We start from the raw sequence: 144,179 nt of genomic DNA on the forward strand, positions 1-144,179 counted from the left end.
ATATGACTGGATAACATGCAAACAAAGCATTTCATTGCATCTGAGTATACATGACAATAATAAACCAATACGTATGACTGGGCTACACACACCTGACACACGAAAAGATTCACTCAGTGGCACTGTATGGACAACATCTGAATGAGTCAAATAGGAGCTTGACGAAACCAGCAAGGAAATGCAGATATAATCAAATTCTGCAATCTCTAATGTAGCAAGTGTATAGCAAATACATTGCTTTAGAAAACACCCCCAAATGGCTTGACAATCTGCTTTTTGTAGTGATGTGTAGGAAAGAATTTAAGACTGTCGGGGTCCTTGGACTGAGTCGAGGGGGGAGGTATAGGGACAGATGCTGCATCTCCTGCAGTACCTGGGGAGGGGGGGGGGGGATTGGGTGGGAAGGGACAGGTTGACCAAGGAGTTGCGGAGGGAACAGTTTTAAGACTGTCGAGGCCCTTGGACGGAATTATTTGATATGTTGTTCATGGTGAATGCTGATTAGTACACTGGACCACCTTCTTCAAACAGAGCAATGGGAACAGGCATTTCTGCTTAAAATCTCACCAGAAAGATTTCAAAAACATCAACAACATTTTAACCCTCAAGCTCTCTGCTGAATTGCTCCGTTACCGAAACTGGGATTATAAATTATACCTGCTAATAACGTTAGGAGTTTGCCAAAATCATCGCTGCTGGGATTAGCTGGCCATGTAAACCTGTTGTTTATTCTCCATTATTACCCTTAATTATTGCAGAAGATTCAATGGGAAAAAAAACAAAAGACCAGACTGATTGAAATTATGGCTTTTTTTCTGGATCTTTCAAAGAACAAATATGGTTGATTTTGTTTAGAAACAGTGCTCCAGACTACAATGATTAAGTCTGTTTAATGTCCATGCCATTGTCAATGTGATGACTAGTTAGTTATACAAGCAGAACTGCATTAATGCAGCCATCATTTTCAGGATTATTTGTTACTTGTGCATATTTGCCTGCAGAGAAAGAAAAAAAAACATTGGTTAGTAAACATTGTCTTAAACTTTGTGTACCACAAATTATGCAGAGTACAAACATTTTGCAGGTTATTCAGAAGAGGAAATGTGGACCTCAGCTGAAATGTATGTGAACCACATTTCTCCAAACTTGATAAACATATACGACCTGCATATCAATCAAGTTCTTCTAGAAGATATATTAAAATTTAATACAATAACAATTTCTTCCCATTACCCTCCACGTCAAATTGTTTAGGTGTTCAGCATGTGTTCAGCAAGTCCAAACTATACTGGTTTTCAATATTTAAGACACTGCCTGTGTTAATGGAGAATCTGGTAATAAGAAAAAATGTGCAAGATCATGTGAATGATCTAGGAATGGATTCCAAGTATCAGGCTACACCTTTGCATTTGATGCACAACCAATCTCCATTCTTGCTACATATCCATGTGCTGCTGCAAATAAGAACTTCATTGTTCTGTTTCAAGACATATGATAATAAAACACTCTTGAATGGGCAACATATTAGAAGTACATGATCTGCTGCTATAATACTAGTAATGTATAGACTTTAGACATACAGCAGGGAAACAGGCCCTTCGTCCCACCGAGTCTGTGTTGCCCGGTGATCACCCCATACATGAGCACTATCCTACACGCTAGGGGCAATTTTAACAACTTACCAAAGCTAATTAACCTGTAGGTCTTTAGAGTGTGGGAGGAAATCAGAGTACCCAGAGGAAACCCACGCTGTCATAGGGAGAACATACAGACCATGTACAGGCAGCACCCATAGTCTGGATCAAACCCGGTCCCTGGCAGTGCAAGGCAGCAACTTTACTGCTGTGCCACCCCTTGTATACTTGAGGGGATAGACTATAAATGAGGATCTAAATGGCACAGATCCATCCTCATGAGAAGCCAAGCAAGTTAATTTTAGAATAATTGCAGCCATGGTAGATGTAGACAGGCAATCCAGACGCGGGCTATGCAGGGTCAATAACACATACTTCCTTTGTTTCCTATCTTTAATCTATCTACATTTTATATTTGGAGGCAAATAGGCAAAAAGGTGCATCAAAAATATAATTACAGTAGTGCAGCGTACAGAAAGATTTATTTTCAAAACTCAATGACAAAATAATGACAATATTTAAGACATTTAATAGCAGTCTTCTAAAATAATTCCTGAGCAGAGGTAAATCTTATCTATTTAGGCTATCTGTAAAGATTCAAATCACTGATAATCAAAACTGGATTGATAGAATTTAACAGGAGCTACTACAAGGTTGATCAGTACAAAATTAAGGATCCATGGGCTAAGTGAAAAATAGGTATTTGTGACTTACCCCATACAACTTTGCCTCCTTGCGTGACTAAGCCAAGTTCACTTACATTCACTTCAATGACAGTTCCTTTTGTGATGACGCCTACAAGGAAAGATATGTTGGTTGATATTAGTGCTTGGAGCAATGATCTTGCTGGTTAAAACAGATAATAACAGATTATGTTACATTCTGATTCTAAATATGAGAATGGATTTTCGAAAAATAAAAATGCTAGTTTCCAGTTCAAACCCTGAAGAACTGGTTCCTGAATCTTTACAAATCTCTTTAAGAGAAAGAAACATCAAAATATCAGCCATGTACAATGTTGAGAGCATGTAGATCAAAAGCTGTAAAGTGCCAAGCAAACTGAATGTATAAAGACAAAATGTTGGAATAACTCAGCAAGAATGTAGAGTGGGTTTAATGCATGAGGGAGAACTAGTAGAGACGGAGGCTCAAGCTGAGGGTATTGTAACGCGAAAGGCCAAGGTATGTGAAAAGTTTATTAAAAATGTTAAAAATTATGCTGGGTGGCAGTGTGGCAGTGTGAACTGTGAGGAGAATGCAGGGTGACTTGGACAGGTTGGGGGAGTGGGCAGATGCATGGCAGATGAAGTTTAATGCGGATAAATGTAAGGTTATCCACATTGGTAGCAAAAACAGGAAGGCAGATTACTATCTAAATGGCGTCAAGTTGGGAAAAGGGGAAGTACTACGGGATCTGGGGATCCTTGTACATAGAAACATAGAAAATAGGTGCAGGAGTAGGCCATTCGGCCCTTCGAGCCTGCACCGCCATTCAATATGATCATGGCTGATCACCCAACTCAGTATCCCACCCCTGCCTTCTCTCCATACCCCCGATCCCTTTAGCCACAAGGGCCACATCTAACTCACTCTTAAATATAGCCAATGAACTGGCCTCAACTACCTTCTGTGGCAGAGAATTCCACAGATTCACCACTGTGTAAAAAATGATTTTCTCATCTCAGTCCTAAAAGACTTCCATCTTATCCTTAAACTGTGACCCCTAGTTCTGGACTTCCCCAACATCGGGAATAATCTTCCTGCATCTAGCCTGTCCAACCCCTTAAGAATTTTGTAAGTTTCTATAAGATCCCCCCTCAATCTTATAAATTCAAGCGTGTACAAGCCGAGTTTATCCAGTCTTTCTTCATATGAAAGTCCTGCCATCCCAGGAATCAGTCTGGTGAACCTTCTCTGTACTCCTCTATGGCAAGAATGTCTTTCCTCCGATTAGGAGACCAAAACTGTACGCAATACTCCAGGTGTGATCTCACCAAGACCCTGTACAACTGCAGTACATCTATGAACATATAGGAACAAAGAGGTCCTTCTGCAGTTGTACGGAGCCCCAGTGAGACCACACCTGGAGTATTGTGTGCAGTTTTAGTCCCCTAATTTGAGGAAGGACATTTTTGCTATTGGGGGAGTGCAGCGTAGGTTTACAAGGATAATTCCCGGGATGGCGTGACTGTCATATGCTGAGAGAATGGAGCAGCTGGGCTTGTACATTCTAGAGTTTAGAAGGATGAGAGGGTATCTCATTGAAACATAAGATTGTTAAGGGCTTGGACACACTAGAGGCAGGAAACATGTTCCCGATGTTGGGGAAGTCCAGAACCAGGGGCCACAGTTTAAGAATAAGGTGTAAGCCATTTAGAACGGAGACGAGGAAACACTTTTTCTCACAGGGAGTGGTGAGTCTGGAATTCTCTGCCTCAGAGGGCGGTGGAGGCAGGTTCTCTGGATGCTTTCAAAAGAGAGCTAGATAGGGCTCTTAAAAATAGCGGAGTCAGGGGATATGGGGAGAAGGCGGGAACGGGGTACTGATTGGTGATGATCAACCATGATCACATTGAATGGCAGTGCTGGCTCGAAGGACCAAATGGCCTACTCCTGCACCTATTGTCTATAAAAAAGATTGAGCGCTGGTCAAAGTTTGTGGTGGTAGGGAAAGGAAGGGGTCTGGGTGAGAGAATATGTGAGCAGTGGGTTTGGCACAGGGTGGAGCACGGATAAAAGTGTTATTCACATTTTTTTTAAATTGACACTGGTACATGACTGGCCGTCTCCCTGCTCTCCCAGAGCAGTGATCTTAAACTGAGAGAATAATAATAAATGCAAAGATCAACATCTGATCAATCAAGTGAAATGTATATGTATTCACACATATACACAAAGTTTAATAGGAATGGGAGAACATATATATATACACACGTCGCAGCGGCCTCTGCAGTCCGTTTGTCTTTTTGTTATTTTTTGTCCCGTTTTAATGTAGTTTTTATTATTTTTTTGATGGGGTATGTGTGTGGGGGGGCGGGGGAAACTTTTAAAATCCCGGTCGGGTCTCCGTTGTCGTTGGGTCTGCAACGTGGAGCGGCCTCCAGCAGGAACGTCCTGGGGCTCCAGTCACGGAGCTACGGAGCTACTCACCATCATGGAGCTGGTCGAGTCCGGAGCGGGTGGAGCTGTGGTGGCGCGCTGCTGTGACCCGACCCCCGGAGATTCGGAGGCTTACCGCAGGTCTGGCAGGCAGTAATATCGGGAGCCCGCGGGTCCCTGCTGGGAGACCACTTTTCGAGACTTCTGCAACGGCGACTTCACCTGCCTTCCATCACAGCGAGGAGGAGATGCGCTGTGATGGATGTCTGTGTAAATTGTGTTGTGTCTTGGGTCTTTTTTTTCCATGTGTGTATGACTGCAGAAACAACATTTCATTTGAGCCTCTATGAGGTTCAAGTGACAAATAAATTGTATTGTGTATTGTGTGTATATTATAGCTGCAGCACCAGAGATTTGGATACCAATAAGATCCTAAGCAATCACTTGCACGCTGTCAGAGTAAGCATTGTTTGCAACTTACTTTAATTCAACGTTTGTGCAGGATTTCAAATTGCATGTTTAAAGATTTATCGTGAAGGGATTGGTTTACCTGGGATTGCTCATTTCTGTTCGGTTATGGTAGTAGACTTGGTATAGGAAGTGAAATATAATTAAATGACAAGTTAGGTAGCAGGTCCCAAATATGTGCATCCTTTAGCGAAGTAGAAAGGGTTGGGTTTGTGGAGGCTCAGGTATAACCATTCTCTTGGTTGGGGGTGGGGGAAAACAAGGTTCACAAGACTGGAGGATTGCAAATGTTCAAAAAAACAAAAGAAACACCTAGTAATTACAGACTGGCTTTTACCCTCAATGGTTATAGAAACATAGAAATTAGGTGCAGGAGTAGGCCATTCGGCCCTTCGAGCCTGCACCGCCATTCAATATGATCATGGCTGATCATCCAACTCAGTATCCCGTACCTACCTTCTCTCCATACCCTCTGATCCCCTTAGCCACAAGGGCTACATCTAACTCCCTCTTAAATATAGCCAATGAACTGGCCTCAACTACCCTCTGTGGCAGAGTTCCAGAGATTCACCACTCTGTGTGAAAAAAGTTTTTCTCATCTCGGTTTTAAAGGATTTCCCCCTTATCCTTAAGCTGTGACCCCTTGTCCTGGACTTCCCCAACATCGGGAACAATTATTTGCAAGCAAAGTTAAAATCAAAGAAAAGCAATGGGAATTCCACAAATAAAGACCCAGAAGTTTGATGAAAGCCATCACAGAAGTATGATTGCCTGATGACCAAGGATCAGAATTGAGTATTCTACTCTTTTTTAAACATGTACAATTTAATTTGTGATGTTTATGAGAAGTTATTCAATGAGTTGTGTATAAGTTTATTGTTCATTTCATTATGTTGTTGTTTTGCTTTGTTTTTAACTTTTTTTGTTTTACATGTTTGAAATAAAAATAGATACTATAATATACTATGGTATGTGATATTTAGGGAGAAAAGGGCCAGATTAAGTAGCCCAATCACTGAACAATGTCATACACTAGTTGGAGGAGTGATCTTGAAAGAATAGAAAGCAGATAATTGTAGATGAGGTAATAAGGAATATAGAAACAGGAGGGAATTTGTGGACACAGATTTGTCCCTGCCACTGATGTAGTTTGTTTCAAGAAACAGGAAAAAACACAAAGAGGGGGTGGGGAGATAGGTGTGGAGGGGGAGAGGGTGTACTTGAACTCGGCGAGCAGGCGGCGCAGACACTGAGCAGGCGGCGGGCCTCGGTAACGATTGGGAACTAGCAGGACCTCTGAAGCCCAACCAAATTACTGTGGGGGGTGGGGGCGGCTGGGCGGCAGGCCGAGTGCAAGTCGACTGCGAGTGGGCAGCGAACAAATTACTGCGAGCCGGTGGGGGGGGAAGGGGAAGAGAGGGGACATAACTCGCAGCGCGTGGAAAAAAATAGCCAGCAGGCTGCGCGTTGAAAACACTGTGCAGCGAGCTATGAGGAGCAGAGCCATTGTGACGCCATCAGCTTGTTAGCTTTAAAAAATTTCATTTCGAGACAAATAGAGACAATTACATGGGCATGATGGATGAAGTGGCTTCGTGAAATTGGAAAACCAAACAAAGATATTGGCTGGTACACAAAATTGCTGGGGAAACTCAGCGGGTGCAGCAGCATCTATGGAGCAAAGGAAATAGGCGACGTTTCGGGCCGAAACCCTTCTTCAGATATTGGCTCATTGATGGAACAATGGCACATAAAGATGCATTTCATATTTCTCAACAAATCATGCTCCATTGAAAATAAAGACTCCTTGGGATAAAAATCTTTACGAACTTATTTACAAGTAGAATACATGAAGAGTTGCCTGCAAAGGAGGCTTTTAAAGCTGCGGCTTAACAGGAAAGTATAAAAGGGATTAAAAAGAAATCAGCAAAACGTATTTGTATAACAGTTGATCTAGTTTGCATTTCCATTTGATTGCTTACCTAATGTTGTATATAGAGGTGAAGATGGGTTCTTCTTGACACCCAGTATAGGCAAGCAGAAGGTTGCTTTGAGTTCTGGATGGGTTACATGCGCCTTCTTAAAACGCAAACCCTAAAGAAAACAAACATCTCTCTCAAATCAAAACAAATTAAATTCACATTTATTGTCACATGCACCAATTAAGGTTCAGTGATATTTGAGTTACCATGCAGCCATACAATTAAAAGAACGATAGAACTTAACGTAAACATCCACCACAATGATCACTGTTATGGAAGGCAATAAAGTTCAGTCAGTCTTCCTCCTTTTTGTTCACCTGTGTTTGGGGCCTTGACCCTCCGTAACTGCCGCTACGGACGGCCCGATGTACAGGCCCTCTCATCGGGATGATCGAAGCTCCGACGTCGGGACGGATGAGACCATTCGAAGCATTTAAACCAAATTATTGTAATTTGCAGGGTCAAGGAGCAAGATACTAAATTATGTACTTTGCATAATTTCAACTGAATTCAATGAATGGAATTTTTATGCCAAAACAACAATTATTACATTTGTAAATGTGCTGTGACAAGCTATGCAAGGGAGAGAAAGAAAAGGCATTTGGTCCACTTCACTAATCTTTTGTAGAAACCTATGGCTGCCAAAGCATCTGACAACTTCTTCAATACATTTCTCTCCACTGCTTTCACTCTGGATTTGAACTGCCTTCTGACTTATCAACACCTTTGAAAATAATCACCTGATTTTTCTACAATTTAGCTTGAAATATTAAATTAGGATTAATCTTAATTCTCCTTAATGGTGTGCTTACCATACAAGGAGAGATTGAGTAAACCTGGCCTGTATTTTCTAGAGGTGCAATTTCACAGGAACATGCAAAATTCTTACAGGGCTCAAGAGTGTGTTTATAGGAATGATATTTCCCCGGGTTGAGGAGTGTAGGGTTGCTATTTAAATTGAGATGAGAAAACCTTAAAAAGATGCAAAGGGCTGGAGTAGCATCTTTGAACAATATGGATAGGTGAGGTTTCAAATCCCGAACCTTGCTCAGATCTGGAGTCAGAAGAAAGGTCATGACCTGAAACGTCACCTATCCATGTTCTTCCAGCCCATCTGGAACCCATACAATTTTAGCATCACATTTAAAATTATTGGCCTCAAGAGAGTCTGACCTACTGAGTTACTTCAGCACTTTGAGTCCTTTTGTGTATAAACCAGCATCTACAGTTCTTTGTTTCTACAAGAGAAACATAGAAAAATAGGTAGAAGGAGGTGACCATTCAGCCCTTCGAGCCAGCACCACCATTCAATATGATCATGGCTGATCATCTAAAATCAATACCCAATTCCTGCTATTTCCCCCATATCCCTCAATTATTTTAGCAAGAAGAGCTAAATCTAACTCTCTCTTGATAACATCCAGTGAATTGGGCCTACACTACCTTCTGTGGCAGAGAATTCCACAGATTCACAACTCTCTGGGTGAAGAAGTTTTTCCTCATCTCAATCCTAAATGGCCCATCTCTTATTCTTAAACTGTGACCCCTGGTTCTGGACTCCAAAATCGGGAACATTTTTCCTGCATCTGGCCTGACCAATCCTTTTAAGAATTTTATTTCTATAAGATCCCCTCTTGTCCTTCTAAATTTCTGTGAATACAAGCCTAGCCGACATTCTTTCATCATATGTCAGTCCCGCCATCCCAGGAACTAACCTGGTGAACCTACGCAGCACTCCCTCAATAGCAAGAATGTCCTTCCTCAAATTAGAAGACCATAATTGCACACAGTACTCCAGGTGCGGTCTCACCAGGTACTGTACAACTGCAGTAGGACATCCTTGCTTCTAAACTCAAATTCTCTCACAATGAAGGCCTTTCTTCATTGCCTGCTGTACCTTACATTTCAGTAATTGACGTACAAGCACACCCAGGTCTTGTTGCACCTCCCCTTTTCCTAATCTAACACCATTCAGAAGGCAGTGGAGGCCAATTCTCTGGATGCTTTCAAGAGTTAGATAGAGCTCTTAAAGATAGCAGAGTCAAGGGTTATGGGGAGAAGGCAGGAACAGGGTTCTGATTGGGGATGATCAGCCATGATCACAGTGAATGGCGGTGCTGGCTTGAAGGGCCAAATGGCCTACTCCTGCACCTATTGTCTATTGTTTGTAAATAACTGGTTTCCCAGCACCAAGCCTTGCTGCACCTCACTAGTTATTGCCTGCAATTCTGAAAAGGACGCGTTAATTCCTACTCTTTGCTTCCTGTCTGCCAACCAGTTCTCTATCTATGTCAATACCCTACCCCCAGTATCATGTGCTCTAATTTTGCACATTAATCTCTTGTGAGGGACCTTGTCAAAGGCTTTTTAAAAGTCCAGATACACCACATCCACTGGCTCTCCCTTATCCATTCTACTTGTTACATCCGCAAAAAAATTCCAGAAGATGTCAAGCATGATTTCCCCTTCATAAATCTATGCTGACTTTGACCGATCCTGTTACCGCTTTCCAAATGCACTGCCATAACATCTTTAACAATCGACTCAAGCATCTTCCACACCACCGATGTAAGGCTAACTGGTCTATAATTCCCCGTTTTCTCTCTCCCTCCTTTTTTAAAAAGAGGGGTTACATTGGCTACTCTTCAGTCCATAGGAACTGGTCCAGAGTCGAGAGAACATTGGAAAATTATCACAAATGCATCCACGATTTCTAGGGCCACCTCTTCGAGTACTCTGGGATGCAGACCATCAGGCCCTGGGGATTTATCTGCCTTCAGTCCCAATAGTTTACCTAACAACATTTCCTGACTAAATGTGGATTCCCTTCAGTTCCTCCCTCCCACTAGATCCTCGGACCCCTAATATTTTGGGAGAACAACCTTCTTCACTCAGAGGACACTGAATCTTTGGAACTCTACCTGGTGGGTTATGGAATCTTAGTGAATTTGTTCAAAACAGAAATCCATAGACTTTTGTATATCAAGGGAATGAGGAAATACGAGATCAGCCATGATCTTGAAAACGAGGGAATAAGCTGGAGCATCAGGTTCAATTACTCTAATCAGGCCTCCTTCATCTTACTGAGCCCAAGTTTTTCTTCTATCAAAGCGTTCCTCAATCAATCCATGTAGTAACAGGACTTGCTTGGTTCCATTTCGCCTCGTGACTAGTGGTACAGTTCAAGTGTACAGTTCAAGCTCCAGCCCGTCTGGAACCCATATAATTTCAGCATCACATTTAAAATAATTCACAACAGTATTAGAGGGGATGTGCGGAAAACTGTTTTCACCCAGAAGACAACAGAGCCTGGTGTTCTCTGCTAAGAGGATGCTATAGTAGAAACCCTCAATACATTTTCAAATGTATTTGGATGTTTGCTGGAAGAGTCGTGACTAGCCAGGTTACATACACTGTTTGGAAGGTGGGAATAAGTTAGGCAGTTACTTATCCACTTTTTTTCAGAATCACTTTATACCATCTTTGCAGTATTTTACACCAGGCAGTCACTGGCGAACACATGTACCAACAGGTCCAATTCTTTAATCATCCACAACGTGGTTCTATTTACTTTCATACCTAGTGTAGCACTCTTCAATATCCTGAACATTAATTCTGAATGTTCTTTCTAATCTTCAACTGAATCAACATTTGTAATTTATACATTTAAAATACACAACTTCCATAAAACTATTGGAATAAGAACAGCCTGTTCTTACTCCAGTAATTATATTCTATCTTCTCTTCCAGCTATGCTTATAACTCACCATGGGTCTGATGAATCGTTCGTACTTAGGTGGCTTCCTGGTGAATCCATCTCCAACAAAACAGACTTTAGTAACCATTCTCTTCCAAACTTTCCTTTTCCTTTTACCTGTGCGAAGAACTCTCAAAACTTCAGTTTCACCTTGTGCACGGACTTTTGGTAAAGGTACTTCCCATTTACCCTGTCATGGAATAATTTTCAGTGTGACAAGTTAAAATTCTTCTTCATTGTTACAATAGAATGAAACAAATTATACAATATTTTCCCAAGTTGTTCACATAATAAGATACCAAAACTGTAATACATTTAAACTCATTCATTCATATATTTTCTAATTAGAAAATATCATTTTAGCCTTAAAATAAATTAGTATAAATTTGACCAGCATTTTCAAGGGATAAAATGTAAACATGTAGCATCTAGCATCTTTTATAATCCCAAGACATGAAACGCTGCTTCACAGCAAGTGAAGTATCTTATTAAGTGTAGTCAATGCTGTATTATTAACACAGCACTAAACATGCAGCATAAGAAGTGCATTAAAAACACAAACAGTTGGTGGCAGTGGTGTTTGCTCAAGGATAAACATTGACTACTATATCCTCCACCACACCACAATCACTATTATATATTTTACATCTAAAAGGGGGAAAGAGTCCATTGAACGGCATGCAGAGAGTACGTGCAGATTCATGTGGGTGCTCAATCAATGAACTGCAAAAAGGGAAAGTTCTTCCCCAAAACATGCAACAGTCCAATTTTGCAGGATCTGATTCAAGGATCTGTTTCAAAGATGCACAATAGCCTTCACTCACAGCTTTCTCTTTTCTTTTCTGTTTGATCATATTGGACAGGACTTTGGCACGCGATTGTCCTTCTCTGTCAAGCAGATAGGCTGGTACGGCCCCATCAGGCGTCTTCTCATCATTCTTCTGTTTGGTATTTCTCTGTTCGTGCATTTTAATGCTGCAGAGATAAAATATATACATGTTTAACATTAAAGAAACCATTACATTAAAGAAAGCATTTTCAGTAAAGGTCTTCCCTTGCCAAAGACAATACACTCTTCATGAAGGAAAGACGCATTAAGATAATTTTCAAATTGCAAGTAAAGGTTGAGGAGAATTCTTCCTCAACTATAATTTTTTTTAATTTTATTTATTTTTTTTTTAATATAAAGTTGAGCATCAGGATAATAATGAAGGGCAGGACGGCAACACGACCAAGCCAATTATCATATGTAGCTGACCATGGGCAGCATAGTGATACAGCAAGGACAGTTGCTCCCTCACAGATTCAATGATCCTGACCTGCATCGTTCTCCATGTGGAGTTTGCATGTCCTCCCTGTGACTGCACCATTTCCCCCAGATTCTTGGATTTCTCCTACATTCCAAAATGCACTATTTAGTAGATTATTTGGCGACTGTAAATTATCCCTATTGTTGGTACGTGGAAAGAAATTCACTTTATGAAAGAAAATAAATTGTAGAGGCTTCTACATAGGCACATGGATATGCTGAGAATGGAGTGAGTATTGCGTGCAGGCAGAGGAGATTAGTTTATTTGGCATTATGTTCAGCACAGACATTACTGTCCAAAGAGCCCATTCCTAAACTGTTCATTTCTATGTTGTACAAGGAGCTGAGGTATGGGATCGCTCCTGTGAGCAATCAATGGGATGAATGGTTTCCTTTATTTAATAAAGTTAAATAAAGAACATAATGAACAAAAAATATCAAACATTAGTGGCTCCCGTTTCCATGACCATGACTGTTTCCACTGGGTCCAATTAGTCATAGAGTGATACAGTGTGGAAACAGGCCCTTTGGCCCAACTTGCCCACACCGGCAATATGTCCAGCTAAACTTGTCCCACCTGCCCGCGTTTGGTCCATTTTGGTCCCTGCCTCAACTAACACCTCTGGCAGCTTTTTCCGTACACCCACTGTGTGAAAAAGTTACCTCTTAGATTCCTATTAAATCTTTTCCCCTTCACCATAAATTTATGTCCTCTGGTCCTGGATTCACCTACTCTGGGCAAGAGGCTGTGCACGTACCCGATCTAATCCTCTCATGATTTTATACACCTTATAAGATCACCTCTCATCCTCCTGCGCTCCAGAGAATAGTCCCAGCCTACTTAACCTCTCCCTAGAGCTCAGATCCTCTAGTCCCAGCAACATCCTCGTAAATCTTCTCTGCACCCTTTACAGCTCGTCATCATGGTTGAGCTTATTTATTCAGCCACTTTAGCTGTTTGCTTTTAAATATTCTCATACTAAATAATTCTTATACCTTCATTATTATAAAACTATTTTTCCCCATTTAAATTTACAGAGATTTACCGTGTAAATCACTTTTTGTTCACAAAACCTTTGTTACAAAAACAAATAGGGTTTGTATCATTATTACTATCTGGCTAGAAGAATTTCTGTGATACGTGCAAATCCATACCAGAATATTGGCAAAGCTTGTTATTTACTTCCTAAAGAAATCATTTTTCAAAAATGTACACTGATTTTGGTAAATATTGCAGACAAATGTTTCTCTTTCGTGTTTTTTCAAATGATATTTTCTGCATATAACTAATATATCTAATCACCATGGATATTTCTAATGTTTAAATTACACAGCAATAAATCAAAATGCAGATGCTCACGTTTTCTTCATCTGTATTTTTTCTGAATGGCGTTGTTTGTGATACAATTTGGCCTTCAGACCGATCATCTTTTTGGCTTTGTGTGATCGGTCGTGTGGTTCACGGCTCTCCTTCTTCCTTTTCTTCTCATGATAATCCAAGCGATATCCATATCGCTTACGATGTAATTCGATATATTCGTTTTGCGGCTGTAATAAACCCATAAAAACCCATTTAGAACAGCACCAGAAATGTTAAATCCTACAATTCTGGGGGGTGGGGACAGTAAGTGCTGAAATAACTTTATCAATAATGTATAAAATCATGAGAAGAATAGATCGGGTAATGCACAGAATCTCTTGCCCAGAGTAGGGGAATCGAGGACCAGAAGACATAAGTTCAAGGTGAAGGGGAAAAGATTTAATAGGAATTTGAGGGGTATCTTTTTCACACAAAGGGTGGTGGGTGTATGGAAGAAGCTGCCGGAGGAGGTACCATATTTTTCGGAAATGAAGTCGCACTCCCATTTTGAGTCGCTAAATTTTGAAAAAAGGCTGGTGGGACAGGATCAAGGGTTGGGTTTAGTCCTGGGTTCGGAAACCATTTTTGCATAGGGGCCAGGACCCATGTTTGTGAGCGGGTGGTGGGCGACATCTATCGCCATGGTTAATAAATTAATAATACATTCTAACTAAATTAATAATTAGTAATACATACTAATAATATAAATTAGTTATAATCCAAACTAATAATATAGTTTTCACGTGTTTTTCAATTAGTTTTCTGCAGTTTCCAGATCGCCTGCATGCCCCAGGACTGGCTGCAGTTCGCAGTTCCCAGATTCCTCGCGTCTCTGGAGCTAGCTGGAGTTCCCAGGTCGCCTGCCCCGGGTCTAGCTGCAGTTCCCAGGTCGCCTGCCCCGGGTCTAGCTGCAGTTCCCAGGTCGCCTGTGAGCCCCTGGTCTAGCTGCAGTTCCCAAGTCGCCCGCGAGCCCCGCGTCTAGCTGCAGTTCCCAGGTCGCCTGCCCCGGGACTGGCTATAGCGCCCAGGTCGCCTGCCCCGGGTCTAGCTGCAGTTCCCAGGTCACCTGCGAGCCCCGGGACTGTCTGCAGTTCCCAGGTCACCTGCGAGCCCCGGGTCTAGCTGCAGTTCCCAGGTCACCTGCGAGCCCTGGGTCTAGCTGCAGTTCCGCTGTCCGGTCCCGGCGGCCGCTCGCAGCCACCCAAGCTACTGAGTGAGTTGCTGGTATGATCCCCGACTCCCTCCTTCTCAATGCTCCAGCCCTACCCACAACTTTACCCCTGGCAGCCCAGCCGTGCTGACCCGGGCCAGACTCCCCACACGCTGGGGAAGGAACTCCCCCCCCCTCCCCCCCCCCCAGCAGTGCTGTCCTTTTACAGCCGCTGTACTGAGGGATAGCCAAGTTTATCTTTCTTGGCTAACAATCTAACCTTCGGCCTCCAAGACGCAGGTAAATTTTCTGGCCTTATTTTAGGGTAAAAAGTAGCGTCTTCATTGCCGGGAAGTACGGTAGTTGAGGCTGGGACTATCCCATTGTTTAATAAACAGTTAGACAGGTACATGGATAAGACAAGTTTGGATGGATATGGACCAAGCACAGGCAGGTGGGACTAGTGTAGCTGGGACATGTTGGCCGGTGTGCAAGTTGTGCCGAAGGGCCCGTTTCCACACTATCACTCTCATTTAGGAAGCATTACTGGAGAACATGTAAAGGTGACATTTCGATCGGCATCCCATTTCAGACACATCCCCTTTAAAGCTCTTTCCTCTCACCGATACCCTCTTGTTTTTGATAATCCTACCGTTGGAAGAGGACCATGACTATTAAATTGCCATTTTCTCCTGCCTGTCCGACATATATTTTCTCGGGCTACTACCTGATGCTGAAAAATCGTTCCGACTGCCGTTCTCGGAAGTTTAAAAAAAAAAACGCTGGACAATTTAATCGCTGGAGTAAAATAAAAATCTACTTCTAACGCCGTCAACGGGACGGATCTCACGTAGGGGACAAAACATAAGGCAAGTCGTGTATTTTACATATAAACTTGCTTCTTAGGTTTACTTTAATCAAAATTTCATCGGCGAAATGTGATTAAGGCCCCATACGAACCGGCAGTGTTTTTCCTGCCGATATGGGGTTTAAATTCACCGCAACCGCAACGTTCCAAATGATCACGTTCCACAAAATCTCACTCGCAAGATGATTTAAAGGCCATTAATTTACTGGAATTAAACACTAAATTCCTTCCATTTAGCCTTTAAATTAAAAATCATGTTATATTGTGAATTTTTGTGTGAATGTTATTTGGACACAGGCTATTTAAAAATGTTAACCTTTCCTTAAGAAATGGATAGATGTTTAGATCTAGTAATTGAATTTTGTAATTAGCTACAATTAGGTAACTGACTATATGCTTTAATTTCAGGTCATCCAAGTAAGATTATTTCATATTTGTTTCAGAATGCTTCAATCTATCACAACTGAAAATTTCATTCAGTTCTCTTAATGTTTTAGAAAGTTATGGGCTTTTGACTGTCCTTGATCACAGCTTTTGAGTTAAGTCAATGGAAAAGCAATAGGGAGGTTTCAAGGCAGTCGGGTCACGACCCATGACCCGTACTGTTGCTACGCTACGCCAAATGGAGTACACGCGATGAACTGCAGGTAAGCACTGACAGTTGTTTCCAGCGTAGTGGGCCCGTTAAAACCCGCCGAAAGTGTAAATTTTTGCACTGTAAATAATTATGGAAATCGGGATAAGCGTCAGAGACATTTATCCTACTTCAGAATTCCAAAAGTGAGGAGAAATTATGGTAGATAGAGGCGAGAGCTGAAGGGACAACAACAGCCAAAGTGCTTGGCGAACATTGGCCGTTTGCTCACTACATTTCATCAACTAAGGCATTATTTGTGTTTTTTCTTGAATCCTTTGGCATCTAAAAAATTTCAGAAGTGATAAATCTGGCTGTAAAATTTTAAAATCGCCCATGGTACTCAAGTGGGTTTTTACATACAAAAAGAAAACGCCTCTGAAGAAAATCCAGATGGATTGAGCGGCTCTGTGCGTCAAGCCCTATGACCCAGTGACCTTACGTGCAACCTATAGGAAACAAGATGCTAATTTCCGAGTATGGAAATGGACATAACTTTTTTAATACTGAAGATATGAAAGTGAATTAGGTGTGAAATTAAAATTCTTTTTATGCTTTATCTGATGGGATAAATTGCAGACTTGATTTTTTAACTCAAAATTTTGTAACATTGCTAAAGATATGCAAAAAAGTAACGATGATAAAGGAAACAGGCCATTATTAGCGGTGGGCTTGGTGAAAATGTGCCAAATTCTGCTCCCATGTACAAAATCACGAGAGAAATCGATCGGGTTTCTTGCCCAGAGGAGGGGAATCGAGAACCGCTGGACATAGGTTTAAAGTGAGTGGGGGGAGATTTAACAGGAATGTGAGAGGTGGCGGGTGTATGGAACGAGCTGCCAGAGGAGGTAGTTGAGGCCAAAGATCTTATAGTAGAGCTCCTCTATAATCTTTGGTTGAGGCTGGGATTCTCGCATTAAGCAGGTACATGGAGAGGACAGGTGTGGAAGGATATGGACCAAACGCGGGACAGGTGGGACTAGTGTAGCTGGGACATGTTGGGCGGTGTGGGCAAGTTGGGCCGAAGGTGTAGGAAGGAATTACAGAAGCTGGCTTAAACCGAAGATAGACACGTAAAGCCGAGGCACGGCATGTTTCCACACTGTGACTCTAGTACGAATTCAATGGGGGGGGGGGGGGGGGGGGGGGGGGGGGGGCAAAGTTAATATTCTACGAGCAGAGAGTTATTTTGATTTGATCTAATGAGGATGGGAAGGGGAGACGGTGTAGAGCAATATAATCTTTGGTGTAGAGAGATGACCGAGGTCTGAGGTCGGGGCCTCCCCGCGGCAGCAACAACGCGGCCTCGTGTCCGCCGCGCAGCCCCTTTCCTCCCCCCTCGGGCACTCACCATCTCCGGGGCTGTGTGGGTCTCACTCTTACGGCACAGAAATCAGAATGAATCCGGCTGCGGTCTCCGCCTCCTGCTGCTGTTACTGTTGTGGCGGCTGCGGCTGCTGTTACTGTTGTCCCCAGTATATTTGGTTGTTCCTGCTGCCGCTCGCTCTCTCCCTCCTTCACTCGGCCGCCATGTTGTTGCTAGAGGAAGACCAAGGGGCGGGTTGGCAGCGACGGCGGGACCAGAGCGACGGCCGGGTAAATAAACCCCACACACCCACACAATCCCCACCTCAACAACCTAAATAACCCTTAATCACTGTGGAACACTTGTCCGATAGATAAAGGTTTACTTCATTACATGATTACTGTTGCGCGTTGACGATAGTGAAATGTATTAATTAGATTGGCTCAGACTGTGGAGATGTTTGCAATGCATGTGACCGGGCTGGGGCCAGGAACCAAAGATCCTAGAGGAGCTTCTCTATAATCTTTGCCAGGAACTACAGACCAAAGATCTTATAGCTATAAGATCTTTGCTACAGACAGACAGAGAGCACAATAAGAACTTGAGCCTGTGAGTAACCCGTTCCATGTCGGTCATTACCGGTGATATAAAGGAGGTCTCAGAGCTCCGACCGCTTCGAGGAGAGTTTTAAACCCCGGACGGGGTTAAACACGAGGTGCTGGAGCAACTCAGGCAGCATCTGTCTGTGCAGGGAAATGTAGTTCAGGACAGACAACGTTCAGGGTCATACAGTGATACCGTGTGGAAACGGGGCCTTCGACCCAACTTGCCCACACCAACCAGCATGTCCCACCTGCCTGCATTTGGTCCCTATCCCTCCAAACCTGTCCTATCCATGTACCTGTCTAACTGCTTCTTAAACGTTGTGATAGCAAAGATCTCTGCTCTAAGATCTTTGGCCGGGACCAGAGCGACGGCCGGGTAAATAAACCCCACACACACACAATCCCCACCTAAACAACCCTTAATCACTGTGGAACACTTGTCCAATAGATAAACGTTCACTTCATTACATGATTACTGTTGAGCGTTGACGATAGTGAAATGTATTGATTATTTCTTGTTTGTGGACTGTTCAACAGATTTTGGGTCCATTTGTTCCCATTATTCCGTTTTTCCATGAAAATGTATAGAAAATAAGAGGGGGTAGGACCAGAAAAGTTTTTGAACTTCTTCTTACCCCTTTTGAACATGAACGATATTATTTGAGTTACTTATTTGTTTGTTTTCCTTTGTGTTTTATTTTCTTCTTTTTTTTATTGCTTACAAGTTTATTTGTGTTTGTATTTTTTAACATGTTCAATAAATTAATAAAGTATAAAGTATGTATTAATTAGATTGGCTCAGACTGTGGAGATGTTTGCATGTGACTGGGCTGGGGCCAGGAACTACAGACAGACACAGAGAGCACAAGAACTTGAGCTTGTGAGTAACCCGTTCCATGTCGGTCCTGGACCATTACTGGTGATATAAAGGAGGTCTCAGAGCTCCGACCGCTTCGAGGAGAGTTTTAAACCCCGGACGGGGTTAAACACGAGGTGCTGGAGCAACTCGGCGCCTCAGGCAGCATCTGTCTGTGCAGGGAAATGTAGTTCAGGACAGACAACGTTCAGGGTCATACAGTGATAACGTGTGGAAACAGGGCCTTCGATCCATCTTGCCCACACCAACCAGCATGTCCCACCTGCCTGCATTTGGTCCCTATCCCTCCAAACCTATCCTATCCATGTACCTGTCTAACTGCTTCTTAAACGTTGTGATAGTCCCTGCCTCACGTAAGGTCATCGGGTCAAAGAGCGTGACGCACGGAGCAGCTCAATCCATGTGGAGGACATGGCTGCCTCTGCACACACTGTTAACACACGGAACGCCTACCTTCTTACCTGTTTAAAACGGCTGAAATTGTCTTTATTTTTGCGCTATAAATATTTGGTGCTCATTGAAAGCGGGAAGGTATCAGTATTTTTACTCTGAACACGAGCACCAAGGTGTAAGCGGTCGAAGGAGCGCATCCCTCGGGACAGCCCCCACTCTCCCCCTGGGGTTAGCGCTGTCCGGCCACGGCGATCCTCAGCCCCGTCTCCCCCTGTTGGCTGCATTGTCACGGGCTGTGCAACGCCCACACACGGGGCCGGGGCAGCGTCAGCTGCAGCAGAGTTGGGGACGGTCTGCTCCCTCCGCCCACCCAGAGTTACTGACCACTGACCGTGCTGCACCAACACCCCGACCTCTTCCTTTCCCCCCCCCCCGGCTGCGGGGATAGACGACCCGGGGTCCGCGAGTGTGCAACCAGTCCGGATGCTGGTCCAGAAAAAGGGCCCGCTGTGTTGACGGCCATAGTAAATGCTTACCTGCATTTCACCGCGTGCACTCCAGTTGGCGTTGCGTGGCAACAGTACGGGTCACGGGTCGTGACCTCGACTGCGTACAACCTCTCTATACACCCACCACTCTTTGTGTGAAAAAGCTACTCCTCAGGTTCCAATCTTTCCCCTTTCACCTTAAACCGATGTTCTGGGTTCCTCAACTCTGGGCAAGGGACTCTGCAAAGTCAAAGTCAATTTTATCTGTCACATGCGATGAAATGCATCTACCCAACCTACTCCTCTCATGATTTTATACACCTTCATAAGGTCACCCCTCATCCTCCCAAGAATGTGCATCAACTCTTTGTAGTACAGTATTTGTAGTCCATCAACTCCTCTTTGATTCTTTTGCCACATCACCAAAGAATGGTTTAGAATAGCTGCATAATCTACCAACAAGTCTATGGCACATGAGAGGCAGCTGGTGAAGCCCATGTAGTCATGGTGAGATTGTGCAAGTTCTCTTCAGACAGAACCCCACTCAGTATTGAATTCCTGGAGTTGTGAGGCACCAGCAATGATTGTGCATTTCTCTCACTTCCTGATCTTTTTAGTCACATATTTTTAGTTCAGTATTAGTTCAAATCTGTGTGCAGCTATCCTTAAATTGACTGCAGGGATCAATTTGCGTCCAAGTGTAGAGTAGGTCAGGGCAGTAATTTCCTTCTGTTAGTTGATTAGTCCAACATTGCAACAATTTCTCTATATTAGAGAATGGATTTGCAGAGAGGGGAAGAAATGGAATGAACAAGCTTTAAGCGGGTTATGCAGCACCTCGGAGAAAATGGACAGATTATGTTTTGAATGGAGTTACAGCGTGAAAACAAGCCCTACGGCCCAACTTTCCCACACTGACAAACCTGTCCCATCTACACTAGTCCCACCTGCCTGCATTTGGCCCCATATTCCTCTAATCCTGTCCTATCCATGTACCTGTCTAAATGTTTGCTAAACATCTCAACTACCTACTCGGGCAGCTTGTTCCATACACCCACCACTCTTTGTGTGAAAAAGTTACCCCTCAGATTCCTGTTAAATCTTTCCCTCCCCCCCCCCCCCCCCCCCCCCCCCCATGTCCTCTGGTTCTCGATTCCCATATTCTGGGCAAGAGTGTAGGAAGGAACCACAGATGCTGGGGGGAGAGGGGATGGAGGGGAGTGATTGTTGATTCGAGTTGAAATTTGGTTTCTTGGCTCAAATTATTTGCTCTTTACCCGTTAGAAGTCACTTTAAATATTAAATATTTAAATATTAAATATACATTAATGTTAATGAACATTTTTCGATTTTTCTAGGTATCTTCTACATGACGATTTACACCAGTAACAAAGAGAATGAGGTGGTTTGCAATGGAATTGCCATTATTTGGCGTTTATTCCAGAGGATGCCATGTGGTAAAGATGACCGTTTTAAATTGATATTAAAACCTTTCTACAATGTGTACATCTATGTAGAGTTATCAATATTTGCACCATAAAAAGTGTATATTCCACACAAATTTGTACAACTGAAGTTCCATATCTATTTAGATTTTTTTAATTGTTTTTCTTATCCTTTGAAATCTGCAACTCTCGTTGCAATAGAATTTAATATTAACGGCTTAATATATACAAATCGTTGGAAATGGTACAGCATTAGACAAATCTTCACTGCTGTGTTATAACATTGATTAAAAAAATTACGAGCTCTGATTGATTCTGTACTTTCAGTGTCTTCCATGCCGGTGGTTCAGATTTGCACCTAACAGCAGACGAAATGTAAAAAACATATTCAACAGGAAATATAGCACTGCCACAGGTAAGTTCATGCAAACCAAAATAGTGCAAACCGAAATATGTTGTACAACCTAAACAAAATCTATAGTAGATCGTTGTTGAGGTAGGGTATCGGTTAGGGTTGATTGATGGGAAGAAGCATGAACATGGATGTCACGCGTCTCGGGCTCCTCTACCTTCTTTCCCATGGGAGCAGTGAGATGAGAACATGGCCAGGGTGGTGTGGGTCTTTAATATTATTACTGCATTCTTGAGGCAGCGCTTCCCGCAGATCCTTTCAAAGGTGGGTTGGTCAATACCCAGGGTGGACTGGAAAACGTCCACCACTTTCAACAGTTTCTGAATTCGAGTTTCTGAATGCAGGCCGAGATGGATCCAGTCCATATTCTCTCTACTGTGCTACTGAACTCTGAAAACTGCATTACTTATAATGTTTGTGATGCATTTTTCTAATAATTCCACTCCTTTGCATTTAATTTAAATCATAGAAAGTAGGTGCAGGAGTAGGCCATTCGGTCCATGTCAGCATGGATTTATGAAGAGGAAATCATGCTTGACAAATCTTCTGGAATTTTTTGAGGATGTAACAAGTGAAATGGACGGAGAGCCAGTGGATGTAATGTACCTGGACTTTCAGAAAGCCTTTGATAAGGTCCCACACATGAGATTAGTGGGTAAAATTAGAGCACGTGGTATTGAGGGTAGGGTGTTGTCATGGATAGAAAATTGGTTGGCAGACAGGAAGCCAAGAGGAGGGATTAACGGGTCCCTTTCAGAATGGCAGGCAGTGACTAGTGGGGCACTGCAAGGCTCGGAGCTGGGACCGCCGCTATTTACAATATACATTAATGATTTAGATGAAAGAATTAAAAGTAACATTAGTAAATTTGCAGATGACATAAAGCTGGATGGCAGTGTGAACTGTGAAGAGGATGCTATGAGGATGCAGTGTGACTTGGACAGGTTGGGTGAGTGGGCAGATGCATGGCAGATGCAGTATAATGTGGAAAAATGTGAAATTATCCACTTTGGAGGCAAGACGGGAAGGCAGATTATTATCTGAATGATGTTGGGTTAGGAAAAGGGGAAGTGCAACGAGACCTAGCTGTCCCAGTATATCAGTCACTGAAAGTAAAGCATACAGGTATAACAGGCAATGAAGAAAGCTAATTGCATGTTGACCTTCTTAACGAGAGGAGTTGAGTATAGGAGCAAAGAAGTCCTTCGGCAGTTGTACAGGACCCTGGTGATTCCACACATGCAGTATTGTGTGCAGTTTTGGTCTCCTAATTTCTACACTTCTTGCTATTGAGAGAGTGCAGCGTAGGTTCACGAGGTTAATTCCCGGGACGGCGGGACTGTTAAATGATGAAAGACTGGGCTTGTATTTACTGGTATATAGAAGGATGAGGGGATCTTATAGAAACATAAAATTGTTAAGGGATTGGGCATGCTCGATGTAGGAAACATGTTCCAGATGTTGGGGGAGTCCAGAACCAGTGGCCACAGTTTAAGAATAAGGGGTAGGCTACTTAGAACTGAGATGAGGAAAACAAATTTCACACAGAGAGTTGTGAATTTCTCAAATTCCCTACCTCAGAAGGCAGTTGAGGCCGATTCACTGGATGCATTCAAAAGAGAGTTAGATAGAGCTCTTTGGGCTTGCGGAATCAAGGGGTATGGGGAGAAGGCAGGAACGTGTTACTGATTGTGGATGCTCAGCCATGATCACATTGAATGGGCCAAATGGCCTACTCCTGCACATATTGTCCATGTATGTATTTAATACTTGTTTAGAATAATTAAAGCTTTTCCTTCTATAGATATGTTTAATATTGCACATTAAACATTCTAATACATTTTACTTTCCACAACTTTGCAGGGGACATTAAGTCATTACGTACTATTATTAATCCAGACATCTCTAAGTAAGTATGAACTTATTCAACTGTAAATACGATAGTTCAAGTAAATGTCTCTAAAATTAACAGATAATATGGGTGGGAAGAAACTTTTCCAAATAAATCTCCAGTAGTTTAATTACAGACACTGCCTTAAACAATTGCGATGAATTGTGAAACAATGCAGATTTGTGCAATGAAATTCAATTAGAAATGTGACGGTTTACACCAACTAAAAACACCTGTTTATTCCTCTGCGTTTGCCAACTAGTTTAGTTACAAACTCGTTTATCTTCTCACTTCTGATAGAAATTAATATAATTTATTTAGATGTTGCTGTCGAAGCTCAGTACATTTGTTGGTATCATCGGCTTACCTTGCAATTTATTGTGATTAGAGTCATAGAGTGATACAATGTGGAAACAGGTCCTTCGGCCCAACTTGCCCACACCGGCCAACATGTCCCAGCTACACTAGTCCCACCTGCCTGTGCTTGGTCCGAATCCCTCCAAACCTGTCCTATCCATGTACTTGTCTAACTGCTTCTTAAACGTTGGGATAGTCCCAGCCTCAACTACCTCCTCTGGCAGCTTGTTCCATACACCCACCACGCTTTGTGTGGAAAAAGTTACCCTTCAGATTACTATTAAATCTTTTCCCCTTCACCTTGAACCTATGTCCTCTGGTCCTCGATTCCATTACTCTGGGCAAGAGACGCTGTGCATCTACCCAATCTATTCCTCTTAGTTTGTAGATTTCTCTATCATTCAGATTTACAGAAAATTTTAAATAGAATTTTAACTAAGACGTCTTTGTAGAAGTTATCTTTAGCAACGATCGATAACAAAATAATGGGTTTTAAAGAAATGTGCAATTTTGTCTTTTTTGATAAACTTTGACAGAATAAGGAACATTGGGATCATGGCACACATTGATGCAGGAAAAACCACAACCACAGAGAGGATACTTTATTATGCAGGATATACCAGGACACTTGGGGGTAAGAATATGCTCCCTTTTGATGAAGCCATGTCCCACTTTTTAACAATAAACTCACTTGACTTGACTTGACAATGTGTTACAAAATCTAATGTTGAAAAATATATATTGCAGATAAGTTGCACAATGTGTTTCTCAAACTTTCAATATGAAAAACTGAATGTGAAATGTTATGCTGTTCCTGAATTTTTTCCCCTCTAGGTCTGTATTCACACATGTTGGTCATTTAGTTAGAAGATAGTTGGTTTACAATTAATTTTTTTTGTCATAACATTGGTTCCCATTTGCCTGAATTTATCTCAATCTTTGACAAATCCACCCTAATTTTAGACTTTGATGGAAATATAGAAACTATTAAAAATTAAGAGTAGCAAGTTAGATTATTTATTGTTTTACATTGTTCCTGTGTTTCAGCTACCCTCTGTTCCCCTGCTACAATGTTTTGCATCTTTTGTGCTAATGAAGAACTGATGAAACTTTTCTAAATTTGGCAGTTAAACTGTTGCAATATATGTTGCTACACCTTTCATCCCCAATGCATTTGGTAGTGCCTTTGAGTCATCGGAGACCTCAACACAGTCAAACTATCGAGTACTTGTATGAGTTTAAAAGACCATGAAACTCTCTGATCTGGTGCTTAATATGTGTTAAAATAGTATAGACATAAGGAACTGCAGATGCTGGAAATCCCGACCCGAAACGTCAGTAGAACGAAGGGTCCCAACTCGAAATGTTGCCGTGTTGTTACTTGCGAGCAAAGCACCAAGGCAAATTCCTTGTATGTATACATACTTGGCTAATACATTCATTCATTCATTCATTCCCATGTCCTCCACAGAAGCTGCCTTACTTCAGCACTTTGTGTTAGAATAGTTGCTCTTGACAGGGTCAGCTGTCATTGTCTGCTATCGATGGATATGGATCTCTCATTTGAAGATTAGAAAAAAAAAACATAATTTTTTTTGTGCACTCTTTTACATGGAATACATTTACCTACCATTTCCCTTCAATTAACTTTGGGACAGTTAATATATAACCAATTAAATTTGTAGCAATACAAAACCTTTTTCTTTTATTCCAGATGTGGATGATGGGGACACAGTGACTGATTTCATGGCACAGGAACGTGAGCGTGGGATTACCATTCAATCGGCTGCTGTCACCTTCGACTGGAATGCCCATCGGATCAATTTGATAGATACACCAGGTGAGTAAAGCATCGGGGAACACTAGACATCATGCAACTGAGTCAGGAGACCATTTAAAAGGAGGTGGGTAGGAACCCAGTTATGTAAGCAAATGGGCAAAACTTTAATAAAATATTGCTAAATTGCTATTCAGACTTTTTTTCCAAACAGCTAACTGTATGGGGTTGATGCCTCTTGAACATATGGTGGTGGGTATATGGAACAAGCTGCCAGTGGAGGTAGTTGAGGCAGGTGCTGTAACAGCATTAAAAAGACATTTGGATATATACATAGATAGGAAAGGTTTAGAAGGATATGGGCCAAACGCAGGCAGTTTGGACTAGTGTAGATGGGGCATCTTGGTTGGCATAGGCAAACGTTGGGCAGAAGTGGCTGTTTCCATGCTGTATGACTATAACTAATACCTTTGGGCAAGTGTCACTTACTTGATTCAAGCTGAATGTTTATTTGAGTGTTCATTTTCATTGTATCCAATGACTTTCCTTATGGACGCAAAGCAGCAAACACAACATCCAAATACAAGCAATGAAGATATAAGTAAAATGCATTTCTTCTTTAGTTTATAAACCAAATTAAATGTATTGCAGCTTTTAGCCACAAGCCATTTGGCAACTTGTGCGGCACGGTGACGCAGAGTTACTGCCTTACAGCTTACAGCGCGAGGTACCCGGGTTTGATCCCGACTTCTGGTGCTGTCTCTACGGAGTTTGTACGTTCTCCTCGTGACTGCGTTGGGTTTTCTCTGAGATCTTCGGTTTCTTCCCACACTCCAAAGACATACATGTTTTTAGGTTAATTGACTTGGAGTAAGTGTACATTGTCACTGGTGTGTGTAGGGTAATGTTAATGTGCGGTCTCGGTGGGCCGAAGGGGCTGTTTCCACGCTATATCTCAAGCTGAAACTATATTTATGAATTTATGATGGTGTTTTGATCAATCTTAGGACAGACGTATATTTGTGCTTAATTTATGGCTGGGTAGAATTTCATGAGTCGTTTGCTCATCTTCAATCAGAAGATTTTTTAAAATGTTATTTCTTTCTGGTTCCATCAATATTCCATCAAGTGATGGATTGAAAGACACAATTAAATTTACTGGCATAAAAATTTGCCCATACTGAAAGGCGCTGTAATAGCAGCGCATTTGAAAAGCAGTGACAGGATCGGTCAAAGTAAATGGATTTATGAAGGGGAAATCATGGATGACTAATCATGGTTGGCAGACAGGAAGCAAAGAGTAGGAATTAACTGGCCCTTTTCAGAATGGCAGGCAGTGACTAGTGGGGTGCCGCAAGGCTCAGTGCTGGGATCCAAGTTATTTACAATATATATTAACGATTTAGACAAAGGAATTAAATGTAACACCTCCAGGTTTGTGGATGACACAAAGCTGGGTGGCAGTGCGAGCTGCGAGGAGGATGCTATGAGGCTGCAGGGTGACTTGGACAGGTTTGGTCGGTGGGTGGGCAGATGCATGGCAGATGTAGTATAATGTGGATAAATGTGAGGTTATCCACTTTGGTGGCATGAACAAGAAAGTAGATTATTATCTGAATGGTGTCGGATTAAGAAAAGGGGAGGTGCAACGAGATCTAGGTGTCCTTGTACACCAGTCACTGAAAGTAAGCATGCAGGTACAGTAGGCAGTGAAGAAAGCAAATGGCATGTTGGCCTTCATAGCGAGAGGATTTGAGTTTAGGAGCAGGGGGGGGGGGGGTTCTACTGCAGTTGTACAGGACCCTGGTGAGACTGCACATGGAGTATTGTGTGGTGGCTAATTCGCTAGATGTACTCAAGAGAGAGTTAGATATAGCTCTTGGAGCTTACGGAATCGAGGGATATGGGGGAAAAAGCAGGAACGGGGTACTGATTCTGGATGATCAGCCATGATCATGTTGAATGGCGGTGCTGGCTCAAAGAGCCGAATGGCCTACTCCTGCACCTATTTTATTTGTTTCTATGGTTTGCTTTGGATAATATTGTAAAATAATCACTTTTTAGTTGAGTTACAAAATCATACAGCATAGAAACAGCCCCTTTGGCCCAACTTGTCCGTGCCAATTAAGATGCCCATCTAAGCTGGCCTCATTTACCCGTATTTCTCGCCTTGTCTCTTTAATCCTTTCTTATCCATGTATCTGTCCAAATGGCTTTTAAATGTGGTTATTATACCTGACTCAACCTTTTTCCCTGACAGCTTGTTCAACCCTCTCAGAGAAAACATTGCCCTTCGGGTTCCTATGAAGTCTTTTCCTTCTCGCTAAACCTGAAACTAGCTAGAAACTGGAAATAATGCAGTCCAAACAGCAATATCTCCATCACAAGAGTGCAGTGCTCTTTGGTGTACCACAGAATAGCTTTTAAATGTAGTCGAGTTAATGGTTTCTGAGGTGTGATTAATCTGGGGTCCCCGATCTAGAGTTAGGATTAGACACATTTTGATTAGAGAAGCCAACTCCGAGAAGAGGGACGGAATATATGATGGAGAAGGTGTCTACTTGATTCAGCTGATACTTAGAAAAATTTCCCTTATGCATTCCCAATTCAATAAGCTACTTCCTTCAGTAAATTGAGCTCTAAAGTAGCTAAAGTAAATTTCAGTGAATATTGAATGGACCTTTTATTTTGTTAGGACATGTGGATTTTACCATTGAAGTTGAACGCTCTCTGCGTGTTCTTGATGGAGCGGTGGCGGTATTTGATGCTGCAGCCGGTGTTGAGGTGAGCAATGTTTCCTTAAGAAGCAAACATCATCAGACTTTGCAGGGGTGGGCATACGAGTGCAGCACTCCGTGGTGCACCACAGAATATCTTTAAAATTCACCACATTTTAGGCCATTCCCTCTTGGCAGAATCTGTCGTCTCTGCCCAGCTTACTTTCCTATCCAGAGATCCAAGAGCCAGCAGATGCTTGAGTCTTGAGCAAAACACAAAGTGCTGCAGGACCTCAGCGGGTCAGGCAGCATCAATGGAGAGAAAGGACAGGAAATGGTTCCAAAGAGCTTTCCAGTTTCTCTGCTCTAATCAGTCTGAAGAAGGGTCAGGATCCAAAACGTCACATCTCCATTCCCTCCTCAGTTGCTGCCTGACCTGCTGAGTTCCTCCAGCACTTTGTGTTTTACTTCTCTATCTAGATTTGTACGCTCACCGAATTTGGATTGGCTCGGTCACTTAATATCAATTAATTAGTCCTCACAATCTCTCTCTTTGCAGCTTCCCAATCAGGAAAAGGCTTGTTTATTTTACTCTCTTTCCAGCCTTTTAACCAATCTTCTCTTCAAACCAATACAATGCCCATGACCATTCTGTTAAAACTTCCTGTTACTCCTCTTCATCCATTCTGATCGACCTTCTGTTCTTTTCAGCTAAGCTAATTCACTCTTTTGACAATATGTATAAGGGATAATGTATATCCTTCATCAATGGTTTTGCCTTACAAAATGTCAAGTAATGTAGCATATTTTACTTCAGCCTTTGTTACCATGCCATGTTATGTCCATTAGCTCCAGTTTTGATGAAAGCATGCTTTGGAAAATCACTTTTTTTTAAAAAGATTAGCAATTAACCCTGCTTGGGTTAGCTATTAAAATAGAAAGCAAAAAATACTCTGTTATTGGATTGTAAAGTTTGTGTGTTTAATTATTTGACTATTGAAAGTATTAAAACTAGCTGACAGCTGCACTACAAGGTAACATCTTTGTCTATGTGTGCCACTTCTCCATATTTCATACTTATGAAAGGCTTGACATGAAATTTAGTGACAGGGGCCCTTCCTCAGTTGCAGTCAAAAGCACTGTTTTTACTGTGTTTCTACTATTAAAATTCAATGGAGTCAACTGAACGGAAACAGGCCCTACAACCCAACTTGTCTTTGTCAACCAAGATATCCATCTACATTATGGGCCTGTCCTATTTAGGTGATTTTTTTTTGGCGACTACAGGTGACTGCCGCAAAATGTTCAACATGGCGACAGTGGCGACAATTTTTTCTGTCGTAGGTTGACGTACATGTTGTCGTAGGTGCTGTCGTAGGTTGTCGTCAGGTGTCGTAGGTGAATTCCATTAAAATTAGTCCCTGGCAGTCGCCTAAGTGGGTCAGGCCCATTAGTCTCATTTACCCATGTTTGCTCCATATCGCTCTCAACCTTTCCTATACATGTAACTGTCCAAATATCCCTTAAATATTGTTATGTTATCTGCTTCAAACGCTTCCACTGGTAGCTTGTTTTATATACGTAGCACCCTCTGTATGGAAAAAGTGCCTCTCAGGTTCCTACTAAATATTTCCCTTATCTTAAACCGATGCCCTCTAGATCTTGGTTACCAAATAGAAACCAAACAATTTGCAACTCTTGCGTTTCATAACTTGATCAAATTCGATACATTACTGGAGCACAAGTTAACTTATTCGTCGAATGTACCAGGACACAATCTCTTTCGTCTCGCATAATAGTGCTGTTTGTGTTTCAGGCACAAACCCTGACAGTGTGGAGACAGGCAGACAAGCATCGTGTCCCTCGTATATGTTTCATAAACAAGATGGATAAACCCAGAGCCAGGTAATATATTTGAGCATCCACCGTGAGAAGTTAATGTATAATCATGGCACAAAATGCAGTTGTTTTGCCTATTATATCTACCAGATCCTCAGCAAGCATGTATATCAATCTCATTCCCTTACTCTTTCCCTGTAGCTCTATAAACTATTCTCGTTCATGGGCTAGGAATCATCTCCTATTTATTTTCACAATGGAGAACATTTTTGGGAGGCATTAAAACACTTTCCTCAGCAACACAAGACTGTAGATGCTGGAATCTGGACGGAGAAAAACTTGGAACAACTCAGCGGGTCAAGCAGCATCTGTGGAGGCAAAGGGATGGTGGAAGTTTTGGGCCAAGACCTTTCCTATTTTGGCTCTCGGCTTTACCCTCAATACTTCCAGATACTGTAGCTTTAACACCTGCTGGATAACATTCCCTGCAACTTCCTTGCACAGCTTCTCCTTTTTACAATGAAATGATGCATCTTGCCTGGTGATTCTGAAGTTAGTAACTAAACTAGTGAAACAAGGCCAGCTAATGATCCTTTAATTCTGATTATCAGAGAGCATTTTGGTCTCACTTGAAACATTAACCTTTCCTCTTTCCATGTGGAAACAAATACTGACATGATTGGTTCCAGCTTCTCTCGCCTTTCCCTGATAAGCCTTTCATTTTGTTTTCATTCTTTGTGAATGCCTTTGGTCCGGTTTATATTCCAAGGAGTTTTTGGTGATTCGTAACTAAGCTTGTATTTGCAGTTGTGATTGATAGGATGCATCTGGTTTCAATAGAAGAGACAATAATATGGATTCTTTTGACTTGCAGCTTTTCCTACTCCATTGAGAGCATTAAAGAGAAGCTGAAAGTTAAACCACTTTTGCTACAGGTAGGTTTTTTTTAACTTGAAATTACGTTTGGATTTCACACTTTCACCTGCTTTGTGAAGGAAGGTAGATGGATTATGTTGTGAATGAGTGGTTCCGCTGCAACTTGGTGTCTAGTCACCAGGGGGCTCCCTTGAGTAGCTATTGAACTCGGTCCTATTCAGAGTTGATCAGTTTCTGGACAGAGCTGTAGTTTCATAGAATTGGAGACATTGAATAGAAAATATTTTGGAGTATATTATAGCTAACCTTTAGTTGAAGGTCTACCGGTATAATATTTGTTCATGGATGAAAAATCATGAATATTGTTTTAACAGTTTATTTGAAAAGGTATCGTATTCATTTTCCCAGAAATGTCAATTTAAAAAAAATATATATACATATATATAATTGCATTTGTTTATTCATACAATGTTTGATTCAATTTTTTTAATTTTGGTTTTTCTTTCTGTCTTTTCCCTTAAGAATCGTTCCAACATATCTTTGAGCATATTGGTAGAGTTGTGAGAGAATGGTGCCTGGGGTTAATTTTAGTGTTTTATTCTTCAGCGGCTACATAACTTCTAGTATGAATAAAACTCCTGTGCTTTCCTTTTTTTTTATATGTACACTTTATGATATCTTGGCGGTCTCATTGAATTAAAGAAAAGAATCAAAAGAACTGCTATGCTCCTCAAAGTGTGAGGATTTGCATTTTGGAAAGTTGAAATAGGGCAAGGAAGGAGTCTCACAGTGAACTGTAGGGCCGTGGGGGCTATTGTAGAGCAGTGGGTTCAAGGAGTACAAGTGCACAATTCTCTGAAAGTTGCAATGCGGATAGATAGGTAGGGTGGTGAAAAAGGCTTTTGACATTTGTTACTGTACCATTTTGACATGCTGGGTATTGAATATAGCAGTTGGGACATCTTGTAACAATTGTACAAGACATTGGATTCAGACTTTAGGGATACAGTGTGGGAGCAGGCCCTTCGGCCCACTAATTCCGTGCTAACCAGCGATCACCCCGTACACTAGCAATATCCTACACACTAGGGACAATTTACAGTTTACAGAAGGAAATGAACCTACAAAGCTATGCATCTTTGGGGTGTGGGAGAAAACCCACGCGGTCACAGGGAGAACGTACAAACTCCATACACACAGCACCCATCGTCAGGATCGAACCCAGGTCACTGGTGCTGCAAGTCAGCAACTCTACCGCTGAGCCACTGTGCTGCCCTGTGGCGAGGCTACACTTGGAGTATTGTGTGCAGTTTTGGTCACCCTGCTATCGGAAAGATGTCCTATCCCTATAACATCTGGGATGGAAAGGGTGGAAAGAGTGTAAAGGAGATTTTGCCAGGACTTGAGAGAGCCTGAGCTACAGGGAGAGAATGGGCAGGCAAGAACTTTATTCCTTTGAGCGCAGAAGCCTGATGGGTGATCTTATAGAGGTCACAAGCATGGGGAGCATAGTTAGGGTGGATGCACAGTCTTTTTCCCAGGATGGAGGAATCAATAACTACAGAGTAAAAGTTTAAGAAGAGAGAAGAAAGATTTAATTAAAAACTTGAAGGGCAACTTTTTCCATAAAGAGGATGGTGGGTATATGGAATGAGCTCCAGAGGAAGTAGTTGAAGCTGGTACAATAACAACATTTAAATGACAATTGGACTGGTACATGGATAGGAAAGGTTTAGAGGGAGGCACAAAGAACTGCAGATGCTGGAATCTTGAGTAAAACACAGTGCTGGAGTAATTCAGAGGGTCAGGTAGCATCAGGAAAGTGGAACCATAAGGAGAGCATAATGGTTAAATTTTTTTTTTTTTGTCGTTTTAATTTGTGGTGAAAAATCTGATAGGCTCTTTTACCAGCTTCTGCTTCAGTGTTCCTGTTTTTAAAAATACATCTTGTCCAGTCAGTTCCACACATTAAGCACACCAAGCAAAATCTCTTCCTGTGATTTCTACTTAACACTCATTTACGTGGTCATGCAAACATTGATTGGCAGCAATTTAGTTTAAAGCATTATGGAGGATATGTGTTCTCACTGATTGTGAATAGACAGTAGGTGCAGGAGTAGGCCATTCGGCCCTTCGAGCCAGCACCGCCATTCAATGTGATCATGGCTGATCATCCCCAATCAGTACCCCGTTCCTGCCTTCTCCCCGTATCCCCCGACTCCGCTATTTTTAAGAGCCCGATCTAGCTCCCTCTTGAAAGCATCCAGAGAACCGGCATCCATCTGAGGCAGAGAATTCCACAGACTCACAACTCTCCGTGAGGAAAAAGTGTTTCCTCGTCTCCGTTCTAAATGGCTTACCCCTTATTCTTAAACTGTGGCCCCTGGTTCTGGACTCTGGACTCCCTCAACATCGGGAACACGTTTCCTGCCTCTAGCGTGTCCAAACTCTTAATATTCTTATATGTTTGGCATATCCTGACGTGTTCAGTGATTTTTCTTGCAATATTTATTTTGTCTCTATTTCTAGTTACCCATTGGAACGGGAAAGTCATTTGCGGGGGTAGTTGACGTAGTCACAAATGAAAAGATTCTGTGGTCCGCAAGCTCCATTGATGATGAAGACGGAACAATCTTCAGTCGCGATCCTTTGACGTCAACAGATGACCACGAACTATTAAAGGAAGCTCGAGATGCAAGATATAGCCTCATAGAACAAGTAAAGTTTTAAAGTAAATACTTAAAGCACTTGATAACCTAATCATGTCCATATATAATTAAATATATGAGTATGATTGACCTTGTTGAATTTTAATTTGTACGATAATGCTAAGCCACAAGTGTATGTTTTCTAGAAACAAGGAACTGAAGATGCTGGTTAAGCATAAAAGGGAACAAAGTACTGGAGTAACTCAGCAGGTCAGGCAGCATCTCTGGAGAGCACGAATAGGTGACCCTGGAAGGGTCTCAACCTGAAATGTCAACTATCCATGTTTTCTAGAATTGCTGCCTAACCTGCTGAGTTACTTCAGCACCTTGTGCCCTTTTGTATGTTTTTTTTGTGTTTTTCACTATAACAGCTCGAGAGCGATCCTGAGCTACTATCTACTTCACTAGAGACGTTCGGAATATCTTTAATTAAACTTTACAGGACTTTATCTTGCACTAAACGTTATTCCCATTATCATGTATCATGGTATTGTAATCATGTACAGTCTTTCCGCTGACTGGTCAGCATGCAACAAAAACATTTTCACTGTAGCTCGGTACACGTGACAATAAACTAAACTAAACTATACAAAGGTAGCCGTCAAAATGAGGTCTGATCCGGGCACATCTCTGTCTCTTTTTCTGGAGGTTTCTACTTGGAGGTTCATTAAACTAGCCCAGTTTTTGAGCTCCAAGTGAAATGGAAATTATTGGACCACTTGCAATAACAATGAGGACACCTCCTACCTTTTGACCCGATTCAAATGAATGACGATGGGTGATGTTAGCAGTATACCAGTTTTTCTTTATCTTTCCAGTCAACCAGTTCTTACTATATGCCCTGGCTCCTCCAAACCATATTCCCTGCACTTCCACTAGATGTCGCTGACAGCTAAGAGAATGAAGGATAAGTTGGGGAAACTGCCAGAGAAGCTGGGCATTACTTTTGGCTTCATTGACGTTTTAATTTGCATTGTACTTTTACGCAGAATAGTAAACCTAGCAGCTAGTTACTCTGTGAAGTGATCATTTTCACACACTGAGAAAAATAACACTTGTTTGTTTCTGTAAAATTATTCAATATTAGGTTTAAGATAAGGGGGGAAAAATTTGTTGGGAACCTGAGGGGTAACTTTTTCCACACGGTGTACTGGGTGTATGGAACGAGCTGCTGGAGGAGTTAGTTGAGGCAGATAGTATTGCAAATTTAAGAAACATTTGGTCAGCTATGTGGATAGGACTGTTTGAGTGGGATACGGGTCAAATGCAGGCAGGTGGGACTAGTGTGGATGGGACGTGTTGGTTGGTGTGGACAAGTTGGGCCGAAGGGCCTGTTTCCACACTGTATGACTCTGAACTGCAATTGAACCACCGTACCACAACTAGAGAGCAATCCTGAACAATGATCTACCTCTTTGGAGACCCTTAGACTATCTTTGATCGAACTTTACTGCCTTTATCTTGCACTAAACATTATTCACATTATTCCTTTTATCACGTATCTGTACACTGGATGGCTCGATTGTAATCATGTATGTCTTTCCGCTGACTGGTTAGCACACGAAAAAAAACTTTTTATTGTACCTCAGAACACGAGACAATAAACTAAACTTAAACTCAAAACTATTATGCTGAGAGAATGGAGCAGCTGGGCTTGTACACTCTGGAGTTTAGAAGGATGAGACGGGACCTCATTGAAACATAAGATTGTTAAGGGCTTGGACACACCAGAGGCAGGAAACATGTTCCCAATGTTGGGGGAGTCCAGAACCAGGGGCCAGTTTAAGAATAAGGAGTAAGCCATTTAGAACGGAGACGAGGAAACACTTTTTCTCACAGAGAGTGGTGAGTCTGTGGAATTCTCTGCCTCAGAGGGCGGTGGAGGCAGGTTATCTGGATGCTTTCAAGAGAGAGCTAGATAGGGCTCTTAAAAAATAGTGGAGTCAGGGGATATGGGGAGAAAGCAGGAACGGGGTATTGATTGGGGATGATCAGCCATGATCACATTGAATGGCGGTGCTGGCTCGAAGGGCCAAATGGCCTGCTCCTGCACCTATTGTCTATTTTCTATTGTCTATTCCCAATTCAGATGCAACAACTTAAGTTAGCTTTGTCACACTATGAGAAACATATTTATTGCTTCCTAGGGGGTAACCAGATAGTTTTCAGTTCTTTCCATAAGATTTCTTACTTTTATTTTGAAGATATGAAAGTTTTAGAATATTTAGTATTGTGTAATGCGCATTAATTGATCCTGGGTATAATGGCACCAATTTCCTTGCAGGTTGCTGATTTGGATGATGAATTTGCTGAATTGGCTCTAGAAGCATTAAGTGAAAACCTGGATGCTGTTTCAGCTGAAAATGTGAGTCTCTTACACCTTTTACAGATTGTCAGGATTATCCATTACTCAGGTTGACCTGTAGCATAGAAAGCCAATGAAGTGTGAGATTTAATAAGTTTAGATCCTGTGGGAAATGTGGGCTGCTCCCATAGCATTTTATTCTGTCAACAACTTGGGGTTTTATCATGGCAAAATGAATGTTCCTCTCTTGTGTTGATTAGTTTTAGAGATACAGAGCGGAAACAGGCCCTTTGACCCACCGTGTCCGCACTGACCAGTGATCCCCGCACACTAACACTATCCTACACACACTAGCGACGATTTACACATGTACCAAGCCATTTAACCCAAAAACTAGTACGTCTTTGGAGTGCGAGAGGAAACCAAAGATAGACAATAGGTGCAGGAGTAGGCCATTCGGCCCTTCGAGCCAGCACCGCCACTCAATGTGATCATGGCTGATCATCCCCAATCAGTACCCCATTCCTGTCTTCTCCCCATATCCATAGACTCAGCTATTTTTAAGAGCCCTATCTAGCTCTCTCTTGAAAGCATCCAGAGAACCTGCCTCCACCGCCCTCTGAGGCAGAGAATTCCACAGACTCTCCACTCTCTGTGAGAAAAAGTATTTTCTCGTCTCTGTTCAAAATGGCCTACTCCTTATTCTTAAACTGTGGCCCCTGGTTCTGGACTCCCCCAACATCGGGAACATGTTTCCTGCCTCTAGTGTGTCCAAGCCCTTAACAATCTTATATGTTTCAATGAGATGCCCTCTCATCCTTCTAAACTCCAGAGTGTACAAGCCCAGCTGCTCCATTCTCTCAGCATATGACAGTCCCGCCATCCCGGGAATTAACCTTGTAAACCTACGCTGCATTCCCTCAATAGCAAGAATGTCCTTCCTCAAATTAGGGGGCCAAAACTGCACACAATACTCCAGGTGTGGTCTCACTAGGACTCTGTACAACTGCAGAAGGACCTCTTTGCTCCTATATTCGATTCCTCTTGTTATAAAGGCCAACATGCCATTCGCTTTCTTCACTGCCTGCTGTACCTGCATGCTTACTTTCATAGAGTGATGTACAAGGACCCCCCAGATCCCGTTGTACTTCACCTTTTCCCAACTTGATGTCATTTAGATAGTAATCTGTCTTGGAGAAAACCCACATGGTCACGGGGAGAACGTGCAAACTCCGTACAGACAAGCACCTGTAGTCAAGATCGAACCCAGGTCTCTGACACTGTAAGGCAGTGGCTCTTCTGCTACTCCACTGTGCCGCCTTATAACGAAATACATTTTCAAGGTGCTTTTCACATCCAAAGAATGCTGCAAAGCATTAAATAATTAGTGTATTGGTGGTGCATTCTTTCCATTTACTCTCAGGAGTTGGACATCCCTGACAAAGTTAGCAAGTTTTCTTAACAATTCTGGATTACTTGATAATGTCCATGTGAACAGGCTTTTGATTTAACATTTTAAATGAAAGCTTATGTAGTTTTATAAGCCAGAAAACTATAACAGATGAAATAATTATTTGATTGGCTTTATAAATATGTTTTGAAATTACAATATTCTTGTGGTTTAGTTTAGACATACAGTGCGGAATCAGGCCCTTCAGCCCACCAAGTCCGCTCCAACCTACGATTGCCCCATAAACAAACTGTCCTACACACTAGGGACAATTTACAATTGTTTTTTATTTTTTTAATATTTTATTTATTAGAAGGAAGTACAATGCATTGGTACAAAAATTATGTTAAGATATTACATTCTCTGTACAACTTCCTTTTTTTTCTTTCTTTTTTTTAAAGAGAGAAGTGAGAAAAGAGGAAAAAGAGGTTGTGAAAAGTGAAGAATAGACTAGTGAACGTGAGTGAAAAACAGATATAGAAAAAGTGAAAAAAAGAATAAGTGAAGAAGGAAAGCAGGAGGGAGATTATTCATTCGCCACAAGGAGATGAATTTTTTATATTTTATATAATTTGCAATTGTTACCAAAGCCAATTAACCTACAAACCTGTGCATCTTTGGAGTGTGGAGGAAACCGGAGCACCTGGGGGAAAACCCACGCTGTCACGGGAAGAATGTACAAATTGAGATACAGGCAGCACCCGAGTCAGGATTGAACCCGGGTCTCTGGTGCTGTAAGGGAGCAACTCTACTGCTGCGCCACCTTGTGCCTGCAATAGTTTTATGGGTAAAGTATGGGGCGGAGTTGCTGCCAAAACAGCACTTGAGGCCCCGGTTTGATCCTGATTATGGGTGCTGTCTTAGGGAGTTTGTACGTTCTCCCCGAGACCGCGTGGATTTTCTCCGGGTGTTCCGGTTTCCTCCCACATCCCAAAGACGTACAGGCTTGTAGGCTAATTGGCTTTGGTAAAGACTGTAAATTGGCCCTAGTGTGTGTAGGATAGTGTTAGTGTACGGGGATCGCTGGTCGGCGTGGACTCGGTGGGCCTATTGACGCGCCGTATCTAAACTAAACTAAACAATACCCTTTATGGGCAAAGTAAAAGTAAAATACCGCGACTTGAGGGAAAGAACTGACTGGATATTATGAATTTAGTTAAATGCAGCAATCCGTCGAGTCACGTTAGCACAAACAGCCGTTCCGGTTTTGTGCGGAAGCGCCTTAAAAAACAAGGGTATCCAGCTGCTAATGGATGCTGTCACAAAGTATCTGCCAGCCCCAAATGAATGCCAACGAGACTTTCTGTGAGTATTTGAGTTTTAAGAATGCTTGCACTTAACATCACACTGGTATCAAACTAAAATTAATATTAAGTCAAAGGATGGATGTCAGTATTAGAGTCGGTAAATGCCTGGTGCAAAAGTCATATTTCAAGGAGCCTCTTGGAATTATAAATCATTGGCTCAGGTGCCATCTGTGACAGAGAAAAAAAGTTAATGCTTCAGGTCAAAGGCCCTTCATCAGAACTGTGGAGTATTTCCACCATATTTCAGTTACATTCCAGATTTCCAGATCCTGGCATTTTTTTTTTTGTTGTTCTTCTGTAAATCAGAGGACTGGGAATATACAGTCCACCTTGCTGGGGTAAATGAAGAGGAATAATTGGAGGACACATGCTGAAACTGTGAGGCACCAGCTCTACTAACAATCCAACTGTGCTGCCCATAGAAGCTTTCTTGAATATATAACATTTTGAAAGGCATTGATAGGGTAGGCAGACAGAACCTTTTTACCAGGGTGAAAATGTCCAATACTAGAGGGCATAAGGTGAGAGGAGGAAAGTTTAATGGAGATGTGTGTGGCCAGATTTTTTACACAGAGTAGTGGGGGAGTGGAATGCAGTGCCACGGGTAGTGCAGCGGCAAATACCATAGTGGCTTTTAAGAGGCTTTTCACATGAAAGTCCAGGGAATAGAGGGATATGGATCATGTGCAGGCGGATAAGATCAGTTTAACTTGGCATCGTGTTTGGCACAAACATTGTGGGCCGAAGGGCCAGTTCCTGTGTAATACTGTTCTATGTATGGTCTTAATATTGGAGGTAGCTACAGAAATAATGATGGTTGAGGATACAAGGGCAGTTGAACATGAATATGGGAATTAAAACATTGAGGCAATAGTAGACTGTGAGCCAGACTGGACTTGTTGTGGATTAGATATGGACTATTAGTAATATAGAATTGGCTTTGAGGCATTCATCAAGCAGTCCGAAAGTGACTACTGCCATTACTTCCTCTCTTAAAGCTCCTTCACCAAACACCAAACCTAGGTTTTGTGTTGGAAATCTTCTGGGTCTTGTAACAGTACAATAAGTCATACACAGATTGGGTAGGAGGGAACTGCAGATGCTGGCTTATACCGAAGATAGACACAAAGTGCTGGCACAAATCGGGTCAGGCAGCATCTCTGGAGAAAAGGAACATTTTATATATTCAGAACTCTTCTTCGGACTCAATCTAAGATTTTGGTTGGTTTTCATGACAAACAGCGTGGGCCTTTGGTATTTCTCTGTATCTACTCTGGGACATTGAAACCTCAGTCAGCTGAGGTTTTATAACACCAACAAAAACTGCACGTATATATTTAGGTAATAGTTATAAAGCATAGGCCATAAATCTGTAGCCTCCCTTTGATCTGGTATTTTGTTGGTTCACATACTTGATCAATGGAGTTTTATCATTAATGTTTTATTATTATTAATGTGTAGTGTTTTCTGAGTCATTCGTAACTGTCGCTGTATGTCATGTTGTTACTTGTGGGCGGAGCACCAAGGCAAATTCCTTGTATGTGAATACTTGGCCAATAAACTTACTTACTTTTACAATAAGGCCTCGATATTAAATTTCATTTGGTATTCTGTGAAATGCATTGGGGACTTTTTACCATGTTAAAGGTGCTATATAGTTGGAAACTGTTGGTTATGGGAGTGACTGATTAGATCAATGGTAAATTTTAAGTGGACCTATAACCCATGAGTAGCAACTGACCGTTAAAGACTATGTTTGGAGCAAAAACGCGATTTTGATTATCAGCTCTCTATGGAACACTTGGTGTTACAACGTAATGTTCTTATGTTTGTGAAAAATGATTAGTTGAACTAATCTTAATTCACCAATGAGTTACAGAATAGTCCTGATGAACAGATTCTGATGAAAGGTCATTGGGCTAAAATGTTATCTCTTTCCCTCTTCGGATCTCGTCTCTGCTGCTAGAAATTTCATATTTCCAGCAAGTGCATTATGTTACATTGAGTCATTTTGATTTCTTTCAGGAATTAATTCCTGAAGTGTGTCTTAATGCAATGAAAACAAAATTGTTGATTTGTTAAAGATTTTCTAATGTTGGTGTCTTTCCCTGTTTTATTTTCAGACACTGTTACGGGAGTGACCTGTGTGCTCTTGCTTTTAAAGTTGTTCATGACAAACAGCGTGGGCCTTTGGTATTTCTCCGTATCTACTCTGGGACATTGAAACCTCAGTCAGCTGTTTATAACATCAACAAAAACTGCACGTATGTATTAAGTTAATAGTTATAAAGCACAGGTTACCTACCCAACCATACAGATAAATTAATATCCTAAACTAAATCAAAACATCTTTTTGAAACGGAACCAGCCTATTTTCAATCAATCAATATTTATTACATGTCATTTGAACCTCAGTGAGGCTCAAACGAAACTCCGTTTCCACAGCCATACAAACAAAGACAATTTCCTACAGACATACACACAATTCAATTTACAAAAACATCCATCACAGTGAACCCACTGTGATGGAAGGCAAAGTCTTTTCTCTCCCCTGTTCTCCATTTCTCTCCCGATGTCGAAGCCCCAGGCGGGCGATGGTGAGTCCCACGGCCATTTTAGGCAGCGCGGGGCGATGTACGGCCCCGCTCCTGGTCTAAATGTCACAAAGTTGGAGGCCCCGGCGGGCGCTGGAATGTCCCACGGCCATGAAGCTGCGCCGGGCGATGTACGGCCCCGCTCCGGGTCGTTCCAACCCCGCGACACGGGCTAGAGAAGTCGCGTTGCAGGAGCTCCGGAAAGCGGTCTCTCCACCCGGACCCACGAGCTCCCGATGTCCCAGTCCACCGGACCTGCGGCTGCAGCTGGAGCCTCCGAGCTACGTGGTCGGGCCGCAGCAGCGAGTCACCACCGCTCCCCCCGCTCAGATGCCGGCCGGCCCCACGATGGTAAGTCCGCAGCTCCGCAGGCACCGTGACTGGAGCCTCCAGGTCGTTCAGGCTGGAGGCCGCTCCACGGTGCTAGGCCCCAACGACATCGGAGACCCGACAGGAAAAAGGTCGGGTCTCACGTACAGGGAAGAGATTTTAAAAAGTTTCCCCCTTCCCCCCCCCCCCCCCGCCCCCCACTTATACACTGTTAAAAACACTATTAAAAAACACAAATAACTACATTTAACTAGACAAAAAATTAAATAAAAAGACAGACAGGCTGTAGGGGCCGCTGCCAATGTTGGTGTCATCATGGGTTCCAAACCTTTGGAGTGTGGGAGGAAACCGGAGACCACGGGGAAATCCCACGCAGATCACGGGGAGATGCACAAACTCCGTACAGACAAGCACCTGGGTCTCTGGTGCTGTAAGGCAGCAACTCTACCACTGTGACACCCACCCTGAGCCTTTCTTAATTTTTTAGTTTAGGTTATATTAGAGATACAGCGGGGAAACAGGCCCTTCAGCCCCCGAGTCTGCGCTGACCAGCGATCCCCAAACGTTAAAACTATCCTACACACTAGGGACAATTTTACATTTATACCAACCCAATTAACCTACAAACCTGTACGTCTTTGGAGTGTGGGAGGAAACCGAAGATCTCTGAGAAAATCCACGTGGTTAAGGGGAGAACGTACAAACTCAATACAGACAGCACCTGTAGTCGGGATCGAACCCAGGTCTCTGGCGCTGTAAGGCAGCATCTCTACCGGGCCACCCACCTTGAGCCTTTTGTAATTCTTGGGCCTTCTAACATTAAGTATCTGTGTGTAACATTATATCTATTAAATTGTCATTGATGTAGACCAATACTTGATTGCATGTGATATTTTCCTGTGATGTTCAGACTATTTATGTCTTTTAACTCCAGCAGTGGATTTATAATTCACAGATATGCCTTATACAATCTGCCATCTTCTATTGTAATTAGATTTATTTTTGTTCAGGGAACGAATGAGCCGTCTTTTATTGCCATTTGCGGATCGGCAAATCGAGATCCCTGCGCTGGAGGCTGGAAACATTGCGCTGACTGTGGGACTCAAACAGGTGGAGTATTCCTTCTCCTCCACAGTTATATTTCCTGCAATGCAGAAGAAAAACACTACCGAAACATGAAATAAAAAGGATGAGAAGAGCTTGAGATGCTCAGTGGACAAAGGGAAAGGGGAGAGGAAGACATTATACAAGCCATGGATTAGAATGGGGTGGGACATTATCATCAACTTCTCCAGAGACGTAGAACATTATTTTGAATATAACAATGAGCCTTCTCCTTTTGTTCTTATCCCTTTGTCTTTTTCTCTGCATCTTTAAACTATGTTTTTTATTATCAACCTTTCCCTGTTCTAATGAACATTAATTATTTCTTTCTACCAAGCATTTCCAGCATTTTTCATTCCCATTTCACAATTGTTTAACATAGCTTTTTGAAACAGTCCTTAGCAAGATTTGAGGTTGGCTGTTGAAAGGTGTTCATTAGTTATAGGAGCAGAATTAGACCATTAAGCATATCAAGTCTACTCCACCATTCAATCATGGCTGATCTATCTATCTATCTCTCTCTCCCTCTCTCAACCCCATTCTCCTGCCATCTCAACATAACCCCTGACACCTGTACTAATCAAGAATCTATCTATTCCCACCTCTAAAATACCCAATGACTTGGCCGCCACAGTCTTTGGCAATGAATTCCACGGATTCACTACCTTCTGACAAAAAAAAATTCCCCCTCGTTTCCTTTCCAAAGGTACGTTCTTTTATTGTCTTAGACTCTCCTACTAGTCGAAACATCCTATCCAGGGCTGTCTGGGTGGAAATGAATCTTTTTGTGAATTTTTCCTTGGATTTCTTGACAGATCATTGACGTGCAATATCATAGATCCTCAGTAGAAACGCCATTTAATTGTGTACATAGTCGATCCAATGTAAAATGGGATTCATGTTATCATAAGGTCATAAGTGATAGGAGTAGAATTAGGCCATTCGACCCATCAAGTCTACTCCATCATTCAATCATGGCTGATCTATATCTCCCTCCTAACCCCATTCTCTTGCCTTCTCCCCATAACCTCTGACACCTATACTAATCAAGAATCTATCTCTCTGCCTTAAAAGTATCCACTGACGGCCTCCGCAGCCGTTAGTGGATCTGTGGTAAAACATTCCACAGATTCGCCACCGTCTGACTAAAGAAATTCCTCCTCATCTCCTTCCTAAAAGAACATCCTTTAATTCTGAGCCCATGACCCTTTAGTCCTAGACTCTCCCACTTGTGGAAATATCCTCTCCAAATCTACTCTAACATCCACTACACTTATTAGTTCAGTGGAGAATAAATACAATCTTTATCCTTTACCTTAGTCGAGGGCAGTTTTCACTTGACTTCTGTTGAGGGAATAGAGTAAATAGGCATTGGCTTAGATGCCATCCCAGAGACACCCATGGCTGGGAAGTGTTGGCAGCAGCTCGGGTTGAGATTGGACGCAAGGCTGCGTTGCCCTTCATGTAGTGACCACACTAAAATAGCATTAATCAAGGAAAATGTGGATCCCACAATGGTCATTTGTTGGCTGTGGAATAGGTGATAACGAGTTATAGAGATAGTGGAACTCAACAGGACCACAGTGAAATTGGTACGACGACTAGAGTGGGGGAGGGACAGAGGGAGAGAGTGGATGCAAGGGTTACTTGAAGCTAAAAAACAATCAATATTCATACCGCTGGGTTGTATGCTGCCCAAGTGAGATATGTTCATCCAATTTATATTTGGTCTCATACTGACAGTGGAGGAGACCCGGGGGAGAAAGGTCAGTGTGGGAATACATTTAGTTTCCCTCTCACCTGCCTCTCGGTCTCAACCCGAAACATCACCTGTTCCTTCTCTCGATAAATGCTGCCTGACCCCCTGGGTGGCTCCAGCTTTTTGTGTCTGTCTTCGGTTTAAACCAGCATCTGCAATTCCTCCCTACACACGAAAACAGCGTTTGAAGTGTTTGCGTGTTGTTTTTTGCAGACAGCCACTGGCGACACCATAGTTACATCAAAGTCGCTGGCGGCGGCAGCAGCCCGTCGAATGGGGGTGGACTCTGGGAAGGGGCCCGTCGAGCACGAGGGACCAGTGCTGGCCATGGTTGAGATCCCAGAACCCGTCTTCTTTTGTACAATCGAGCCACCGTCTATGGCGAAACAACCAGGTGTCGTACATACATCTCTATTTTGTTTTAACATCTCTATTTACTTGCCATGTAATGAGAATGTCCTTGTAGTCCGTGCAGATTTATTTCTGCATTTTCAAGCTGATATTTGATAGCTTATATCCGCAACAGATCTGGACCATGCTCTTACCAACCTCCAGCGAGAAGATCCCAGTTTAAAGGTGAAGGTTGATTCAGATTCTGGCCAGGTACGTTATAACTCTCTGCTCATTAATTTATGTGTTGCGCTTATATCCCAGTAGTGTAAACTACTATCAGATTGCATTTTACTAAGGGTCACTAGAAGTTACATTTGAATTTGAACTGCTTCTATAAAGAGCTATTGCACAAATGCAGTCTGCCATTGACATATTTCCTAATAATCCATTTTTGCATTAATGTCTTGTTTCATTTTGCACAAATTTTGTTTTTTCACTAAAGTGAGGGGGGAAAATATTTAATATGAATCTGAGGGGCAACTTTTTCACACAAAGGGTGGTGGGTGTATGGAACAAGCTGCCAGAGGAGGTAGTTGAGGCTGGGACTATTGCAATGTTTCAAAATCAATCAGACAGGCAAACAGATTGGACAGGTTTCGAGGGATATGGGCCAAACGCAGCCAGGTGTAGCTGGGACATGTTGCCCGGTGTGGGAAGCCTGTTTCCATGCCGTATCACTCTATGAGGCTGATCTGTAGAGTATATGTAATTTATGTATGACTTCTGTATAATTTTTGTTTTAGTGTGTTTGTGTCTATGCGCAATGATGCTGCTGCATCCAAGCATTTCATTGTATTTGTATTTCGCTGTACTTGTGCATATAACAATATGACAATCAACTCGACTTAGTCTCGTGAAATAAACGTGGACATGTTGTGGTACTGAATGCCCACTTACGGCCTTGCGGTATGAACTGCCAACAAAGAATGTCTCTATTTGTCTGAACTTTTATCTCCCTTTTTTAAAAAAGAATTATTCCTTTTTAGAATCCTGGAAATAATGCATAATGTAGCAAGTTGGAAAATCCGTGCATTCTGAATATTTTTCCCCACCATTAATATTTACACTGCCACTTTGACTTGATGTACTCCTTGGCTGAAAAGGTTGATTTTGTTGGGATGGATTAGTTCCCCATAAAATGTAGAATCACCCATGTTGCAAAAACTGATGAACATGGTAAACAACCTTTTGCATCTCAGTGCAGAGTATTTAATTTGTCACAGCAGCACAAGTATAGGTATAGACTGAAGAAGGGTCCCGACCCGAAACGTCACTCATCCATGTTCTCCAGTGATGCCGCCTGACCCGCTTAGTTACTCCAGCATTTTGTGTCCTTTTCTATAGATATGGGCCTGAATCTGTTTGATTTTCATTTAGTTTATAGTTGATTTATACCTTAGTTCTATTTATCCTCCTGAAATGTGAAGCTATTATCTGCTCCTCCAACAGACCATTTTATGTGGAATGGGAGAATTACATATTGAGATCATCCACGATCGAATCAAGAGAGAATATGGAATTGAGACCTATCTAGGACCCCTCCAGGTAGCCTACAGGGAAACTATAATGGTGTCTTCCAATGCCAGTGGTAAGTGCACTGTAATTAGTTGATTTAACATCACTGGAAAGATGTCCTCAATTCCATAGTGTGGATAAGGGCTTAGTTTGTTTAGTTTATTGTCACGTGTACCGAGGCACAGTGAAAAGCTTTTGATGCGTGCTAAATAGTCAGCGGTTTAAAGCTACGGACACAGAAAATCTATTGATTTTACTTCGGAGTCACGTGAGTGACTACATGAAGAAAGCCTTCCAGGCGCACGCGCGTCATCTCTTCAGATGCATTGCGCTGTGACCGCGGTCGGAGGTGTGGAACCTCCAAGCGATGAGTGAAAGAAAACCTGAATGTAAGTATTTTCTACTTTCACTTTCAGGCTGCTTTTCTCCGGAGACTGCGTGCAGAGACACAGGCAAGTCTTATGTATGGAGAAAGGTGGGAGGAACGGACTAAAAGTCGATTGTAAAGAAATAACTATTTTACACGGGGGGGAAAAGTCCCGTTGAAACTCCCATAGGGAGCAAGGCCATAAAGAAATAACAGACCTGGAAGACTCTGAGGAGTCTGAACTATAGAATTTATAAACTGGAATTCCTCATGGGTAAAATAAACTCCAGAAGGAGTATAAAAGACGCGGGCTTAAAGAGCAACCGCATGGAACACCCAGAAGAGGTTCTGGGAAACGTTGGCCCAGGTTTGAGCCAGCGACCGAAATGCCTGATGATAAAGATGAATATATGGGCTGACCTGACACGGAGGCAGCACCAGAAATGTCTGAAAGATACTACAGACGTTGGTCTACAGGAGACCCAGAATATGGAGCAGTACCCAAAAGTGGGCTGCCAATATACAGCTCAATGGAAGAGCTTGATGTACCCCAAAGAGGGACAAAAAAGCGTAGGCCTATCATAGAGCCATCGCATGTAATACCTGATATGGAAATCCAGGTGAAACCCATTATGAGGAGGAATATCCAGAATACTCTGATAACGAATCAGTTGAGGACCAGAGCCAATGCAAAAAAGAAAAGTGCCAGGGCTGGCCCAAATGTTCTCTAGTCCCAGAAACAAGGGACAACCTCTATCAGAGGAGATAGCAGAGAGTATAAATTACCTGCTTTCCCATCAGTTGGAAGAACAACGATGGATGAAATTGTGAACAAATATAAAGTCCCGCAGAACTGTGCTCGGTTAGGAGTTCCAGCTGTTAACAAAGAAGTGTGGAATTATATGGGCACTGCAGTAAGAGCTCAAGAAATGAGACTACAGTGGGTATTAAAATGAATGGGGTCAAGCATTACGGCATTTGCCAGAGATCTGGAAGAAGGAAATGTGACAACGTCACAACAGGATGTGATGGGAATGATGTGTAATGCACATTTTGGAGTAAGTCTGTGATAAGACCTAACATACATCCTAAGTTTGCAAGGCTTTGTAAACCATCTAATATATAATTGCCACACTTACTCTTTGGAGTGGTGCTTGCCAAAAAACTGAAGGTTCTCAACGAAGAATCAATAACCATCGGGATGATGAAGCCACCGATGTTTGGCAGCACAGCTAGAAGGCAATATCCATACCGAAGGGGAACTGAGTACAACCCCAGGACGTGGAGGACATGGGATTCCCACAAGGGGCAAGGTACAAAAAGTGATACCGGTCAACCCTGAGGTAGGTGGTTCTGGTTCTGAAAGAAACATATCAGGTGTGTCCTACTTACAAATTGGGGGTAGGTTACAATTCTTTTTAAAAGAATGGAAACTAATAACATCTGATGCATATATACTGTGCAGTATAATGAGGTTTAGAATTGAATTTTAACAGAATGAAAATCCACTACTCAACATATTCCAAAAAGCATTCAATTTTCTCTAAAGAAGTGATTAGAAAAATTCAAATAGAAATTGATATTTTGAGTAAAAAAGGGGTAATAGAGAAAACAACTTGTAAAAACCTCATAAATCTCAAATTTTTTGTACAATATAAACATTTAAAAATGGAGATTTTACTAATGCTTTGCAATTAATTTCAACAGAATGCTATATGGCAAGCATACATCTCCAAGATAAAGATCGTAGATATTTCAAATTTGTCTGGATGACTCAATTGTGGCAATTCGAAGCATTGCCTAATGTGTTAATTTCAGCTCCTAGATTGTTTACAGAACTGCTGAAACCAATCTAAGCATTGTTAAGAGCTCAAGGCCATTTGATAATGGCTTATTTGGATGACATGTTATTGTGAGAGACACTGAAGACATGGCAACAAGCCTCAGTTTTAAAAGTTAAACTTACATTTCAATAACTGGGCTTTGTGATTCACCGAGAGAAATCCAGACTGACACACAACAAAATAATTGATTACTTGGGGTTCACTATTAATTCAGAACACAAGACAGTGAGCTTACCCAAGGACAAAAAGTTGCAAGTGATTAAGGGTTGTAAGGAGCAAACAATCATCAATCAGGAAAGTAGCAAGTCTAATTGGCAAGTTAATTGCTTCATTTCCAGCTGTTCAGTTTGGACCACTGCATTATCAGCAGCTGCAGTGAGCAAAGATATCAGTATTGGGAAGACATGCTGGACATTTCGATAGGCCAATGCAACTAAGAAATACAGCAATTGAGGATATAAAATGGTGGATTAAAAATGTGGATTACTCTTACAGGAAAATTCTGATTGAATCACCAGCTACCATTTTACAAACAGATGCAAGTGCACTGGGATGGGGAGCTGCGGATGCCATCTCAAGCTGTGGAGGTAGATGGAATGCAGAGGAAGAACCTTTGCTCGAGACACATGGCATTAACTAGCTTGAATTACTAAGTGTATTGCATAGGTTAAAAGCCCTTTGCCAAAGGTACAAAATTTGCATGTACAGGTTCAGATTGACAACACTACGGCAGTGGCACATGTCAATCACATGGGTGGAATCCAGTCAGAAGCATGTGACAGATTGGCAAACATGATTTGGCACTGCTGCATTGAGAAAGATATTTGGCTTTCTGCAATTTACCTACCAGGTAAATTCAACATAATTGCAGATACTAGGTCAAGAAATTTCAATGACTACACAGAATGGATGTTAAATCGTGACATTTTCCACAAAATTGTGAAAACATTTGGGAAACATTTTACGTTTACGTTAAATTGGGGTGGAATGTTTGTATGCATTTCCTCCCTTTTGTCTCATCAATAGGCGTCTACAGAAGATCAAACAAGATTATGCTTCAGGATTGTTGGTGGTTCCAGATTGGCCCACACAAACATGGTATCCATTAGGGTTAAAAATGGTGACTGAACCCATTATGGATGTCTTTAGACAAGAAAACCTACTTGTGCTCCTGTAACTGGTGAATTTCATCCTTTACATGATCATATTGATTTGCAGATTCTAAAAAGTACCTAGAAGCAGTACATTTCTTACATTAAGAAATGGGAACAGTTTCTTCAACACAAAATATTTCTTACCACACTGCAGACGCTTCAGATGTTGTAGAAATTTATCAAAATTACATTTTGATCATTTCTGTGATCAAAGAACAGCAAGGAATGCTTTGTCGGCATATTTATCGAGGCCATCGGAACATCAAGTTCTAGGATCACACCCTTTGACTTGTAGATACATGAAGGGCATCTTTAATGCTACTTAGGGATTGGGATCCCATCTCAAATTTGTCGTTAGACAAAATTACGATAAAAGTAGTCATGTTAATGGCTTTAGTATCAGCTCAAAGAGTACAAACATTACACAAGTTAAGGATAGACAAAATGGGAATGAAAGCAGAGGAAATTACATTCTATGTCTATGACCTGCTAAAACAGTGCAGACCAGGAATCTCGGGGTGTAAATTGATTTTCAGCTTATCCTGCAGATCAAAGACTTTGTGTAGTTACATATTTAAAATACTACATTGAGACTACCAAACATCTTAGAGGTGTAGAATCTGGATTATTCATCAGCCATAAGCCACACAAAAAAGTGACAACACAAACAATTTCAAGATGGCTGAAGAAGGTGCTATTGGATGCAGGAATTGATACTGACAAATTTAAACCTCATTCCACTAGGGCGGCGGCAACATTGGCGGCCAAGGATTTGGACGTTCCAATAGACCATATCCTTGCGGCCGCAGGTTGGGGAAAATGAAAGGATGTTGCACAAGTATTATCACAAAGAAATTGCAGACCCTGGTGTATTTGGTGGTACTATTTTGAATTCAGTATTAAATGTCTCTAGAGATTAAAATGGGACACATAATGTTTTACCATAAAATAAACCATTAATTAATTAAACAAGTATGATGGTTTGCATGTTATTGACTGTTTTTCACTCATAGAGTCAAGCAAAATGCAGTGATACGCCGGAACCCAATCTACGGCCTGAAATCACAGAAGCTTTAAAATCTTCACGTAGTCACTCACGTGACTCCGAAGTAAAATAGTAAGATTAAACGAGAACTTACCAGTTGACGTTTGATCTTTATTTTATGAGGAGTTACGTCGAGGGACTACGTGCCCTCCGCTCCCACCCTAATAAGATCAAAGGTAAGATAAGTTTGTATCATGTAGCTTACTATTCTGCTTCGGAGTATATCATCTGTGATTTCACACCGCTGCTTTGAAGTTTGACGCGCGTGCGCCTGGACGGCCTTCATGTAGTCCCTCGACGTAACTCCTCATAAAATAAAGATCAAACTTCAAACTGGTAAGTTCTCGTTTAATCTTACTATTTTGTTTTACATGCCCTGTTTGCCTCTGTTATTTTGAACAGAATTGAAATGAGAAATATAACACTTCAGTTATACAACACATCAGAAATGACTGGATGAGCTAAAATTACTTGTGGTTGGCAATAAAACGCCAAAGGGTATGAGTAAAATTGATTGCCAAGGACAATTCAACACTTTTGGGGGAAGAGGGTAGTTTCAATTCCCCAGAAGTTTTGAAGTTAGCACAAGTCCAGGAACCACCATCGTTACTGCCACAAATACAATCCCAGCGGCCAAGCTGGCCAACCGCGGGTCAAGGCGCCAGGCGGTGGAGGGCTCTACCCGAGCCGGCTGCCTGCCTCTTTTCCGGGGATACGTCCGTGCCCAGGTGCGGTTAGAAAGGGACTACCCCCTGTCCACGGGCACCCTGGGGGAGTTCCGGAACCGCTGGGCTCCGCAGGGTGTTGAATGTATCCTCAATAAGGATTTATCACAGTTGTATAGTATATTATGGATATATGTTTGTATTGTATTATGGTGGTGGGTTCTGGCTTGTTTTATTGTAGTGTAAATATTATTTACATTGGTTTAAAAACCAAATTCAAGCCCAGCAAATCTACATTAGAAATCTGCAAATAATAAACACACCAGCCATTCCCAGTATGGTAAATACGATTGTATCATTGATGTGCAGAGGGATCTTTGGGTCCAAGCCCACAGTTCCCTGAGAGTAGCAATGCATGTCGATAGTGCAGTATGCATGCATTCACTGAACGTCACCTGTCTATTCCCTCCCCAGAGGATACTGACGTTGGTCTGCTTATCCTTCCAGGGAATTTGATAATTTTGTGGAGATAGCATTGTTACCCTTATAATAACCAATGTGTGCGTGAACTCTGTATATTTGTTTTGTTCCTTTAGATACCCTTGACAGAACTATAGGGGATAAACGCAACCTGGTAACAACTGAGCTTTCTGTCCATCCGTGGTTGGGTGAAGGGCCAAAGTCTACACCTCTCATTGAGATTTCAGATCGCATATTGGAACAGTTTTCTGCGGAAGCTCACCGAGCTATCGAAAATGGAATCAAAAACTCGTGTATTCAGGGTACCGCATCATAAGTTTGATCTTCATCATTGAAATATATAAACTCAGCATATTGTACAAAGCGTTAACCTTGACGTATGTGGCATTTCAATCATTTTTTTCTCTTATTTTTGTAAGGTCCTCTGTTGAGGTTCCCAGTTCAGGATGTGGTGGTTACGCTGGAGTCTCTCAGTGTATATCCTGGCACCTCCTTGGCAATGATTTCTGCCTGCGTGTCACGTTGTGTGCAAAGGGTAAGGCCTTGGGAAATGAACAGGGTTGTTTTTGTAGATACTAGATCGCTGAATGTGTTCTTTTGTTGACTGAGCTGCTTCAACAACATCATGATAGAGGAGCAGAAACAAAGAACTGCAGATGTTAGTTAATATACTAAAGGACACAAAGTACTGGAGTAACTCAGCAAGTCAAACAGCATCTCTGGAGACCATAGGTGACGTTTCTGATCGAGACGCCTGAAGAAGGTTCTCAACCCGAAACGTCACCTTTCCATATTTCCGGACCTGCTGAGTTACTCCAGCACTTTGTGTCCTCTTCATAATAGAGGTGAGTAGTTTACAGTTACCATCTAACTCTGATATTATTTTTTTGCCTTTAGTGTTCCAGTACATCAGTTACATACACTGTTTTATTGGTACATTTGATGCAATGCTCTATTATTGAGCCTTTCTTGGCACAATCCCATTAACAATACCTATGCACTGAAGGTTGAGTGGCTCAAGTTGCATTCCTGCCCTGTTCCCAGACCACCATAATCTTTTGTTGCTGCCCAATCCCCAATTATTTCAAGGCTTTGCAGGTGTCTACAAAGCAGAGCAGCGTCCATGAGGCATAGGCTTCAAGCAGCACCTCCATCTGTCACCTCACACCCTTTTTTCTGAAGAAGGGACTCGACCCGAAATGTCACCCAATCCTCCACTCCAGAGATGCTGCCTGTCCTGCCGAGTCACTCCAGCTTTTTGTGTCTATCTTCTCTTTATTCAACTCTCTCTGATAATTGGAGACTATATAAAAAAACAATTGAGATAGATTTAAATAGTTGAAAAGAAACATAACAAAATATTTTTAAATGATTTGCCTGTTTCTACTTAATTAAACATGTAAAGAAACATAAACAAATGACATCGCTAAGTTGGAGACGTAAGAAACTGCATATTCTGAATTCTTGAGCAAAACCAACATACTGGAGGAACTCAGCAGGCAAGACAGCATCTGAGGAGGGAATGGACAGATAACGTTCTGGATTGGGATCCTTCTTCAGAAGGGTTGGAAACGGCGGGGGGACCTAGAAAAAAGAGATGGGAGTGGGACAAATCCTGACAAGTGAGAGGTGGATGTAGTTGAGGGGCAGGGTGCGTGGTGTGGTGATTGACTCGTGTGGGGTAAGTGAGAGCGTGACTCCATTTTAAATTTATGCGAGAAGCAAGGTGCTGCAGATGCTGGAATCTTGCATAGAACACGGTGCTGGAGTACATTCATGCTAGGTCTAAAACTGCAGCTATATTGGAAAGTGTAGATTTGAAATGAGCAAGTAAGATCTGCAAACCAAGATTCAGTGTTAGAATGAACAATATCAAGTCAAGTCAAGTTTATTTGTCACATACACATACGAGATGTGCAGTGAAATGAAAGTGGCAATGCTCGCGGACTTTTGTGCAAAAGACAAACAACCAAACAAACTATAACACAATCATAACACACATATTCTTTTACATAATAAATAATTGAAGGAAAAACGTTCAGTAGAGTTAGTCCCTGGTGAGATAGGCGTTTACAGTCCGAATGGCCTCTGGGAAGAAACTCCTTCTCAACCTCTCCGTTCTCACCGCATGGCAACGGAGGCGTTTGCCTGACCGTAGCAGCTGGAACAGTCCGTTGCAGGGGTGGAAGGGGTCTCTCATGATATTGTTGGCTCTGGAGTTGCACCTCCTGATGTATAGTTCCTGCAGGGGGGCAAGTGAAGTTCCCATAGTGCGTTCGGCCGAACGCACTACTCTGCAGAGCCTTCTTGTCCTTGGCAGAGCAATTCCCAAACCAGATGGTAATGTTCCCGGACAAGATGCTTTCCACCGCCGCTGCGTAGAAGCACTGGAGGATCCTCGGAGACACTCTGAATTTCCTCAATTGCCTGAGGTGGTAAAGGCGCTGCCTTGCCTTACTCACGAGTGCTGAGGCGTGTGATGCCCATGTCATATCCTCGGAGATGTGGACTCCCAGATATTTAAAACAGTTCACCCAATCCACAGGATCCCCATTTATCCTCAATGGAGTGTACGTCCTCGGATGATGTGCCCTCCTAAAGTCCATGATCAGCTCCTTCGTTTTTTTGATGTTCAAGAGGAGGCTGTTATCCTGGCACCAGAGTGCTAGACCAGCCACCTCCTCCCGGTAGGCCTTCTTGTCGTTGTCTGAGATCAGGCCCACCACCACAGTGTCATCAGCAAACTTAATTATTGAGTTGGAGCTGAACCTAGCCACACAGTCATGTGTGTACAGGGAGTACAATAGGGGGCTGAGGACGCAACCCTGGGGCGATCCTGTGCTCAGGGTGAGGGACTTTGATGTATTCCCTCCCATCTTGACTACCTGGGGCCTGGTGGTGAGAAAGTCCAGGACCCAGGCTCACAGGGAGGTGTTGAGCCCCAATTCCATTAGCTTCCCGGCCAGTCTGGTGGGGACTATCGTGTTGAAGGCTGAACTGTAGTCTATGAACAGCATCTTCACATAGCCCCCCTTCTGGCTGTCCAGATGGGAGAGAGCGGTGTGCAAGACCTGGGAGACCGCATCGTCCGTGGATCTGTTCAGACGGTATGCGAACTGCAACGGGTCCATGTTCCGAGGGAGGAAGGCGCAGATGTGTTTCTTCACCAGCCTCTCAAAGCATTTCATGACTACCGAGGTAAGGGCCACCGGACGGTAGTCATTCAGACAGGCTGGGGAGGCATTTTTTGGTACCGGTACAATGATGGATTTTTTTAAACAGGCAGGGACCACGGACTTGTCCAGGGAGAGGTTGAATAATGTAGTGAGCACTGGAGCTAGCTGCGTAGCACAGGACTTGAGTACTCGCCCCGAGATGCCATCGGGGCCTGCAGCTTTCCTCGTGTTCACCCGTGTCAGAGCCCTCCTCACGTCGTGCTCGGACAGCGAGAATGTGTGCACATTCCTCCCTTCAGCTTCGGTAGCCAGCCCGCTGGCGGTATTGTCGATAGTCGGCAGACCTGGAGTGGTGTTGCCCCTCTCGAAACGAGCGTAAAAGGAGTTCAGGTCATCAGCTAGGGAGGTGCCGGCACTTGCGGATGAGGGAGGGGTGCTCCGGTAGTTGGTTACAATCCGTAGCCCCTGCCACAGGCTTCTGGTGTCCTGCTGCTCCATCTGTAACTCCATCTTGTCTCTCTTCTTGAATTATCAATTATTACAACTGCAAATGATTACGCCAGTCCAGAGTGAAAGATGTCTTAAGATCTTTGGAGAACATGGTATTGTTCAAGATCTAAAGGGAGAACTTGTGTTGACTGCTTTTCTGCTGAAGATCCCACAAACTGCTTCATTGCCATTTCATCGCAGCCGTCGTGAGGTATGGGAATAGGATTGCTTAAGGGCCGGTCCCACTTGGGCATCATTTGTGAATCCCACATATCCTGGCGCATCACCACGCATCATGCGCGTATAATGCACGCCATGCGCGCATCACGTGTGCGTCAGGATGCGCGCGTCGTGACGCGTAAATGACGCGCAAATGACACCCAAATGGGACAGGCCTTTTCGTCCCATTTCTTATCTTAGGGAGGGAACTTGCCTTTTCTGAGCAGCCTCATACAGCTGAGGTAATGATTTTAGCAATGACATTTTGCATCCCGTTGCTTTGGCAAAAGAGAAGCCTGACGTATACAAACGATTCCAGGGCCAGAAGGGAACTTGAAACTTGTTTGCATGAAAACACACTCATCCAGCTTTATTTTCTCAATCATAGAAACAGAAAATAGGTGCAGGAGTAGGCCATTCGGCCCTTCGAGCCTGCACCGCCATTCAATATGATCATGGCTGATCATCCAACTCAGTATCCTGTACCTGCCTTCTCTCCATACCCCCTGATCCCTTTAGCCACAAGGGCCACATCTAACTCCCTCTTAAATATAGCCAATGAACTGGCCTCGACTACCTTCTGTGGCAGAGAGTTCCAGAGATTCATCACTCTGTGTGAAAAATGTTTTTCTCATCTAGAATCTGCATTGCATTGAGCTCAAATTTCAACATTCAACATTTGTTAGACAATAGAGCACGAATGTAAGAGTACTTCATCAATTACAGTCTGGTTCAGCAGTTTAGACACTCACTCCCGTAATAAATTACAACGCATAGTTAACAAAGCATCCAAAATCATCAGCACTCCCCTTCCATCAATAGAATCACTCCATCACAAACGGTCTGTGTCAAGGGTGAAGAAAATCATCTCTGATCCCTCCCACCCAGCACACCACATCTTCCACCTGCTGCCATCAGGAAGGCGCTACAGCTCACTGTCCGCCAAGACATCTCGATTTAAAAACAGTTTTTACCCACACGCAATCCGAATTCTGAACACACTATGATAACAGCACATATCCTCCCCATGCATGAACTGTATATTGTATGATGTTGTGTTTTATGTTATGTTTGACGGGAATCAGCCTACCTTGTAACATCCTGTACTGAACCTGAATTCCACCAGCTTGACTGTGTGGTCATTAAATAATCTAATCTAATCTAATCCTTCATGTACGAAATCATGAGAAGAATAGATCGGGTAGACGTGCAGATTCTCTTGCCCAGAGTGGAGAATTAAGAACTAGAGGACATAGGTTTGATGTGAGGGGGAAAGAGTTAATAGGAACCTGAGGAGGAACTTTTTCACATGGGTGCATTGTACGAGCTGCCGGAGGAGGTTGTTGAGGCAGGCTCTATCGCAATGTTTAAGCAGGTACATGGATAGGACAGGGTTAGAGGGATATGAGCCAAACATAGGCAGGTGGGACAAGTGTAGATGGGACATGTTGGCCAATGTGGGCATGTTGGGCCGAAGGGCCTGTTTCAATGCTGTAAGACACTTTGACCCAGTGCTTTGTGGAACCTGTGGGTACATTCAACACACATATCCAGAAAGTAAATGAACACATGATGTGGTAAACTCACAAACTCCACTATCCTGGGAGACTGGGAACAAGGATAATTGGCACTCCAGCTTGGACTTCGATGCATTCTGGTTGCAAAACTGAAGTCAACCCAAAACGTCACCCATTCCTTCTCTCCAGAGATGCTGCCTGTTCTGTAGAGTTACCCCAGCATTTTGTGCCCATAAAATGTCTTGCCTACTCAGCTGGATATGTTTCTACATCTAATGCCTGATTTCAATGTAACGTTGTTTTGTTTGTATCCAGGCACTAAAGCAGGCTGGAACTCAGGTGCTTGAGCCCGTGATGAAGCTGGAAATCATGGTGGATGAGAATCGCTTGAGTGTGGTGCTGGCAGATCTGGCTCGGCGAAGGGGAAGCATCCAAGAAATTCAAATCCGGTTAGAAAACCGGGTTGTTTTGGCCTCAGTGCCACTCGCAGAGATGATGGTAAGTTATAAACATCAAGGAACAGCAAATCAGCTAAATAAGCAACTCAATAGACAGGGAAGATAGACATAACATACTGGGGTAACTCAGCAGGACAGGCAGCATCTCTAGAGAGAAAGAATGGGTGACGTTTCGGGTCGAGACCCTTCTTCAACATTCCTTCTCTCTGCGTTGCCTGTCCCTCTGCGTTCCTCCAGCATTTTGTGTCTCTATTCGGTTTAAACCAACATATGCAGTCCCTACTCAATAGGTAGGGGATATCTATTGTGAAATTTTAGACCAGAATTGTGAACAGACTACATTCATTCACATTTGATGTAATTTTTTAAAAAGTTGTTACTAGCAATGTGTCATTGTCGACAGGAAAATGAATGTATACATCTCTGTGCTTAATATATACAGGTACCTTGCGTTTTATGCTTGTTTAATTTACGCTTTTTTGAAATTATTAATACAAAAGTGTAATTTACATGCAGAATATTTGAAATAACGCACTCAAATTTACGCCTGTTAAAACGATTATGTTTAATTTATGTATTTTTGAATTGCGTAGTGTTTTTCTGGGACGTTACCCCCCATGTAAAACGCAAGGTGCCTGTAAGGTCAGTTTAGTTTCTAGTTTAGTTTATTTATTGTCACGTGTACTGAGGTACAGTGAAAGCTTTTGTTGCGTGTTAACCAGTCAGCGGAAAGACAGTACAGGATGACAATCTAGCTATTCGCAGTGTACAGATACATGATGAAGGGAATAATGTGAATAATGTTTAGTGCAAGATAAAGCAAGTAAAGTCTGATCAAAGATAGTCCCCGGGTCACCAAAGAGGTAGATAGTAGTTCAGGATTGCTCTCCAGTTGTGGTAGGATGGTTCAGTTGCCCGATAACAGCTGAGAAGAATCTGTCCCTGACTGATGTAAACTGGTGCCAAAGAGGTTCATGTTGCCCTTTTATTGCAATTAGGGGCCTTTTGCTTCATTAATGGGGCCGAGCTAATTCTTCAGAGATGCATTTACTGTACCTAATAGCCCCAATTATCTGCTGATAAATTATTAGTATGCTTTATGCCCCCGTCCCACTTAGGAGACCTGAACGGAAACCTCTGGAGACTTTGGGCCCCACCCAAGGTTTCCGTGCGGTTCCCGGAGGTTGCAGGTGGTTGCCGGAGGTTGCAGGTAGTGGATGCAGGTAGGGAGACTGACAAAACCCTCCGGGAACCGCACGGAAACCTTGGGTGGGGCACAGAGTCTCCAGAGGTTTCCGTTCAGGTTTCCTAAGTGGGACAGAGGCATTATGCTCCATTGTCTACACACAGTGTCTAGTTGAATGTTGAACCAAGTAGACGTTGTTAAGAAACACAGATAATATTCAGTGGATCAACCTCAAGATGCAAGCAGATTAGTTTCGAGATAAAGCGTGGAACTAGGCCCTGGGGACCAGCGATCCCGCACACTAACACTATCCCACACACACTTGGGACAATGTACATTAGACCAAGCCAATTAACCTACAGACAGGTACGTCTTTGGAGTGTGAGAGGAAACCGAAGATCTTGGAGAAAACACACGCAGAACGTACAATCTCCGTACAGACAGCACCAGTAGTCGGGATCAAACCCGGGTCTCTGGCGCTGCAAGCGCTGTAAGACAGCAACTCTGCCGCGGCGCCACCGTGCCACCCTATTCTGTTTATTCACGTGCATGCAGGAAATTGGCTCAAAGGCACACCTTCAAGTTGCAAGTAGCTGTGGTTTTTACACGTACTATCTGGCAGGGCAATTGGCCTTTGATCATTTTAATCACTGACCTCCACATATGCTCTCATTCTCTGTCATACCAACCACTATCTTTTCATTGTGGTCAATTTGCTTTTCAGTCTTTTTGTAACCGTTTTTGCACGTGAGTGTTTCTTTTTTCTTTGTTCTGCGTTTTGTTCTTTGTTCTGTCTCGGGCAAGAGTTCACCCTGCATTGTATGACCATTCTGTGTCTCCATGCCCTTTAATCCTTCCTATCTCCGTGTCAATGAACTGACATGTTATCCCGTAGGAGAGAGGCGAAAATCTACCCAACAGATCTGTTTAAATGTACCGAGGGGGTTTGAAAATGAACGTCAGCTATTTGTCAGTCTTGCTTGTGACAGGGGAAATGAAATGAAAGGGAACCTAAGGTGAGGCCACGAGTAGTTGTGCAGACATTTGAGTTGCAGCAGTATCCAAACCTACGCTTCAGAACAGCTAAAGGGATATACACCTGCAGAAAGGCAGTGGTTTATTTAGGATGTGGAGAGGATGTTACCAGTATGGCACAGTGGCGCCGCAGTAGAGTTTCTGCCTTGTAGGGCCAGAGACCCGGGTTCGATCTTGACTACTGGTGCTCTCTGTGTGGAGTTTGAACGTTCTCCCCGTGACGTGCGTAGGTTTTCTCCAGGTGCTCTGGTTTCCTCAAACACTCCAGGTTTGTAGGTTAATTGGCTTGGTAAAATTGTAAATTGTCCCTACTGTATGTAGGATAGTGTTCGTGTGCGGGGATCGCTGGTCTGCATGGACTTGGTGGGCTGAAGGATCTGATTCCACGCAGTATCTCTAAACTAAATTAAACTTTACTGTGTCTCTCTAGCTCTGCAAAGAGACAGGACCCTACAGCCCTCCCAGCAACACAAACAATTTAAATCTAGAACAGAAACTGTAGGACAGGCAGCATCTTTTCGTTTAGTTTAGAGATACAGCCCACTGAGTTCGCGCCGACCAACGATACCCGCACACTAACACTATCCTACAAACACTAGGTACAATGTACAATTTTACCGAAGCCAATCAACCTACAAACTTGTACGTCTTTGGAGTGTTGGAGTAAAGGAGAACACTTGGTAAAAACCCACGTGGTCACAGGGAGAATGTATAAAATCTGTTCAGACAGCACCTGTGGTTAGGATCGAACTCTGGTCTGTGGCGCTGTAAGGCAGCAACTCTATCTCTGCGCCACTTTCTACCGCTGTACTCTGTGGGGAGAGAAACATTCACCGGCTTGTTTAGGGTATTGTCTTCAAGTGTATATGTATACTAGTAAACCTGCCTAATTATGTGAAGGCTAGATTTGGAAGATAGATTCAAACAAATATAAAGTTACTTTAGATGTTCATGTATTACTAGGCCAACTGGGTCCCATTGGGCCCCTGTCACACAGGAGGCTTGGTCCCCAAACGTAACCCGTTCCCCAACACAATATTGCACCACTAACCCGTAGCCCCCACTGGAGGCGTGGTCTCCCAACTCAACCAGTTGGCGAACGTAAGATTCCAGCACTCCCCTGCCGACCCCAGCACTGGACTTGAAATAAAATTCCAATTGCACTTCCCCAATTGCAATACCAATTCCCCCTCCCCCTCCTGTCCTGTCAGGAGCTGGAGTAAGTGTTGTGTGATGGCAGCATTGTTGCAAAGGTCGGGAGGAGGACTGTGATATTCCATTCAGGTGAAAACCTGGTGGAAGCACAGAGTGTTCCTGTATTGCAATTTTATATCGAAGTCTGTTGGAAGCTGGTGCAACAAGGAATTTAACAGCAAAAATCTTGTTAAAGTTGGCTTTTTTTTAAACTTTGAAATATCAATAGCATGAAAAATAAACATCAAACTAGACTAAGTGGGACCCATGTTAACACGGGAAGGCTGGTCCTCCAACGTAATATTCCAACTCTCCACCAATTCCAATTGGTGGCCAGTGGGGGGGCTTTCTGGAAAGCTAGTATGGGTGTTGTGGGCCGACGGGACTTGTTTCCAGAGGGCTAATATGGACATTGTGGGCCGAATGGATTCTTAGGCGCTCAGTCACTCAGGCCTGGTAGGCTGGCAGCTCAGTCACTCAGAGCTGGTGGGCTGGCAGCTCAGTCACTCAGGGTTGGTGGGCTGACAGCTCACTCACTCAGGGCTGGTGGGCTGGCAGCACTCACTCAGGGCTGGTGGGCTGGCAGTTCACTCATGGCTGGTGGACTGGCAGTTGACTGACTCACGGCTGGTGGGCTGGCAGTTGATTGACTCACAGCTGGTGGGCTGGCAGTTCACTCACGGCTAATCCTTGAAATACCATTTTAAGTAGAGTGCAGACCACCAAATGCAATTTCATACCATTTCAAGCAGAGTGCAGGCCACCAAAAACAATTTCATATCATTTCAAGCAGAGTGCATGCCACCAAATGTAATTTCACACCATTTCAAGCAAAGTGCAGACCACCAATTTCAAATGCAATTTCACACCATTTCAAGCAGAGTGCAGGCCATCAAATTCAAAGGAAATTTCACACCATTTCAAGCAGAGTGCAGGCCACCAAATTCAAAGGCAATTTCACACCATTTCAAGCAGAGTGCAGGCCACCAAATTCAAATGCAATTTCACACCATTTCAAGCAGAGTGCAGGCCATCAAATTCAAAGGCAATTTCACACCATTTTAAGCAGAGTGCTGGCCACCAAATTCAAATATAATTTCATACCATTTCAAGCAGAGTGCAGGCCACCAAATTCAAATGCAATTTCACACCATTTCAAGCAGAGTTCAGTTCACTCACTGCGTAGACTCACAGTTCTGGACTTGACTCTCACTCAATCTTCCCGGGTGACTCTCACGTCCGGCCTCCGGGGCTTTATACTCCTGGCCCCCCCGGAAGGGGCGTTAGCTTCATCGTGGTGATTGACAGACGAGAGGACCAATCGGCTGATCTCAAGATTTTTTAAACATTCAGAACTTTTTAATTTTTCATCGATCGGAAAAATCCTCGGGGCTGCCTCAGCGGAGGAGGACTGAGTTGGCCAAAAATCATAGCGATATATGGTAGCGTTTTGTTCTCAAATCAATATACAGCGCAGACAGGAAGTGGTCAAGATAAGACTTTTAGTTATATAGATGTGAAGAAACATGATATGAATGACCACGGGAAAAAGCTGAGTACGGTTCTGCAAACATTTTCGCTCTATTGTGTACCGTTTTGTCGTAGCTCCTGAGATCACAAACAGACAAACAAACAAGTCGAGACTTTTAATAGTGTATAGATAGATAGATAGATAGATAGATAGATAGATAGATAGATAGATAGATAGATACTCTTTGTTCTATAAACCTCTGTCAGCTTTTGCTCACGTTTAAGATGGCTGCATTTGGTGACACATCTGTTCTTATTGATTGGTGCAGGGTTACTCGACTGCTCTGCGCACTTTGACCTCGGGCAATGCTACCTTCACCTTGGAACTGTCCAGCTACGAGCTGATGAATCCACAGGACCAAAGCACACTTTTCAACAAGATGATGGGCGCTCGGTAAGGTCCCGATCAAATGGAGAAACTGATGAACTGACAAGTGAAAGGTTGATACTGTACCACGCACCATATCAATTTCATTTTGTAGCAGAAAATAATTAATCCGCAGTATCACGGGAACACTGACTCTTCGATGTCCGTGGGATGTTCCATAAATCCCATTGGGAAAAGTGCGAAAACGTCTTCCTGGAACAGAATTTCAGATAGTACTGATCAGCTCCGAAGCCCAGAGCTATGATTCAAGGTTCCAAATCTTTGTTAACTAAGATCATTGTCACCAGGAAAGAGTACAAAGTAAAGCCTGGCACTATGTACTGTTGGGAATCATGAGGCAGATATCTCCAAAGCAACTTGATCCAAATATATCACTGAAGTTATTTTGCTGATGTTGTTGTATCTGTCAAAAACGTTCTATTTAATTAAAAGTCAGACATCATTGTAAATATCCCTTTTTATTCCAGAACCCAAGTACACTTTTAACTGTACAGTGTAACTATACAATGACCTCTTGCAGACAGCTGAGATCAGTTCAGCTAGGCATCATGTTCAGCACAAACATTGTGGGCTGAAGGGCCTGTTCCTGTGTTGTACTGTTCTATGTATTGCTGAGGAAACGGAAGTAGACTACTGCTTTTAACTTATTCCGATTTAAACTCTATCTAATACTTGCAGTTTTGACCTCTTTAATTCTCATTATTGAGCTTGCTTTGTTTAGTTTAGAGATACAGTGCGGAAACTGGCCCGCCGGCCCATCGAGTCCGCACCAACCAGCGATCCCTGCACAACAACACTATCCTACACACTTGTAGAAACTATGACAGAGCCTTCCTTATAGAAACTTGCAACTGCAGATGCTAATTTACAAAAAAAAAGGCACAAAGTGCTGGAGTAACTCAGTGGGTCAGGCAACATCCCTGAAGTACATAGTTGTAGGAAGGAACTGGAGATGCTGGTTTAGACCGAAGATAGACACAAAAAGCTGGAGTAACTCAGTCGGTCAGACAGCATCTCTGAAGAAAAGGAAAAAGTGACGTTTAGGGTTGAGACCCTTCTTCTCAACTGAGCCAGGGTGAAGGGAAACGAGATATAGCTGGTGATAAAGAGAGGTATAGAACAAATGGATGAACGATAAGCAAAATAGTAACGATAAAGGAGACAGACCATTGTTAGCTGTGGGCTAGGTGAAGATGAGTTACAAACAATGGAACTAGTACAACGACTGGGGTGGGGTGAGGTGGGATAAAGAGACCTTTGAAACCATTCCCACAATGACCTGTCTGTCCTTGCCTTCTCCGTTGTAAGAGTGAGGGCAAATTTAGGGTTGGGTCCCATCTTCAAACTGAGTCGGGGTAAAGGCCAAAAAAGTCCAATGTGCTTCCTCTTTATTCAGAGCAGCTGAACCATCCGTTGGGGCGATCGACGCTCCCGCATCGGGGTGGTCGAAGATCCTGCGGCTTGGAGTTCCCGAAGTCAGTCTCCGACCAGAGACCGCGAGCACCGTGAGGTTAGGTCCGCAAGCACCCACGGTTGCAGCTCCGAGGTCGATCCCTGGCAAAGGGATCGTGAGCTCCGAGATGTTAAAAGTCCCGCAGGTTCCTGCGGTGGAGCTCTCAAAAGTCAGTCTCCAGCAAAGGCCGCCAACACCTCGATGTTAGGCCACAGTGCGGACGGAGATATGATACGGAAATAAATCGCATCTCCGTCAAGGTAAAAGATTAGAAAAAGTTTCCTTCAACCCCCCCACGTAAAACAAGCTAAAGAACATTAAAAAAATACATTGAACACATACTGTTAAAGCACAAAGATGGAAGGGACAGACAGACTTTTGTCAAGGCAGCCGTTGCTGGAGCCACCCGGTGAGGTAATTAAAAAGTAGGGAGGACGGGTTAAAGTGTTTGGCAACTGGGAGATCAGGTAGAGCCAGGCAGACGAAGCGAAGGTGTTCAGCGAAACGATCGCCCTACCTATGGTCTCGCTGATGCATAGGATTCCACACCTGGAACAAGGGATACAGTAGATGAGTTTGGAGGAGGTGCAAGTGAACCTCTGCCTCACCTGGAAGGACTGTCGGGATCCCTGGACAGAGTCGTGGGAAGAGGTATAGGGACAGGAGTTGCATCCCTGTATGTACCCTTTTTTGTGGAAAATGTTCCCCTGATTACTTTTGTTCAAGAAGGATCTGCGGATGCTGGAAAATCGAAGGTTTCTTTCAATTCTTTCCCCCTTCACCTTAAACCTATGCCATCTGGTCCTCGATTTCCCCAACTCTGGGCAAGAGACTGTGGGTCTACCCAATCTACTCCTCAATCCCCATCAAGTCAAAGATTAGTTCCCTGGGTTTGCTGCCATTGAGCAAGATGTTGTTGCGACACCACTCAACCAGACTTTTATAATTTGATGTTTAAGAAGGAACCATAATTTGATGCTATTTACTTTGCATTTTTGCCACTCAAGCAAAATTGGATCATTTGATCCATGTCTTTCCCAGGGTGCAACAAGGCCTGGTTTCCATCTCCAGGATCCAGGCTGCACTATCATTATGAGTCAAGATGAATTAATCTTGAATCTTAAATGCGATTTGTTTTCTGCCCACAAGAAATACTAATGGAAGCAGATTCCATTCCAGTTTTTAAAGAGAAACCAAAAAAATGTTGACTAAGAGACTTTGTGGGATAGGAAGAGGAGGTTAGGAGGGAGTGATAGATCGGCCATGATTGAATGGTGGAGTAGACTCGATGGGCCAAATGGCCTAATTCTACTCCTTTAACTTGTGAACTATTCTAAATTAACTGATTGTTCACCATGTAGCCTGGAGATGCAAATGTATTTTTTGTTGCACTCTTCAAAATAAATGGATACAATGGTTCAACTTTGTGTGAGTGGCTAAAATATACCTTCAATAACAGAATGAAATATATTTCTGACGACTATCTCAAGCCTAATGTCTGGTTAAAGCACTTTTCAAAAAATGTTTTCAGATCTGGCAGAGTAGATATCAATTAGCTTTGCCGATTGTCTTCTTAATCTTTTTATATGGAAGCTGCAATCTAAAAGTTATATATTTTAATTGCTTTTGCTGGAAGCTCCTGCAAAACCTACCTTCGAATCTACCTAATAGTTACCTAATAGCGTCTCTACTTCCTGAGAAGTTTACGGAGAGTCGATTTGTCAAGGAGGACTCTCTCGAACTTCTACAGGTGCACAGTAGAGAGCATGCTGACCGGTTGCATCGTGGCTTGGTTCGGCAATTTAAGCGCCCTGGAGAGGAAAAGACTGCAAAAAGTTGTAAACACTGCCCTGTCAATCATCGGCTCTGACCCCCCTACCATCGAGAGGATCTATTGCAGGCGCTGCCTCAAAAATGTTGCCAGCATCATCAAGGGCCCACACCATCCTGGCCCCACACTCATCTCTCCGCTGCCATCGGGTAGAAGGTACAGGAGCCTGAAATCTGCAACATCCAGGTTCAGGAACAGCTACTTCCCCACAGCCATCACCCTATTAAACACAACTTCAAACAAACTATGAGCTATAACAGCCTATTGCAATTTATGTGCGTGTGTATATATATACAGTGGCTTGCAAAAGTATTCATACCCCTTGAACTTTTCCACATTTTGTCACGTTACAACCACAAACGTAAATGTATTTTATTGGGATTTTATGTGATAGACCAACACAAAGTGGCGCATAATTGTGAAGTGGAAGGAAAATGATACATGGTTTTCAAATTTTTTTACAAATAAAAAACTGAAAAGTGTGGCGTGCAAAAGTATTCAGCCCCCTTTACTCTGATACCCCTAAATAAAATCCAGTGTAACCAATTGCCTTCAGAAGTCACCTAATTAGTAAATAGAGTCCACTTGTGTGTAATCTAATCTCAGTATAAATACAGCTGTTCTGTGATGGCCTCAGAGGTTTGCTAGAGAACATTAGTGAACAAACAGCATCATGAAGCCCAAGGAACACACCAGACAGGTCAGGGATAAAGTTGTGGAGAAATTTAAAGCACGGTCAGGTTATAAAAAAATATCCCAAGCTTTGAACATCTCACGGAGCACTGTTCAATCCATCATCCGAAAATGGAAAGAGTATGGCACAACTGCAAACCTACCAAGACATGGCCGTCCACCTAAACTGACAGGCCGGGCAAGGAGAGCATTGATCAGAGAAGCAGCCAAGAGGCCCATGGTAACTGGAGGAGCTGCAGAGATCCACAGCTCAGGTGGGAGAATCTGTCCACAGGACAACTATTAGTCGTGCACTCCACAAATCGGGCCTTTATGGAAGAGTGGCAAGAAGAAAGTCATTGTTGAAAAAAAGTCAAAAGAAGTCCCGTTTGCAGTTTGCCACAAGCCATGTGGGGGACACAGCAAACATGTGGAGGAAGGTGCTCTGGTCAGATGAGACCAAAATTGAAGTTTTTGGCCTAAATGCAAAACGCTATGTGTGGCGGAAAACTAACACTGCACATCACCCTGAACACACCATCCCCACTGTGAAACATGGTGGTGGCAGCATCACGCTGTGGGGATGCTTTTCTTCAGCAGGGACAGGGAAGCTGGTCAGAGTTGATGGGAAGATGGATGGAGCCAAATACAGGGCAATCTTGGAAGAAAACTTGTTAGAGTCTGCAAAAGACTTGAAACTGAGGCGGAGGTTCACCTTCCAGCAGGACAATGACCCTAAGCATACAGCCAGAGCTACAATGGAATCATTTAGATCTAAGCATATTCATGTGTTAGAATGGCCCAGTCAAAGTCCAGACCTAAATCCAATTGAGAATCTCTGGCAAGACTTGAAAATTGCTGTTCACAGACGCTCTCCATCCAATCTGATTGAGCTTGAGCTATTTTGCAAAGAAGAATGGGCAAAAATTTCAGTCCCTAGATGTGCAAAGCTGGTAGAGACATACCCCAAAAGACTTGCAGCTGTAATTGCAGCGAAAGGTGGTTCTACAAAGTATTGACTCAGGGGGGCTGAATACTTTTGCACTCCACACTTTTCAGTTTTTTATTTGTAAAAACATTTGAAAACCATGTATCATTTTCCTTCCACTTCACAATTATGCACCACTTTGTGTTGGTCTATCACATAAAATCCCTATAAAATACATTTATGTTTGTGGTTGTAACGTGACAAAATGTGGAAAAGTTCAAGGGGTATGAAAACTTTTGCAAGCCACTGTATATATATTCTATGATATGTGGTCACACTGATCTGTTCTGTATTTATGCCTAAAATATTCTGTCGTGCTGCAGCAAGCAAGAATTATATTGTCCTATCTGGGACACATGACAATAAACCCTCTTGACTGGAGTCTCAATTTTTGACATGCTATTTGGAATATTTTCCATTTAGTTAAGAACAGCTATTTAAAAAAAAGAGCTGGCACATCTAGATTTTTAATGTTGATGGGCCATTTGTGGCTTAACAAAGTGTAATGTAAGCTCTCATCATTGTTTTTCTCTATACATTTGGATCCATATCAGGAATTCTTTTTATGATCTTGTTTACAATGCCACTTGAACTTTCCCTCTCAAGTCCCTCTGTCTTATCAGTTTTAAATCTGGAAATTTAATGTGCGGACTGTAGATTCATTATAAAATGTAAGGTGGTTCAGTACAGTATTTAATCTAGAAAGGCACCTCCTGTATCACCCCCTCTCCAAAGTTTGCAAGGAGCTTGCCAAATGCATGAGGAACTCGTAATCAGGCTTTTAAATGATTTAAATTGGGTGCTGCACTTGAAATCATAGATCCTGGACAAGGTTAATGAAATAAATCTTTGGTATCAGATTAAGATAAAAAAATGTCAGTGCCTGGCAGATATACTTTAGAAATTGCCCAATAAATTAAGACATCTTGGCTTTTAACTCCTTGGATAGGAATGGGTAATGTTTCTGGTTTGCGACCCTTCTTCAGACACTTGCAGGTTGATTCGTTAGTAATAAATTCTCCAGCTTTAGACAACCTCTACAAAAGCAAATTCCCAAGCCCAGGCTGATCATGCACCTAAATCACTCCCCTGCCTCCCCACAATCTAATCCTTTTGTCTCACACCTAGTGTTCATCTCTGGCCTTTGCCCAGCCATCTGCCTATTAAAGCACCCCTCACCTGTGTTCACCTGTGACCTGCTATGCTTTGTCCTGCTCCATCCACTCTAGTTTTTTTCTCCCACCTCTGCAAGCAGTCCGAAGGATCCAGACCTGAAATGTCACCTATCCATGTTTTCCTGAGATGCTGCCTAACCCAGAGTTATTCCAGCATTTTGTTTCTTGCCCTTGGTTTCATCCAAGCCGAATAGGCCCATCCAGCTGCATTTATTTTCTGCACATAGCAGGAGCCACTATAGTCTCACGGTGGTCCGCTGGACTGGAGGGCGACATCTCCGTCCTGGATCGATCGCCTCAGCGCAGAGGGAGAACAAGGAGGGAAGAGACGGAGACTAAGACTTTGCCTCCATCACAGTGAGGATGTGCTTGGTGAACTCACTGTGGTGGGTGTTTATTGTATGTTTTGTTTTTATTGGTTCTGTGTATGACTGCAGGCAACATAATTTCGTTCAGACTGAAAGGTCTGAATGACAATAAAGGAATCTAATCTAATCTAATGTAATGCAAGAATGCATGAAGCCTTATGATCTGTCAGTCCCATAATGACAATTGTTTGAATATTGTGCTAAAATTTCCCTTTGAATATATTAAATGCAGTGTGGAATAGAATCTAGAAATCATGCACAATAAACAGGGACCCATTTTGCTGCAAAAATGATTAAAAATGAAAGCAGAATGCCAGATGCTGGAAATAAAATATGCCTGAATATGTCTGAAGGGTCTCGACCTGAAACGTCACCCATTCCTTCTCTCCAGAGATGCTGCCTGTCTCTCACTGAGTTACTCCAGCAGCATTTTGTATCTACCTTCGATTTAAACCAGCATCTGCAGTTCTTTCCTATGCAAATAAAATATGCCTGCCAGATTCTTAATGTTTGTCCACTTCTCCATGTAAAAAAGATAGTTTGTGACCAAGTATAAGGAGATGGCAGATTAATTCCCCCTCGCCGAAAGAAGGAAAAAATAGCTTCAAATCTACTGCCAATTTAGTTTACTAATGAAAATCATAAAATGTTCAAGAATGTTTCTCAAGCACTGAATTATCAAGATTTTATTATTAATTTTCAATTAATATACATAATGCATTTCAAACATTTGTTGCCTTTACATAATTGATAACAGATGTCTCTTTTAATTGCAGAAAAAATCTCATAAAATGTAAACATTTGAAATATGTAAAATGTAAACAATATATAACTGATCAATGTGGCCATGTAAACAGATAGCATTTCCACTACCTGCAGATATCATTCCACCACCACCACAAAATGCAAAGTTCAGAAACAGCGTAACAAATTTAGAAATTATAAAAATATTGAACTTTATTGTACGATATTTCCTAATCTTTATATAAAAATCAAACATTCATTCTTGTTCAAAGATATCAACTCTCAATGAAAGTTGATAATTTCAATAATCCAGTATTGTTTGTGAGCATCAAATTACGATGTTAGCATTTTTCTCCAAGAGTGATTCTTTATTCATTTGGATTATTTTTTATCCTTGTATTCATAATCGCAATAGCCAACGAACAGTGGTTCCGCTGGTACGCCCCGCCTATACAACAGAAAGAAGTAGAGTTCAAACAGAAAGAACTCACTCAAGTTCAAACAGTTTTAAACACGAGTCTCTCAATGTTCCAAGAGCAATTTCAATCTTTGAAGTTAATTAAATTATGATCTCTTCACTTTTTTAACAAACAGAGGAAAAAATACAGAACAATTAAGATTTTAGCACAAAATGGAGAATGAAATAGTTTCTTACTGGACCATGCGGCAACGATGTTTTATTAGTCTTGCGTAGGCATCACCCAGATCATTTGTTTCTGCACTGCTCCAAAGGCGCTCACTTACAGCACTTGCCCGAGGCCTTTAAAGTTAAAATGAAAAGATTGTGGTCAAATCTGACAAAGTTAGCAACAATTAACGGTCTCAAATTAGTAATCCTGTAACAGAGATATTCATTCTTATGAACAAACCAAAAAGGTTTCACCAAAATTTGGTGCAGTAAACTGTTATTACACAGTACTATTGACTTACAAACAAATAATTGTGACACTGGCTGAAAAGAGCACCTTAGTGTTGGGTTTACATCCAGAGAAAGACTTGGTAAACAAAGCAAATCTCCCAGTTTATGGTACATTTGAGACACACCTTCCCTAGCCAACATGGACCTACCAGGCAACACTGGCTGAGGTCATTTGTGTCTGGTCCTGATCTTTTCTCATCTCCAGGTCTTCACCTCCCCTTACTTTCAGTCAGAAGGGTCCCCCACCCAAAACACCACACATCTTTTTTTCTCCAGAGAGGCTGCCTGCCCCATTGAGTGGCTCCAGCACAGCCTTTGTTTTTGTAAACCAGCAGCTGCAGTTCCTCGTTACTCCCAACGATTTGTTAAACAAATTCCATCTATCCAGAGATGCTGCCTGTTCCGCTGAGTTACTCCATCATTTGGTGTCTATCTTCGGTTTAAACCAGCATCTGCAGTTCCCATCTACACACTCTTTCATAGAAACATAGAAAATAGGTGCCGGAGTAGGCCATTCGGCCCTTCGAGCCTGCTGATCATCCAACTCAGTATCCTGTACCTGCCTTCTCTCCATACCCCCTGATCCCTTTAGCCACAAGGGCCACATCTAACTCCCTCTTAAATATAGCCAATGAACTGGCCTCAACTACCTTCTACCTCAACTACCTACCTTCAACGTTGACTCAACGTTAATGTTGACTCAACTCGATCCCATCAAGCGCTGAGTTACTGTTACCTCAAAATCTAGCATTTTCCACAACATTGACACCAGGCTGACTGGTCCAGGAAGTTTTTCCATATCGACAAACAAAACTTCTGCCATTTTCTTATTCCCAATATAATGAATATAGGATTAATGGGAGGTTGATCGTCAACACTAGGTGCTGATGGGCTTGTCTCAGTACTGTGTTTCTGTCTTTAATTTCTCCTGTTTCAGTCTCTCAAGAACCCAATTCAACTATTTTATTTGATCCTCAAAAGCATGGATCAAACTTCATAAAAATTGACCAACATTTATTCTGAGTTGAGGTAGAGGAAATCAGTTCAACATCATTTTGATGTCCTCAATTTCATGTTTAAATACAAGTTGTCTCATTGTCCAAGTGACCCATTCTACATAAAATAAACTTGAGGGTGTGAAGCTATTTTGGTACCCAGTACTGTGGTGTGTCCAAGAACCCCAACTTCCAATTATGTAATAGACAATGTATCTTTGCAACCCGTCTACATTTGCTCAGAGCCTACTTTCCTACCCACCTCTTTGGCCAACATGAATACATTGCCAAGTCCCCTATCAAGTCAGAGAAGCGAGCATTGATCTTTGCAACACCTCACTCATGCCCACTATGCTAGTTATAACCTCATGCCAAGCATCATCTCCTTTTCATAAAGGAATTGCAAATGCTGGTTTATATAAAAGACACAATGTTAGAGTACACGGCAGGTCAGACAGCATCTCTCAAGAAAGTGGATATGTGATATTTTGGGTCAGGGTCCCTCTTTAGTGTCCTAACCTAAAATGTCACCTCTCCATGTTCTCCAAAGATGCTGTCACGCCCACTGAGTTACTCATGCACATTGTCTCACTCTTTCATAAAACTGTGCTAACTGCCCACTTGTGATTTTCCAAATACCTTATTATCACATCCTTAAATGTACTGCTGTCAAGAGTTTCCTCGTGTTAAAATCCACAAAATTCTGGATGATAAAAAGCAACACTTCCACAATATTTGTAGCCACTTAAAATCCTAGGATGTGTGCCATCGTGTGCAGAAGTTGTTGCAGCCAAACTGATAGATTGAACTATAGTAACATTCCCATGGCTTGTGGAGAAATACGGACAGGAGAGTTTAGATGGCTACGGGCCAAACGCAGACAGAGGGGTCTAGGCCAATTTAATCAACATGAACAAAATGGGTCAAAGGGCCTATTTCCACCTCTGTAAATCAACTTACAACTTGTCTATAAAAAGGTAAATGAAAAATGTATTTAGAATTTACAATGGTTAAAACTAGCAAATTGTCAAATTGTACATTAATACAGGGGTAATTCAAGTTTTCTATGGGAATGATAAAGAAATGACAAGTATCTCTGTATGATGGGAAATATATTTTTAAATCTCAGATGATATCTTGCACTAAATGCTGTGCCCTGTATCTACACTGTGGACAGATTGATTTAATAATGTATCGACTTGTCTTTGACAGGATGGCACACAAATGGCTTTTCCCTGTACCCCAGTACACTGGACAATAACGAACTAAAGTAATATTTATCACATGGAATGCAGTTTAAGGTTTTCTACCATAAACGTGCGGCAAGATTGGTTGCATCCACAAATTCTCCCCACAGACAAGCTTCTCCCCCAAGCACGAGTTTCTTCTGTGCCTCAGTTCCTGTGGTTGAAACAAACAAGGTTACTTTTGGATAGATACAACAAATATCCAATCCAAATGAGATTTTTAGAAAGCACTTCCAGAATATAATTTTTTTTTAAAAATCAAGTTAAAACTATTTAACAAGGTGGCAGATGTCAGCATTTAAGATCACAAACAAAAATGCTGTAAATACTCAGCAGGCTTGGCTGCGTCAGTAGGGAGTGAAACAGAGCAAATGTTTTTGGTGAAAGACCCTAAGTGGAAGTCTTTACCACAGAAGGCTGTGGAGGCCATGTCAGTGGATATTTTTTAAGGCAGAGATGGATAGATTCTTGTTTAGTATGGGTGTCGGAGGTTATGGGGAGAGGGCAGGAGAATGGGCTGAGGAGGGAGAGATAGATCAGCCATGATTGAATGGTGGAGTAGATTTGATGTGCCAAATGGCCTAATTCTACTCCTATTCCTTATGACCCTTGGTCAGAACTAGGAAAGGGACAGATGCTGCTCAATAAGCTGCAGGGAGGCATGTGTACCTGTTAGGATAAACTGAGTTGACATGGGGGATATTGGGTCAATGAGTGAATGGAAGCAGTTAGAGTGGGAATAGAGAATAGAATACAAGAATTATAAAGTGCAAAGTAAGAGGACATGGCCAGCAGATCAGGGTGGGCATGTCATCCTTTCCCAGAGGACATTTTAAAATAGCTTGGGGAGATGGGGAATAGAAATAAATATGTTGTGGTATATCAAAGATGATAGAAATAGAGTTACCTGACATGGAATTGAATATTAAACATTAAGTCCAGAGGCTGCAACATGCCCACACAGAAATGCTGTTCGTCAAGCATGTGTTGGGCGTCTTGTAGTAGTGGAGGCCACAAAGCAATGTGTGAAATGAAAGTGCCGTAAATCAATGTAAACAGTGCAGTACTCTCGAATATAGGCGTACATGTCAATTGCTGCTTCACTTGAAATGACTGTTAAGTTCCCTGGACGGTCGGAAGGGAAGAGGTGAAGGACAGTGAAGCTAGTACAATGATGGGTGGGGGAGGGACAGAGGATTACTTGAAGTCAGAGAAACCAATATACATGCTGCTAGGTTGTAAGCTGCCCAAGCAAAATATGAGGTACTGTTGCTCCAATTTGCATTTGGCCTCTGACAATGGAGGTGGCCCAGGACAGAAAGGTCAGTGTGGGAATGGGAATGGGAATTAAAGTGTTTGGCAACCACAAGATCAAGTAAGCCCAGGCAGACTGAGCGAAGGTGTTCAGCGAATCGATTGGGCAGTCTATGTTTGGTCTCTCTGATGCATAGGAGCCCACACCTTGAACAATGGATAACAGTAGATGAGGTTGGAGGAGGTGCACGTGAACCGCTGCCTAACCTAAAGGGACTGTCAGGGTCCCTGGTTAGAGTGGAGGGAGGAGGTATCGGGACAGGTGTTGCATCTCCTGCGGCTGCAGGGGAAGGTACCTGGGGAGGAGGCGGTTTGGGTGGGAAGGGATCAGTTAACCAGAGAAGGTGGAAGACAGAAAGGGGTGGAGATGGTATCTACCGAGTAGTATGCTTACAACCCAACTGCACTGCTGAAAGAAAGAATTTCATTGTTTCATCTTGACACATATGACAATAAAACCCAATATTGCTGCACAGACGACAACCTGCAGTTACAAAATGAATATAAGCTTCATTCACCCAATTCATTTAAGTGTTGCATTTAAACCAATTTTCAAATTGTTGGTCATGTGAGTTTCCACACCTTTAACCACCTTTAAAACCAACTAAAAAGATTGCAATAAAGAGAGTTGTAACAAAAAAATTACCAGCTCACTAACTGATCAGAACATATACTTAGCCTAGAGAGCAAATGGACGTTCATAGGTGGACAACCATTTTGCTACAAACACACCATTGAAGTCGCATGGTTCCACTTGGTAAATCTTCCGCCAGTCTTGACCGTAAGAAATTACATTCAAGTACCAAGGAGAGGATATGAGAACATGAAATTTAGCAGCTGTTGCTGCTGCCATTTCCTTCTGGTAGCCACCTTTCCACACATGAACAATGGAGTCCGACTTCAACTACAGTGCAAAAAAAATGTAGAGACAAAACCCAGTGTCACAATTACAGTCTAGCTTGCAAATAGTGAAATTCAAGATCCTTGGGAAGTCAGCATTTTTGGACAAAATGTCTTGAGTATTTGCGAAATCCTCCATTCCTTCCACCTCTAATTCTTATATAACAACGCAAAAAGGAATGCCGAGAACGTGGCATTTCTCAAAGTACAAACTAAAGTAAACAATGAAAAGCATCCATAATTAAGCTTAAGCAGAAACATTTTGCCACCAGTGCAGAGCAACTAAATGGGAGTTTTATGACCAGCGAGTTCAGAACGCAGCAGATCCATGCTCACCATGCAAAAACCAAACAAGCCAAATGCTTTAGCCCACAGTGAATCAAAAACAAATAAAAATACCGGACTGCAGAAAAAACATTAGAAAAACACAAACGTGGTATTTGCAAAAAGCATTCAACTCTGTTAAATATCTCTTTATAAGAAATGTCTTTTGAGTACCACAAGACATGGGAGCGACAGTGGCGCAGCAGGTAGTGCCACTGCCTCACAGCTCCAGAGATCTGCATTTGATCCTGACCTCGGGTGCTGTTTACACATTCTCCATGTGACCCCGTGGGTTTCCTCTTGGTGCTTTGGTTTCCACCCACATCCCAAATTCCTGTGGTTTTGTAGATTAATTGCCCCTCATGTGCAGGGAGTGGATGAGAAAGTGCGATAACAGAACTAGTGTGAATGGGTGATAAATGGCTAGGGTAGACTCGGTGGGCAGAAGGGCCTTTATCCGCTGTATTTCTCTCTAGTAGTGGACAGTTGCCCAGCTGTTATTAGGCAATTGAACCATCCTATCAACAACTAGATAGAAATCCTGAGCTACCATCTACCTCCTTGGAGTCCCTTGGACTATCTTTGATCTGACCTTACTGGACTTTATCTTCCCTCTCAACTCCATTCTCCTGCCTTCTCCCCTGTAACCTTTCATACTCTTACTAATTAAGAAGGAACCTAAGAGGAAACAAGGGAACACAAAATCAATGGCTGTTATAGTAGCTGTTTCCGATAGCTAGAATGAGCATAATTGATGAGCAAATTGGAAGAGGGACAGACATTCTCATCAAAATACCAACCATTGAAATGGAGGGGTTCAACTTGATAGTACTGTTGCCAGTCCTGTCCATAGCCAATGTAATCTAAGTACCAGGGTGCAGCCAGGATGGTTGTGAACCCAGCTTTTGTTACTTTATATAGCTCTGCCTTCATATTTCTTGCCATCCACACTTCAACTATAGTGTTGGACTTAATCTGGAAGAAGAAGTTATAATTAAGAGCAAGACCTTTTATATTTAACAAACATGATGTTTTCATTTAAAAATGCCCCTAAAGTCAAATTAGTTTTGTACACCATTTTGGCGCACATGCATATTTTCATTCTCTGATTTGATTTAAAAACTGGAAAAATTGATGGTGATTGCAGGTTTTTATTCAACATTAGTTATGTTCATTCTATTCTAGGAATCCAGTTCTTGAATTTGATATACTGTTAGAGTTGCATACAATTAACATTTAAAATCTAATATTGCTTATTTTGATTTCTGATCTAAAATTTGTATAAAGAAATTGAGTCATGAAATTAATACATTCATAAATCACACATTGGAAAGTATGGATGATTTAAATGCAGATGAACAGGTTTGATGGAAGGGGAAGCTTTATTAGATTCTAACTGCAAAACACAATTTTGCCAAATGGAAACAGAAGTGGGGAATTAAAATTCCAAATTTGCAATAGAGACCATTTATCTCATACGTTTTCAGTTCAAATTCTAAGTGGAATTGCACTCTTGCTACAATAACTGCAACCAATATTGATCAAGTTTACTTTGATGAATGCAATTGTAATAACATTACAACTGTGTCAAACTATTACCTGCTTTAAAAAATATATTTTCTGCTATATGTTAATTCAAGTTTAATATTCAAGATCCCTTCAACCAAATTATGTTTATTCAACCTTCATAATTTCAGAAACTCACTCACTTATTCCACTCACTATTAATTTTCTCAATTTTATTCTTGTCTATAAATGATCCCAAACTGGTTTGTTAAGTACTTCAAATGGCAGTCAAGAGGGGAGCACACAAAAGCATGGAGAATCGTAGTTTAAAAATTAATCTGCTTCTCTGCCTTAGCCTAACTCTCACAACTATTCTGGTTATTTTTTCCCCCAAAGTCAAACCAAAGTCAAAAAAGATTTGAGTTTTCAAACTAATGGATAAAATCAAGAGATACTAATTAGTTGGAAATTTAAATGCATCAATACATGCAAGCTTTTGTTCTTCAGATTTTCTTCACCCCTCACACTACTATCATCTTAGAGAAAGGCACAACACCAGGGTGGACAATGGAAGGGAAAAAATCTCAAACAGCGGTAACATTTCAAACAGCAATAAATTTAGACAGGTGGACATGCACATTTTAAAGTTGTCCATTTTTTACTCAATTGGAAATAAAGGATGTCTTCAAGAACCTACTTCATTTTATTCGAAACATGAGCAGCTAATAGTACATTATTTTGAAAACTCCATGGCTTGTAAGTTTAAATATTGTTTCACCGTCTCAAATGAATAATGCAAAGAGCCAAAAGCAAGCCATGCAATGCCAAGCATTTGATTAACAGAATTAGAAGCTGAAAAGTAGTCTGCAAGTCGACATTGGCAGCAAGAAAACCAAGCAAAGCGATTGCTTCTGTACAAAAAGATTCTCAGAAGTAGCCTTAAAAAAGTTTGAATACTCTCAATCCAACTACATCATTTTTCTCAATTTAAGTAAGCGATATATTTAACAAATCTAAACTTTATTACATAACCCAAAACTATAATGCCTTTAGGATGCTTTTAAGAAATGCAATTAAGATGGTCATATACTTACCTTCACTCCATTGTCAAAGACTTCCTGCCACACCATATAACCCTTCAAATTGGATGCCACGATATCTACAACACTGCAAGCAATAGACAAAGTCAATATGCCCAAATGCCTGTTTCCCTCAGCACAAGCCTGCAATTATAACTGTTAAGAAATGAATTTGTTATATCTAATGGCAGATGTTGTTAGATGTCCTGCTACAACTCTACAAGATCCATACAAGATACATTTATTTGTCACATGCACCACTTGGTACCGTAAAATGTGTGGTCACCATACAGCCATACAAATAAAATAAAGAACACAACACACGATAGAGTCCAACATAAAACATCCCCCACAGCAGAATCAAAGTTTCCCACTGTGAGGGAAGGCACCAAAGTCATCCTCTGTTGTTCTTAGTGTTCACTTGTGATCGGGGCATCCCGAGCCCTCCGCAGTCGCCGCTACGGGTGGCCCGCTCGCCGGGATGCTGGAACTCCAACGTCGGAGCGGGAGAACAACCTCAGCGGCTTGGAACTCCGAATCGGCCGCTTCCTACCAGAATCCACAGCTCCAGGAGTCCACAGGCCGCGCCGGGCGGAGATTCACGCTGGCGGACCTCGGCAAAGGGTCTCAGGGATTCCGCGATGTTGGTCAGCGCCGCCCACGATGGGAGCTCTTCGAACCTCAGCTCCGCGATGTTGGAGCAGCGGGCCCACCACTCCGGAGCTTCAAACGGCGATCCAGGTAGGCATCGCTCCGCTCTGCTCCGCAGTGAATCCAGCGCTGTGACTCCGCTGCTGAAGCTTTGGTCTGGACCCCGGCAGGAAAGGCCACTCCGATCCAGTTGGTAGGCCGCGAGGAGGGGGGGCGAGGGCGCGACTCGGAGAAATAGTTGCGTCCTCGCCAGGAAGCAGTTTCCCCCTGAACCTACCCACATAGAGAAAGTAAAGAAACTCCAAAACAGACTTAAGACAAACTAAAAGAAAAAGATAGGAAAAAAACCAGACAGACTGTAGGCAGAGGCTGCCTTCAATGTGGCGCCCATAGTGGAATATCTATATCTACAGCGTGAATAAGCATAGCAACGTAAAAACTTTACGTGTAGTTAAAAATTGCAAATCATAAAACATTTGCTAATATACAACAAAATAATGACAGCAAGTCTGTGATTTGAAACAAAAGATTAAATTTCATCTTACTAACTACTGCTTGGACTCTATTCATATGATTCGTTGAAGGATACGTCAGGCCGAGCAAATTAAATATCAAGAACACTTGGGGTGACACGTTGAAAGCAATTCCCTCAATTATTGAAAAACAATAATAATCTTCATTTTCAGACAATATGCCCAACAATTGAAATTTGATTACAATATTTTGTACCCAATCCAAAATGAGTTATAGAAAATCAATTAGGATAAAACAGTAGAAATCTTTTTTAATTAGCTTTGAACATAGTGCTAGGCGAACTCAATGTGATCTTGGGATATTATCATAAGAGAAACAGAAAATAAATTCTGAGTAATAGTTTGGAAATCATGAATGGCTTAAAATGGTACTTTTAAACAGGCCTATAGTGAAGCAGACAGTTACATTTGAAATAAAAGGGACCTAATGTGCCAGACCTAATTTGCCAGATTCTTTCCCATCTGGGGAGAATAACAATTTAGAATTGAAGCTCGGCTAGCAAGCAAGCAAAAACAAGGAGGACCCAGCATTTAAAATACAAAGTGTGCTCAATAAACAAGCATTCTGAAGAGAGAAGAGTATTGGGACAACATTAATAAATGGAGAAATGAGGAGGGCAGTTGAGTGTTTATGAAACATGACTACCAAAAAGAAACAACCAGCTTGCTAGCCTCATGCACCTCCAATTATACAGTGTGGTTTAGTAAAGTAAGATCAATTTCAAAGTATGTGAAAAGTATTTTGCAGTGTTTAAAGTGATAGCCTGTTTGAATATTTACATTATTAGCTGTAATGCTTAGTGAAAAGTACTTACTTCTGAATATAGAAAGATTCAAGTTTTCTATAGTCACTACCAAAGCCTTGTTTACGCATAAACTCTGTAATCATGGGATTTGATTTCCTAGAGAAAATAAGGGTCAAAACAGGTACAACTTAATTCCAACCAACAATGCATGTACCCAAACCATTTAACAAAGAAACCATATTTATGTATGTGGTTACAAATATTATTTTTTTAATATAAAATTATAAAAGGCTGAATGCACTCGTTATATTAATGCAGTTTGGTATACTCAAATGTACATTTGAACAAACCCACCAATTTACACAATTTCACGTACACTCGAACAACTACGGTATAAATACGGCTCATACTTCCATACCATTGTAGCGGCACCAAACGTGGTGAATAAGGCCAGACGTCAGGCAGGTTCAAACAGTAGTTTATTCAGGTTCTTACACGTTAGGTTGGTCCGCTAACTATATTATCATTGCTACTGAAGCTGAGCGAGGTTGTTCTCTCGGGCTCAGCTACCTGTTGACTGCTAAGGTCTCGAGGTGAGATAAACTTAAGTAGCAGGACACTCCCCCTAGCCCATGACGTCACGTGCCAGCCCTCGTACCTACTGACGAGTGTTCGACCATAAGTGGTCCATGTATTAGCCGACGCCACACCATATCTATAAAAATGTTTCAAAAGCAGCCAATGTGTATCTTTGTGCAAAGATGGTGTATTTAAAGAAGATGGACTACAGCTTGTTGTGGATAGTGTTGTGAAGGACTCATTTCATGAAGCTACTGTATCCTTTTAAACCACTGCAATCCTGAAGAAATAGCGCTCTACAATAATGGCAGAGAGTTACACTGATGAGTAGCACAAGTTCAGTGCAAGCTGTGGGGGAAATGGTTATGCTTTTTACAGAACTACATCAAGTTCAGAAGTGCATCCTGTAGACCTGTTGCACTATATCCAATGCAGTGGATTTTGTCTATGGTATAGGTGTTAATCAAATTGCTTTATCCTGTCCATGAATTGTCATAGTTATCTGGAGCCTAGTCAAAATATACATGAGTTCATACCAACGGCAGAGCAAGTAAGGAAAAGCACATATACAACTTTTGATGATGTATATTGCAGGGGCTGTTTTTTTAGATTTGGATTATTAAATCCGACGTATATCCTACTTATAGCGCAACATTGAATGGCCATTGTCAAGACTTCAAAACAAAATGTCAGTTGTTTTAATGATAGAAATTAAACCAGTCTTGGCCTCAGAGATTGTGATCGTCCATAAGAACTCGCCAAAAGAAGTTTAACACTAAATCAGCAGCAAGTGTTGTAATTTATCAGCAAGATTTTCAATCTGGTCTTGATATAAACACTTGAACAAATTATCACTGCTCAGTGGTATCAGTAAAAAGTACTCACTGTTTGACATTTAACTGCATCCGTTATAAAGCAATATCGCTATCAGACTGGATATTTTAAATTAAAATATTGAATAAATAATTTGAATATAGAAAATGGCAAATTTCACATACCAACAGGCAAAATTCACTTCATCTCCTCCCAAATGGATAAAGTTATCTGGGAACACCCAGCTGATCTCTTTGAATAGACGATTCATAAAATCGTAGGTTGCATTTAAAGCAGGATTAATAGGTCCAAATGTTCCAGAGGGTGTCTCACCATTATAACAAGGAGTGAGGAGGTTCGGTTGACCTAGAAAACATATTAAAATTAGTTACATAAACAAGGTACATTCAGATATTTTCAACTTTCTGACCCACAGATCAGTGAGGAGAGGCAGCATCTCTACAATTATTCTCAACATCAAGGCTCTTCAAAGACAAGGTCTTAGATCTCTACATTATTCCCTATACACTGTCAACAGTGCAGCCAAACTGGGTTCAAACTATATCAACCAGTTTGCAGATGATGGAAATGGTTGAAAGCTTCAGGTTCCTTGGCATTAATATTAGCAAAGATCGGTCAAGGGCCACGACTCGAATGCAACAGCCAAGGTAGCACACCACGTCTCTACTTCCTTAGGAGATTAAGGAAATTCAGCATGTGACTTGCAAATGTCTACAGATGCATTACAGAAAGCATACTATCGGGTTGCATCACAGCTTGGTTTGGAAGAGCTCTACCCAAGACTGCAAGTTGTTAGATGTAGCTGAATCCATCACACAGATCAGACTCCCCACCTCTGACTTAATTTACCCGTTATTCTGCTTTGGGGAAAGTAGCTACTTTTTTTTTTTTTAAAGGTAAAAACATTGCCTACAATGACCATGATTGTACAATCATATTTTTTAGATAGGGACATGGATATGCAGGGAACAGAGGGATTGGGATCATGCACAGGCAAATTAGATGCGTTTCTCGTGGCATCATGGTCAGTACAGTTATTGTGGACTGAGGGCCTGTTCCTGCACAATTTTTTTTAATGTTCTGTTACCCATCATCAATTAAAGGCACAAAGTGCTGGAGTAACTCAGCACTTCAGACACCATCTCTGTAGAACAAGGATAGTCGATGTTTCAAGTCGGGAGCCTTTTTCAGATTTTTGGTAAGTGATAGTCTACTCACCTTTCCAAGACTGAGTGTGCCCTGGAGTGTCAAACTCTGGAATGACCCGAATTCCTCTCTGACGAGCATATTCAATAACTGTTAGGACATCTTTCAATGTATAAATATGAGTGACTGGGTGATATGCACCCTATTAAAAAAAAGGTGAAAGTTTGGTTTGGCATTAATAGAATTATCACTATTAAGGTATAAAGGATAAGAATATTGTGATTATTATTAAGTTTATTACCTGTATTCAATAACTTCGTTAATATGCTATAATTATCAAGCATTTGTGATGCATGCCAAATTAATTATGTTACATGGAGCACAGATCTCTGGCCCATGAAGCAAATAGTTATTTTTTGTAGTCAATTACTACCTGCTGCAAGCACCAAGCTCCTATAAAGTTGCGCCATGACTTCTGACTCTTATGCGCAATGCTCTGACCAATGAGGAAGGCAAGCATACCATATGCCTTATATACCACTATCTACTTGTGTTGCCACTTTCAGGAAGTTAGGGATTTGGACCCCAAGATCTCTCTGTATATCAACATTGTCAAATTAATTGTACATCTTCCCCTAACATTTGACCTGCTAAAGTGCCACATGTCACTCTTGCTCCATGAGGTATTACTTAATCTCCACCTGTCATTTCTCCACCCATTTCCGTAGTTGATCAATGTCCCCCTGTACATTTTGCCTTCTTCAGTCACCAATCCCAGCAATCTTGGGATCACCTGCAAACTTTGGCAAGCTAATGGGCCAGTCATTTAAAACACAGAAATTGAGGGTGGTAAATCGCTGGAATTCTCTACATAAACGGTAGCAAGATCACTTGAAATATTTAATATCCGATAAATATTCAACATTGATGATTTGAGTGTATGGGAATTGGCTCAAGAGAGACGAGGCAAGCATACAATGTTCTCATACTTCATGGCAGGGTCGCCTTTAAGCCTGATAATCTACTCACACTTTATTTCCGAAGAATTATTTAGTTAATAATATGTAAAACTGGAGGAAACCAAGTTGTAGTGGATTCTTGTACAACATATAGTTTATAACTTTCCCAGACATTAGTAGCTACACAAGGTGTGCACTCAAACTCTGATTTTGGATTCTGTGTTAATAACTTTTTATTCATATTGGTAAATTAACAAAACATCTATTACAAACCCAGTGACTCCCAGAGCTATTTAGACTACACTTCTTCCCACCCTGCTTCCTGTAAAGACTATCGCCACTCGCAATTTGCAAGGAGATGCAACACCTGTCCCTTTACCTCCCCCCTCGACTCCATCCAAGGACCCCAACAGTCTTTTCAGGTGAGGCAGAGGTTCACTTGCACCCCCTCCAATCTCATCTACTGTATCCACTGTTCCAGGTGTCAACTCCTGTACATCGGCGCGACCAAACGCATGCTCGGCAATCGTTTCACTGAACTCCTTCGCTCAGTCCGCCTTAACCTACCTAATCTCCCAGTTGCTCAGCACTTTAACTCCCCCTCCCATTCCCAATCTGACCTCTCTGTCCTGGGCCTCCTCCATTGTCAGAGTGAGGCCCAGTGCAAATTGGAGGAACAGCACCTCATATTTCACTTGGGTAGCTTAGAGCCTAGTGGTACGAACATTGACTTCTCTAACTTCAAGTAGCCCTTGCTTTCCCTCTCTCTCCATCCCCTCCCCCTTCCCAGTTCTCCCATCAGTCTTACTGTCTCTGACTACATTCTATATCTGTATCGCCCACTTCCCTGACATCAGTCTGAAGGGTCTCAACCCAAAACGTCACCCATTCCTTCTCTCCAGAGATGCTGCCTGTCCCGCTGAGTTACTCCAGCACTTTGTGTCTACTTTTGATTTAAACCAGCATCTGCAGTTCTTTCCTACAAAAAACATCTACAATAATACACATAAATAAAAAGAACATTTGACAAAATAAATTGAAGGTTTACACACACTATTTTGCCACAATTCATAATCACCTACACAGAAGAATTATTTTCTTTCCCCGTTTCAAAAATTAATCCCTCAGAAGTGCTTTTGCTACACACCATATTGAATCACAGTGATGAACCTAAAGTCCACATTTGATGGGTACAGTTTTAAGCATCTCACTATCCAGTGTAGAAATAGTCCCATCACACATTATTTAATGTTTACGTGAGCGTGGATCACAAAGTGCACACTTTCCCAAAAATAATTCTTGTACATTATTGAACCGATATTCGAGTTATCTTGTATGCAGAAAGACATTAATATAGTCTTAATTACTGACCTTTGCACTTAGATTGGGAAAAGTGATGCTTTGGTATGGAAAAGATGGGTCATCCACAATATGCCAATGGAAAACATTGAACTTATTGAATGACATGGCATCCTGAAAGAACGAAAATTGGTTACTACCAAGTTAATCACTAAACCTGTTCTTGAACCACATTCAAGCACAAGCCCGTTACATCTTGTCCAACCTGTTACACAAAGTAATTACTCCCGACTTCTCACTTGAACACAAGTGCACTGCAACCACAATTTAAATAGCTGATGAAGTATAGCTCGGATGTTTATCTGGTTCAAACAATTAAAATAATCAGCATATGCAAAATTCGGCACTTGCAATTTTAATATTAACCCTTTTAGGTTTTATTTTTTTTAATAGACTACACAGCATAATCAGGAATTTTTTTAATTGTCGATTAATAACTGCTTTAAACATTCAAAATAAAATTGCGGATACTTCATGATACAGATTTAACAGATCAGAAACAGAAGCTAAAATAAGTCACTTCTTAGCTTGTAAATAGAAACTTCCATGTTCTGTTTTCACCTTAACCTACAAACTAAACTATAAAATTATTTTTAAAAAGACAGCAAAATATTTGCTGGAGATACTCACCAAGGTGTCAAGTATTATTTGAAGAGGTAGATAGTGCCGAGATGTATCAAGCAAAACACCTCTATGAGCAAATCTTGGAGCATCCATGACGTTTGTTTTATTAATGAGATGCTGGAAGGGCAGAGGAGGATTCAAGTCAATCATTTGGTTGACATTTTCAGGTGCAGAATTCCTAAACGCATTGCAATTTAAAACCTTCAAAATACTACTTTTTCATAGCAACTGTAATCCTGTTTATATTTAGACTAATTATAGGTAGTGTTTATAATCAAGGAGGAGAGGAGAGGAGAGAAAGAAAACTAAAGGAGCTTGTCAGGCCATTACCCTATATACCAGGGGTTGGCAACCTACAGCCCCCGAGCCGAATGCAGCCCGTAACCCAATATCATCCAGCCCACAGGCAGAGTTTTCTTTCCCGTAATCATCCAGCCCGCTGAGCGCCGAGTTCTGGCTGTACCACATCCTGCACAAAGCCGCCGGCACGGCCGTGCACATTCTGTGAACACGTTTAAGAACGAACTGTAGATGCTGGAAAAATGAAAGCTAGACAAAAATGCTGGAGAAACAAGGATTGTATGAGGCTGCCTCACCCGCTGAGTTTCTCCAGCATTTTTGTCTACCTTCTGTGAACACGCGATTTGATGCCTGCCATCCGGGGCAGGATCCATGTGTACACGTGATAGATGTGGCCCACCATCCGCTCACAGACATGCGTCCTGGCCCCTATGCAGAACAAGGTTGCCGACCACCTGCTATACACTAACATAAAATGGAGACCAACAGAATGTGACCAAGGTCACCAAGCAGTTGGGTGACAAAGGAGGAATGGAAAATAACTTAAATGGCAAAGCATGCACAAATTGCAAGTATTGTGCGAAGATCCCAAAGAGACAAACTTAGCCTCCTGTTTAATACAAGAAACTTTCGTGAACTATCATTTTGGATAGAGAATTGGCTTCATCGAAGGAAGCAGAGGGTGAAAGGTTGTTTTTCAGACTGGAGCCTGTGACTAGTGGTGTGCCTCAGGGATTGGTTCTGAGCCCATTGCTCTTTGTAGTTTATATCAATGATTTGGATGAGAATGTAGAAGGCATGATTAGCAAGTTCACAGATGACACTTAAGGGTGATATCACAGATAGCAAGGACGGTTATCAAAAATTGTCACAAGATGCTCATCAGTTAGACAAGTGAGCTGAGGGATGGTTGTTGGAGTTTAAAGTTGGTTTAAAGTGCAAGGTATTGCATTTTAGGATGTCAACCCAGGACAGGACATAGTGAATGGCAAGGACCTGGGAGAGTGTTGTAGAGTTGAGGGATCTAGGAGTGCAGGTACATAATTCCTTGAAAGTGGCACCTTGGGTAGATACGCTAATCATGGAGGTTAGAAGTCTTGATGTTGTGTTATAATTGTATAAGATAAGGTCAGGCCACATTTGGAGGATTGTGTTTAGTTTTGGTCATCTGGCTATAGGAAAGATATTGTTAAGCTCGAAAGAGTGCAGAAGATTTACGAGGACATTGCCAGGACTTGAAGGCCTAAGCTATAGAGAGAGGTTGGGCAGGCTAGAACTTTATTACTTGGTGCACAGGAGGATGAGGGATGATCTTATAGAGTTGCAAGATCATGAGGGGAATGAGGTAAATCAGAGTAGGAAAATCAGGGTCTAAGGTGAGAGTGGAAAAAGATTTAATACGAACCTGAGGGGTAATTTTTTCATGGAGGGTAATGGATATATGGAACAAACTGCCAGAGGGGATAGTTGAGGCAGGTATCACAACAACACCTAAAAGATATTTGAACAGGCACATGAATAGGAAAGATTTGGAGGGACATGGGCCAAACACAGGTAGGTGGAAACTGGTGTAGATGGGGCACCTTGGTCAGCATGCGCAAGATGGGCCAAAGGGCCCTTTTCCATGCTAATGCCTATAACAGTCACTACCTCCAACAAAATTTGGTAAAAAAAAAAATTGGTTTCCTTGAATTTGATATTCTAAAATCAACAACTGCAGGACTCGAATGATTACAGACTATATTTCTAGCATGTCCTAGTATCAATTTCACTGCAGAGACCCACTCAAAATGCACACAGAGGCTTAAACTTTAAACTGATTTACCAACAACATTTCTGCTAAACCCCAAATACATGCCTCCATTCATGAACATGCAAGGCCGCCAACTAACAAATGTGCTTTAGTCAGTCAACCAGCCTTGAGTTTTTCTTACTACAACATTCGTTGGAAGAACAGGTTGAAAACAACCAAATATATATGGTTTGGAAGACAGACTTGGTATAGCCTTACATGGTGCCAGTGAACTCATTACTTTGATGTCTTAACAGAAGACATCAGAAGAACATGTATTGGTTTGAGGAAAAAAGGCATGGATAAACAATTCCTGCTAAGTGCAAATCACATCCAGTCTGCATCAGCATGTTAGAAACATAGAATATAGGTGCAAGAGTAAGCCATTCGAGCCAGCACCACCATTCAATATGATCATGGTTAATCCAAAATCAGTACCCCGTTCCTGCTTTCTTCCCATATTCCTTGATTCTGTTAGCCCTTAGAGAATCTAACTCTCTCTTGAATACATCTTCGTCAGAAAGTTAAAGAACAATACAAGAAACAAAGATAAAACTAGATTTACTGAACAAATACAATGCATTGTAATCTGTCCATAGGCGCTAGGTTACTCCAGGTTCCTAAATGCTTAGATCGATATGCCTAATGTTAAGACATCTGCCTGAAGAATCTTGTCGAGGTCAGTTAACAAGATCATAATGTCAAAATAGTCAAATAGCCTCACTGCTAACAAATTTATAAAATGTTTTTGAAAACTTACCGTGATGTATTGATCTTCATATACCAACTGGCTGAAAGTCTCCAGTCCTAAAATACAAGTTTAGCCAGAATGCTAAAAATTGGTGATTTATATAAAACAGCAGTTTAGTTGACATTACAAATTACAGATCACAATTCAAGTACCATGCATGCAATTCACTACTCAAGAAAATAGTAAAACCAAGTGAAATATCCCCCCCCCCCAAAAAAAAAAAGTTCCCATAATTTATAATTGATCCTTGGAATCACCAAGATCAATCTGTACCTCAATGCTGTTAATAGTCTTGTCATTAACTGTACACTTCCCCTTGCATCCGACACTTGCTCAGATTAAATTCCAGCTACCATTTCTCCACCGATATCTGTAACTGATCCATATCTCGCTGTATCCTTTAACAGCCTTCCTTGCTACCTTCAACTCCAACAACTGCTTCACAACTTAATTTTTAATTTTGGTAACGTTGCCCAGTACCCCTGGTGTCATTGATCATTTTGATATTTTGCCAACATCGGGTGCAACTTTGGAAATTTAAGACAGACTGATTTATGACTTATTGTATTTCCAGTCAGTGATATTCTACACAGATGTATGTCTCAACTCATAGCTGTACTATTGCAGCTTATGAAATGCTAAAATGACAACAACCACTTCTGAACACTTGTAATAAAATACATTACATTTTCACTAGCTGACCAAAGACAAATGCACTCTCACTGCTCAAGCAACATGTTCAAGATGGCTGCATTCAACAAACAGGCAAACTTTAAAGCTGGCTAGTTAGTATAAGCCTTTGTACTTCAAGGAATTCACCCACCCATCAAAAACGGCATTTAACTGCAGCAAATATGCAAGTCATCAACAAAAACATGCTCTTCCCACCCAAAGAACAGATGTACATTTTACATTACATTTCAAAATAATTGTCTACTTACCTCGTAGTGCACCCCACACAGTTTCTGATTTCAGTGTAGCCACAGGCTGAACAACTGTAATTTTGTCTAGAGAAGAAGAATGAAGAAAATTATATCCTTAAAGTAAATGAGATCCTATTATTTCAGCTCAGGTGTTCTGTAACAGACAAATTAGGAACATGCTGTTCAAACCCTCCCCACCCCCACTGCAGATAAAGAATACAAAATGCAAGTAATAAATGTGGCAATAACTAGCATCGATAACAGTGATATCAAATTGCTGTTGAAAAATCCATGTGATTCATTGACATCCTTTTAGAAGATCACCTACATTTATCCCCCCTGTATCTTACTACAGAACCACCAATACATGCCACTCACGTAAAATAACCCAAGTATGTCCACCTTCACCTTGTAGCTAAAACCCTCTACTCCAGGCAGCATCCTGGCAAATGTCTTCTGCACCCTCTCCATCCTTCCCGTATGGAACAATCAGAACTGCACACAATACTCATTGTGACTGCCCAAAGTTTTATAAAGCTACAACAGGACTCTCAAAAATGATATAGTTCAAACAATGAAGATATGGATTCAGTCATGGTCTGTAGCTAAACACTATCAGTGAACTAACAATAGTGTTTGTGGAAAGTTAATTACAGTTTTCAATGGTGCCATTCATGTCCATTGACTCCACAAACTAAAAGAGAAATAATACAAAGAAAATTGCTGGATTGTGTGCAGGATAGCTTTCTTATATTATATGCTAAGCAGTTAAGTCAGTTACAAGCTTCCCTAGACATGCCACTGTGCAACAAGAAACATAGTTAATAATCTTGTCACGCAAAGTCCATTTAGGAAGAATGACTAAAAATGATAAGCATTTTCCAATGACTGGTCAATTGAAAGATCGGGATTTCATCCTTATGCCCGTCCCACTCAGGAAACATGAACGGAAACCTCTGGAGACTTTGCGCCCCACCCAAGGTTTCCGTGCGGTTCCCGGAGGTTGCAGGTAGTGGAAGCAGGTAGGAAGACTGACGAAAACCTCCGGGAACCGCACAAAAAACGTGGGTGGGGCGCAACGTCTCCAGAAGTTTCCGTTCAGGTTTCCAAAGTGGGACAGGGGCATTAGCATGCAAGTTCTGTTCGAGAGCCTGATAACAACAGGGAAGAAACTGTTCTTGAAGCTGGTGATACATCCTTTCAAGATTTTACATCTACTGCCTGATGGGAGAAGGAAAAGAATATCCAAGGCATTGCTCTTAATTAGGTTCGCTGCTTTCACCAAGGATGTATGAAGTGTAGATGGAGGCAAAAGGGGGAACTCATTGTTAAAATGGTATGTGAACAAGTTGAATCAAAAACTGAGTTCTAAATCTAAACGAAGGAAACAATGAAGGGTATAAAAGTCAATTGGCTATGATAAATTGAGCTTGAATAACGAGCAAGACCATGACTAAAATTTAAAAACAAGATGTACAACTATTAAACATTCCTGTCTGTCATGAAAAACTACAAAATGTGAACCAACATCCAATGCCAATACTGCAAACCAAGTGCTGGGTTTTTAGTGTAGATGGGAACGCGATGGTCAGCATATAGGCTGTGGGCCGAGGAGCTTTATTCTGCAGTTTCGTGACCCACGTCACCAAACTACATGAAATTTTCACATATTGTGTAAAAAAAATTATATAAATCACCCCTGAAACTCGATATGAAGAAGACTTGCACATTTTTTTATTAAATTAGAGAAAAACTGGAAAATTTTCGGGTAATTTTGAGTCCAATCAAAGCACGTTTAACATTGATTTGTCTGCCAGTTGGCCAATCACGCGCTTTGTTTCAGGCTAGCACACAAAATGGCTAAGGGGGCTTCACAGATGCCTGTTTTACTGGAGATTCCGATTTGTTGTTCTGTGGAATAAATGTCGTGGAAACTTGCAGCAGGTAATTGTATTTAGTGGGTAAAGCATTAAAAAGGCTGAAGAAAGTGCTGCGAAGTGGATTAAAGTGCAAGAAAGCCTTGAAAGCAAAGTCCCTGCTGAGGTCCTGGAACACAAAGATTTAGACAGCCAGGGACCAACTCTAACTAAAAGGTAAGATCTAACGTCTGAATTTATGAAAATCTATCTGTATGGAGTTTAATTAATTTAATTGCACCCTTTTATAATGTGAATAAATTCATTCATTCATTCACTTACTTCATTCATTCATTCACTCACTTACTTAATTCATTCATGAAATTGAGGGCCTAAACTATATGTATCCATAAGACAGTCAATTAAACATTGTCACTAATGCCAGCCTGTTGTAGAGTAATAAGTCTTTAACAGCTAATCTCGGAGCTGCCTGCGAAAACTTACCGGGAAAAAGTGCTCTGATCGCGGGACATAGGCACTCGCGGTAAAGTGAAGCCGCGGTCTCAATTTATTTATTTATTTTTTTAAATTATTTTTATTAGAAGTACGGTAAATTACAATAATACACAACACATATATCTTAATACATTTTTTGTACCGCTTCATTTTTTTGAGCTTTAAGAAAAAGATAGAAGTAAGGAAAGTAAAGAAAGTGCGCAAGAGTCGTGAAGTGCAAGAGAGTGTTGGGAAAAGAAAGCCCCTTAGAAAAGAAGTTAGAGAAGGAAGTAAAGTAAGAAAGTAGACCCTAGAAAAGAAAGAAAAAGAAAGTAGGAACAATCGCTCTATTATAACATTAAACTCCGCAGAAAGGGGACTACCAACCAAGTCTGTTTTTGTTGTTTTACCTCCCATTGCCAGGTCCTGACACCATTTATTTATTTATTTATTTTAAAAATTACTATTGCACCTCATGCTTGTAATAGGTCCAGAAACGTAGACCACGTCTTTTGGAATTGGTCTGCTTTACCTGCTAAGAGGAATCTCATCTCTTCCAGATGTAATGTTTCAAACATATTTGATGTCCACATTTTTATTGTTGGTGTGGGCGCATTTTTCCAGAATTTAAGTATGAGCTTTTTTCCCATTATTAGCCCGTAATTAAATAAATTCTTCTGATACACGTTTAATTCAGGGATACCTTCCGATATTCCAAAAATGATCCATTCTGGTTTTGGTACCAGTTTTATTTTAATTAATTTTGAAAAAATATCAAATATTTCATACCAGAATTTTTGGATTTTTGTACAAAAAACAAAAGAATGCGCTATGGTAGCTTCTTGACACAGACATTTATCACAGATTGGTGAAACATTAGAAAAGATTATATTTAATTTAGTTTTTGAATAATATAGTCTATGTAATGTTTTGGATTGGATGAACGTATGTCGTACGTTGATCGAACATTTATGCACCTGTAGTGCGGTCTCAATTTATAAACGGCCGATTCGCGAACGCGGAGCCGCGGATCATCTCCGCGGGCGGGCGGGGGGGGGGGAGGGAGGCTGTACATAGTGCCATCTATAGCGGCCGTTTTCAGACCACCGACAACGGTTAAAGACTGTTAAAGACTTATTACTCTACAACAGGCTGGCATTAGTGACAATGTTTAATTGACTGTCTTATGGATACATATAGTTTAGGCCCTCAATTTCATGAATGAATGAAGTGAATGAATGAAGTGAATGAATGAATTTATTCACATTATAAAAGGGTGCAATTAAATTAATTAAACTCCATACAGATAGATTTTCATAAATTCAGACGTTAGATCTTACCTTTTAGTTAGAGTTGGTCCCTGGCTGTCTAAATCTTTGTGTTCCAGGACCTCAGCAGGGACTTTGCTTTCAAGGCTTTCTTGCACTTTAATCCACTTCGCAGCACTTTCTTCAGCCTTTTTAATGCTTTTCCCACTAAATACAATTACTTGCTGCGTTTCCACGACATTTATTCCACAGAACAACAAATCGGAATCTCCAGTAAAACAGGCATCTGTGAAGCCCCCTTAGCCATTTTGTGTGCTAGACTGAAACAAAGCGCGTGATTGGCCAGCTGGCAGACAAATCAATGTTAAACGTGCTTTGATTCGACTCAAAATTACCCGAAAATTTTCCAGTTTCTCTCTAATTTAATAAAAATGTGCAAGTCTTCTTCATATCGAGTTTCAGGGATGATTTATATAATTTATTTTACACAATATGTGAAAATTTCATGTAGTTTAGTGACTTGGGTCACGAAATCCCATTTCTAGACACATTTATTTTGCTCGGCCCACAGCCAAATAGCCATTCTGGGTTAATTGATCTATTTTAAAGCATATGATATTAAAAAGTATAAGGATAGCACTGTATCTGAAGAGGCATTTGATCTAAAGATTCACAAGATCAACAGGTAAAACAGCAAACCTAAGAATTTGAGCAATGACAGAAAAACTAAAGAAAATAAGCATTAACAAAGAAATAAGTAACAAGTATTTGTAAGAAAATAATGGAGAAAATTCGACTCCATTTCGAGCGGTCATGGTGGCGCAGCGGTAGAGTTGTTGCCTAACAGCAAATGCAGTGCCGGAGACCCAGGTTCGATCCTGACTACGGGTGCTGTCTGTACGGAGTTTTACGTTCTCCCAGTGATCTGCACGGGTTTTCTACTAGATCTTCGGTTTTCTCCCACACTCCAAAGATGTACAGGTTTGTAAGTTAATTAGTTTAGTAAATGTAAAAATTGTCCCTAGTGGGTGTAGGATAATGTTAATGTGCGGGGATCACTGGTAGGCGCGGACTCAGTGGGCCAAAGGGCTGTTTCCGCACTGTATGTCTAAAATAAACTGAAAGATAATAAATCCCCACGGTCTTATAATCTGCATTCTTCAATACTAAAGTAGGTCGTTGTGGAAATGTTGGATGAATTGGTTATAATTTTCCATAATCTATCTAATATATAAAACTGTGCGCCTGTCGCCTGCCGTCCGTCCGGCTGCCTTTCTTCCTTTTGATTCGTTTCCATCGTGTGATGTCACAATGCCCAATGCTCGCAGATGTCCAATCACAATGCCCAATGCTCGCAGATGTCCAATCGGAATGGATCCATTTACATGGACGGCTGCCGGCTGCATTTCTTCCTTTGATTCACTGCAACTCCGAAACCAGACGCAGAATCGCCGACATATTTTCCATTTCGGTAGAGATTTCACTTTTCTTTCTAAGTATCCGCTCCTCATTACATTTCGTCGTGTTTAAGTACACATTTATAATCAAATCCTTCCCCCCCCCCCCCCCAATATTTCAAAAATAAACTGGCTTCTTACCCATAGAAGCAGCACCAGCCCCTGGTGAACGTTCCATCGTGTGATGTCACAATGCCCAATACTCACAGATGTCCAATCGGAATGGATTCATTTACATATGCCTTTGCAGGAGCACCAGCCCCTGGTGAACGTTCCATTGTGTGATGTCACAATGCCCAATGTTCACATATGTCCAATCGGAACTTAAGAGGGAGTTAGATGTGGCCCTTGTGGCTAAAGGGATCAGGGGATATGGAGAGAAGGCAGGTACAGGATACTGAGTTGGATGATCAGCCATGATCATATTGAATGGTGGTGCAGGCTCAAAGGGCCGAATGGCCTACTCCTGCACTTAATTTCCATGTTTCCCTCTCCTCACCCCTCTCCCACCCATCCCTCTCTCCCCCACCCCCCTTCCCTCTCTACCCCACCCCCTTCCCTCTCTCCCCCCGCCCCCTTCCCCTACCACTCTGTCCCTCTTCCACCACTCCCCCTACCCCTCCCTCCCCACTTCTCTCCCCTTACTCCTCCCCTCTCCCTCCCCCACCCCTCTCTCTTCCCCTCCCTTTCCCTCTCTCCCCCACCCCTTCCTCTTACCCCTCTGTTCCTCTTCCACCACTCCCCCGTCTCTCTTCCACCACTCCCGCTACCCCTCCCTCCCTCCCCACTCTTCCACGTCTCTCCTCCCCCCTCCCTCTCCCATCCCTCTCTCCCCCACCCCCTTCCCTCTCTCCCCCCGCCCCCTATCCCTCTGTCCGTCTTCCATCACTCCCCCTACCCCTCTCCTCCTCCCTCCCCACTCTTCCACTTCTCTCCCCCCACGCCCTCCACTCTCCCTCCCCACTCTTTCCCCTCTCTCCCCCCATCCCCCCTCCCCCACATCTCTCTCCCCATCCCCCTCTCTCACCCCTTACCCCGCTCTCCTTTCTCTCCCAAATCTGTCCCGTTTCCTCCTCCTCCTCCTCTCCCCCCTCTTCTCACCCCCCTCCCCCCACCTGTGTGTTTGGGGGGTGGTTAATGTGAGTGTGATGCCGCAGCCCCCCCCCCCCCAATATTTCAAAAAACACTGGCTTCTCACCCATAGAAGCAGCCCCAGCCCCAGCCCCTGGTGAACGATCCATTGTGTGATGTCACAATGCCCAATGCTCAAAGACATTGTTGCCATAGAGGGAGTACAGAGAAGGTTCACCAGACTGATTCCTGGGATGGCAGGACTTTCATATGAAGAAAGACTGGATAGACTCGGCTTGTACTCGCTAGATTTTAGAAGATTGAGGGGGTATCTTATAGAAACTTACAAAATTCTTAAGGGGTTGGACAGGCTAGATGCAGGAAGATTGTTCCAGATGTTGGGGAAGTCCAGAACAAGGGGTCACAGTTTAAGGATAAGGGGTAAATCTTTTAGGACCGAGATGAGAAAAACATTTTTCACACAGAGAGTGGTGAATCTCTGGAATTCACTGGCACAGAAGGTAGTTGAGGCCAGTTCATTGGCTATATTTAAGAGGGAGGTAGATCTGGCCCTTGTGGCTAAAGGGATCAGGGGGTATGGAGAGAAGGCAGGTACAGGATACTGAGTTGGATGATCAGCCATGATCATATTGAATGGTGGTGCAGGCTCGTAGGGCCGAATGGCCTACTCCTGCACTTAATTTCTATGTTTCCCTCTCATCACCCCTCTCCCGCTCCCACCCATCCCTCTCTCCCCCACCCCCCTTCCCTCTCTACCCCCGCCCCCTTCCCCCATACCGCTCTGTCCCTCTTCCACCACTCCCCCTACCCCCTCCCTCTACCCCCTCCCTCCCCACTCTTCCACTTCTCTCCCCTTACCCCACCCCTCTTCCCTTCCCCTCTCCCCCACCCCTTCCCCTACCCCTCTGTTCCTCTTCCACCACTCCCCGTCCCTCTTCCACCACTCCCGCTACCCCTCCCTCTCTCCCCACTCCTCTCCCCCTCTCCTCATCCCTCCCCCACCCCCCTTCCCTCTCTCCCCCCACCCCCCTTCCCTCTCTACCCCACCCCCTTCCCTCTCTCCCCCCGCCCCCTTCCCCTACCCCCCTACCCTCTTCCATCACTCCCCCTACCCCTCTCCTCTTCCCTCCCCACTCTTCCTCTTCTCTCCCCCCTTCCCCCTCTTCTCTCCCCCCTTCCCCCTCCTCTCTCCCCACTCCTTCCCCTCTCTCCCCCCACCCCTCTCCCCCTCCCTCCATTCTCCCCTCCCTCCCCATCCCCCCCTCCCCCACGCCTCTCTCACCTCCTACCCCGCTCTCCTTTCCCTCCCAAATTTGTCCCGTTTCCTCCTCCTCCTCTCCCCTCCCTCCCCTCCCCTCCCCTCTGCACCCCCCACCTGTGTGTTTGGGGGGTGGTTAATGTGAGTGCGATGCTGCAGCCCCCCCCCCCCCCGCAAACGCCGTTAGGGAAACAGACCCAACGGGTCTGCACTTGGTCTAGTTCTCTATATTATCTAACAGCTTCCTAAATTAGAATGTGGCAAATGTAACAAACAGTATTTCAAAAGAGCAAGAAAGCTACAGATAGTTACAGACAAGCTAAAGCTACAGGAAGCTATAGATAGATACAAAGTGCTGGGGTAACTCAGCAGGTCACACAGCATCTCTGGAGAAAAAGGATAGGTGACCTTTCGGGTCTGGTCCCTTCTTCAGATTGAAAGTGGGGGGTGGGAGTAGAAGAACTGAGCTTGCAGTTCTTTCCCCCCCCCCACCCCGTTTACCACCCCCGTGACATTCAGACTGAAGAATTGTCCTGACCTTAAACGTCATATAACCATATAACAATTAAAACACGGAAACAGGCCATCTCGGCCCTACAAGTCCGTGCCGAACAACTTTTTTCCCTTAGTCCCACCTGCCTGCACTCATACCATAACCCTCCATTCCCTTCTCATCCATATGCCTATCCAATTTATTTTTAAATGATACCAACGAACCTGCCGCAACCACTTCCACTGGAAGCTCATTCCACACCGCTACCACTCTCTGAGTAAAGAAGTTCCCCCTCATGTTACCCCTAAACTTCTGTCCCTTAATGGTATATGGTATAACCATCAACTAGGTTTCTATTCACTAAGATTTTGAAGAATGCAATTTTATTTTTTTACAAAGCCAGACACATTGAACACCAATCCGTGGTAGCTGGGATGTGGGGTGGGAAGTGATTTTTTCTTGCATCAGCTCACAGAGCAAGAGATTTAGATCTGAGATGAGAAGTTAGTTCTTATTTTCTGACAAATACTTGTTACTTATTTCTTTGTTAATGCTTATTTTCTTTAGTTTTTCTGTCATTGCTCAAATTCTCAGCTTTGCTGTTATACCTGTTGATCTTGTGAATCTTTAGATCAAATGACTCTTCAGATACAGTGCTATCCTAAATTAGAACGTGGCAAATGTAACAAACCAGCATCTACATTTCCTTCCTACTCATCAACACCTCTACTTCCTCAAGTTTTAAATCATTATAGATGTTCTGAAATATCCTATCAAACCTCTACAAGTGTTCAGTGAAGAGCATGGTTGTATCACAGCCAGGTTCTGAATTTTTAAGTTGGTTCCTAGCCATTCTCTTCTCATGGTTACTATCAGGAAGATGGCACAGGAGTCCAAGAACCACTACCAACATGTTCAAGAACATCTTCCATCAACCACCCTGCACAACCTTAACAATAAATCTACTTCAGCCCAAAACACTAGACTTTATACTATGATCACTCTACATACTTTGCACTAACCCAACCTCGGGAAACCCAACCAAAAACATCACCTATCCTCATCCTCCATAGAAGTTGCCTGATCCACCACTTTATCATAGTCATACAGCATGGAAGCAAGCCCATCAGTCAAATTTCTCAACCCTCACCAAGTTGACCCAACACAAGCCCCACTTGCCTGCATTTGGCCCATATCTTTTTCCGCCCAACCTATCAATGTACTTGTCATAATGTCTTTTAAATGTCATGAGGGCATCTGCCTCAACTAAAAATACACCTCCTCTGGCAGCTCATTCCATATACCCCCAACCCTTTGCGTAAAAAAAAGTTGCCCCTCAGGTTCGTATTCAAACTTCCTCGTCTCATCTGTCAATCTGCCACTTGTTTTCTTTTGTAAACCAGCATCTGTAGTTCCTTGTATCTCAGTTTGTAAGTTCTAGGAGCAGAATTCGACCATTCAGCCCATCTAGCCTACGTGGCCATTCAATCATGGCTGATTCGTCTTTCCCTTCAACCCCATAATCCCCGACACCTTTGACATTCCACATTCGAATAATAATTGGCTGTCATGCACTTTTGGGACATCCAGGAATTAAGGACAATCCCAAAAGATTCTATAAATATATAAGGGGGAAAAAGGGTAACTGGAGAGTGCGTGGAAACCCCACAGGAGTCAAAGCGGTCACCTCTGTGTAGAGCCACAGGAGATGGGCAAGGTCCTCAATGAGTATTTCTCCCCTATATTTACCGAGGAAAAAGACAGTAGGACGGAGGACGGGGCAGTCAATAGAAGTGTCTTGAGAACAGTCAGTGTTACTTTCGAAGAAGTACTGAAGGTACTATCGTGTATGAAGGTAGACAAATTTCCAGGCCCTGATCAGATATATCCGAGGACATTGCAGGAAACTAGAGAGGAAATTGTGGGAACCCTGGTTGAAATTTACAAGTCGTCCTTAAATACAGGAGAGGTACCAGAAGACTGGAGAGTGGCGAAAGTCAAAAAGAGCTGCAAGGAAAATGCTGGGAGCTACAGGCTGGTGAGCTTAACCTCTGTAGTTGGAAAGTTCTTAGAGAGTATTCTGAGGGATAGGTTATACAGGCATTTGGGTGGTCAAGGGCTGATTAGCAGGGCTCGAAATTAGCGGTTGCCTGGGTGCCATTGACCACCCAAAGTGCTGCCGGGCAACCTAAACAGCGACTCATTTTGCCCGGCTTGGCACTACAGATACTGGTTTATACCGAAGATAGACACAAAAAATTGGGTCAGGCAGCATATCTGGAGAAAAGGAACGTGACGTTTCGTGTCGGCGACGGCTGTAGTGGGGGGGGGGGGGGCAAAGATACTAGGTGCGTGGTGACGAAGGGTCAAAGCAAATGATGTGCACCGTGATAGCGGCTCCATCTCCTCCTGCACCCCGCCCGCCCTGATAGCGGCCGCTCTGCCAACAGCTCTTTCAAAACAAACCCTCTCGCATGCCGAGGCCGGGAGGAGGGAGAGAGGGGGAGGCCTCCTTCCACCGTCTGAAGCAGCTGCACCAAAGATCCTATAGCTATAGGCTATAGGCTGGGGAGCTATAGGACCTTTGAGCTGCACCACTCGGTCCTGCACCTTGCTGTTGGCTGGCTTTGGAGGGGAGGCGGTGGCGAGGAGATCCCAACTTCCTCTCCCTTTGGCGGTGGCAGCCAAGGCAGCTCTCTCTCTCTCGTACGCCCCCCTCCACCCCTCTTATCCTGGGACCCCTCTCTCCATCCCACACAATCCCCATTCCCACCTCTATTCAGTCCTCACTGACATCCCCTGGGCTCCCCTCCCCATCTATCCCCCCACCCCCCCCCAATCTATTCATCACCTTACCCACCTCGCATTGATTCTCTTGCCACCCCCCCCCCATCCATCCTACACTGGTCCCCCAATTCATCCTGTACCGACCCCCCTTCCCATCCATCCTGCACTTCTCCTTCATACTGCACTGATCCTCCCATTCATCCTGTACTGACCCACCCTCCATTTACCCTGCACCGATCCCCCCCATCCATCCTGTAGTGATTTTCCCATCCATCCTCTACCGATCCCCTCATTCATCCCGTACTGATCCCCTCATTCATCCCGTACCGATCCCCTCATTCATCCCGTACTGATCCCCTCATTCATCCCGTACTGATCCCCTCATTCATCCCGTACTGATCCCCTCATTCATCCCGTACTGATCCCCTCATTCATCCCGTACTGATCCCCTAATTCATCCCGTACTGATCCCCTCATTCATCCCGTACTGATCCCCTCATTCATCCTGTACTGATCCCCCATTCATCCTGTAGTGATCCTCCATTCCTCCTGCACAGACCCTCCGATCCACACTGTACTGACCCCGCCCCCCCCATTCATTCTGTACTGACCCCCCCCCCCCCCATTCATCCTGTGCTGATCCCCCCCCCCCTTTCAAGAAAAATGGGGGGGGAACAGTCTGAAGAAGGGTCTATTTCCTTTGCTCCATAGGTGCTGCCTCACCCGCTGAATATCTCCAGCATTTTTATCTACCCCCATTCATCCTGTACTGATCCCCCCCATTCAACACCACTGACATCCTCCGTGCTCTCCCCTCAGTTTTAAATACTCCAACACGCACTAATTCACCTGCCTCAATCCATCCACCCCGCACTGATTCACATACCCCCAGACCCTATTGTGCTGGAAATGTCTTCAGAGCGAACATTGACTATGTTTGATAACGGAATGCAATCAAATGTGTTTTAATTCCCAATGTTATTATTTGTTTTAGTCCACAAAGATGGATTAATTAAATTGTGAACATATGAAACATTAAAACCGGTGTTCGATTGTCACTGCTAACGTTGACACGTTATTACAGAATTCATTTTAATGGCAAATCAATGCTCTTAATATGGAGTATCAGTACTGTAGTTATTTAATGAGCGACATTCACAACTAAACGTAAGATTTATCCAGGTTTTACTTCTACAGTCGGTCATATACATCACAAATTTGGTCAGGAGATATTTCAGTTGAAATTTTAACATTAATTCTGAAGTGGGAATGATGTAAACAGCATTTATCAATAAGTTTAGTTTGCGAGTTATTTGAAGCAGAAATAATATGTGAATGTAGTCAAAAGTGCTGGAGAAACTCAACGGATGCGGCAGCATCTATGGAGCGAAGGAAATAGGCAAGGTTTCGGGCTGACACCCTTCTTCAAACTGATGGGTTTCGGCCTGAAACGTTGCCCATTTCCTTCGCTCCATAGATGCTGCCGCACCCGCTGAGTTTTTCCAGCACTTTTGTCTACCTTTGATTTTCCAGCATCTGCAGTTCCTTCTTGAACATAATATGTGAATGCTTCATATTCCGGAGGAGGCGCTGTCCTGAACGGCTGCCTGTCCTGCAGCTGTCCGTTTTTTCCCCCTTCTTTTTTATTATTTTTAGTACGTTGAGTGTGTAGTCAGGGGGCCTAATCTTTTTATGTGTGGGGGGTGGTGGGGGGGAAGGGGGAAACTGCTTTTCGAGTCCCTACCTGGTCGGAGGGGTTGCCTTCCTCCGAGCAGCGATTTCGACCTGTCCTTGCGGCCTACCAGCGGGTCCTGGAGCGACGTTTCCCTGAGGGGACCTGGCCAGAACATCGGCTTTGGCGGCGGCGCAGAACATCGGCTTTGGCGGCGGCGCAGCGCTGGAGCGCTATTGCGGAGCGGGCGATGCCTTTCCTGGGTCGCCGCGCTGGAACTCCAGTGTGCTGGGACCGCCGATAAGAACATTGTGGAGCCGCGGTTCTGTGGAGCGGCCAGCTGCGACGCTGAACGTTACATCCCGGAGCCTGGGAGCTCTTGCTGAGATCGCCAGTGTGCGGGGCTCCGTCCGGCGCGGTCTGTTGGCTTGGAAGCCGCGGTCTCCGGTGGGAAGGCGGACGTTCCTGGCACCCCAAGCCGCTGGGGGTTCTCCCGACGCCGGAGTACCATCACCCGGCAAGAACATCGGGCGCCGTGGCGGCGACTGTGGAGGCCTCAATAGGCCCGACTTTGGGTGGACAAGAGGATGGGGACTGGACTTTGTGCCTTCCCCCACAGTGAGAATCACTGTGAGGGGATGTTTTTGTGTTGAACTTCTTTTTGAATGCTATGTTGTATTTTTATTAGTGTGCTGCAAGGACATCAGAATTTCCCCTGAATAAGGGGATTAATAAAGTTTAATCTAATCTAATCTTCATTGAGCATAATTCCGACTGGTAACTACGCACTTCATCCGAGCACATTATCGCACGCGTCATGCAAACCGTCTTAAATGACCAACTAAACTGTCATTTGACAACCTAAAAAGCTGTCACGTTTGCCTGGCTGGCAACAGGGAAAAAAAGTTAAGTGAGAGCCCTGGATTAGGGATAGTCAGCTTGGTTTTGTACATGGGAGGTTGTGTCTCACAAATCTGATTGCCCGTGACTAGTGGTATGCCTCAGGGCTCGGTGCTGGGCCCCGATACTGTTTGTCATCTACATCCATGATTTGGATGAGAACATACAGGGCAAGATTAGCAAGTTTGCTGATGATACAAAAGTGAGTGGTTTTGCAGATAGTGAAGATAGTTGTGAAAGATTGCAGCAGGATCTGGATCGATTGGTCAGGTGGGCTGAGGAATAGTTGATATAATTTAATACAGAGAAGTGTGAGGTGTTGCATTTTTGGACGTCCAACAAGGGCAGGACCTACACAGTGAATGGTAGGCCTCTGGGGGATTTTGTAGAACTGAGCGATCTAAGAGTGCAGGTGCATGGTTCCATGTAGGTCGAGTCGCAGGTAGATAAGATGGTCAAAAAGACTTTTGGCACATTGGCCTTCATCGGTCAGAGTATTGAGCAAAGAAGATGGGAGGTCATGGTGCGGTGGAGTTGTAGAAGACATTGGTGAGACCGCATTTAGAATATTGTATTCAGTTAGAAACATAGAAACTAGGTGCAGGAGGAAGCGATTCAACCCTTCGAGCCAGCACCGCCATTCCTGGGCATCACGTTATAGGAAAGATATTGTCAAGCTTGAAAGGGTTAAGAAAGGATTTACAAGTATGTTGCCAGGACTAGATAGTGTGTGCTATAGGAAGAGGTTGAGTAGGCTGGGTCTCTATTCTTTGGAGCGCAGGAGGATGAGGGGTGATCTTATAGAGGTGTACAAAATCATGAGAGGAATAGATCGGGTAGATGCACAGAGTCTCTTGCCCAGAGTAGGGGGGTCGAGGACCAGAGGACATCGGTTCAAGGTGAAGTGGAAAAGATTTAGTAGGAATCCAAGGGGTAACTTTTTCACACAGTGGTGGTGGGTGTATGGAACAAGCAGCCAGAGGAGGCAGTTGAGGCTGGGACTATCCCATCATTTAAGAAGGAGTTGGACAGGTACATGGATAGGACAGGTTTGGAGGGATATGGACCAGGCACGTGTGACTAGTGAAGCTGGGACATGTTGGCCAGTGGCCAAGTTGGGCTGAAGGGCGTATTGCCACACTGTATCACTATGACTCTATAACACTAAAAGTGGAAGTAACATTAAACTTCCACCTTTTACCCCTGCCTCTCCCCCAAAGCCCGGGGCTTGATGAAGATAGACTCTCAGCGGGATAGGTGGAATCTCTGGAGAAGGAATGGGTGACATTTTAAAGCAGACATAGATTCTTGATTAGTACGGGTGTCAGTTGTTATAGGGAGAAGGCAGGAGAATGGGGTTAGGAGGGAAAGATAGATCAGCCATGATTGGGAGTGTGGGAGGAAACCGAAGATCTCGGCGAAAACCCACGCAGATCACGGGGAGAACGTACAAACTCCATACAGACAGCGCCCGTAGTCGGGATCGAACCCGGGTCTCTGGCGCTGTATTTCGCTGTAAGGCAGCAACTCTACCGCTGTGTCACCGTGACTGCCCTTTCTACATCCTTTCTACATCTTTTCTACATCCACTCTATCTATGCCTTTCATTATTCTGTAAGTTTCAATGAGGTTCCCACCCAAGCCTTCTAAACTCCAGCGAGTACAGGCCCAGTGCTGCCAAACGATCATTATATGTTAACCCACTCATTCCTGGGATCATTCTTGTAAACCTCCTCTGGACCCTCTCCAGAGCCAGCACATCCTTCCCTCAGATATGGGGCCCAAATGTTCTCCCACAGTTGTGTTGCGGAACAGCTACTCACACGCCTCGTTGGAAGTGACGTGCGGATGCTGGTTGCACTCGGGGTCACTGGCGGTGATAGTGACCTGCAGCTGACGCACCTCATGGGCTTCGGTGTGGTCGCCGTCCACTGACGGCCGCTGGCTGTCCTCGGCGGCCGAGCGTCCGAAGATGTAGTAGAAGTACCTGCGGAAGGCGTCGTCCAGGATGGAGCAGCCGGTCGAGGCGGTGGACTCGGGCGAGTACACGATCTGGAAGGTGAGCCGGCTCAGCCGGTAGACCTCGGGGAAGCTCACCACGCTCCTGGGCAAGGGCCAGAGCGACCCGTACGAGGAGTGGAGTACGGGCGGGAGCTCGGGCTCGTAGTTGCGATCGTAAAGCTCCCAGTCGGCGGCGGAGCAGCAGCAGCCGGAGAGGGTGACCAGCAGCGCGACGGCCGCACACACTGCGGGCTCCATCTTTAGCGGGAGCGGGGCCGGCGCTGTTCAGCTTTAAACCTCCTCGCACGGTCACGTGACCCCGCCCGCACGCTCACGTGACCCCGCACTATCACGTGACGTTCCCCGTCCCGCACTGTCGCGTGACCCCGCCCAGTCGCGTGACACCCCCCCGCCCCGCACTATCACGTGATCCCGCCCAGTCGCGTGACACCCCCCCCCGCCCCGCACGATCACGTGACTCCGCCCTGTCGCGTGACACCCCGCCCCGCACGATCACGTGACCCCGCCCAGTCGCGTGACACCCCACCGCACGTGCCGGCGCGTTTAAAAACAAGCTCCAACAGTCGGCCTGTCCCTGTCCCCGTCCCCGCTGGGTCCTAGCGCCCGGTCCCCAGCTATGGCTGAAAACCCCCCCCACAATGTCAGACAAATACTGACCCACGGATGGGAGCCTCAGAGAGTGGTAGCTGTGTGGAATGAGCTTCCAGTGAAGGTGGTGGAGGCAGGTTCGTTTTTTTCATTTAAAAATAAATTGGATAGTTATATGGATGGGAAAGGAATGGAGGGTTATGGTCTGAGCGCAGGTATATGGGACTAGGGGAGATGATGTGTTCGGCACGGACTAGAAGGGTCGAGATGGCCTGTTTCCGTGCTGTAATTGTTATTATATGGTTATACAACACCAATACCAATAGCTAGGTATCGCAAACAAAACAACTAAATATTCTCATATTTAAGTAATCTCATCTGCCTGCACACAATTCATATCCCTCCATTCCCAACACATCTCTGCGTGAAGAACTGAATACGATCTTCCTTCCCAGCAATGAGGCAACCAACATGAATTTGAACAATTATTGGAAAGATTTTAGCAACAGGAATGACTTTCATTAAAACACAGCAAAATATCCCAAGGTGCTTCACCAGAACATTATCAAACAAAAAATATATATACACTTGGGTAACATTACAGTAAATCACCAAAGAGGAAGCATCTCAAGAGGAAATATGGTGTTAGATATGATATCCTAAATCGTTGTCAGTTGCCCATATGCCTTCTAATGATGGAGCAATTACCTTGGGAGATGAGATTAATGTCAGTCAGAAAAAGGCAGTTATTTCAAAGGAGTTGAAGCGCTGAGAGCTAATATCACTGGGAAATGAGGAAGTGATGGGTGCGAGGAACATGTTATCAGGGGTGATGGTGTAGGGCAGTGGTTCCCAACGTGGGGCGTACGCCCCACAGGGGGGCAATTTGGTTTTTAAGGGGCAATTGAGCCAATCCACAAATATTTCAATATTCTAATATAGAAATTTTCTCTCTCTTGATTACCTGTGAATACTCTTTTATTATCATATTTCTTTTGAAGCTTGTTTAAACCAAGGTATTGGCGTTTTAAGCTTCTTCAGCTGAAACGGAGTTCACTTTTTAAATGATAAGAATTATATATCACCACATGGGGGGGGGGCATCAGGATTTTAGAGGTGATTAGGTGGGGCATGGCCAAAAAAAGGTTGGGAACCACTGGTGTAGGCAAAAGATAGTGGCAGTTAAGAGGGTTTTAGTTATACAGAGAATGAAGGGATACGGATCATGTGCAGTCAGAGATTAGATTAACCTGGTGTTGAGGGAATTGATTTAAGAGGGGGAAAAACTTCGAGGTTTGCTTCAAGAGATTTTATTGCATGATATCATGGAGAGGTGGTGGCAGTTAACTGCTCAAAATTAGCTGACAGTTATACAGTGCAGGCAACAACTTTTTTTTGTTAGATCCAATTATCCTGTTATTACTATCTACGACATGGGTAAAAAATATTTCATTAGTCATAACATACTTTTTGTTTATGTCAATCTTATTCAACACAAAACAAGACAAAAGATGGGGAAATCATTTTTTTACACAGAGAGTGGTAAATCTGTGGAATTCGCTGCCACAGAAGGTAGTTGAGGCCAGTTCATTAGCTATATTTAAGAGGGAGTTAGATGTGGCCCTTGTGGCTAAAGGGATCAGGGGGTATGGAGAGAAGGCAGGTACAGGATACTGAGTTGGATGATCAGCCATGATCATATTGAATGGGCTCGAAGGGCCGAATGGCCTACTCCTGCACCTATTTTCTATGTTTCTATGTAACAACAGATGGTTAATACAAGTCAAACAGAATACTGGGGCATCTTGACATTATTCTATCTCATCTTTCAAGCAGACCGAGCCACTGCCCCCTCTCCAAGCCAATCATAAGCCCCCATTTACTGCAACATTTCTGCGCTACTAGAGGTAGCTGTTGTGTTCTTAATCACAATAGTTACCAACATTACTGGGTTAACTATTGTGATCCTGCATTCAGTAACTTTCAGTAACTGAGAACAGGCTTCCTTATCTATGTCCTAATTTGTGTGCCTTATTCACCATGCTACGCATTCCCAGACAAAAGATAATGCGTCTGAAACTTGTTTTACCAAATTCCCATGGCCATCTTCTGCATCTGGTCCACGAGAGATGCCAATTGTCACATCCGCCCACCCTTTCGTTACCTTGTTTAATTCCGATCAAAATTAATAAATGAAGATTTTAATTATTTCTTCTACATTTGGTATCAGGTTCAGCATGGACGTAGTGGGCCGAAGGAACCTTTCCTGTGCTGTGCTATGTTCTATCATGGAGTAATTTGAAATAAGACATAATTTTAAATTGAGGCACTACTTAACCTGTTAGCAGATTGTGAAATATTTACAAAATATTAGATATTTTTATCAATTCAAAATGGTTGAATCTAAAAGATTGCCAATATGTTAAATTGTTTGCAACTTGGTAAATTAAATTGCATTAGAAAGTGCAAAACCAGAGAAGAAAATTTAACAACATTGCCCTCTATAGTCAAAGACTGTTCACAGCAAGTCTGACCTTGTTTATCAGTACCTGTACAACAAGACGAGTCAAAAAAATACACAAAATGTAACGCAGCAGGTCCAGGCAGCATCTCTAGAGAACATGGTTAGGGCTCATTTAAGGGCAGAACCCTTCTTCAGACAGATTGTGAATGGGGGGGGAAGAGAGAAAGCTGGAAGAGAGGAGGGGCAGAAAGAAGCTGGCAAGTGATAGGTAGAAGGTACACAAAAATGCTGGAGAAACTCAGCGGGTGCAGCAGCATCTATGGAGCGAAGGAAATAATAATAAATAATAATAATACATTTTATTTAATGGGCGCCTTTCAGACATCTCAAGGACACCTTACATAGTAATCGGAATAAAAATATATAATCGGAATAGAACAAGTAAAAAAGACATCACAGAGACACAAATTAAAAACAGAATTCAATCCAAAAACAGAAAATCAAAAACACAGTGTGAAGAGAGAGCAGCGGCAGCCAAAGCACGCCAGCGTCCACTCTCTCTTCACGGCAGCCATCTTGGACACAGACCTACAGGACTACAAGAAGGGTTTCGGACCGAAACGTTGCCTATTTCCATCGCTCCATAGATGCTGCTGCACCCGCTGAGTTTCTCCAGCATTTTTGTGTACCTTTGATTTTCCAGCATCTGCAGTTCCTTCTTAAACACGTGATAGGTAGACACAGGTGAGAGGGTTTAGTTTAGTTTATTATTGTCATGTGTACAGAGGTACAGTGAAAAGCTTTTGTTTGCATGCTATCCAGTCAAAGAAAAGATTATACATGATTGCAATCAAACCGTCCACAGTGTACAAATAAAGGATAAAGTGTACAACATTTAATGCTAGATAAAGTCCAATTAAAGTTAGTTTAAAGGTCTACTATGAGGTAGCTAGATACTCTAGCTGATGAGGAACGTTCAGTTGCCTGATAATAGCTGGGAAGAAACTGTCCCTGATTCTGGAGGTATACGTTTTCAAACATCTCTGCCACTTGCCTGATGGGAGAGGAGAGAAGAGGGAGTGACTGGGGTGAGACTTGGAAATGTTTGGATTGCTATCAGAAAAGTCTTCACGCAAAGAGACTGGACACATGACATGGGCTTCCTGATGAAGGAAACACTAGAAATCATTTGAGAAATAGAAACATAGAAAAATAGGTACAGGAGTGGGCCATTCGGCCCTTCGAGCCAGCACCGCCATTCAATATGATCATGGCTGATCATCTAAAAACAGTACCCCTGTTCATGCTTTTTCCCCCATATCCCTTGATTTCTTTAGCCCCAAGACCTAATTAACTCTCTCTTGAAAATATCCAGTGAATTGGCCTCCACTGCCTCCAGTGGCAGAGAATTCTACACATTCACAACTCTCTGGGTAAACATGTCATTCCTCATCTCAGTCCTAAATGGCTTACCCCTTATTCTTAAACTGTGACCCCTGGTTCTGAACTCCCCAGACACCGAGAACATTTTTCTTCCATCTAGTCTGTCCAGTCCTTTAAGAATTCTATATGTTTCTATAAGGGAACCTCTCATCCTTCTAAATTCTATTGAATACAAGCCCAGTCGACCCATTCTTTCATAATATGTCAGTCCCGCCTTCCCGGGAATTAACCTGGTGAAACCTCGCTGCACTCCCTCAATAGCAATAATGTCCTACCTCAAATTAGGAGACCAAAATTGCACACAATGCTCCAGGTGCAGTCTTACCAGGGCCCTTTACAACAGCAGCAGGACCTCCTTGCTCATAAACTCAAATCTTCTCGCAATGAAGGCCAACATGCCATTAGCTTTCTTCACTGCCTGCTGTACCTGCATGCTTACTTTCAGTGACTGATGTACAAGCACACCCAGGTCTCGTTGCACCTCCCCTTTTCCTAATCGGACACCATTCCGATAATAATCTGCCTTCCTGTTCTTGCCACCAAAGTGAATAACCTCACATTTATCCACATTATACGGCATCTGCCCACTCACCCAACCTATCCACCCTGCAGCCTAATGGCATCCTCCTCGCAGCTCACACTGCCAACCAGCTTTGTGTCATCTGCGAATCCCTTCATCCAAATCATCGATGTATATTGTAAATATCTGCGCTCCCTGCACCGAGCCTTGCGTCACCCCATTAGTCACTGCCTGCTATTCTGAAAAGGACCTGTTAATTCCTCTTTGCTTCCTGATTGCCAACCAATGCTCTATCCATGTCAATACCCTATCCCCAATATCATGTGCTTTAATTTTGCACACTAATCTCATGTGTGGAACCTTGTCAAAGGCTTTTTGAAAGTCCAGATACACCACATCCATTGTCTCTCCCTTATCCATTCTACTTGTTACATCCTCAAAAAATTCCAGAAGATTAATCAAGCATGAATTTCCCTTCATAAATCCATGCTGACTTTGACCGATCCTGTCACTGCTCTCTAAATGCGCTGCTAAAACATCTTTAATAATTGACTCAAGCATCTTCCCCACTACGGATGTAAGGCTATAACTGGTCTATAATTCCCCGTTTTCTCTCTCCCGTCTTTCTTAAAAAGCGGGATAACATTAGCTACCCTCCAATCCACAGGAACTGATCCTGAGTCTATAGAACTGGAAAATTATCACCAATGCATCCACGATTTCTAGAGCCTGGGATTCCTTAAGTACCCTGGGATGCAGCCCATCAGGCCCTGGGGATTTATCAGTCCCATCAGTCTATCCAACACCATTTCCTGCCTAATGTGGATTTCCTTCAGTTCCTCTGTCACCCCAGATCCTCTACTATATCAGGAAGATTGTTTGTGTCCTCCTTAGTGAAGACAGATCCAAAGTACCTGTTCAACTCATCTGCCATTTTCTTGTTCCCCATAATAAATTCACCTTTTTCGGTCTTAAAGGGTCAAACTTTGGTCTTAACTAATCTTTTCCTCTTTACATACCTAAAGAAGCTTTTACTATCCTGCTTTATATTCTTGGCTAGCTTATCTTCGTACCTCATCTTTTCTTCCCGTATTGTCTTTTTGGTTATCTTCTGTTGTTCTTTAAACATTACCCAATCCTCTTGCTTCCCGCTCATCTTTGCTACGTTGTACTTCTTCGCTTTAAATTTTATACTGTCCCTGACGTCCCTTTCTCCCCTTGGAATCTTTCTTCCTCCTAGGAATGAACTGATCCTGCACCTTCTGTATAATTCCTAGAAATACCTGCCATTTTTGTTCCACTGTCATCCCTGCTAGTGTATCTTTCCAGTCAACTTTGGCCAGCTCCTCCCTCATGGCCCCATAGTCCCCTTTATTCAACTGCAACACTGACACCTCCGATCTACTCTTCTCCCTCTCCAATTGTAGATTAAACCTGACCATGTTATGGTCACTGCTTCCTAATAGCTCATTATCCTTGAGGTCCTTTATCAAATCCGGTTCATTACATAACACTAAATCCAGAATTGCCTTCTCCCTGGTAGGCTCCAATACAAGCTGTTCAAAGAATCCATCACGAAGGCACTCTACAAAGTCCCTTTCTTGGGGTCCAGTACCAACCTGATTTTTCCAGTCTACCTGCATGTTGAAATCTCCCATAACAATCACAGTATTACTTTTACTACATGCCAATTTAAACTCCTGATTCAACTTGCACCCTATGTCCAGGCTACTGCTTGGGGGCCTGTAGATTAGTCCCATTAGGGTCTTTTTACCCTTACAATTCCTTAGTTCTATCCATACTGACTCCACATCTCCTGTTTCAATGTCACCCCTTGCAAGGGACTGAATTTCATTCCTCACCAACAGGGCAACCCCACCCCCTTGTCTGTCTTTTCGATAGGAGGTATAACCTTGAATATTCAGTTCACAGCCCTGGCCCTCTTGCAATCATGTCTCAGTAATTCCCACAACATCATACTTGCCAGTTTCTAACTGAGCCTCAAGCTCGTCCACTTTATTCCTTATACTTCGCGCATTCATATACAGTACTTTGACCTCGCTCGCAATTGGCCCTGTCCTTACTCTGTTGTCCATTCTCAAGCTTTCCTTCCCATTAATTTGAGAATCTTTTGTAATTTTTCCTGTAGCCACTTCCCCTTCAACTCCATCTTTATACTCCCAATTAGCCAATCCCTCCCCCCCCACTATTTAGTTTAAACCCACACGTGTAGCCCAAGCAAACCTGCCTGCCAGATTGCCGGTCCCCCTCCAGTTAAGGTGTAACCCGTCCCTTTTGTACAGGTCACCCGTACCCCAGAAGAGATCCCAGTGGTCTATAAATCTAAATCCTTGTTCCCTGCACCAGCCCCTCAGCCACACATTCAGATCCCCTATCTCCCTGTTCCTGTCCTCACTAGCACGTGGTACTGGAAGCAATCCAGAGATAACTACCCTAGAAGTCTGGCATTTCAGTCTTCTTCCCAACTCTCTGAACTCATGTTGGTGAACCTCCTTCCTCTTCTTCCCGATGTCGTTTGTGCCTATGTGCACAACTACCACCGGCTGTTCACCTTCTCTCTCGAGGATGTTCAGAATTTGGCTAGTGACATCCTGAACCCTGGCACCAGGGAGGCAACAGACCATCCTCGCATCTTGTCTGCCGCCACAGAATCTCCTGTCTGCTCCTCGGACAATGTAGTCACCCACCACTAGGGCTCTGCCCGATGTCGGTCTCGCCGGTCGAGTCCCATCTCCAGGATTGGAGCCACCGACGTGTCCGCCGCTGGGACTGGAAACATCGTCTCCCCGGACAGTTCCCTAGAGGGCGTACCTGTTTTCATTAGGCACAGCCACCCGAGTCTTCTGCACTCCACGATTTCCACCTTTTCTCTCCGTCACATACCTTGGTTCTTCCCGTAACCTTGGCGTGACTACCTCACTGTAGGTCCTGTCCAAGAAACTCTCGTTTTCCCCGATGGCCCTGAGGTCATCCAGCTGCTTCTCCAGTGCCCCAACATGGTCCTTTAGGAGCTGAAGCTGGACGCACTTGCCACAGTTGTAGTAGCCAGAGGCTCCATCTGTGACCCTGGGCTCCCAATTTCTGCAAGCACTTTATGTGTAGCCTCCTCTCCTCAGCCTCCTCGCCGAAGACTCTTGAGCCAAAGACTCACACTTTACTCACAAGGCACTCGAGCCAAAGACTTACACTTTGCTCACAAGCACTTCCCTCACAAGGCCACTCCCCAAGAGCCGTCTTGCTTATATTGGCTGATAAATTGTCTAATTTACCAATTTACAAACCAAATTCCTCAGTTTTAAACAGTTTTCCCTCTCTGACTCACTTCTAACTCTCCTCCCACTCGGGCTAGAGCCAATCAGTGCTTTCTCTTGCTTCTCTTTGTTGCTGTTGCTTCAAAATCTACGGGAGCTCCGAGTTAAGTCTGCCTGTGCTTTGCCTCTCCTTTTCAACTGTTTTCCCCCTCTGACTTACTTCTAACTCTCCTCCCACTCGGGCTAGAACCAGTCAGTGCTTTCTCCTGCTTCTCTTTGTTGCTGTTCCCGTGCTGTGAGGCAAAGGGAATAAGGTGGGTCAAATGGCCCTCATCGTCATCGGTTATTTCATGATCAGGAAGAATCACTCATTTGTTGATGGGGAAAATAAAATCAAACTGCCACCAGAGGGCATTGTTGCTCCATTCAATTGCTGCTGTTTTTATGAACTTTCCAATTAAAGTGCAACACATTTTCTTTATTACTTTTGCAACAAATCATTGTTAGGTTGTAATTTTGATTTTAATTAGAAATACAGAGTTTTCTGTAAATTCAGCTGCTGAACCAAGTACTGTGCATTACACAGCGATAAACGAAATGCTCAGTTAATGCATCAAGCCCTCTCACAATAAAAAAATCAATATATTGATCATGGACACTCCATCTATTAAAATCACGATGTTTTACAAAATTGTGAAAGTCAAATTACACTCCAGAACTTTGACAGGTACGTGGATAGGAAAGACTTAGAGGGATATGGTGGGACTAGCATAGAATTGGCATCTTGGTCAGCATGGGCAAGTTGGGCTGAAGGGCCTGTTTTCGTGCTGTATGACTCTATAACTCTATGACTCCCATGTTCTCAGTTGGTTGTATAAGAGATGCCTGGAGCAAACAAAATGATTATTTTCTTGATCAGCCACAATCTCTGTCCCACTACAATGGTGTCGTCCGCAAACTTTAAAATTGAGTTGGATTGGAATTTGGCTGCACAGTCAAGAGAGTACAAAGAGTAGGGGAAGGGGCTGAGGATGCATCCCTGCCGTGCACCTGTGTTGGGGATGTCTCAGTGAACAGAATTGGATGCAATATTCAAATAATTACAGCCCAATCAGTGTTTAGCACACATTTAAAATAACAATCCTGGTTTTGGCCCCTTCTCGCCTCCATCTTTTGTTTCCTCCCCCAAACAATCTGTTCCAACCTAAAACTTCATCTATCCATGTTCTCCAGAGATGCTGCCTGACCCTCTGAATTCCTCCTACCCTTCTGGAATATTCATTACTTAATCATGGTCATACAACAGAGAAACAGGCCCTTAGGTCAAACTTGCCCATGCTGACCAAAGCCCCATGTTAGTTCAGTTTAGTTTATTGTCACGTGTAGAAACATAGAAAATAGGTGCAGGAGTAGGCCATTCAGCCCTTCGAGCCTGCACCGCCATTCAATATGATCATGGCTGACTGAGGTACAGTGAAAAGCTTTTTGTTGCGTGCTAACCAGTCAGCAGAAAGACAATACATGATTACAATCGATCCATTTACAGTGTATAGATACATGATAAGGGAATAACATTTTAATGCAAGGTAAAGCCAGCAAAGTCCGGTCAAGGATAGTCCGAGGGTCATCAAGGAGGTAGAAAGTAGTTCAGCAATGCTCTCTAGTTGTGGGAGGATGATGCAGTTGACTGATAACAGCAATATCTTTAACTACCTCCTCTGGGAGCTTGTTCCATAAGCACCACCCTCTGTGAAAAAAATTGCCCCTCAGGTTTCTATTGTCTTTTCCCTCTCACCTTAAACCTACGTCCTCTGTTTCTTGATTCCAGTCCCTGGGTAAAAGACTGTGCATCCACCTTTTCTATTCCCCTCATGATCCTATACACCTCTATAAGATCACCCTTTTGCGTTCCACTCTCCAATAAATAAAGTCCTGACCTGCCCAAGCTCTCACTATAGATCAGGCCCTCAAGTCCTGGCAAGATCCTCGTAAATCTTCTCTGCACCCTTTCCAGTTTATCAGCATTGTTCCTATAGAAGGGTGACAAAAACTCTAAGACCTCACCAATGTCTTGTACAACTGTAACATTATATTCCAACTCTATACTCAATACCATGACCGATGAAGGCCAAAGTACCAATGGCCTTCTTCACCACCTTATCCACCTCTTGATGCCATTTTCAGGGAACTATGTACCTGCATAGATCCCTCCACTCTACAATGCTTCCCAGGACCTCACCATTCACTGTGACGGTAGTCCCTTCACAGTGACTTCCCAAAATGCAACGACTCGCACTTATCTGCATTGAACTCCACCAACCATTCCTCAGCTCACTTACCCAGAGTTCAGAATTAAAGGACATTCTTTTAGGAAGGAGATGAGGAGAACTTTATTTTGTCAGAGGGTGGTGAATTTGTGGAAATCATTGCCACAGAAGGCTGTGGCAGCCAAGTCATTGGAGTCAAGAGTGTATTTATTGTCATATGTCTCAGATAGAACAATGAAATTCTTACTTGCTGCGGCACAACAGGTGTCAGAGGTTCTACTCCTATCACTTATGACCCAGCCGATTATCTTTGGCGGATGTGGCGGGAGTGGGCGCCGTCTGTGTATGGCAGCCTGCCCGCAGTCCGTCTCTACTCCTTTTTTATTTTATTTTATTTTAAGTCCTGTTAAAAAATGTTAGTGGAGGTCTTCTATGTGGGGGGGTGGGGGTGGGGAAGGGGGAAACTTTATTTCTTAGTCCCCTACCTGGTCGGAGAGGCAGCATGCCTCCAAGCTGCTTCTTCACCCCGTCCTCGCGGCCTACCATCGAGAATGGAGCGGCGTTTCCTGTCGGGACTGGGCGGGACTACAGCTTCGGCGGCGGTGGTGCAGCGCTGGGATACCAACAGGGAGCGGGCGATGCCTTACCGGGTCGCCGTGCGGTAAGCTCCGGAACGCTGTGGCTGTCGATCCCAACATCGCGGAGCTGGGGCTGCGGGCGTCCGGCCGCGGGCGGCGCTGGATTTGGAGCGCCGCAGAGCCAGGTTTCGAGTTCGCCGGGGTCGGAGCTACAACCGGCGCGACCTGAGGACTACGGGTGCCCCGGTCCCCAGGGAGGAGGCAACCGCTCCAGACTTCTCCAAGCCGCTGAGGAATGTTTCACCCAACGCCGAAGTTCCATCTTCACGGCAAGAGGGCTCTGAAAATCATCGGACTGGCTGCAAGGCCACAAATGGGCCCCGACCTCGGGTGTTTCACAGAGGAAGAGGACTTAACTTTCTGGTGCCTTTCCCCACAGTGGAAAGTTTTGATTCTGCTGTGGGGGGACGTTTGTGTTGAACTCTAAAATGTATTGTGTCCATTTTATTCATTTTTTTTTAAACCTTTTTCTATGGTTTGTAATGGAACTTATTATTTAATTTATGTAAAGCACTTTGCTGTTATGTTGTCTGTTTATGATGTTTATTCTTCTGTACAGCACTTTGGTCAACATTGGTTGTTTTAAAGTGCTTAACAAATAAAGTTGGATTGGATTGGATTGGAGAGGTTGTGGGGAGAAGGCAGGAGAATATGGTTAGGAGGGAGAGATAGATCAGCCATGTTTGAGTGGAAGAGCAGACTTGATGGGCCGAATGGCCTAATTCTACTCCTATCACTTATGACCCAGCCGATCAAGATCCTGCTGTAATTTTGAGAACCAAAATCAAAGATTGAGCCATGTAACTTTAGCTCCCTAATCACTTTCATTACAAAATGTGTTTTGTTTTGAATAAGAATTAAATGCAGCTTTACTGGAAATCGTTTCTGTATTTCTCTACTCATTACATCAATTTTTTTAGACAAGGCAACTTCACAATATCTTTAAAATCTCATTGGCTTGTTATATTTGCTTGATCTAAGCCTCTGTCTCTAACATGTCAGTTCCATAGATCAAACTATGCAGAGCACAAAAAAATGTACAAGCTCTTATTAAAATGTGGAAAGTAAAACTCTAAAATGTATGACCCGTGAACAAAAATATTTCTGCAGCTGGAAGGTGCTCTGCTTATGAAAAAGAAGTGGTGTAATCGGCTAAGCTAAAAATAGAAGTGCAGATATATATGTAATTGAAGATTATAATGGAGTGGTAATAATAGATGTAATGCTGAGAAGAAATGTTATGACCACATTTTAAGTTAGGTAGAGGAGGATTGGAAACTAGATTACCTCTTACTGCCAGATAAATAGTTAAATCCGCAGCAATATCAATCAAATAGCAATCAGCTCAATAATCCACAGCAAAAGGAATTTTTCATGGGATATTCCAATGGTTTTGGTTCAGGCTGAAAGGCCCAAGTCTATGCAGACGTTTTATCATAATTCAGACTGGGGATTAGGTTTAGCTCCTCTGTGCACTGCCTCCAGGTTCATGGAGGCACTGAACGAAGGAGGTGTTTCAAAGGTCGACAGAATGCAAGGTATGATGTTACCCAGAGCAATGTACAGTCTGATCCTTACTTTCTCTTCATGGCTTGTAAGAAACTTTTAGATAGGCACACAGATATTGCAAGGAATGGAGGGCTATGGATCATGTGCAGGCAGAAGAGATGTAACGGAATCATATTCCGCACATGCTTTGTAGGCTGAATGGCCTAATCCTGTGCTGTGCTGTGCTGTTCTACTGGTTTGGTTCTGTGTTTGCATTGTTCACTGCCATTCTGGGAAATCATTGAATCTACTATAAATATCTCAATCTTACATTTAACATAGAGGGAGGCCATTCAGTCCAGCATTCCCATTTGTCCTATTGCCGCACCCATTAGTACCCTTGCACTGTTTTTCTTTTAGCTATTAACCTCTCCTAAGAGATAATTTAGAGTAGCTTTGAGCTTTGATATAAATGTGTTTGGGATAAGGTGGAAAGGTGGGTTGGGGGGGGGGGGGGGGAACACACCTGAAGAGTGAACATGCAAACTCCACACAGATGGCACACGAGTTAAGAGGGTTCACCGGACTTGTAAGGCACCAACATTATCAAAGGTTTAGAGGGATATGTGCCAAACGGGGGGGCATCTTAGTTGGCATGGACAAGTTCAACTACAGGGCTTGTTCGCATGCTAGATACTTCCCGAGAAGATTATGGAGATTCGGTATGTCAAAGGGGATTCTCTTGAACTTCTACAGGTGCACAGTAGAGAGCATATTGACTGGTTGCATCATTGTCTGGTTCGGCAACTTGAACATCCGGGAGCGGACTATATCATACTATGTTTGCATATCCTGTTGTGCTGCAGCAAGTAAGAATTTTATTGTTCTATCTGGGACATGTGACAAAAAAAACACTCTTGTCTCTTGTCTCTTGACTCTATGTCTAACTGCCATTCACTTAATCATTGGCTATTTCAATGTACTGTTTGAAGAAAGCATGTCTGGTTATTTTTCTTTACATACATGTGTGGCACAGTGGTGAGGTAGCATGGCCACTGCCTTATAACACAACCCAGGAGTTTCCTCTAGGTGTGGGGTTGGTTGATCAGCCACTGTAAATTACCATTAGTGTGTAGGCGAGTAGTGGCATCTGGGAAGTGTTTACCCCATTTTCAGTGTTGCCGTTTATAAAAATCATGATTACTGCACAAATACTGCACAAATTCCAGAGAAAGCAAAGGAATTTACATAAAGTGGTGGGAAGGAACAGAAGTACCTTATGGTGAATGTCAGCAGAACAGTAAAAATAACAGCACTGGTAATGAAGGTGGCTAAAATGGCATATGGGTTGCTTTCTTCAGTTAGCAAGTGCATTGGAATATAAGTACGGAGAAGTTATGCTACTTATACATCTCTGGTTTGGCCACAGCTTGAGTACTGTGTACAGTTCTCGCCACCATGTTTATTGTAAGATGGAGTACACTGGAGAAGGTGCAGAAGAGATTACAAGATTTGTAACTGAGGAAAGATGGTAATGTTTTATGGGATCAAAATGGGCTTGCAGTTAACCTAATTGGAAAAAAATAACAAAGAGGCCAAGATAGAGTAAAGGGTCTGTCCCACTTTCCCCGAGTTATTCACGAATTCTCCCGAGTTTTCAAACACGCAGAATGTTCGTAACGAGTCCGTAGGAGTCCATGGATATATCGTAGCGGCTCGTTATGCCAGCTGTAGGTACTCGGGGGTATTTTTTTTACTCGTGGACATTTTTCATCAGGCTGGAAAAAGCCTGACTTACCTGATGCCCCGAGTACCTACGGCTGGCATAACGAGCCGCTACAATATATCCACGGACTCCTGCGGACTCGTTACGAACATTCTGCTAGTTTGAAAACTCGGGAGAATTCGTGAATAACTCAAGAGAATTCGTGAATAACTTGGGAAAGTGGGACAGGCCCTTAAAGCAGAATAAACCCATTCCCTTAGCACAGGAGTAAAAAATAAGGGGACATAGATTTAAAGTAATTAGCAGAAGGACTAACAAGGTGATAAGAAAAATCTTTATTGATTACTTTTTAATTTTATCTTCTCTCCCTTCCATGGAAATACGACCAAATTTTTTATCGCTATTGAACAGTGTTGAAATGCTTTGTCAAAGTACTGATGTACATGAATTAAAAAACCATCAGAAAAAGGACTAACTTCCAACAACCAAACTTGGTTTTGGCACTGTGCAGTTTAAGAGGTTTTAAGCTAACATGTCTCATCTATGTAACTCAATTTTTCCCTCCCAATATGCAATAGGCAGTGACAGGTTTAAAAAAACCTTTCAGGGCTTCCTCAGTTTCTAACTACTCTTTCCACTAGGTTGGCCTAGCTCTGCAGTCACAATAGATTGAATCTTGTTCAGCTTGTTTATAAAGGCCAAGGTTAAAAGTGTTATCTAAGCAATAGAATTTGCCAACATCCTTTCAGAACAATTTACTTGGCCTCAGACAGGTTGTGAATTCTTCAATCATTACGGCTAGAAAGTTGCAAAGCTGGATCTTTTGACCTACTTCAAGCCAAAGAGGAGTTTCATTTATCTGACATAATGATTACCACATGAATTACAAAGCGCAGCAGACCCCAGCGTTTCAGCGGTTCTAGTCGTTCTGGAAATTCACACATAATCCTCACCTACAGCAGTCATGGTGGCTCAGCGATAGAGTTGCTGCCTTACAGCGAATGCAGCACCAGAGACCCGGGTTCGATCCCGAACACGGGTGCTGTCTGTACGGAGTTTGTACGTTCTCCCCGTGACCCACGTGGGTTTTCTCCGAGATCTTCGGTTTCCTCCCACATTCCAAAGACGTCCAGGTTTGTAGGTTAATTGGCTTAGTAAATGTAAAAATTGTCCCTAGTGGGTGTAGATAGTGTTAATGAGCGGGGATCGCTGGCCGGCGTGGACCCGGTGGGCCGAAGGGCCTGTTTCCGTGCTGTACCTCTAAACTAATTCACAAATTACTTCCAAAATATCTGCAGTATGGAACAGAAATTAGTTCTCACGGAATTTATGTCAAATTTTATTTTATTCTTAGCTCGCGGTTCTTGATGCATGCGCAGATGATGTGGCTTCACTTCATCGGAAATCGTGAAGTGGGCAATTTTTGGGAATGGAACACCCTCTGTAATGAAGGTGTCACCCATACTTTCTTTCTGGCTGGTTGATGGGCTTCTGTTAAACCGTTGGATCTTTAATCCAATGGCTTCACAACAAAACAACATCATGTGCAGTAAAAATGTAGAAAAAAGGAACTGCAAATAATTGTATTGGACTTTGTCCAATCATCAGCCTTTCAAAAACCTCTCTCGCCTCTGTTCACCTACAACATATCACGCTTTGTCCTTTCAGCTCTGGTCTCTTTCAACTTTCTTTCCCCCTTTCCACAACCGGTCTGAAGAAGGATACACATTGCGTATCCATATTCTTCAGGGATGCTGCTTGACCCGCCGAGTTTCTCCAGTACTTTGTGTCCTATCAGGAGCAATATTCTGTCTTGCAAGTTTTTGCAAACAATGCCAAAAGTGCTAAAATTTATCACGAATGAAAATGCTTATTTCTCTACACCAGATAACTCTGTTCAGAGTTCTTCTTTCTGGCACCTTCTTCATAGCAGTTTTCTCCCCAAAAAAAATCATTTTTTCTTCTTCAATTCCAATAGATGTGATTATTTTAGACTAATGAGACAAATTTCTGTATCATAGGGAATTTACACTTTATGTTTATACATGATATTTTGCTAACTTTAATGAAAAAACCCCACAAAATATCACAAATATTGGAATTTTAAATAAAAACTGATATTTGTTTTGACAAATGGTTATTAACCTGAAGTATTTCCCTCTCCACAGATGCACACGTTTTTTGCATTTTCCAACTCATGATTTGGTATTGGTTATTTTATTATTATGGTCATGTGTACTGAAACATAGTGAAAAATATTGGTTTTGTGTACTAAAGTTAGACACAATGCTGGAGTAATTCAGCTGGACAGGCAGCATATCTAGGGAGAAGGAACGGGTGATGTTTCAGGGCCGAGACCCTTCTTCAGACTCGATCCGGGGTCTTAATCTGAAACGTCACTCACTATTTCTCTCCAGTGATGCGGCCTGTCCTGCTGAGTTACAAGATGGACTGGACTTTCTTGTGGTCTTGGGCAAAGCAGTTGACGTACCAAACTGTGATGCATCCTGATGGGATGTTTACTTTGAGTCATTAAAGATATTCCAAATTTCGAGTGTCGGTGTGCTTTCTTGGCCCTAGTGTCAATGTGGTTGGACCAGGGCAAATTGTTGGTGTTATTTACATCTCAGAACTTGAGCTCCTGAGTATTTCTACTTCAGCACCATTGATGCAGACTGGGAGACGTTTTCCTCCCCGCTTCCTGAAGTTGATGACTAAAGGGCCTGTCCCACTTACGTGTCCTGGGCACGCAAATTACGCGACCTCGTGGTCGCGTTGAGCCGAGACGGTCGAGCGAAGGTCGGGTGTGATTCCATGCGTACGCGCAGCCGTCTGGAGCGTGTGATGTCATTTGAAGATGGACACATAGCTGGAGGAACTCAGTGGGACCGGCAGCATCTCTAAGAGAAGCAATGGGTGACATTTCGTGTCGAGACTCTTCTTCAGTCTGAAAAGAAGGGTCTTGACCCGAAACGTCACCCATTGCTTCTCTACAGAGATGCTGCCGGTCCCGCTGAGTTACTCCTGCATTTTGTGTCTATCTTCAATTTTCTTGGCCCCGCTCTGGGAGTAGAAGTGGGGGCGGATCCGGACTGCAACGGCCGTGAGCCCCAGGCCGAGTTCGACGATCGTTTGCCTGCTTCTGCTGCTGTTGAAGGTGAGACGTTGCGTCGAGCCAGGGTCTTGGGCCTGTCCCACTTTGACCGTCAGTTCCGCGACAGGCCGTTGGCGCGCGAAGATTTCGTTCACTACAAAAATTTCCGAGCCCCGCGCGATGTCGCGCACAACTACATACCTCTCCACGCTTCTAAGTGGGACCGGCCCCACGCGGCCATACGATGCCCGTGCACCTCAACGCGACCGCGAGGTCACGTAATTTGCGTGCCAAGGACACGTAAGTGGGTCAGGCCCTTTACTCCTTTGTTTTGCTGACATTGAGGGAGAGGTGCTTTGACACCATGTCACTAAGCTCACTATCTCTTTCCTGTGCTTCGACTCGTCCTTGTTCAAGATCCAGCCCCCTACAGTGGTGCAAACCTATAAATCGACAGACACAAAATGCTGGAGTAACTCAGTGGACAGGATAGAAGGAATGGGTGATGTTTCGGGTCTGATGAAGGGTTTCGACCCGAAATGTCACCCATTCCTCTCCAGAGATGCTGCCTGTCCTGCTGAGTCACTCCAGCATTTTGTGTCTATCGACGGTGTAAACCAGCATCTGCAGTTCCTTCCTACAAAACTTATAAATGGAGGAGTTCCATCAAGCTTGAGCGTTTACGAAGGGGCTGATAACACAACCTTGCGGGGGCACCAATATTGAGAATTATCATAAGATACTTGGTCATCAATCCATACTGACAACAGCCTCTTGGTCAGGAATTGTGATGACAAGCATAGTTTTGAAAATCATCAGATAAATCAATACTGTTCCTTGATCAACTTTATTTCATATTGTATTCATAACCTGCAGAGTGAAATCCTTAATGATGAATTTCAAAATGCCGAACTAAATCTTCAATTCAACCAATTAAACAGAAGTCTTTGGTTTAATGAATAACCACTGGCTAAGTTAATGATCTCAACTTTAATTTTGCCCTTTGGGCTTTACCATTCACATTACTTTTCTACAAAGAAACTGTTCAAAAACATATTTAAAACAGAATCCCCTACAGAGCTTTTACTTTGAAGAGTAAAAGAAACACTTTATCCCACAGATTGAGATATAAACTCCGTACAGCTTAGAACTACAGAAAGGCATTGCAGTTAAAAGACAAAGTCAAAATGAAAAACTGTACACATCTTACCACCTACGTTGGAATTTCACATTCCCCTCGCTGTATTATTTTTGAACTGCTTCCAGAAATGTCCATGTCTCCTGGTTCCTTTCATGTTTTGTTTTCTTTATCAGTCTGACTTCCTTTCCTCCCCTGATCTACTAGATGCAGCTGGGGTGAGAAAATGTTATCATCTGTTTCAACTAAGCAATAATTACCTTCAGCTGAAGCTTCAGTTGAAGAATTAATCTCCTTTCTGTTGGTTTTTTTTCCTCTTTAAAGCTGCATTTCTTGCCTACAGCATCTCAATATTGATCCAGAATCAACATTCCACCAGCAATGTGTCCCTTCTTATATTTTTCCTCAGAGCATTCTGTGTAGGATCATACTCTTGATTTCATCTGTGAAGTGCCTGTCCCACTTAGGCTATTTTATTCTTGACTACGCTGTCGCCACGTGGTTGCCGGGGTGTCGCCTGTATGGTCATGAGTAGTCTCCTCAGTTGCCCAAAGAGTCATAGCGTCTTTCTCGATCTTCATCATGTTAAAAAAACAGTGGGTTGACACCAATGAGCGTAGCTTGACATCTCCTGACATAGTTGCTGTCGTAGGTTGACGCCAGGTGATGTAGGTCGTCCCCGGTGCTGACTTCGGTGAATTCCATTGGCGACCACCTACGTCAACCGGCGACAGGTACCGGCGATTGAATTGTCTTCAGTCATCGCCGACAGGGGGGTCGTAGCTTGTCGCGGGTGGACGTGGGTTGTCGTAGGTGTGGACGTAGGTGGACATCCTAATGGGTCGCTGGTTGTCGGGAGCTTGCCGTAGCTTGACGTCGAGTAGGTGGTAGGTTTTTGTAGCTTGTCGTGAACATTGTCGTAGGGGGGGTCCAGTCGCCGATTTTTTTGGCAACCTGCTATGACCATGACAGTCGCTGGCAGTCACCTGATAAAATCGCCTAAATGGGACAGGCCCTTAAGGAATTAATTTTGGAAGGTTTGTCAATATTTCTTTACTTCTCTTTCTTTCTGATCTAGGGAATAATATCCTTCCTCTCTGATCACTTGCTTTTCTGATCCAGATATTTTTCTAATATTGTGTGTATATATATATATATATATATATATATATATAAGACATCCTTGGCCCTGCACCACCCTCTACTTGTGATTTCAAAATATTGTCAACAGGGGTGTACATGCATTGGATTTCTTTTATATGAGTTGGCAGAGAAATGCACAAATGAGAATGCCTGATCTCAGCAACAAATTCTACTCGCCATTATATTGTGGCGAAGAAAACAAATATAGTGTTTCATGTCCACGACCTTCATGAGAACTAAGAAAAGCTAGAAAACCAAGCATGTTTCAAGTTGCAATATTTTGTACTTCCCTCGCTGCCGTGGGGGCCAATTCATTGGATGTATTCTAGAGAGAATTGGATATATGGCTAAGGGAATCAAGTGATATGGGGAGAAAGCAGGAACGGGGAACTGATTTTGGATCAGTCACGATCATATTGAATGGCGGTGCTGGCTCGAAGGGCCAAATGGCCTACTCCTGCTCCTATTTTCTGTGTTTCTATATTTCTCTCCTTCGATGCTGCCTATCCTGTGTATTTGCAACAATTTCTGTTTTTATTTCTCACCAACGTTGACTGTGCTCGTAGAAAGCAGTAGCATGTAGTCATTTGTTTTTGGAACATCTGCAGGTTCTTAGTATGAAGAAGGGCCCTGATCCTAAACTTCACCTGTCCATTCTCTTCACAGATGTTGCCTGATCCACTGAGTTCTTCCAGCACTTTGGCTTTCACTCAAGATTCCACCATCTGCTGTTTCTTATGCCTTCTATATTAATGCTCAGTAAAGGGCCTGTCCCACCAGCAGGTGATTGCATGCATCAAGCGCAACCAAACGTGGTCGCTTGAGGCGTACGGCCTCGCGGGGCCGGTCCCACTTCGATCGGCGGAGGTGTATGGAGTTGTGCGGGGTTGGTCCCGACATCGCGCGGGGCTCCAAAAATCTTGCACTGTTCGAAAATCCCGCACGACAACGGCCTGTTGGAGGCCGTACGCAACGTCTCGACGGGCGTACGCAGCGTCTCGACGCCGTATGCAGCGTCTTGACGTCGTATGCAGCGTCTTGACGGCGTACGCCTAGCGCGTGGCATTGCGCAATGACGTCACCGCCCGGCGTGCCGTTGCGCGATGACGTCACCGCCCGACGCCGTGCGACTTCCAAATTCAGTCGGCCCACATCCTGCCCAGCTGATTGGTGAGTTTGACGTAAATTACGTCACGAGCGAACTTTGTGCGTACTTACCGTGTACTTAGCGCGTACTTACCGCAAACTCAGCGCGAACTCCGCTTCCGTTTGGTCGCGCTAGACTCATGCAATCGCATGCTGGTGGGGCAGGCCCTTAAGACGCTAAGCAAAGATAGAGCTTTTAACCACCATCCTTTATTCAAGATAACAACAGTGGCTGAAAGAACAATGTATTAAAATCCATTCTCTATGTTACACAAAGTGATTAAAGGTCAACATACTAGAAAACTTTCCTTGTAAAAATATGGAACAGACCTGAAACTAACTAGTTTAGTTTAATTTAGTTTACTGTCATGTGTACCGAAGTACAGTGAAAAACAATTGTTGCGTGCTAACCAGTCAGCGGATACGCAATACATTCAAGCTATCCACAGTGTACAGATACATAATAAAGAAAATAACATTTAGTGCAAAATAAGGTCAAGTAAAGTCCGATCACAGATAGCCCAAGGGTCTCCAATGAGGTAGATAGTAGCTCAGGACTACTTTCTAGTTGTTGGTAGGATGGTTCAGTTGCCTGATGACAGCTGGGACGAAACTGTTCCAGAGTGTGAAGGTGTGTGTTTTCATACTTCTATATCTCTTGCCTGATGGGAGAGGGGAGAAGAGGGAGTGCGACTTATCCTTGAGTATACTGGTGGCCTTGCCAAGGCAGCATGAGGTGCAGATGAGTCAACGGAATGGAGGTTGGCTTGTGTGATGGTCTGGGCTGTGTCCACAATTCTCTGCAATTTCTTGCGGTCTTGGATGGAGCTATTCCCAAACCATGCTGTGATGCATCTCGATAAAATGCTTCTACGGCGCATCTGTAGATGGTGAGAGTTGTTGAGGACAAAAAGGCAGCCAACACCATCAGAGATCCACACCATCCTGGCATCATACTCATTTCACCACTGCCATCAGGAAGAAGGTACAGGAGCCTGAAAACTGTAATGTCCAGGTTCAGGAACAGCTTCTTCCCTACAGCCATCAGGCTATTAAACACTACAACCTTATATAAGCACTGAACTACAATACATTATTATTATTGCACTTTTTTGTTTGTTTTTTGAGTTCATATGTGGCATAAACATATTGTGAGTATGTGTATATATACACACTAAACTTTTGTTTTCACTCTCGTTTATTATATTGTTTATGGTGTACTATGTTTACATATTCTGTTGTGCTGCAGCAAGTAAGAATTTAATTGTTCTATCTGGGACTTATGACAATAAAACTCTCTCTTGACATGCCGAACTTCCTAAGCCTTCTAAAAAATTAGTGGTTTGGTGTGCTTTCTTGGCCAGGACAAGTTGTTGGTGATATTGACTCCTAGGAATTTGAAGCTCTCTACTTCAGTGCCATCGACACAAACCAGTTTATGTGTACCACTTCATTGCCTTGCTGACATTGAGAAAAAAAGTTGTTGTCTCGTCACCAGATCATGAAGTTCTCAATCTTCTTCCTGTACTATGTCTCATCATATATAATGTGGATAAATGTGAGGTTATCCACTTTGGTGGCAAAAACAGGAAAGTAGACTGTTATCTGAATGGTGGCCGATTAGGAAAGAGGGAGATGCAACGAGACCTGGGTGTCATGGTACACCAGTCATTGAAAGTAGGCATGCAGGTGCAGCAGGCAGTGAAGAAAGCGAATGGTATGTTAGCATTCATAGCAAAAGGATTTGAGTATAGGAGCAGGGAGGTTCTACTGCAGTTGTACAGGGTCTTGGTGAGACCACACCTGGAGTATTGCGTACAGTTTTGGTCTCCTAATCTGAGGAAAGACATTCTTGCCATAGAGGGAGTACAGAGAAGGTTCACCAGACTGATTCCTGGGATATCAGGACTTTCATATGAAGAAAGACTGGATAGACTCGGCTTGTACTCGCTAGAATTTAGAAGATTGAGGGGGGATCTTATAGAAACTTACAAAATTCTTAAGGGGTTGGACAGGCTAGATGCAGGAAGATTGTTCCCAATGTTGGGGAAGTCCAGAACAAGCGGTCACAGTTTAAGGATAAGGGGGAAATCTTTTAGGACCGAGATGAGGAAAATATTTTTCACACAGAGAGTGGTGAATCTGTGGAATTCTCTGCCACAGAAGGTAGTTGAGGCCACAGTTCATTGGCTATATTTAAGAGGGAATTAGATGTGGCCCTTGTGGCTAAAGGGATCAGGGAGTATGGAGAGAAGGCAGGTACAGGATACTGAGTTGGATGATCAGCCATGATCATATTGAATGGCGGTGCAGGCTCGAAGGGCCGAATGGCCTACTCCTGCACCTATTTCCTATGTTTCTATGTTTCTATCATTATTTGATATCCGGCCCACAACAGTGGTGTCGTCTGTGCATATTGGATTTGTACTTCACTGCACAGTTGTGGGTGTACAAGGAGTAAAGAAGGGGACTGAGAACACATCCTTGTGGAGCACCAGTGTTGAGGATTACCGTAGAAGATGATTTGTCCCCTATCCTCACTGATTTGGCTCTGTTGTTCAGGAAGTCTAGGATCCAGATGCAGAGATGAGTGCGGACATATATTACATTATTTTATCACTACTAACACACAATGAAAATTTGCACAGCTATTTTTTTTGGAAAACATATCACATCAATAAATGTATCTAATCACATATCTGTTTATATTCTAATCATCTCTCCCACTACAACTTAATATCTCCATGCATTTATCATAACACTGATAAAGCTAATGAATATTTACACTAAAAGGCTTAATCTATGACAAACTCTCACATCCTATACTTTAACTTATAGAACCATAAATACAAAATATCATATACGGTTAAGGATTTACCATAACTCCCTAACATACCCAAATACACCACTTAACTCAGACTGTAATTACTATTATATATTTCAAAAACTATTTCAAAGCATCTTCTGCCCTCTTCACGCACACACTGTTTCATTTTGCCTCCTTTGAATTCTGGATCCAGAAATGGATTATAATTTATTGAAGCCCTGGGCAAACAGAAAATTGGAGACCCCCCCCCCCACAACAACCAAGCCTTACCGAAAAACGTGAAAGCATTAAAGTGCATTAATTCATACAACTATTAAATGTTTTACATGGTGCATTAATAAATAAAGCACATGCTGTCAAAATTAACTACTCAATTTTGCTGCACCCAATTGAAAATTCCTTTGTCTCTGAATTAAAATAAAACCTGCCTTAGAAAAATAACTCAGAAACATGACATTAAAAAAAATGTATACCGGTACACTTTTACTGTTACCGTTGAATCATATTAATGAAAATTTGAAAAATGCAACCTGTGGTGGTGAGAGTCTAAGAATATTGTTGATGATTCTTAAAGTAACCATAAAGCATTAAATCTTCATAATGCCATGTTTTTTTTTCATCATTCCGGAAGCATCTAGCACATTCTAAAAGTAGTATGCTGTAAACCTCTCGTTCAGGTACACATTATACCTGTGTTTTAATACTATCGTCACCAAAATGATGTAAGCAAAAAATATTAACATATGCAGTCTCTTGCGAGTGCATGTTTGGCTTTTTAAAGGATCGGTTTTTTCTATACTTTGAGGCAGGGAAAATACTGTATAATGTGATCAAAGTAAATTTGTTGCACCAGTTCCTATTTAACTGCCATTTGAGACACCACCGATGCAGCTTTGATCTCAGTTCAAATTTCTATTCTTGCTATCGTCAAGAATGTGGGTTCCCCTTCACGTTTCTAAATAGCAGCATCAGCACTTAAGGTCACACAAGGAAATATTGAACGAAGGCCACTTTGCATTAAACGTTGCAGCAATTTGTCCGGCTTCTTCTGCACATAAGAATTTGAATTGTTGGAGTACATTAGGTTGATACAAATACATCGATAGATGCTCCTGAACACATCATCAGTGATGTAACCTGGGATCATTGGGTGTTTCGGGTCTTTCAACATCAGACACCCTCACCCAGGCGACCCAGCCGTGGTTGATCAGACCACGACTTGTGTTCAGGTGGCATTCGCTCCTCCCCATGGACCTCCTCTCCTGATCCAGAGCCATCTCGAGGCTTTCTCCGCTGCCTCTGTGGTGTTCTTGATGGCTCTTCTCCTCGCCACTCCGTTTATGCCCAGTGCACTCAAGGCTTTGTAGAGCGATTGCCCTGCAAAACCTCTGCAGCCAACCTCGATGGGCATACACCTCGCCTTCCAGCTCTGCTTGCGGCAGTCTATGACCAGCTCTTCATACTTGGCCATCTTCCTCACCTTGTCGACGTCCTCGTCGAACTGATGCCAGACTGCCGTCTTGCAGGCCTGAGGCCATTTTCACTCGAACCTTCTCCGGAGGGCTGTTCCGAGGGACTAGTTGGGCCACTTGGAGGCTTCGGGCTCCATGGGGTGATTCCGGGCCCGGCTCCTCCTGCGTCTCACCAGGTAAAACACCAGGAAATTTTATTGGAAGTTGAAATTCCAATTACAAATTGGAATAAAATTTATCTTCAATTTCACTGAGGTAAATTGCAGAAAGATATCAGCACACTTTTGCTCAATGTGCCAACGCATCTTCAGAACTTTACAGGCTTGCAATCACCATTGAAGGCAAGTTGATAAACTTATAAATTAGTTTAGTTTAGTTTAGAGACCCAGCATGGAAACACGCCCTTCGTTCCACTGAATCCGCACTGACCAGCGATCCATGCACCCTAACACTATCCTACACACACTAGGGACAATTTAACAATTTACATTTATGCCAAGCCAATTAACCTACAAACCTGTACGTCTTTGGAGTGTGGGATAATAATAATAATAATTATAATAATACATTTTATTTATGGGCGCCTTTCAAGAGTCTCAAGGACACCTTACAAAAATTTAGCAGGTAGAGGAAAAACATGTAAGGGGAATGAAATAAATAGTAGAGACATGACTAGTACACAAAGTAAAGACAGAATACAATTCAAAACACAATATGAGGCAAAATGAGGGATGAAACCGGCGCTCTCGGAGAAAACCCACGCATGTCACAGGGAGAACGTACAAACTCCAGATAGACAAGCACCCGTAGTCAGGATCAAATCTGGGTCTCTGACACTGTAAGGCAGTAGCTCTACCGCTATATTACTGTGCCGCCTCCTAACTATTAACACACTAAAAAGTGTTAAAATTATGATTTTAAATGCTTAATTGCAAAATTTCTGACTCTCCTCAAAGCCACAAGTTCTCCTAATTCATCTGATTTCATTTTCAGGTGCAAATTAGATGACAGATAATTTTGCGATACAGCCTTGCACGAGTTTTTAAACAAAATTCTTGAACTGATCACTCAGGGAAGCCACAATGATTCAAGAGAATGCAGTAACTGATCTGGTACATTCACATCAATGTCACTTGTCTTCAGCTGCAAACTGGTCACTTTAAACCACTGAAGAACGATGGCCCAATTTGTACCATAAGGTAGCGTGCAATTATTTCCTCTTGCTGTAAAGTAGCTTCCAGCCAAGTGTCATGTGACTGGCTCTTATCTTTTGACAGATCTTCTCATCTTGCTGGATTATATTATAGTTTTACCACAGGGCGTTGCATGGAATCAGTGTCTGACAGACTTTTGAGTGTCAAAAATTAACTGGCTGCACTCATTACGGAAAAAGCTGTTTCCAGCAATGTATGACCACTGAGCAAAAAGCATGTCGCAACTATGGAAATCAAAGAACAATTACATTTGTGAGCAGCAATTTTTAATACTGTTAGCTCCCATGGAATGAAAAGTAAAAATATTAGAAAAAATAAATGGCTTTAGTTATTTTAGATGTGGTTACAGACCAAATTGCTGGCATTGACTTCAGATTATCCATACTGATAAGAAATGTCCACACCCACGCTGTTCATCATTGTAAATTGACATCCAGCAAGGCTTGCATCTGGACCACTCTGCAGTGGCCCAAATCCAATAAGTTCAGTTCCTCTGTGTAGGGAAGAACTGCAGATGCTGGTTTAAATCAAAGGTAGACACAAAATGCTGGAGTAATTCAGCGGGACAGGCAGCATCTCTGGGAAGAAGGAATGGGTGACGTTTCTGGTCGAGAACCCTCTTCAGTCTAACTTCAGTTCCTCTCTGTAATTAACAAATCTAAAGCAAAAAGTCAGATGATCAACAAGAAATACATTTGATGCTAAATCCATAATCAGTGAAGAAGATTTGACATTGCTGTTTCTCTTGCTGCCATCTCTTCACATGAACTCTCCTGGACCTTAGATCAAATTGAGCAATCAAATCCATAATCCCCAAATAGTTTCCATAATGTTATTATCTTAGCAGCTCCTTATACCCATTGAATGTAAGTCCATGTTAATTTAGAAATCTGATAACAAATGCAGCGTGCTTAAGAATATTATTAATAATAACATTCCAATAAATGTTTCATCTTATTTTTTGCATCTATATCTACAAGTGTGATGTTTGACCAATCTCTCACTTTCACTCCTGCCATCAGGAAGAAGATATAAAGGGCCTGTCCCACATAGGCGATTTTATCGGCGACTGCTGGCGATTGTCACCGTCGTAGCAGGTCTTCGAAAAAGTGGCGACTGGACCCCCCCCCCCGACGACAATGGCTACAACAAGCTACGACAACCTACCACCTAGTCGAAGTCAAGCCACGGCAAGCTATCGACAACCGGCGACCCATTAGGATGTCCACCTACCACCACACAGGCGGCAACCTACGTCAACCAAAGTCAACCTACGTCCACCCAGGACAAACAACGACCCTGTCGGCAACAACTGAAGACAACTGAAGACAGTTCAGTCACCAGAACCTGTTGCCGGTTGACGTGGGTTGACGTAGGTAGTCGTCAATGGAATTCACCGGTCAGCACCCGGCGACAACCAACGTCACCTGGCGACAACCTGCTCATTGTGACAACAACCTAAGACAGCACCTACGACAGGAGAAGTCAAGCTACGTCAAGCCCACAGTCGCCGAAACATTTTGAACATTTCAAAATCCAGCGGCAACCAGAAAAACATTACGACTCTTTAGGCGACTTGAGGAGACTACTCACGGCCATACAGGCGTCACCCCGCGACCATGTGAAAACAGCCGAGTCGCCTGTGGTCGCCGAAATAATTGCCTAAGTGGGACAGGGGCTTAAGACTCTGAAAACCGTGACCTCCAGGTTCAGGAACAACTACTTCACAACCAGCATCAGGCTACTAAACGCGACAAACACCAACTAAACTTCAAACTACGAACTGTCTCGGTTGTACTGGGGACCTCAGGCTTTTGATAAATAATACCACCAGGGGGCGCTGTACGATGCCTGCCTCGCCAACGGCTAGTCTTGTCTTTTCCCTTCTTTGTGTTTTTTGTTTGTTGTCAAAAATATGTTTTAGTTTATCATTAGTTTTGTATTCCGTGTCGTATCTCCATCTGCACTGCAGACTTTAACAACATGTAGCTTGCGGTCCCTGGTTAGAGACTGACTTCAGGAGCTCCAAACCCCAGAAGCTTCGACTGCCCCGATGCGGGAGCTTCAATCGCCGGCTGTGGGAGCTTCAAACGCCCCGACTGCTAATGGTTCGACTCCCCCGACCGCGGGAGAAATGGAGGCAAGAGGATAAGGCTTTATTGCCTTCCATCACAGGGGGGAATGGAGAGACAATAGACAATAGGTGCAGGAGTAGGCCATTCAACCCTTTGAGCTAACACCGCCATTCAATGTGATCATGGCTGATCATCTCCAATCAGTACCCCGTTCCTGCCTGATCCCCATATCCCCTGACACCACTTTCTTTAAGAGCCCTATCTAGCTCTCTCCTGAAAGTATCCAGAGAACCGGCCTGCACCGCCGGTGGAGGCAGAGAATCCCACAGACTCTCTGTGTGAAAATGCCATTGTGGTGGATGTTTATGTCAATTTTTTATGTAGTTGTGCTTCTTGTTGCTTTTTTGGTATGACTGTGTGGCAAATCAATTTCCTCGTATGTTGCAAAACATACTTGGCTAATAAATTACTATGATTATGATTATTATTATATTGAAGGTTTCTTTATCAAACTATTTACATTTGTTTATATGTTATCTATTGAGTACTGCACTTACAGACCTGTTGTGCTGTTGCAAGTAAGAATTTCATTGTTCCGCTTTGGTACATGTGACAATTAACACATAATTCTCTCTTGAATGGCATATTTGCTAACTTTAGCTGCAGTGAGGCAAATATGCTACTCCTGTGCATCAGATTTGCCATTGTACAGCCTGAAGGAAAACAGATCTTCAGACATCATCCATGACTTATTACTCCATGCTAGGTATAGTTTTACATTGCCTGTTACCTGCCATGCTTTGTCCTGCTCCTCCTTTCATCCAACTTTCAAATCCGCCCCTCCAAATCCCCACATTCAGTCTGAAGAAGGGTCCTGACACAAAACCATGTCGCCAATCCATGTTCTCCAGGGATGACCCGCTGAGCTACTCCAGCATCTTGTATCTAGTACCGAAGATAGGCACAAAATGTTGGAGTAACTCAGCGGGTCAGATAGCATCTCTGGAGAAAAGGAATAGGTGACATTTTGGGTCAGGACCCTTTTTCAAACTGAGGGTCAGGGGAGAGCTTTTTAATTAATTTATTATGAAAAGATCATCCGGGGGAGTCCAATAGGAGGGGGTCCAGTGGAGACGGGAGAAGGGGTCATCATTGGGTGGATGCTCTCCGCTGACCTATTCTTTTTCTCCAGAGATGTGCTGTCTGACTCGTTGAGTTACTCCGCATTTTGTGACTGTTTGCAGTTTCTGGTTTCTCTACTTTTACATTTCTATTTTCACTCAGTAAATGGTTAACAATCTCCAAAGTCCTGAAACTGTTATCGATATTCCTCAACAATGCACGATTGCTGCTGAATTGACCAGTTTCCATCGAATTATTTCCATTGAATAACTCCGCCCTGGTTCATCAGTTTCTCGCTGTTTGTAGTCTCTTGCTTCATGTGGCGCCGAACGACGGCTGCCTCGCCAAGGGTCTGTCTCGTCTTTTTCCTCCTGTGTTGTTTTTAGACTTTTAAGTGTATCTTTAGTTTTGTATCATAGGTGGGGGGGGGGAAACTTTTTTTATCTCTTTCCCCGACGGAGATGCGATTTTTTTTCCGTATCGTATCTCCGTCCACGCTACAGCCTAACATCATGGAGCTGGCGGCCTCTTGCTGGGGATCGACCTCTGGGAGCTCCAACCGCGGCAGCCTGCGGACTTAACATCGCGGAGCCGGCGGTCCCTTTGCCGGGGATTGACCTTGGGAGCTCCGACCGCAGGAGCCTGTGGATTTAACATCGCGAAGCCCGCGGTCCCTGGTTAGGGACCGACTTCGGGTGCTCCAATCCACAGGAGTTTCGACCACCTCGATCGCGGGAGCTTCGATCGCCCTGACGCAGGAGTTTCGATCGCCGGCTGCGGGAGCTTTGATCGCCCCGACTGCGGATGGTTCGATTGAGGGAGAAAAGGAGGAAAGAAGATAAGACTTTATTGCCTTCCATCACAGTGGGGAATGTGGTGGAGCCATTGTGGTGGATGTTTATGTGAAATTCTATGTAGTTGTGTGTCTTGTTGCTATATTTGGTATGACTATGGCAAATCAAATTCTTTGTATGTTGCAAAACATACTTGGCTAATAAAATTACAATTACAATGTGGATGGCCTACATAGCCAGGTGCTCACTCTGCCAAGTCCAGAGCTGTAAACTTGCCAGTCAGCTGTTTCTCATTTCTCTCTCCTTGAAATAATAGAAAATTGCTGAGGCCTTTGAAGTTTAGTGGAATCTTTAATTTCCTTTGCTTGCTTCCACCCCCCCCCCCCCCCTCCCGCAATAACCTGGACCCACACTGAGAGAATTTATTTCACACAAATGCTAATAAAATTCTAAGTCTGTAAAATAAACATTTTATTATTTACCAACGAAAAAAAGAATTGGAAAATGAAATAGGGTTTCCAACGACTCCCAAAGAGTAATAAGGTTGGATAAATTTGAGAAAGTACAGTCGCTTAAATCTCAGAAAGGGTTTGCAAGCAGCACTCTCATCACACCTCGTGCCCCCATCGTCTCCCCTCCATGAGCCTTCCTCTCCTGCCTGAACCTGATCTTTGATGTTGCTCTCGTTTCTCTTCCCCGACATGCTGAAGTTAGTATAATCTGGAATGGTCCTGGGCTGTGGATGCCTCAGGCCAGTAGAGGCCCTAACAGCTCCCAACGGCTCCTTGGATGGCTCTCGGCCAAAGATGCTTCCTTTGAGATGTTTTCTTCTCTGAGATGGTGTCACCTGACCTTTCCTCCATGGATGGTTTTGGGTGAACACAACTCAAGCAAATCGTGGTTTTAGCCTCTCTTGCCATTTTAGTGGTATGATAAACGACTCCTGGAGTTTTCAACAATACTTTATTCTAAAGTTTAAGTTGCAGCATACAGGTTTATCAGACACGTCTGGCCACAGCGGTGGTCAGCACAGAACTAACGCGCGCAAGGGAAAAACCGCGTGAAAAACAACAGCCCCTCCCGAGTCATGTGACCGCGGTTTCCGAACGCCGGGTTCGATATCTGCGTGCGCTAGCAGGCGCCGCTACACCATAATGTATTGAACTGAGGTAATGTAATGCATCAAATTTCTTTAAATCACTTGTAGAGTGACGCCACAACTCAAACCGCCCACAATGCATCCATCCATCTTCCCTGAGCCGGATTCATGGCATTGAGCAACTCTGTTTACAGCAGATGTTTCATAGACACCATGTTCTTTCCAAAGACCTACACAGTCTCTTCCAGTACAACAGTACTTGATTGATGTGATTGATTGATTCCACCAGGGGCGCCAGGGAGATGGCCAGCCCTGCCGGCAGTCTGTTCGTTTTTTCATCTTTTTGTTATTTTTAGCGTCTGGTAAGGGTTTGTTTTAATGTACTTCGGTTTCTTTTATGTGGGGGGAGGGGGGGGATCGGGGGAAACTTTTTTTCAAGTTCTTACCTTCCCAGAGAGGTTTTTGTATCACATTCTCCGGGCTCTGCGGCCGACCATCGTAGAGCTGGAAGCCGCCTCGGACTGTTGTGAGCCCCACCGCGGGGCGCGGACACTTAACATCGGAGCTGATCCCTTGCCTGGGATCGCTCCCACCGCGGCCTGCGGACTTACCATCAAGGGCTCGCAGTCTCTGGAGAGGCTAGTCGGGAGCTCCAACGCCGCAGAAGGTTTGACCAGCCCCGACGCGAGGTTCGATCGCCCGGCGCGGGGGAGCTGATAACCCCCTGATGCAGGAGCTGAACGCCTCGACGCGGAGGGCCCGAACGCCGCCGGCTACAGGAGTCAAGACCATCCCATCAAGGGAGGGCTCGAGGCCCATGACTGAGGAAGAACAAAATGAAGGCCTTGAACTTCATTTCGCCTTCCATCACAGTGAAGAATGTGGAGGAGACACTGTGGTGGATGTTCATGTTAAAATGTGTTTTTGAGTCTGTTGCTTTTAATTGTCCCACTGACCTGGCCAGTGAAATTCCTCGTATATTGCAAAACATACTTGGCAAATAAAATCTGATTCTGATTCTGATGTGGTCTCACTGCAACACCTCACGTTATCTTCCACGTTCAAGAAAGAATCTGGCAATAATGCAGCTGTTCGCTTGACACATTAGTGAGCCATCTAATTAAATCACAGACCCATCCCTTAGATAAAGCAAGATCACGTTTTTTCACTGCACAGACACAATCTGCTCTTCAAATGGTGCCCAACCCAGGCGACTCTTTGTGTGCTCGTTACAGAAGTGGATCTCTATTCACACATTACAATCGCTTCACACTTTTAAATCTCTTCTCCAACAGCAACATTTCCTACTTTAACTATGATATCTGTACACTGTGGATGACTCGATTGTAATCATGTATTGATTTCTGCTGACTGGTTAGCGTGCAACAAAAGCTTTTCACTGCACCGTGGTACACGTGACAATAAACTAAACTCAAACTCAAATGCTGTTCATCATAGAATTATATGTACACACCTCTGAACTTATGGCTTTCTTGGTATTGTGGATCTGTAATCTTTCCTTTCCACATCACGGTGACCTCAGAAGTGTTACCACTATGGACACCTTCCACCGAGTACCTCACTGCCACTGTATTGCAGTATTTGCTTTAGATGCTGTCCTGCAGTGAAGTAAGCATGCGTGAAGCCTTCCAGCAAACACTCCAACAGTGTAAATGGCAAATCTTAGTCACTTAGCACAACTCTTACAATTTCTAGAAGATTCGTCCTTTTTTTCCCCCACACAGCTTCACACCTGGGAGATTTAAATCTAAATGGCGTCAAGTTGGGAAAAGGGGAAGTACAACGGATCTGGGGGTCCTTGTACATCAGTCTATGAAAGTAAGCATGCAGGTACAGCAGGCAGTGAAGAAAGCGAAAGGCATGTTTGCCTTTATAACAAGAGGAATCGAATATAGGAGCAAAGAGGTCCTTCTGCAGTTGTACAGAGCCCTAGTGAGACTACACCTGGAGTATTGTGTGCAGTTTTGGACCCCTAATTTGAGGAAGGGCATTCTTCCTATTGAGGGAGTGCAGCGTAGGTTTACAAGGTTAATTCCCGGGATGGCGGGACTGTCATATGCTGAGAGAATGGAGCAGCTGGGCTTGTACACTGGAGTTTAGAAGGATGAGAGGCAATCTCATTGAAACGTATAAGATTGTTAAGGGTTTGGACACTCTGGAGGCAGGAAACATGTTCCCGATGTTGTGGGGAGTCCAGAACCAGGGACCACAGTTTAAGAATAAGGAGTAAGCCATTTAGAACGGAGACGAGGAAACACCTTTTCTCACAGAGAGTGGTGAGTCTGTGGAATTCTCGGTCTCAGAGGGTGGTGGAGGCAGGTTCTCTGGATGCTTTCAAGAGAGAGCTAGATAGGGCCCTTAAAGATAGCGGAGTCAGGGGATATGGGGAGAAGGCAGGAACGGGATACTGATTGGGGATGATCAACCATGATCACATTGAATGGTGGTGCTGGCTCGAAGGGCCGAATGGCCTACTCCTGCACCTATTGTCTATTGTCTATTTACTTTTCCCTGTGCTATCCTGCAATTACACAACTGCTCCTAGCATGACACTAATGGCTTTAAAGCAATCTTTGCCCATATTAGCCAAACTCCTAAGTTTCCTTCTCATGAGCAAACCTTGATTCTCCTGCTTCAAGCCCAAGCCTAGCACTCCTCTTAAGATGGGCTCTGCTCAAACTCCATTGGTCACTAATGATGCATTGTTCCCGGAACTAGTATCCAAAACTTTCTGTCCAGTATCACTAGTTTTTTTTTCTCATTGACCATTGAATCTGAAAGTAGCATTTCTTTAGCTATTATCGTTAAGGTGATGACGTATTTACCAACATTAACTCTGGTCCCTGATTCTATATCCGAAATGTGTAACCCTTGAAAATCTATGTTGGTGGTGCTGGATTCAAATTACCTTCAAAGTTCAAACAATGTACTCATAAGAGATCTCATCTGAAGTTTGTGGCACTATTACGCATATCCTATGTCTCCAGTAATGCTATCATTTTCCAATTTACACATCGGACCATATTACTCTATTCTGCATTCCACAATATGCTATAATACCAAAAATAATGGTTATGCTTTCTTAGTGCACGCATATCTACACTATGAGCAAAACAAAGTGCTGGGGGAACTTGGCACGTTAGGCAGCATCTGTGGAGGGAATGGAAGACAATGTTTCAGGTCAGGACTCTTCTTCAGACTCTGAAGTAGATCCCAACCCAAAATTTTGCTCACAATTTCAGCATCTGTAATTCCTTGTGTCTTCAGCTAAAGGGGTAAACTAGATATACAATAAGCAAAATAAAAGTAAAGTAAAAGATTGCAAGTGAAAGATCCAGAAAATATTGAAGTGACAGAATGGAAACAGGATTAATTCAATCAGATAAATAATGCTTTCATTTCCATGTTCTGATTCGTAGAAATGTTCAAGATGAATTTTTTGTCAATAAAAATAGAACATAATGTAGCAAATAATGTATGGTACAACAGATGCTAGATCTACGAAATTAGCATATATTCAACTACAGATTGTGTTCTTCAGTGTTAATTAGATAATTTTGAACTGCCAATGTTTTAGAGCGGAAATGAAGATGGGATAATGACTGATGAAAACTGGAGAAGTTTCATCTATTATATATTTAGGTTATTTAAAGCTATGGATTACATTTTAAGTTGCATTGGTGAGTGACCTTCGTTAGGTATTTGTGAATGACCGCCACCTTATAATGTGCACAAAACTGTACATTTATTTGGAAATTCTGTTTGTTTTGTCAAATCAAAAAAAATTCAAGACTTTAATATTTTCATACATGGGCTCGTTTTTGCTGTTGCTTTGATCTCCCATCCATTAATCCAGAGACCTTTATTACATTGCTTAGCTCGCCAAGGAGCACAGTAAAGCAGAGGAATTTATTGGCTCTCTGGTCAGAATAAAACCTGGGCCAACTGCAATCGAGCAATAGAATTGATTTATCATTTGATAAATCAGATCATTTTTTGATGAGGTTTCATGTCATTAAATTTAGATACATCTTTGGAATAATTGAGGTGAAGAGGAGAGTGCAAGGAAGTTGATTAGTTTTAGATTATTCTGGCAAAGAATTGAGAGATTAAATTGACTGAACCTTCTTTACACCTACTGAGCTGCAAGATTCAAAGCATTGCTGTAAATTGCATACTGTGCTTCTCTCCACACAGTAGATATTTGGAAGCCAGGAGTTACAACCATAATACAATTTATTTTATCTGGCGATAAGAAATACCTGGCGATTTTCTATCTTAGAAACATATTTTAAATGGAGTTTGTTATTTGTGTTTGTTCCTCTGCACCACCACTCTGTTGCTTGGGTTAATGGAATCATCCATTGAAGCCCTCTCACACTTTTCACAAAGGATGTAAAGGAAGACAGGATTTTCTCACCTTATTAAAACCACATTAAACCTTTGCAATTCTGATAATATTTTTTTTTTAAAGATCATTGTATGGGGAAACAGATAAAGTACAACAATTTCCTTTCCTGAAATGTTTTCCTCTTATTCCATCTGTTATTTAAAGTTATTTGATGGCCACAATAAAAGACTAGCAAACAAATGTATATTTTTATTCCTTTTAGACTTCAGGGAAATTAATTCATGGCTCCACTGTAAAGACGAAATGTGAATTGTGCAGACTTGCCTAATGGATTTATTTTCTTTCCCACATTAAATATTTGCTTACTTTACAGGAATGATTACATGTCACAAGAGTTCTACTACTAAGTAATCTAGGATTTCTGCAAACACATTATGATGCTATAGATAGGACCCGAAACGTCACCCATTCCTTCTAGCCAGAGATGCTGCCTGACCCACTGAGTTACTCCAGCACTTTGTGTTTATCTTCAATGTAAACCGGCATTTGCAGTTCCTTCCTACACATTATGATGTGTAAGTGAAAGTTTGTTTCCCTTCCTGATTTTTTACCACTTTTTTCTCAGTTTTCACTTTACAAAATCAATGCTTGTGGCTCCAATTTATTCTATATATTATATTGAAATACTATTAATATGCTCCCAGGGAAACTCAGCGGGTGAGGCAGCATCTATGGAGCGAAGGAATGGGTGACATTTCTGTTTGAGACTCTTCTTCCTTGTTATAATGGAAGGGTCTCGACCCGAAACGTCACCCATTCCTTCGCTCCATAGATGCTGCCTCACCCGCTGAGTTCTCCAGCATTTTTGTCTACTTTCGATTGTTCCAGCATCTGCAGTTCCTTCTTAAACATTATTATGTTCCCGGTGGGCACTGGGAGTTTGAATACTGTCGTAAGAAAATGTGAACACACAGAAACATAGAAACATAGAAAATAGGTGCAGGAGGAGGCCATTCGGCCCTTCGAGCCAGCACCACCATTCATTGTGATCATAGCTGATCATCCCCTATCAATAACCCGTGCCTGCCTTCTCCCCATATCCCTTGACTCCACTAGCCCCTAGAGCTCTATCTAACTCTCTCTTAAATCCATCCAGTGACTTGGCCTCCACTGCCCTCTGTGGCAGGGAATTCCACAAATTCACAACTCTCTGGGTGAAAAAGTTTTTTCTCACCTCAGTCCTAAATGACCTCCCCTTTATTCTAAGACTGTGGCCCCTGGTTCTGGACTCACCCAACATTGGGACCATTTTTCCTGCATCTAGCTTGTCCAGTCCTTTTATAATTCTATATGTTTCTATAAGATCCCCCCTCAACCTTCTAAACTCCAGTCAATACAAGCCTAGTCTTTTCAATCCTTCCTCATATGACAGTGCCGCCATCCCAGGGATCATTCTCGTGAACCAACGCTGCACTTCCTCAATCACAAGGATGTCCATCCTCAAATTAGGAGACCAAAACTGTACACAATACTCCAGATGTGGTCTCACCAGAGCCCTATACAACTGCAGAAGGACCTCTTTACTCCTATACTGAAATTCTCTTGTTATGAAGGCCAACATTCCATTCGCTTTCTTCACTGCCTGCTGTACCTGTAAGCCAGCTTTCAGTGACCGGTGTACAAGGACACACAAGAAATAAGAGCAGGTTAATTAGTAAGATCACAGCCGATCCTTGATCGCAACTTCAATTTGTTGCTTGGTTTCTGTGTACCTTTGTTACTGTAGAGTCGAATATATGTAATCACAGCCTTGAATCCACAGTTATCTGCAGACAAATGGCCCGATGGCACAGCTTGGAGAGCTGCTGCCTCACAGCTCCTGTGATCTGGGTTCACTTCCATCACCGGTGCTGTCTGTGTGGAGTTTGCATGTTCTCCCTGTGACTGTGTGCTCCAGTTTCCTCCCAAATCCTGAAGACATGTAAGTTGGTAGGTTAATTGGCCACTGCAAATGATACTTAGTGTGTAGGTGTGTAATTAGAATCTGGGAGGAGCTCATGGGAAAGTGGGGACAACAAAGAGGCCTTAATGTTAATAGATAGACACAAAATGCTGGAGTAACTCAGCGGGTTAGGCAGCATTACTGGAGAAAAGGAATAGGTGACATTTCGGGTCGAGACCCTTCTTCAGACTCTGCTCGACGGTTGCCATGGACTTGCTGAACAGTAGGACATGTTCCCATGCTGTAATTTATGACTACATGACTCTACATGACTGATGGACTGCATCCCAGTGTACTTAAGGAAGTGGCTTTAGAAATCGTGGACACATCGCTGATAATTTCCCAATGTTCTATAGATTCAGGATCAGCTCCTGTGGATTGGAGGGGAGCTAATGTTATCCCACTTTTTAAGAAAGGCGGGAGAGAGAAAACAGAATTATAGACCAGTTAGCCTGAAGTCGGTGGTGGGGAAGATGCTGGAGTCAATTATAAAAGATGAAATAGCGGCACATTTGGATAGCAGTAACAGGATGGGTCCGAGTCAGCATGGATTTACGAAGGGGAAATCATGCTTGACTAATCTTCTCAAATTTTTTGAGGATATAACTAGGAAAATGGACAAGGGAGAGCCAGTGGATGTAGTGTACCTGGACTTTCAGAAAGCATTTGATAAGGTCCCACATGGGAGATTAGTGGGCAAAATTAGGGGAAATGGTATTGGGGGTAGAGTGCTGACATGGATAGAAAATTGGTTGGCAGACAGGAAACAAAGAGTAGGGATTAACGGGTCCCTTTCAGAATGGCAGG

General features: G+C 43.0%; 3 protein-coding genes across 6 annotated transcripts; 1 reads left to right on the plus strand and 2 right to left on the minus strand.

Moving 5' to 3' along the window:
* Window positions 1-792: 792 nt before the first annotated feature.
* On the minus strand, window positions 793-17,825 carry nsa2 (NSA2 ribosome biogenesis factor). The gene is made up of 7 exons (XM_033018655.1): window positions 17,613-17,825; window positions 13,610-13,797; window positions 11,765-11,915; window positions 10,951-11,130; window positions 7,184-7,295; window positions 2,349-2,429; window positions 793-995 (listed from the first exon to the last, which is right to left on the minus strand). The coding sequence occupies exons 1-7, from the start codon at window positions 17,613-17,615 to the stop codon at window positions 928-930; spliced, it is 783 nt and encodes a 260-aa protein (XP_032874546.1). The 5' UTR covers window positions 17,616-17,825; the 3' UTR covers window positions 793-927.
* Window positions 17,167-63,905, plus strand: gfm2 (GTP dependent ribosome recycling factor mitochondrial 2). Of its 3 annotated transcripts, none has more exons than XM_033018654.1 (21): window positions 17,167-17,185; window positions 21,289-21,387; window positions 21,703-21,790; window positions 23,651-23,696; window positions 24,572-24,669; window positions 25,750-25,875; window positions 28,508-28,596; window positions 30,346-30,434; window positions 31,243-31,303; window positions 33,774-33,962; window positions 36,237-36,317; window positions 38,864-39,012; window positions 41,138-41,278; window positions 42,949-43,048; window positions 45,015-45,195; window positions 45,328-45,404; window positions 46,644-46,782; window positions 52,381-52,566; window positions 52,684-52,799; window positions 57,981-58,163; window positions 63,338-63,905. In XM_033018654.1, the coding sequence occupies exons 2-21, from the start codon at window positions 21,328-21,330 to the stop codon at window positions 63,464-63,466; spliced, it is 2,328 nt and encodes a 775-aa protein (XP_032874545.1). In that variant the 5' UTR covers window positions 17,167-17,185; window positions 21,289-21,327; the 3' UTR covers window positions 63,467-63,905. The 3 variants fall into 3 exon arrangements, with proteins under 3 accessions (XP_032874545.1, XP_032874543.1, XP_032874544.1); XM_033018652.1 differs by lacking the exon at window positions 17,167-17,185 and adding an exon at window positions 18,139-18,176; XM_033018653.1 differs by lacking the exon at window positions 17,167-17,185 and adding an exon at window positions 18,965-19,052.
* A 6,707-nt stretch (window positions 63,906-70,612) lies between these two features.
* On the minus strand, window positions 70,613-105,814 carry hexb (hexosaminidase subunit beta). 2 transcript variants are annotated; one of them, XM_033018656.1, is made up of 13 exons: window positions 105,270-105,814; window positions 90,187-90,252; window positions 89,255-89,301; window positions 86,409-86,519; window positions 85,791-85,892; window positions 83,533-83,662; window positions 82,479-82,659; window positions 80,971-81,057; window positions 78,987-79,059; window positions 77,187-77,361; window positions 73,912-74,002; window positions 71,343-71,447; window positions 70,613-71,135 (listed from the first exon to the last, which is right to left on the minus strand). In XM_033018656.1, exons 1-13 carry the CDS (start codon window positions 105,703-105,705, stop codon window positions 71,069-71,071), a joined length of 1,671 nt encoding a protein of 556 aa, XP_032874547.1. In that variant the 5' UTR covers window positions 105,706-105,814; the 3' UTR covers window positions 70,613-71,068. The 2 variants fall into 2 exon arrangements, with proteins under 2 accessions (XP_032874547.1, XP_032874548.1); XM_033018657.1 differs by lacking the exon at window positions 77,187-77,361 and adding an exon at window positions 75,895-76,066 and having other exon boundaries at window positions 105,270-105,777.
* Window positions 105,815-144,179: the final 38,365 nt, after the last annotated feature.

Source organism: Amblyraja radiata, chromosome 3 (genome assembly GCF_010909765.2).
Source record: "Amblyraja radiata isolate CabotCenter1 chromosome 3, sAmbRad1.1.pri, whole genome shotgun sequence".
NCBI lineage: Eukaryota > Metazoa > Chordata > Chondrichthyes > Rajiformes > Rajidae > Amblyraja > Amblyraja radiata.

Coding starts and splice junctions, on each gene's coding strand:
- hexb (XM_033018656.1), bottom strand. CDS start 105,705: ATGGAGCCCGCAGTGTGTGCGGCCGTCGCGCTGCTGGTCACCCTCTCC. Junction 86,520..89,254: donor ATGAAGATCAATACATCACG/GTAAGTTTTCAA, acceptor CTGCCCTTCCAG/CATCTCATTAATAAAACAAA. Junction 79,060..80,970: donor GAATCTTTCTATATTCAGAA/GTAAGTACTTTT, acceptor TATTGCTTGCAG/TGTTGTAGATATCGTGGCAT.
- nsa2 (XM_033018655.1), bottom strand. Junction 11,131..11,764: donor AGAAAAGAAAAGAGAAAGCT/GTGAGTGAAGGC, acceptor ATTCCATGACAG/GGTAAATGGGAAGTACCTTT. Junction 2,430..7,183: donor ACCTCTATATACAACATTAG/GTAAGCAATCAA, acceptor CTTTCCTTGTAG/GCGTCATCACAAAAGGAACT.
- gfm2 (XM_033018654.1), top strand. CDS start 21,328: ATGAGGTGGTTTGCAATGGAATTGCCATTATTTGGCGTTTATTCCAGA. Junction 33,963..36,236: donor GATATAGCCTCATAGAACAA/GTAAAGTTTTAA, acceptor ATTTCCTTGCAG/GTTGCTGATTTGGATGATGA. Junction 36,318..38,863: donor ATGCTGTTTCAGCTGAAAAT/GTGAGTCTCTTA, acceptor TTATGAATTTAG/TTAAATGCAGCAATCCGTCG.